The sequence below is a fragment of the Neoarius graeffei genome, chromosome 17 (assembly GCF_027579695.1).
Source record: "Neoarius graeffei isolate fNeoGra1 chromosome 17, fNeoGra1.pri, whole genome shotgun sequence".
NCBI classification, from domain to species: Eukaryota; Metazoa; Chordata; class Actinopteri; order Siluriformes; family Ariidae; genus Neoarius; species Neoarius graeffei.
Genome location: NC_083585.1, coordinates 51,437,229 through 51,570,469, shown reverse-complemented (window position 1 = coordinate 51,570,469; position 133,241 = coordinate 51,437,229). Strand labels below are relative to the sequence as shown.

The 133,241-nt window shown below is 41.4% G+C and overlaps 2 protein-coding genes across 7 annotated transcripts; both read right to left on the bottom strand.

Moving 5' to 3' along the window:
- Positions 1 to 11,788: 11,788 nt before the first annotated feature.
- Positions 11,789 to 50,468, bottom strand: fhdc4 (FH2 domain containing 4). The gene is made up of 12 exons (XM_060897716.1): positions 50,316 to 50,468; positions 40,905 to 41,334; positions 35,109 to 35,170; positions 30,743 to 30,845; positions 25,995 to 26,080; positions 25,705 to 25,805; positions 21,064 to 21,134; positions 20,826 to 20,933; positions 20,667 to 20,737; positions 15,848 to 15,965; positions 13,218 to 13,382; positions 11,789 to 13,075 (listed from the first exon to the last, which is right to left on the bottom strand). The coding sequence occupies exons 2-12, from the start codon at positions 41,235 to 41,237 to the stop codon at positions 12,044 to 12,046; spliced, it is 2,250 nt and encodes a 749-aa protein (XP_060753699.1). The 5' UTR covers positions 41,238 to 41,334; positions 50,316 to 50,468; the 3' UTR covers positions 11,789 to 12,043.
- Positions 50,469 to 52,740: 2,272 nt separating this feature from the next.
- Positions 52,741 to 105,301, bottom strand: arfip2a (ADP-ribosylation factor interacting protein 2a). Of its 6 annotated transcripts, XM_060897710.1 has the most exons (11): positions 105,114 to 105,301; positions 95,930 to 96,032; positions 92,012 to 92,035; positions 86,772 to 86,880; positions 86,597 to 86,659; positions 79,837 to 79,917; positions 79,550 to 79,665; positions 71,223 to 71,444; positions 64,735 to 64,892; positions 64,360 to 64,534; positions 52,741 to 54,369 (listed from the first exon to the last, which is right to left on the bottom strand). In XM_060897710.1, exons 1-11 carry the CDS (start codon positions 105,137 to 105,139, stop codon positions 54,214 to 54,216), a joined length of 1,233 nt encoding a protein of 410 aa, XP_060753693.1. In that variant the 5' UTR covers positions 105,140 to 105,301; the 3' UTR covers positions 52,741 to 54,213. The 6 variants fall into 6 exon arrangements, with proteins under 6 accessions (XP_060753693.1, XP_060753695.1, XP_060753694.1 ...); XM_060897712.1 differs by lacking the exon at positions 86,597 to 86,659; XM_060897711.1 differs by lacking the exon at positions 92,012 to 92,035.
- Positions 105,302 to 133,241: the final 27,940 nt, after the last annotated feature.

Below are 133,241 nucleotides of genomic sequence, written 5' to 3'. Positions count from 1 at the left end.
CGTGACCGAGGTCTTGAAAGTACTGACCGAGGTCAGGGTATTTCACCATACGGACCAACCTTAAGCTGGTAAATAATATATTTATTTTTTTCTTTACCAAATTCTAACAGAAAACGAGAGCGCCCGAAAGGGAAAACCGAGCTGAGCCGCCATTTTGAATCCTCATTCACGGCTGTAATGCAAATGGCTTTCTCCTTGGTATACAAGTGCACTTCCATGGCAGGAAAAAAAAAACTACATTTTGCCGCCTATGTAGTCCCCTATTTATACAAAATTGAGTCATTCAGGATTCAGCCATGTTTTCGCTTGGTGTTAGCAAGTTAGAGGTTTTTAGCTTTCTCCTGAAATGTTTTCTTTTATTTTGTCTTCCTCAGGGTAGTAAAACTCATTTTCGCTGTGAACACTGTCGTTATCGCTATCCATGATGTAAAATTAATGCTATTTTGAATCCTCATTCACGGCTGTAATGCAAATGGCTTCCTCCTCGTTATACAAGTGCACTTCCATGGCAGGATCAAAACTACATTTTGCCACCTATGTAGTCCCCTATTTATACAAATAGGAGTCATTCAGGATTCAGCCATGTTTTTGCTCGGCGTTAGCAACAGTTAGAGGTTTTTAGCTTTCTCCTGAAATGTTTTATTTTATTTCTTCTTCCTCAGGGTAGTAAAACTTGCTTTCAATCTGAACACTGTCGTTATCTCCATCCATGCTGTAAAATTAATGCTATTCTCCTGAGAAATGCTGGCAAAAATTTATAAGATTTTTGATAATCTTATAAATAAAAAAAGGATGCACAGGAGGTACACAAAAAAAAATATGGCATGAACTAGAAGGGGGGTGGCATGGTGGTGTAATGGTTAATACTGTTGCCTCACAGGAAGAAGGTCTGGGTTCGAGCCGAGCGGCTGGCGAGGGCCTTTCTGTGTGGAGTTTGCATGTTCTCCCCGTGTCCGCGTGGGTTTCCTCCGGGTGCTCTGGTTTCCCCCACAGTCCAAAGACATGCAGGTTAGGTTAACTGGTGACTCTAAATTGACCATAGGTGTGAATGTGAGTGTGAGTGTGTCTGTGTCTATGTGTCAGCCCTGTGATGACCTGGCGACTTGTCCAGGGTGTACCCCGCCTTTCGCCCGTAGTCAGCTGGGATAGGCTCCAGCTTGCCTGCAACCCTGTAGAACAGGATAGAAGTGGATGGATGGATGGATGGATGGATGGACTGTCCAAAAGATCTAACAGAAGGGATAAACAGAGAGAGGGGGCCTGAACGGGTATTATGGTGGGAAGAATTTGGAATAAAGGCAGATGTTAGATATTAGGGAGCATTACCATGAATAATGTTGTGCATGTGATGTAATTTAAGCTGTTTGACTCGTAGGCTCACTAGCAACATCTTGACCTGCTGATAAAATTGATCAAATAAAAAATTCTTGACAATGGATTTATCCATCTGCTTATCCTGTGCGTAACCACTTATCCTGTGCAGGGTCACAGGCAAGTTGGAGCCTATCCCAGCTGACTATGGGCAAGAGGCAGGGCACACCCTGGACAAGTCACCAGGTCATCGCAGGGCTGACACATCGAGACAAACAACCATTCACACCTACAGTCAAGTTAGAGTCACCAGTTAGCCTAACCTGCATGTCTTTGGACTGTGGGGGAAACCGGAGCACCCAGAGGAAACCCACACAGACATGGGGAGGACATGCAAATTCCACACCAAAAGGCCCTCACCAGCAACTGGGCTCAAACCCAGGACCTTCTTGCTGTGAGGCGACAGTGCTAACCACTACACCACTGTGCTGCCACAATGGATTTAAAACTATGTAAAGCATTTATGGACTGCAACTGACTTGGTATTTCATTCCAGGCAGTGATCGCGGTATACCTAAATGAAGAATGGCCAAATGATTCAACAGAAGGAACACAAAGGGACATGGGACCTGTACGGGTATTATGGCGGGCATTCTGAACACTTATAGAAGATGTGAGATATCTCGGAGCATTACCATATAACATGTCATGGATGTGATTTAGTTTTAACTGTTTGACTCCAAGATGGACTGGCAACATGTTGACCTGTTTGAACTCAGTATACCCTATAGGAGTCATGGGCGAGGTGCCAAGTATAAAGCGAATAATTTTATTTTGTATGACCCGAAGACAAGAGTTTTCTCATGGTTACCAGAGGACCAGCCCCCCCACTGTAACCCTAGCTATGTAATAGGCGAGAGGCCGAGGGCTACAGAAACAGAGATCGGTGCCACCTAATGCGCCATACGGTGCATTACATATCTAATGCGCCATACAGAAGGACTTTAGACTTTAGATAACCTGAAGACGATTCTTATAATTCTTGGTAAGGCCAGAGTACCAAGTGGAGCTGGCATAGTCAAAATGACATAAGAAATTTCCATTCCTTATTTGTACAAATAATCTGGAATATGTGTAGATGAAACCTTTATTTGTCTCACATATACATTACAGCACTGTGAAATAGTTTTCTTCTCATATCCTGGCTTGTTAGGAAGCTTGTTAGGAAGGATCAGAGCATGTAGAACATCCATCCATCCGTCCATCCATCCATCCATCCATCCTTCCATCCAATCCCAGCTGACTTTGAGCTAGAAGTACATGTAGAACAAGATAAGCAGGTTTGCTGAAAATACCAAACATGGACCTCAACACAGTGGGAGAAAGAGCATTCAGTCACACTGGCCCTCAGCTCTGAAATTCACTTCCCCTTTACATCAGACACCGTGAATCCATTGCAGACTTTAAACGCCACCTAATATCTCAGCTCTTTAAGCTGGCGTATTCACTGTGACTTGGTTTTACTACCCTGTAAAATGGAGATTACTGTTTATTTAATATTTTATGAATTGTATTTGCATGTTTCTCCTTCTGAGGTGACCTTGGGTGTCATGAAAGGCGTTTTTAAATAGAATGTATTATTATTGTTATCCATTCATCCAGCCATTGTCTGTAACTGCTTATCCTGTGCAGGGTCATGGGCAAGCTGGAGCTTATCCCAGCTGACTATGAGTGAGAGGCGGGGTACACCCTGGACAAGTCGCCAGATCATCGCAGGGGTGACACATAGGTGGGGTTTACATTAGACCGTATCAGCGGATCATCAGATTAACGTTTTTAAAAACGATTAGCGTGCACACAGCAACGCCAATACACGATTCGTGTGCACACAGCAACGCCAATACACGGATACGCTAATCACATGACTAATTCGGCACGTAAGTTGAAATGTGTCAGTGCGGCTCATCGCTTCCTCCTCAGCGACTGCGCTCCAAATCACTCCGCCCTGAACAGCGAGTGCCCTCTGGAGGGTGCGCACTCCGGCCCTGCGCAGCTCACACAGCGCGCAAGTGAAGCGCACGAGCAATGATTCGGGACTGAGCCGCTGTGCGCAAGTCACTTACCACTTGCAAGTGGAAGGATGGCAAGCCTAAAGACAATCATAACTACACAATGGGCAGTATTTGCATCAGTATTTGCAGTATTTTCATACTTTTATACTCTTTAATGAAAGGTGATACAAGGCGGAAGTCCGCGCCGTTTTTCAGCAGTCTCGTCACATGACCAACGCCAGCGAATCAAGAAGGTGGATGTCACAGTGACGTTGTCCAATGACGACGCCAGCTAGAGCTCAGCACAGCGTATCTGCGTATCTCAATGTTTACACAGCACCGGACCAGACACGATCTGGATTGAATACGTGGACCCTGGCGGATTCCCGTTTCCCGGCGTTTCCAGGCGTTTTAATGTAAAAGGACAGTGCATCCGCGAAGAAAACGAGACAGATACGGTCTAATGTAAACTTGGCCATAGAGACAAACAATCATTCCCACTCACATTCACACCTACGGTCAATTTAGAGCCACCAATTAACCTAACTGCATGTTTTGGGAGTGTGGGGGAAACCGGAGCACCTGGAGGAAACTCATGCAGACACGGGGAGAACATGCAAACTCCACACAGAAAGGCCCCCATCGGCCACGGGACTCAAACCCAGAACCTTCTTGCTGTGAGGTGACAGTGCTAACCACTACACCACTGTGCCACCCATTATTATTATTATTATTATAAAGAAAATTAACACAGTAGATGAAGTTCAGATCTTAGGCCGGGATTAGAATACATGATATTTTTGTCTTTCACGATGGTCACCATGTCAGATTAGGCAATCAAAGTGCCATAAATTATTGCCATGTTTTGATCAAGAGACTGGCAACACTATAAGTTTGACTTCACCCAATCATTGTTCATGTCCTTGCTTGTCATCAGGGAGGATGATCAAGAAGTTTTCAGTCATGGCTACAGATGAAATAGAACACTAAGTAACACTTGTAGGATTTGTCAAATTGGCAGAAAAATACAAAGCAATTCTGACATGCTGGACTTTTCATCAAGGTGCCATGGGGTGTCCCAGATGCCACATCACTGTTCCTCGATTATGTCACATGACAAGGCATGTTCGTTGTTCTCGAAGTTCATATTCGGGCCTGACGCTGGAAATTTGTTCGCCATGACAAAATCGTGTCAAAATCGGGCTGAATCCGTGTAGTCCGTGTAGTTCTTCCAGGTACTCCAGTTCAATTCCGCCAAATACTTTCAGGTAGGTAGATTAGCTAAACTAATTTGCCCTGAGGTGTGAAAGTGCATGTGCATCTGATACAAGGTGCATTTCCACCTTGCATTCAGTGTTCCTGTGCTTCTAACCTGGATAAAATGGCTACTAAAGATAAGTGAATGATTAATGAATGTTAATATTTAGCATGAAACTTTTATCACATCGAAAAACATCCAGTGTAAACCAAAGCCTGTAACACTCATCATCTGGCACACACCCACTGAGGTCAGGAAGGCGGAATCACTGCGCTGAGCTGAGACTGATGAGATAAACGAGCAGAGGGAAAGTAACAGGCGCATGGTGAAACGTAATGAGCCGGTGGAGTCAGGGCTGTCTGCGGTCTACAGTAACAGGATGGGGGAGGTGGTGAAGACAGTTATCTCAGGCTTTTGAGGAGGAGGTGGTAATGGTTGCTATGGAGACCGCATCCAGACAGATGGTAAGAGCCAGCCGTCTTACTTCACCACGTCAGCAGATTACACGGTGACACAGACTGATCATTACTGCATATCGTTGATTTAAGGATAAAGATGCATGCAACAATAATAAAGGATATTTCTGCACTGTATAACTGGATTATTAAAATAAAAACTGTAGAGATCACTGTGATGGCATACTGTATCTAAAATGCACAAAGAGAATTAAATCTAGGGCTGTATTGCCTACTTCAGTAAATTTGTGAATATCATTAAACAAAGAAGAAGAAGAAGAACAACAACAACTTTATTCATCACATGTACACTTTTGAAATACTTCTCTGCATTTAACCCATCTGAAGCAGTGAACACACACGTGAGCAATGAGCCCACACACATACCCAGAGCAGTGTGCAGCCCGGGGAGCAGTTAGGGGTTAAGTACCTCGCTCAATGGCACTTTAGCCCAAGGCCGCCCCATGTTAACCTAACCTGCATGTCTTTGGACTGTGGGGGAAACCGGAGCACCCGGCGGAAACCCACGCAGACACGGAGAGAACATGCAAACTCCACACAGAAAGGCCCCTGTCGGCCACTGGGCTTGAACCCAGAACCTTCTTGCTAACCACTGTGCCGCCCAAAATGCAAAACACAATACATTGTTACAGTATAACCAGAAGGGAACTCATTAGAGTCCATACTTCTGCCGAGCCACATATTATCAACATCTCATCTCATCTCATTATCTCTAGACCTTCTTGCTGTGAGGCAACAGTGCTAACCACTACACCACCGTGCCGCCCCATATTATCAACATCAAAATCAAAATCACTTGAAATTTAGGTGGACAGCTTTAGTATTACTCTATGTTTTGATCGATGTTCATTACATTTCACCATGCGCCTGTTACTTTCCCTCTGCTCGTTTATCTCATCAGTCTCAGCTCAGCGCAGTGATTCCGCCTTCCTGACCTCAGTGGGTGTGTGCCAGATGATGAGTGTTCCAGACATTGGTTTGCATAGGTATGTGTATATGTATATAGTGTATATATGTATTGTATGTGTGTAAAATATGTATAACATTGGTATATGTATATATGATTTGATTTGGTCGATATTATACCATGTTGGTATGTTGGTTTGTTTTCTTTTTTGTTTGTTGCTTTTGTTTTCTTTTGTATATATAGTTTATTATGGCGGAAAGTGACGTTTGATTAGCGGTGGTATAGAGGGTTAGGATTTGATAAGTTATTTACTTCTTCCTAATCCTTTCCGGCGGCACGGTGGTGTAGTGGTTAGCGCTGTCGCCTCACAGCAAGAAGGTCCTGGGTTCGAGCCCCGGGGCCGGCGAGGGCCTTTCTGTGTGGAGTTTGCATGTTCTCCCCGTGTCCGCGTGGGTTTCCTCCGGGTGCTCCGGTTTCCCCCACAGTCCAAAGACATGCAGGTTAGGTTAACTGGTGACTCTAAATTGACCGTAGGTGTGAATGTGAATGGTTGTCTGTGTCTATGTGTCAGCCCTGTGATGACCTGGCGACTTGTCCAGGGTGTACCCCGCCTTTTGCCCGTAGTCAGCTGGGATAGGCTCCAGCTTGCCTGCGACCCTGTAGAAGGATAAAGCGGCTAGAGATAATGAGATGAGATAATCCTTTCTGAACATTATTATGTTACTGCCTTGTGGCTACGCTATTCTGTTTGTTTATGACGATGTTTTGATTATTGCATTTTTAAAAAAAATCTTTCTTCTTCACTGTTCGGAATCAATCAATCAATCAATCAATCAATCAATCAAAACATAGGGTAATACTAAAGCTGTCCACCAAATTTCATCCAAATCCGTTCAGTACTTTTTGAGTTACGTTGGGAAGAGACAAAAAAAAAGATCCTGGATCCACATACATATCAGGATTTGCATCAAAATCTAATCAATTGTTCCTTGGCCCGTGGCTCACCTTTCCTCCAAATTTCATCCAAATCCATTCACTACTTCTTGAGTTACGTTGGGAACAGCAAACAAACAAACCGAGGCAGAAACACAACCTCTTCCAACAAAGTTGGTGGAGATAAATATTATATGTGTGTTATGTAAAAGTCTTTGCACATGTAAAGAAATGCTGTAGACCAAAAATGGCTTAAAATAATTATATGAAATGATTCAACATTAAAAAAAATACTATTAACAGTAATCAGTAAGCCATAATAAATGAAACAAAGTCAATATTTGGTGTGAGACGAGTCGACCCTTTGCTTTAAACAAAACAGTAGTCTCAGGTCCAGCAAGTGCAGTTTTATGCGGAAATGAGCTGTAGGTTTTCCTGAGCATCTTACAGAACCAGCCACAGTTCTTCTGGACACTTTGACTGTCACACTCACTTCTTAATATTGCACCAAAATCCAGTAGCCTTCATTATGTTTTCTTTTTAAATTTGAAAAGTGCTCTCTTGTGTAATATGCTGCTCAGATACAAACTTTTTTTTTCTGTAACATTTAATTTTGTGCTGGAAAACGAATGTTTGGACTCTAAAATGTTTTTGTAATATTTTGACTCGATAATGTAGAAGTCATAAAATAGAAATCCATTTTTTTCAAAGTTTATGTGAAAAAAATAGGATGCCTAAGACTTTTGCACAGTACTGTATATCTAAATATTTACTAATATTTATTCATTTGCTCACAGACTCAAAAGAGTGCAATAACTATATTTTTGGATTTTCATGGTATTCTCATGAAAATCCATGTTTATGGTTCGCTGCAAATGCATCTTTATAGATCATGTGATGGTGCATTTATAGGAAATTGTGATGTATATAAGAAACCCAATGAAAATTAAGACCCTTAAAGCCAAGAATGTAAAAATATGTGGAAAATATGCTGGTCGGTGGATTAGTGACTCCAAATTGTCCCTAATTTTGAACGAGTGTGTGAATAAGCGTACATATTTGTAATGCCTTGTATCCTTCCCTCGTGCTCAGTGTTCCAGCGATAATCTCTTGCAGTTCTGATCAGGATAAAGCAGAAAAAAAAGAAACTGAATGAATGAATTAATGAAATAAAAACTCATAAAAATTTAACTGACTTATGTGAAAACATTAATGTCCTATCAGTGTGTGCCAGTTCACCATGGGAGGCCAATTATACAAATTTAAACGAGCAAATGCAAGAAAAAAATGGAATGTCATATATTTCCAGAATGTTAGCAGATGTAACAGTAGTCCAGTGCTGACACATGTAAGATGTGAGATAAATGCACTTATGTATGTGGTCCGAAATAACTTATTGTAAATGTAAATGAAAATAATGAATAAAATTCATGTAAATGTAACCCTTTTGGAACCGATCTCTTTTTTGTCTCTTCAGATCTGGGCTCAGTGGAAACAGACCTACTAAAGGAAATTTTATAATTCCTGTATGAGCGTAATAAGAACAGAAGACATGTTTAAGTTTGGTGTTTTAATGCTTGGTGTAGAAAATTAAAATATTTTAGAAATAAATATCCATAATTCTTATCTAAATGGATGTTTTCCTGATTTCTACTTTTTATACATTTGTATGAATAAAAACAAAACAAAACATGCACATGATAAATATCATATTGGCATTAGACCAGAATTCACTATATTACATAGACATGAATGTTTTACTGGGAAATACACTACTCGTATTTTTCATACGAGCTCCATCCGGGACATGGAGAACCAAAACCATGACATAAATCTCTATATGTCACTCGTGAGGAAATCGATTAATTGTTTTGATAAATTTGGGGACTTTTTGTTTGTGAATGTGTCGATATAATAAAAAAAAATCACATGTTGGCTTAAAAATATGAAGTTTATCTTCTCGTATTGAAAAACTTGCATTTTTTGTATGTAATACATCGTGGATTTGAGTGACATATTTAAATAATATTGACTGGCTGGCGTTGAGTGGTATATCAGATATATTCCATTCAGCTAGCATGATATTGAACAAGTCGAAGACGAGTAGCTAAATGGAATATATCTGATATACCATGAAAAATAGCCAGCCAATATTATTATTATTATTATTATACATTCCTGTCGGGTGTTCAACGCGTCTTTCTCTTTCAAAATCATCTCAAAATCTTCCGTATTTAACAAAGAAACCTGGCAGCCATGTTTGTTTACAAATTGTCCCAGTCGCTCCCTAGTGTGGAAGTTTTACGCCTCCGACGTGTGACATCATGTTGTCTTGACAACCATGCAATATCGTAAACCATATTCAACGCTCATTCTCCATTGGGTAGAGTGATGTAATACACGTACGATAAGTGATATGCTAATAATATTGCATGCTATCGAACCAAATAAATGAAACGTGCTAAAAGGGAATAGAACATGTTTTTACTCCATCAAAAGTGTCCTGTATGTATAATAATTCCTGATATTTCACTCCAATGAATGTCACTGCCAGTGTTTTCGCGCTGAATAGACGCGTTGTGAAAATGGTGAACCAGTTCAAAATTAATTCTTTTGATTAACTTGCGCTTTTTTTGTGTGCGTGTGTCTGTGTCCATATAATATAAACAACATTACACGGTGGTGCAAAGATATGAAGTTTATCTTCTCATGTTGAAAATATTTTCACTTGTTTGTGTCGCTCACTCGTGATATATACATTCCCCACTCGAAGATAATCTTCATATCTTCACGCCACCGTGTAATAGCCTCTATTTCTACCACTCTAGAAAGTAAAACATAAGAACATAAGAGTACAGCATGACATTTAACAGGGCATTGAAAAACATGGGGAAACACATCAATATCACACAGTTAAAGAAAACAACCTTGCTTTCTTCCTTCAGTATTACATACGCAATATTAATGTATCATTTATTTTCAGATACACAGTCCATCTTTTCTTCATCTTGGTGATGGTCAGTATAAACAATACTGATGGAAATGGAGTCCCAGAATGGAAATGGAGGTTTTCTTTCCCATGGCCAAGAATCCAAAACATGTGTGTTCACAGTTAACAGTTTATATGACCGCTATAAACTTCGTGTTTTGGTTCAGATTTACACACACACACTTTTCAAGGTTATTACAAAAAGTCAGTAAAGCAAAGTGCATGAAAATCTATCACTTTTTTGGAAACAAACAAACAATAACTTTAACAGTGTTCCACTTGTAGTAAGAATCCATATGGGTCTCCCCCCCAGACAGAACACACAAGTTAAATTCGTCCTGGACTGCAGAGCTTCTGATAAAAACTTTATGGCAAACAGTGCACCCTAAAGGACTGTCTGTTGCATCACAATTTAGAGAAATATCCTGTATTTCATCAGGGTTGCACAGATTATTCAACATAGAGTCCAGCTAATACACTCACTAGCCGCTGCTTTGGGGATGCTGAGCGAGGGCGATGGGAAAGAAATGCATATTAAAGATATTTTGTTTGTCTGAAAACATTTCCAATGCTGGTCAATGATACATTGTGTATAAGGAACATGTTTTAATGGAATATTATCACTTCGTATCACTTTATATTATATGGACACGAGTGTTTTACTGGGAAATACACCACTCATACTTTTCATATGAACTACATCTGGGACATTGAGTGACATATTTAAATAATATTGGCTGGCAATGAGCGGTATATCAGATATATTCCATTCAGCTAGCATGATATTGAATTAGTCAAAGATGAGTAGCTGAATGGAATATATCTGATATACCACAAAAAAGCCAGACAATATTATTATTTTTATTATTATTATACATACACACACTTCATATCAGCATTCTGGAAGGCCAACACTAGCTTACCTGCGACTCAGTGCTGTTAGCGTGGCAGTACAGTTAGCTTCCAGCCAGTGTAGCAGTAGTGTTAGCAAAGGCCGATGCTAGCTTACCCGTGACTTGATGTTCTTAGCGCGGCAGTCCAGTTACCTTCTACCTGGTGTAGTATTAGCACAGGCCAGTGCTAGCATAAACCAACGCTAGTACAGTCAGGCCAACTATTATTCTTATTATCCTGTATAATTTACTGAGTTACTTTTAAAAGCAACATCAACAACTACACACAGCGGTGTGACCTGGCAGCCAAAATTCTCTCAAAATCTTCCGCTTTTAACGAAGGAAATCTGGCGGCCATGTTTATTTACAAACTGTCACAGTCACTCGCTAGCACGGAAGTTTTACATCTCCGACGTGTCTCTCTTCCAGTTTTTCGATGTCCATTGGTATGTTTTTCTCTTGTAGATATGTGTGAAGAATATTCAGTGAAGTTTTGGTCGCCTTTCGGGTGTTCAACACGTCTTTAGTTTCAGTTTATTTATTTAGTGCTGAATCCTAGCAGTAGCACTGAATTAACCCCATCTTTTCTCTTTCCCGGCCAACAAAGAAATGATTGTGCGCATGCACAGCAGAGAAGTTTTGTCATTGGATCTTCGCATGGGCTCTGACATGTGACATCGTGTTGTCTTGACAACGTGCAATATTATAACAATATTACACGCTAATTCTCTATTGGGTAGAGTGGCATAATACATGGACGATAAGTGATATGATAACAATACTGCATGCTATCAATAAACCTGCTAGAAGGGAATAGAATACGTGTTTTTATTCCATGGAAAAAGTGGCCCGTATGTATAATAATTTTCAGTAGGTCACTTGTGAGGAAATCGATGAATTGTTTTGATAAATTTGGGGACTTTTTGTTTGTGAATGTGTTGATACAATAAAAAGAAACTCACACGTTGGCTTCAAGATATGAAATTTATCTTCTCATTGAAAAACTTGCATTTTTTTTTACGAAATGCATCACAGATCTGAGTGACATATTTAAATAATATTGGCTGATGTTGAGTGGGATATCAGATATGTTCTATTCAGCCAGCATGAGACTGAATGAGTCGAAGATGAGTGTCGATTCCCTTAGTGTAGATTGTACCTTGGGAGACAGAAATGGACTCCTACTGTACCCCTATTTCTGACAGTGTACCTGACCCAATGTCTGTTAGGGGTCTACACTACTAGAGTCAGGTTCTTTAGCATTCATTTTACTCTTTTCACCCAAACGTTTAAAAAAGGATATCAATCGAGAGTCCCTCCTGGTGTGACTGATCTGTCCATTGACTGGAGGATTTTGCTGAGAACTGGATAAGCTCTGGTCAGTCTCTTGCCGTACTTCTGCTTTGACTGCTTTCTCCGATTTGTCTGTTGGAGTGCTGGATGGCACTTTATTGCCTAGGCCATCATCTGTAGCTCGCATGTAGCTGTCCACTGATTTGATCTTACCAATATTCCCAAGAGACACAATCTTATTTCCAGGGCTTTCATTTTCCAGCTCAGTGGGAACAAACTGCTCCTCGTCGATGTCACTTTTGCTCGCATCTGCCTGAGGAAGACAGATTGTGTGTCGACGGCAAATACCACCAGAGGTTTTTGTAATCAAAAGCACTGGATTTTTAAGGGGTTTGGTTGCATCCTCTTCATTTGTAACAGACATCAGTTTTTCTCGATCCTCCTGAAACATGCATCGATGTGGAGAAGTGACTGGGGAAATATAGTCCTCAGAAGACACACTCCCATGGCTAGACTGGTAGCGCAGCACCCTTTGGGACACTTCCCTCAATTTCTGCACCTCTTTCTCAGATGGAACGTCCTCATCCTCACTTGCCACTGATGCACACTCACCAGATTTTCTCAACAGCCCAGTTTTCTTCTCTGGCTTTTTATCATCAATGTTCTCCTTACCGAAGGAGGACGGGGACCTGTTCAGAGACTGGCTCTGCTTTTTGGAGTCGCTGTTGGGCCGTTTTTTTTGTAATAGGTTCTCAGTTTGGTTGGTACTGATTGGCGAGGGGGTTCTTACTCTCCTGCGAGACTGGGGGTCATGCAAGAACCGTTGGAGAACTGACTCCAGTGCTATACCCTCCATGCCTCTGTCCCGTGATGAGCAGGTGGCTGTGGAGCGACGTTTGGCAGCAGATTCCAGGCGCTGCTTCTGTTTCCGTTTAACTTCAGCCATCTCACGCTCCATGTTCTCCTGATGAAGAAAATTTGGACACACTTTTAAACTCTTAGATGAAGAGAAGAAAGAAGAAGCTGCACTACCAACTGTTACCCCAGTTCAAAGTGAATATAGACAACTATATAGGTTTGTACTGAGAGGATGAGCATGGCTTTACCTGAAGGGCTCGGGTGAATCTTTCACAGAAGGAATGGAAGATGGAGCAGCACTCATCCAGTTTAAACTCACTCGGCTCCTCACAAAAATATTCAGCCACAGACTCAGTGACTTTGTTCAGTGTCTGGAAGATTGTCTGCGTTTCAGTGATCCTAGACTCAGCATACTGAGAATGACAGCAAGAAGCATGGGTAATTTTATGAAATCTATAAAATGGAAACATTTCCTTTCAAATTTAGCGCAAAGGCCAAATTGTAGTTCATGTTTTCCCATGAACTATTGTTATTTGCCATGTTATAGTGTAAAAATAGCACATTACCTTTGACATATCCATGTAGCTAGCTGTCCAAGCATTTAGCAGCCCAACACATCCGTACACTTATGTAACAGGTTTTAATAATTCCCACAATTGAAGTTGTATAAAAAGATAGGTGGCGTAGCATTTGCATCTTTTCTTACAACTTTGTGTCAACACCGTCATTCGTTCAAATTCAGGACATCAGGCAAAACTTTTGTGGTTACTAACCAGATTGTACTTCAAATCAAATCAAATCAAGTTTATTTGTATAGCGCTTTTAACAATAAACATTGTCGCAAAGCAGCTTTACAGAATTTGAACGACTTAAAACATGAGCTAAATTTATCCCTAATCTATCCCCAATGAGCAAGCCTGTGGCGACGGTGGCAAGGAAAAACTCCCTCAGACGACATGAGGAAGAAACCTCGAGAGGAACCAGACTCAAAAGGGAACCCATCCTCATTTGGGCAAGTTTAGCCCATACTGTTTAGCCATATCTAAACAGTATACAATATATATATATATATATATATATATATATTATATATATATTATATTATAGTATATATATATATATATATATATATATATATATATATATATATATATATATATATATATTATAGTATATAATATTATGTTTAAAGAACACTAGTTTTTGACTAGTTATTGATGTGCTGAACTGAAAATTAATTCATAAGCTTGAATTTCCGTTTGATACATCGTGTAGCATTTAACAGAATGTTATTTTAATTCATTCATCCATCTATTATCCATAACCGCTTATCCTGTGCAGGGTCACGGTAAGCTGGAGCCTATCCCAGTTGACTATGGGTGAGAGGCGGGGTACACCCTGGACAAATCACCAGATCATCGCAGGGCTGATACATAGACAAACAACCATTCACACTCACGTTCACACCTACGGTCTATTTAGAGTCACCAATTAGCCTAACCTGCATGTCTTTGGACTGAGAGCACCAGGAAGAAACCCACACAGACACGGGGAGAACATGCAAACTCCACACAGAAAGGCCCCCGTCGGTCACTGGGCTCGAACCCAGAACCTTCTTGCTGTGAGGACACAGTGCTAACCACTACATCATCGTGCCGTCCATTGCTTTAATTCATAATATTAATATTATTTATTAGTAGTATAAATATGCAGGTGATTATAAAAAAAAATCGAGTGTGCTAATTGGTCGAGAAATTTGGACTATTAACTACTTATTAACTGAGCATGAGGTCTCTACAGGAAAATATTAGGCCGAGGTCTTGACAGTACGGACCGAGCTGTAGGCGAGGTCTGATATTTTCCCGTAAAGACTGAGCAAGCGAGGTTAATAAGGAGTTTATTATATGGCTATTTTTTATTTCTAAGCTTAAAACAGACGGTCATTATAATGAGGCGTGATGCTGCTTTCAGTCATGTCATATTTCTAATGTAGGTGAGTCACTCATGCAGAATAAACGGCTAGCGATTTCAAAACTGAATTTGTGTTAGCGGTTACTGAATGCTCTTCGTTGCTCATTTCTTGAATAACTTGGTGACTTGTTTGTATTTTGTGTTTCAGCCATTTTTGATTCCATTTTGATTTTCAATTAATCTTTTTTGTCGTTTTTTTTTTTTTTTACAACACTGAAACCTGATGCCTTGGAAAGAATGTCAGTAATCACCCACGGGCATTACGGGAAAATTCTGCCCACCAAGGAACCAATCAGAGCGCATGATTTTACCGGAAGTAACTCGTGCCATATAATAATTCTCAATAATCACCTCGAGTGACTCGGCAAAATGGCGGCCAATCGCTTCGTCACCGTAAGTGAGGAAGAATTAGAAATGATGAAAGAAAATGCTGTTCCTAAAAGCACTAAAGATGCTACGAAGTTTGGTTTCAAACTATTCAAAGGGAAGGTGGAATTGTGATTTATTTCATTGATTTCAAAACAACGTATTTTATGTGATTCGGCGTAGATAAGTGATACAAGTCTGCACCACGCCTTTATTACATTTGCATGTTGCTTTTGAAGTTTGAAATAAAAAAAAATTTAAGACGATTTTTTAAAAATAATCACCTGTGCATTTATACTAAAAAACAACAACTATCCACATCAGGCTCAGTGAATATCGGTGACTTCATCTCGATTATTATTCACCGATATTCACTTCACCTTCAGCGAATATTTGTTCAATAATATTTGGGTAACTTAATGTCATTCTTTCTCTGTGTGTTAGCTAGCTAATGTTCACCTGAGTCACATGATGTCATACTTTTGTTTTAAAAGGGCCATTTACGTCCCCCAAAGCAGACCTTCCGCCCTCGTGAACTCACCTCAAAAAAGTCTTTCATCTGTTTGGCCAAGTCTGCTTGTTTTTCACTGCCCTTCTTCACCTCCTGGACTTCATTCACTTTTCTTTTGAAGTCGGATTCAATTTCCTTTTTATGCATTCTGCAGTGGGATAGACAAGTCTCTCTTTTACTGATATAACAACACTCCATGATGGAAGACTATATCATGCATGATAAGTATATTTGCTTCAAGTCCTGGTCAAGTTTGCGCTTCAGCCAGTAAAACATTCCAAACCCTCAAAAAAGCAAAATAGTTCAGAAGCTGAACAAAAGAAACGGCAACAACGCAGGTTTCAAATCAGGACACAATCACTGATTTATTGGGGGAAAAAAAAGTTTTATACATTTCATGACCTTAGTATTATAAGGCTGTGTCTAAGTGAGAAGCAGATTTTAAATATGCCAAGTTTCCACCCTCTAGTAAAATTATAAAATACTAAAATTAACACTTCCCATTCAATGTGGTTACTGCACGTCAAATTTAAATTATCGAAATTTAGACAGATTTTTGAACACTGATCAAACACAAACAAAGCCTTTTTATTCTGTAACATCAGCTGCTGTTGTGGTTGTATCTGGCTGTTTCTCGTTAACTAATCCTTAACTCTCAATAAATGAGTAATATGTGGTATATGAAATGGTAAATGAAAGAAAACCACATCATTTGCATATTCATTCTATCTTATTTTTCAGAATGTATTTATTCTTGGGTTTCAGTCACGTGACTTTTCTTAGCGATTTCACTTCCGGTAAAACAGCTGGTGGTCTAACAAACCAAAACGGCTGCCGTAGTGCAAACAACTAGTGATAACTTATCAGAGTACGCTCGTAATCTAGAAGCCACTGCTGGCTTTAGATATATTCAGAAGATTGCTATGTGCAATGGAATCGACCCCTACAGTCTGGGAAAGAAGGATTTGTCATACAATCTGGAAAACTACCCTTCAGTCAAGTTCCCCGACATCTCCAACTATCTGGTGTTGCAGACGTCCTTCTACACCGCAAAACAGATGAAAGCGTGGAAGAGTATGGAGGCTTACAACTGTTTTGTACGTGGCTGGGTAAAGGACCTCGGTATCGAGTCGCTGCCGAATGAATTTTTTTTGTTTTATTATAATAATATTGTAATATTATTTTTATTGTTTTTGCCCGTGTCAGTATTTTTTTTAAGCTTTTCGTTCGCGTCTTTACAACGAAGCACTGCAAGTTGAAGTGCAAACAAACAACAGTTCACTTGATTCTGACTTGTGTTGGCTCTTATCTCTCAGGTAAATCATTCACAAAGATCATCAGAAACCCCTGTAAAGACCTGGATCTTAGTTAAACAAGACGGAGAAGTGATCACGGCGCACTGTAACGGTACGGCTGGGGAAGAATTTTGTCGTGACCTTCATGCATATGGACTTTGTGAGGAGTAAACAAAGAAACAGCTGGGGACTTTAGCGCTTCGTGATGAAAAAAAGTACCGTAAAATAACGACACATAGCAAGAAAAGTACTTGGAAAGCACTAAGGCCATATAGACTGGTACCAAAATTCAAAAAAGTGCTTATTTAAGGAGTTAAAGGCATTTTTGAGACAAAGTCGGCAAACAGTCTTATTTTGTCAATTTGCGTGTGCCAAATTCAAATCTGCAATATGCCGAGCTCTATCTGACCTCTGTTGACCTCTAGAGGTCATTGAACTTTGGGCCTGTAAACGTCTCAGCTGAACCCAGTTTCTCAGCTTTCTAAGGAATGAAATGTACTAAAATGATTAATGAAGTTAGCAACCCTGTATGCCCCCACATTTTGTATGCTGCTGAATCTGTCCTTTTTTCAGTAGCTTTGTATAAACAATAACCGCTAAATGTAATGCAATGTTATGTAAGGTGATCGCCGAGGCATTCTCATTGTGAAAAGTAAGTCACATGTACATGGACTGGCATTTAATGTTGTATTTGTTCCTTTCTATTTGTTTTTTGTCTGTTCATATTCTTTTTGGGGGAGTAAAGTCAGTTTAAATATGCCGTTAAATGCAAAGGCCTATAGGCCAAGTTTAATGACCTTGAGGTTATCAGAGGTCATATGTCGTTTTACAAATGAAAAATGAATTCAGCACCCAAACATTTAACAAACAAGGCCATTTGCTAACTTCATTAATCATTTTAGTACATTTCATTCCTTAGAAAGCTGAGAAACTGGGTTCAGCTGAGACGTTTACAGGCCCAAAGTTCAATGACCTCTAGAGGTCAACAGAGGTCAGATAGAGCTCGGCATATTGCAGATTTGAATTCGGCACACCCAAATTGACAAAATAAGACTGTTTGCTGACTTTGTCTCAAAAATGCCTTTGGGTGTCACAATTCTGGATTTTGGTACCAGTCTAATAGCTGAGAGGGAAATACAAACCTTTCACCAAGTGATCACTGCAAACTCGAGCGTGCTTCGACTCGGCTCCCTTCGATTTCAGTGAGAGGTTCGAAAGCCACCTTTCTCGACGTCTTTTTGTGAAATCCTGTGTTCGTTCGCCCTTTTTTATTAGTTCACGCGGAACCCTGAAGAAACTTTTACCAGTTTCACGGTTTGATCGAGTCAAACAACCTAAAACAACGCGAGCGTAAGGCATTTTTCATGCGAGCAATGCACCTTCTCTGTACAAACGCTTTGTCAACTGAGCTTTGGTAGACCACCAGCTAAAGTTCTGAATAACTAATGAGGTGATGTCACGTGAAACCCAGCAACTCTCGAAAATCTAAATTGCAAGCTAGTTAACGTTCTAAATCTAAGTTTGTTCCAATATCTATGAGATATTTTACGTTAAAATATTTAACATTAGTCATATTAAAAAAACACATTAGAATATAAAATATGTTTCTGTGTTAACTTAAAACCAGCATTTTGGTGTGTGTTAGCCAGCCAGTGTGTGTTTTAGACAAATGATACCATACTTTTATTCTGAAAGGCCCACATCCACCAAAGTAGGACTTCTGCCCAAATATTTGTGGTCAGGCTTTAAAAGGTTTCCTACAAACCGTCAAAGTCTGCTTGCTGAGCTTCAGTTCCTCAAACACCTACATCTAAAAGTTTCTTTCCTTTCTGGCTTGTTATACTAGGACTTCAAGTCTTTTTTTTGCTTTTTTTTTCTATCAAAGCTATCAGACAGAACCTTATAAAACCAAGCTTAACTTTGCTAAATAATAAAGTAACACAAAGTAAGGAATAAAACACTAGGGGGCATGCTGTTATAGGAACATAATCAAAATGGAGTGATCTGAGGAAGCACAGTTACTGTTGATTATTGGTAAAGTTGATTATTTTCCGATAACAGCACATCCCTAAAGTGTTTTATTCCTCTAATAGCATTCATTTAATAATGCTAAGAATATTTTGTTTACTAAAAAACACCACACCATACTTTTTATCCATTTAGAGTTATAGTTAATGATGCAGAACATCCATGAAACTAGTTAGTGTCTTGCAAAAGTATTCATCCCCCTTGGTGTTTGTCCTGTTTTGTCGCATTTCAAGCTGGAATTAAAATGGATTTTTTTGGAGGGTTAGCACCATTTGATTTACACAACACACCTACCACTTTAAAAGTGCATTTTTTTTTAATTGTGACAAGCAAGAATTAAGATGAAAAAAAAAAAACAGAAATCTGGAGTGTGCATAGGTACCCCCCCCAAGTCAATACTTTGTTGAGCCACCTTTTGCTGCAATTACAGCTGCAAGTCTCTTGGGATATGTCTCTATTAGCTTAGCACATCTAGCCACTGGGATTTTTGCCCATTCCTCAAGGCAAAACTGCTTTAACTCCTTCAAGTCAGATGGGCTGCATTGGTGTACAGCAATCTTCAAGTTATGCCACAGATTCTCAATTGGATTGAGGTCTGGGCTTTGATTAGGCCATTCCAAGACATTTAAATGTTTCCCTTTAAACTACTCCAGTGTAGCTTTAGCAGTATGTTTAGGGTCATTGTCCTGCTGGAACATGAACCTTCATCCCAGTCTCAAACCTCTGGCCAACTCAAACAGGTTTTCCTCCAGAATTGCCCTGTATTTACTGCCATCCATCTTTCCTTCAGTCCTGACCAGCTTTCCTGTCCCTGCAGATGAAAAACATCCCCACAGCATGATGCTGCCACCACCATGCTTCACTGCAGGAATGTTGTTCTTAGGTTAATGGGAAGTGTTGGGTAATGTTGGGAAGAGTTAAAAAAAATCCTGGATCCACATACATATTCAGATTTGCATCAAAATCTCATCAATTGTTCCTCGGCCCATGGCTCACCTTTCCACCAACGTTCATCAGAATCCGTTGATGACTTTTTGAGTTACATGAGGAAAAGCCAAACAAACATAGGCAAAAACATAACCTCCTCCAACAAAGTTTCCAGAGGTAATAAGTCAGAAAACTTCACTTCAGTTATTTTTTTTGCCTGTTTATGTGAACATCCCTGTAGAAATTGTTACCATAGAAACATTAAGTACTAAAGCAAGTGCACTAACAGAAACCTGTAATTTTCCACCCGAGCTATTGTCAGAGCTGTTGTTAAATTACATAGAAAATTAATGAATAGCTTCTGGCCAATCAGAGTTGAGAATTCAACAGCGCTTTGGTATAAAGGAGATATACTGAGAAGGGGTTTTATTTTCTTAGCATGAATCTACTTAAATTAAAGATTTAATGATTTTTCTCTTATACTTTCAGTGTGAGAAACAAATTAACCACAAATAACACTTTCACCCAGCTTTTTCTTTTCAAAGGTGATAATAATTCTGGACCTGACTGTATTTTAAAAGGAAAGGTGGATTTTGTACCTTGCGGCATCTACAGTGTGTGTGAGTTGTTCTGGAAACTTCAGCAGAGCAGCGTCAGTCTTCTGAGCTTGCTGCAAGTGAAATGGAAAGATGATATCAAGGAGAAACAAAATATAATGTCAGAAAGCAACATTTTGTCCAAAGAAATATTCATTTTACCATCACAACGTAGTGCATGAGGTTCATTCCTGGTTTGTTGGCTTTCGTGTCAACAAGTTTCAGCAGAGAGGTCATGCGGAAGCCCACAGCGCTGCCAGCGTAACCACCCTGAGAACAAGGAAAATGATAATAAATCATCATAAGTGATTGTGATCATGATGTTTGGGATATAAGCGAATCAGTTTACTGATCTAATCTGATTTTCTATTGTACAAATCGAAAATAATAAAGTTCTCACAGCATTCATGTAGTTCCCAGTCTTCAGGACGAGCCGGATGACGGAATGAAGGTCAACACAATCCAACAGCTCTAAAAGAAAGTTTCAGATTAAACAGCAAATTTATTTCACATGTTTATTAGATTATAAGACTTTTATTTTGCAGCTATTTATAGAAAGAAGCACCTTATACAACAAAAAAACATACAGATTGTATGTAACTCTAATATGCCCATTTGTTAGCACCGTTACAATCACTGTACTAGCAACTAAATCTGTTAAAGGTGCGGTAAGTGATTTTTTTTCCCAATGACCTGGATGATATGTAAACATACTATAAGAAAAAAAAAGGCATTAAGGCATGGTATTAGCACAAGTGTATTAAGTATTTCGGGGAGAACCTGTTCAGAAAACGGACTTGCAATCAGGAATGTTTGTGTTTGAATGGGCTTCCTGTCTTATTTTTTTAATTGACACTTAGCTTGAAAGACTGCTATAAATTCTCAGGGTGGAGCTTCAAACATTGAACAATCAAAAATCAAACATCAAACCAACCTATTTAACCATTTGAGACATCATCTTGGAAAAAAAAGTCGTATCTTACCTAATGCACCTTTAACAGTATTGTTAGCTTGGGGCTAATTATGGCTAATTCATGGAAATTAGCATTACCATAGCACACTGAATCCAACAAACTGCCAATCAACAAAATCCACTCACGAAATAAAGACACATTTCTAAAATAGCCTGATTGCCATTTTTTCTGCCTTCCTAAGGGTAATATCTCACTGGGCTGCGACAGCCCGCGACTAGTTGGAGACACAACAATTGCGATAAAATATGCGAATTAGCGACAATTTTCACTTGGAATCACGCTGAATTGATATTCGCATATTTTACCGCAATTGTTGTGTCTCCAACTAGTCGCAGGCTGTCACAGCCCGGCTCTCCCTCGGCAGGTAGGGAAGTAGAGGAAGCCTCATGGAAACTGACTTGAGAAGGGTTCACGACAGCTTTGTGACGCCAGCGACGCATTTGTGGTTATTTTGAGGGAAATTTTGTCGCAAGCTTTCGCAGCCCAGTGAGACACTGGCTTAATACATGATAAAACTGAAAAATTTTTTATTTTAATGATTGCAGCCTACAAAATATTGTTAAACACGAGTCTTGCGTTATGTGTCATCTGAAAAATCTTCACTCTCTGAGAACCCTTGATTGATATCAGTCTTAAGATTCTGATTGTGAGTTTGTATCCCAATGATGCCATAGCCATCTATGGCTGGGGCTCAAGAGAACAAAATTGGCCGTGCTTTCGGGTTTGAAGGAAGGGATGACATTACTGTGCCTGTGAGCTCAGGTACGCAGATGCAGTGTGGTGTAGTATGAGCAACAGTTTGGAAAGATGTAGAGGTTGGCTTCACATGTTTCAGAGAAAGCACATGTTTGCCCCACCCAGAGTTCACTAGTGGTTGGGAATTTGAATGGAGAGGAGAAAAAAAGAGCCGATTCTTTCCACACCATTTTGGCATTTTTTTTCTCAACGAGACAAAGTTTGCGATATTTTGACAAGTGATTGCGAATCTTAAGAATGAAGCTCATACACAGCCGGTACATTAAAATGAACGCACAGAGGCTTACTGTGTTTTCACAACACATTTGTAGCCTTTCTAACCTTTCTGATTTACCAATTATGTTTAAAAGCAAATTATAAATTGCAGTGCAAAGTGATGCTATTTTGTTCATTAGAAAGTAGAGTAAGATGTTGTGAGACATTTTCAGCTGAAAGAAGAGTCACTGGTCAAAATATTGCAAATTTTGTCCAGTTTAGATATAAAACGGCAATGAGTCACTTTGGGATTTGGAAGAGTCGACTCTTATTGGTGAGCTGAGCCAAATGATCTGACTCACTGAATAGAGACAGAATTTGCATCACTAATAGACAGCTATAGACTGTAGGGATGTGATTTATACAGAATCATTTTAAAACTAAAAATTTTGATGGAAAATGTTTACATTTTCTGAATTTTGGTCAAATATGTTTTGTGAATGTAATTTGTTCTAATAAAGTAGAAGTAGCACAGAAATATAACTAAGCCTCAAGAGATATATAGCTTAGGCACATGTAAAGAAATGCTGTAGACCAAAAATGGCGTAAAAAATAATGAACATTAAAAAAAATACGAGAGCGGCAGCGACAATTATCGACACCTTAACGATCTTTTGGCCATTGCAAAAGTAGAAAAGACTTTCAATACATAAATCGTGCATGAATAATGACTCAAACTTCCACTGGAAAAAAAATTAGTTGATTCCCAATTACTTAGCGTACCAGATCACGTGACACCATTCCACAATTATCGACACCTTTGTCCACAGTTATCGACACCATTCCACAATTATCAACACCCAGATGATTATTTATTTAAAAAATTAAGAATCGGTATGTGGTATTAAGTTAACAAAACAGTTTTTGTTTAAAATTTGTTTTACATAGACTGATATTTAGTACAAAATATATTTTATATAAATATATGGATGTCGGTGCTTATGTCAATGAGGAAGTAATTCTAATATTTGTAAACAAATGAACTGATAATGTTTAAAAATCTTTTTGTTCCACTTTCTAAGTATTTTTGTCATTTCGTCACATTTTATTAATTATTCGTTGCTGTTTGTATTAATTTCTAGTTTTGTAGTTTACCAATAAATGTCAACAGGCAATTGACATTGTAACCGCATGAAAATCCAGGTCAAAGGTCGATTTTTTTAAATTTAAATTTTAAATTTACATCTAGAAATGTAAAATGTTTATTGATATTGTAATATGTGGTAGATATTTACAACAAACTGAAAAAAATCTGAATGGAAAAGAAAAATCTGAATATTTCAAGCATGCAATTTTTTTTATATGTTAGGAATTTAATTCTAGTCGAATTCTATTTATTGCAATTGGATTCCAAATACTCTATAAACATTTCATTCAGTTATGGATCAGAAAAAAAATGATAAATCACAGCACTTTTATTTTTTTAAAGTACTCCATCTACTTCAACAATGTTACACAAAGATCGATCCATAACAGTTGTAAATGTCACTTAATTCCACAGGGTGTTAATAATGGTGGACACCGGTGAAAGTGATCACTATTATCGACACCTCAAACGTGCATTTAGAGACAAAATGGTGACTGTCAAATGAAAGAGTAAGAAACAAAAGTAGGTGTTGACAAGGAGATCATGAAATATCGGTGAATTTGATCAGTAAAAGCATGTCCATGATCTTTCCACCACGCTTACCTGCGATGATAACGTCCGGGTTTTCATCAAATTGCTGATCGTGCTGAGAAAATTCCATCTCAGGTAACGAGCTGCGTCATCAGACAACAAGATCAAAGGGCGAGGCGGGTCTTTGGGTTGATTAATTAACCAATAATAACTGTTGTAACTGAAACTCACCTTTGTAAAATTGTTTTTTATTGGTAAATCTGAAAAGGTGTCAATAATTGTAGCTGCCGCTCTATAAACAGTAAGCCATAATAAATGAAACAAAGTCAATATTTGGTGTGAGTCGACCCTTTGCTTTAAGAAAAAAAAGTCTCCGATATAATGAGTGCAGTTTTATGCGGAAATGAGCTGTAGGTTTTACTGAGCATCTTACAGAACCAGCCACAGTTCTTCTGGACACTTTGACTGTCACACTTGCGTCTTCATTTTGCACCAAAACCCAGCAGCCTTCATTATGTTTTCTTTTTTAATCTGAAAAGTGGCCTCTTATGTAATATGCTGCTCAGATACAAACATTTTTTTTCCAGTAACATTTAATTTTGTGCTGGAAAACGAACTTTCGGGGTGGCACGGTGGTGTAGTGGTTAGCGCTGTCGCCTCACAGCAAGAAGGTCCGGGTTCGAGCCCCGTGGCTGGCGAGGGCCTTTCTGTGTGGAGTTTGCATGTTCTCCCCGTGTCCACGTGGGTTTCCTCCGGGTGCTCCGGTTTCCCCCACAGTCCAAAGACATGCAGGTTAGGTTAACTGGTGACTCTAAATTGAGCGTAGGTGTGAATGTGAGTGTGAATGGTTGTCTGTGTCTATGTGTCAGCCCTGTGATGACCTGGCGACTTGTCCAGGGTGTACCCTGCCTTTCACCCATAGTCAGCTGGGATAGGCTCCAGCTTGCCTGCGACCCTGTAGAACAGGATAAAGTGGCTACAGATAATGAGATGAAAACAAACTTTCGGGAACTCTGAATTGTTTTTGTACCAACTCGATAATGTAGACATCATAAAATAGAAATCCATAACAAAGTTTGTATAAGAAACCCAAGGTACCCAAGACCTTTGCACAGTACTGTTACAAATATACTGAACACACCCCAGTGAGTCATAAGTTGTTGCCTTTGATTTTCAAGCAATATAGTAATTAGAATATGAGGTTGTAAAAGATACAGCTTTGCTAATTATTGCAGCATGGCTAAAAATGTGACATTTGCATATTACCCTTTCGCTCCTATTTATCGTTAGTTAGCATATTGAGCATTTTTGATCCAGCCATACCTTAAAGAAGAGGTAAAAGCTGTGTAAAACACAAGAAACAGTGGATGACTCGCAGTACGAGAAATGTGAATGATGGCTTTAGTGTGTTCAGTGAGGGAAAAGGGTGTGGCATTACCTTTCCCAGCAGCGGTCATAGTGGTAATGGAATGATTCACCTCATCCATAAAATGGGGAAATTCCTCTTTGAGAACTAAACATTTCAGGTGTTCCTCATAGCTAGTGACACAAAGACAATATAATGATCACATGACCATACAAATCACATGTGAAGTCTAAACAGAATGCTGTCGAGTAGAATAAATGTTTGTATCTGTTAAATAGCATGTCAGAGAAGACTTTAGTCTCTGAAAGTAAGAATGCTTTGAGGATCAACATACACAAGTCTGCACTCATAGTGTGACTCACCATGGGAGGTTTACAAGTTGCACCATGAACTGATCGGCCTCAGAAAGCACAGAACAGTCACCTTTAAAAGCTCGAAGCTGCTTCACCTGAAAGAAAAATCAATGTAGGCTGAATCACTCAATCTTCTGGGTGATTAATCTTCTACACTATTTTTTTTCTTGTGATAAAAGCTTTACACATTTTGCACATCAGAATACTCTGATAAGAGTTCAAAAAATACCCCCAGATACCGGTAGCAGGCTCTCTTTGTTCAAGGGCAGATGAGCAAACTGACATACGACTCTGGAATGATTGACAGTTGCAGAGATGGTGAGAATAATGACATTAGTCGGTAGTGGTAGCCACGCCCCTTTCGTCCTGTTTCACGTTAGTGATATATTAATTTGGCTGGTGCTCTTTTCTCAAATCGATTTTCCCTTATTTAAAGGTGTCCTGACCCTGCACTCTTACTTTCTGTTACAGTAAACAAAGAATATTTTGAGTTTATTAATGTAAACTAAAATGTTCAAGCTAGCAAACATTAGATTAGCCAGACTAAGATGAGTTAACTTTACTTCTTATGCACAGAAAGTCTGGAAATGTTTTTTTTTCTGAAAATAGTTTAAAAAAAAACCTGGATGTTCCTTGAAAAAAAAAAAATAATAGAACATACATTAATACAACATCATAATGGACGTGTTAGGAGGATGGTCAACAGACATGGAGGACTTTGTACAAGAGCTACTGGGAGCAAAGACAAAGGTTGTTCTAAGGAATATGCAGATGTCCGTAATATCTACAGTGGTGCTTGAAAGTTTGTGAACCCTTTAGAATTTTCTATATTTCTGCATAAATATGACCTAAAACTGTCATGGTCCTACCTGTGGGCTTCTCTCTTCAGGTAACATCTCCACTCAGCATTACCAGCCATGCCCACACTCACTTCCTCTTATTATCTTTCAGTGACTGTCATTGGCTGTTGCCCATCACCTGCTCTCCCCCTGTGTGTATTTAAGCTGCAGTTCTCCCTAGCTCCTATGTCAGATCATCTGCAACTCTCAGACTGATAACCTGCTCTGTGTTCCTACTACTCTGACTCCTGAAGATTTCCTGTTCTGTCTGACTCTGTCTGCTCTCCAGCCCCGGTAACCTGATCTGCCTTCTGTTCTGTCAACTCTGCCTCTTGCCTGCCCCTCCTGTACCTTCACCTGATCTCCAGCTGGCTAAGCCCTGCAGCCACACCTCTCTGACTACACCTAGTCCTGTCTCATTTCTGCTGCTAAGCAGGGTTGGGCCTGGTCAGTACTTGGATGGGAGACCTCAGATGTCACCACCAGCCATCCCTGCCTCTCAGTTCTCCTGCCACTGGATTTCACCTACACACATTCTTCCAACTCCCCTTTCCCCTATTATTAATAAACTGTGGTTTGAGTGCATTTGATCTCCTCTCCTGTCTGTTCCTTGACAAAAACATCTGATTTTCACACAAGTTCTCAAAGTAGATAAAGAGAACCCAGTTAAACAAATGAGACAAAAATATTATACTTGGTCATTTATTTAGTGAGGAAAATGATCCAATATTACATATCTGTGAGTGGCAAAAGTATGTGAACCTCTAGGATTAGCAGTTAATTTGAAGGTGAAATTAGAGTCAGGTGTTTTCAATCAATGGGATGACAATCAGGTGTGAGTGGGCACCCTGTTTTATTTAAAGAACAGGGATCTATCAAAGTCTGATCTTCACAACACATGTTTGTGGAAGTGTATCATGGCACGAACAAAGGAGATTTCTGAGGACCTCAGAAAAAGCGTTGTTGATGCTCATCAGGCTGGAAAAGGTTACAAAACCATCTCTAAAGAGTTTGGACTCCACCAATCCACAGTCAGACAGACTGTGTACAAATGGAGGAAATTCAAGACCATTGTTACCCTCCCCAGGAGTGGTCAACCAACAAAGATCACTCCAAGAGCAAGGCGTGTAATAGTCGGCGAGGTCACAAAGGACCCCAGGGTAACTTCTAAGCAACTGAAGGCCTCTCTCACATTGGCTAATGTTAATGTTCATGAGTCCACCATCAGGAGAACACTGAACAACAATGGTGTGCATGGCAGGGTTGCAAGGAGAAAGCCACTGCTCTCCAAAAAGAACATTGCTGCTCGTCTGCAGTTTGCTAAAGATCATGTGGACAAGCCAGAAGGCTATTGGAAAAATGTTTTGTGGACAGATGAGACCAAAATAGAACTTTTTGGTTTCAATGAGAAGTGTTATGTTTGGAGAAAGGAAAACACTGCATTCCAGCATAAGAACCTTATCCCATCTGTGAAACATGACGGTGGTAGTATCGTGGTTTGGGCCTGTTTTGCTGCATCTGGGTCAGGACTGCTTGCCATCATTGATGGAACAATGAATTCTGAATTATACCAGCGAATTCTAAAGGAGAATGTCAGGACATCTGTCCATGAACTGAATCCCAAGAGAAGGTGGGTCATGCAGCAAGACAACGACCCTAATCACACAAGTCGTTCTACCAAAGAATGGTTAAAGAAGAATAAAGTTAATGTTTTGGAATGGCCAAGTCAAAGTCCTGACCTTAATCCAGTCGGAATGTTGCGGAAGGACTTGAAGCGAGCAGTTCATGTGAGGAAACCCACCAACATCCCAGAGTTGAAGCTGTTCTGTATGGAGGAATGGGCTAAAATTCCTCCAAGCCGGTGTGCAGGACTGATCAACAGTTACCGGAAATGTTTAGTTGCAGTTATTGCTGCACAAGGGGGTCACACCAGATACTGAAAGCAAAGGTTCACATACTTTTGCCACTCACAGATATGTAATATTGGATCATTTTCCTCAATAAATAAATGACCAAGTATAATATTTTTGTCTCATTTGTTTAACTGGGTTCTCTTTATCTACTTTTAGGACTTGGGTGAAAATCTGATGATGATTTAGGTCATATTTATGCAGAAATATATAAAATTCTAAAGGGTTCACAAACTTTCAAGCACCACTGTAGCACAGTGAACATTGCTAGGACGTTTAACATTATGTCATAAGCCGTTCAACTGAGATAAGCATGAATTCACAATCACAAGCATAGTACATACGGAGTTAAAGATAATGGTTTGCATTATTTTGTTGTTATTGTTTTTAAGCTTTTCTTTTTGAGATGCAATGTGGCCTTCTTTGAAGATTCATTGTAAATATAGTAGGTTAAGTTTTAGATTTTGACATTTTGTACTGTAAATTTGATATAGTCCAGTAGGTTACGCTGGTCGCCCTATTGGAGAGCTTTTGTATGCGTTCTGAAGTTGAATAAACTGCATACTGCAACTGTGAGACTGTCAATGAAGGCGTAGTTCACTCCGGCCCTGTCTAGTCCAGAAGGCACGATCTAAAGTGGGCCACCTTGAGCAATAAACGTTGCAAGCTATATACACTATATACAAGCTATATATAGAAGCTATATCCACCCTAGGAATACCGACCTATTTGCCAGAAAGAATCCAAAATGGCGAGGAATTGACCGAGAAGAAGCGATTTTTGTTGAGCTGCTCATTAAGCCTTAATTAGTCCATAACTTCATTAATAATTGTAATTAAGCAAATCTGGGTAGAAGTTATATGCACCCTAGGTCCCCCTACCTTCATGCCAGAAAGAATCAAAAATCGGTGAAGAATTGAGGGAGAAGAAGCGATTTGTGTGGAAACTGCTTGTTACAGAATGATTAATTACTCCATATCTTCATTATTAATTGCAATTATGCAAATCTGGGTAGAAGCTATATGCACTCCAGGCAGACCTACCTTCCTGCCAAAAAGAATAAAAATCAGTGAAGAATTGAAAGTGAAGAAGTGATTTTTGTGAAATGTGGATGACGACAGACAGACAACACATGATGGCATAAACTCATCACCTGTTGGCCGGATGAGATAATAATAATAATAATAATAATAATAATAATAATAAATAGTCCAGGGTGTCAAACTTAACACTTTAATGGTAATTAAATAATAAATTGATGAAAATCCTTGCTCTATTTTATTATATTCTCAATTATATTTTATTCTATTTTATGTTCTATTCTATTTATTCTATTTTCTATTATCTCTGCCTTTATTCCATTATATTTTCTTTTTTTTAACTTAACCTCCATTTATCTATATTTTACACTGTACTTGAGCTGCTGCAACATCTGAATTTCCTCTCATGTGGATCAGTGAAGGAATATCTTACCTTCTCTTCTCTGAAAAATGGTTTTCGTTCCTCTCCTACACTAGTCAGACAAGCATGTTCAAACAATTTAAGAAGCAACTCAACGAAAAAATTTCACGATTTCTACAACAGTTACTATCCAAGTGATTTATAAAAGGACAAAATTGCAAGTGTACTTTTTTTTTTAACTGTGAATTGTGCTTTTATATTTATCCACCACCACCCACCCATCACTCATCCCTTCAGGGTTACCAGATCTCAGCCGGACAGATCATTTTTGCACAAGTCTCTGTCTACTTTTATAGCTCTCAAACATTAAACCCAGCTGACGTAGCCTCACGAGTGGTGTCACAGTACAATGCAAAGTTAATTCTTCAATTAATCAGCATTGCTTTTGTTAAGTTTTGTCACCAAACCTGGTTAATGTTCATCTCAGCTACTTGACTGATTACAACTGATCAGCTACTTGGTTTAACTTCTTAAAGAAAAGCAATATGGGAATTAATTCTTCTCTTTTCTTGGCTCTTTCTCACATGGACATGTTAAATAAATGTACCTCTTCAGACTCGGGCAGTAGTTTCAAAAGCTCCTGCAGCTTCCCAGAACCAAATCTTTCACTCTTTCCACTGTGGATGTCCTCAATGAGGTCCTTTACTGACCTATGGAAGGTTAGAAGGATTAGAAAACCCATGGCAAATTCTTATATTTTCTACTATACAGTGGATATAAAGTGTACACACCCCATTAAAATGATAGGTTTTTCAAAACCTTGTCAAAACTTCAAAACTTGTCCCACCTTTAATGTGACCTATAACCTGTACAATTCAACTGAAAAACAAACAAATCTGTTAGAAGGAAAAACATCAAAAAACCAAACGTGCAATAAGCTGGTTGTGTAAGTGTGCACACCCTTAAACTAATACTTTGTTGAAGCACCTTTTGATTTAATTACAGCATTCAGTCTTTTTGGGTCGGAGTCGATCAGCCTGCCACATCTAGACTTGGCAATATTTGCCCACTCTTCCTTGCAAAAGCGCTCCAAATCTGTCAGATTGCGAGGGCGTCTCTTGTGCACAGCCCTCTTCAGGTCACCCCACAGATTTTTAATTGGATTTAGGTCTGGGCTCTGGCTGGGCCGTTCTAAAACTTTTTTGGGGTCATTGTCATGCTGAAAGATGAAATTCCTGTTCATCTTCAGCTTCCTAGCAGACACCTGAAGGTTTTGGGCCAAAATTGACTGGTATTTAGAACTGTTCATAATTCCCTCCACCTTGACTAAAGCCCCTGTTCCAGCTGAAGAAAAACAACCCCAAAACATGATGCTGCCACCACCATGCTTCACCATGGGTATGGTGTTCTTTTGGTGATGTGCAGTGTTGTTTTTGCGCCAAACATACCTTTTGGAATTTTGGCCAAAAAGTTCAACCTTGGGTTCATCAGACCATAACACATTTTCCCACATGCTTTTGGGAGAGCTGATGAATTTTTTTTTTTTGGCAAAATTTAGCCGGGCCTGGATGTTTTTTTTTTTTACCCTACCACATAGTCCAGACACATGGAGAATACGGGAGATTGTTGTCACATGTAGTACACAACCAGTACTTGCCAGAAATCCCTGCAGCTCCTTCAGTGTTGCTGTCGGCCTCTCTGCAGCCTCCCTGACCAGTTTTTGTCTTGTCTTTTCATCAATTTTGGAGGGACGTCCAGTTCTCGGTAATGTCACTGTTGTCCCATATTTTCTCCGCTTCTTGATGACTGTCTTCACTGTGCTCCATGGTATATCTAATGCTGTGGAAATGTTTTTGTACCCTTCTCCTGACTGATACCTTTCAACAATGAGCTCCCTTTGATGCTTTGTAAGCTCTCGGTGAACCCTGGCTTTTACTGGAGGATGCAACTGGGTTTGAACCTTATTTGGGGTTAATCAGAGTCATTTTAATTGATGGCAGCTGTGAACCCAAAAAGACTGAATGCTGTAATTAAATCAAAAGGTGCTTCAACAAGGGTGTGCACACTTATGCAACCAGCTTATTGTACTTTTTTGAATGTTTTTCCCCCGAACAGATTTGTTTGTTTTTCAATTGAATTGTACAGGTTGTAGGTCACATTAAAGGTGGGAAAAGTTTTGAAATGATTTATTGTGGTCTCATTTTTTACATCAGAAAAACGTACGGGGTGTGTACACTTTTTATATCCACTGTGCATATATAGCAGCTCTAAGGTCTGAAATTTATCATAAAAATACTTCTACGGGAATTTGATGAAATAGATTAACGGTGTCTTAATTAAATTAAAACGGTGTCTTAATTAAAGCTGTATAGGCAGAACAATCCTTGTCTTTTTGTCAGAATTCAGCCACGTTAATATTTGACAGTTAACATTTCAACATAAAATCAAATGTTTAATTTTTGCTCTTTTCCACATTCAAAAAGAAAATAGCACTAACTGAAAGCATAGTTTCTAAACGCGGCAGTAATATTGCATGTATTTTGAACATCTTTGTCTTTATGAGTCATCTTATTTGCCACATTGCCTCACACTAAGCTGCCTCAATAGAATGACACATATTCTTATGTTTGAACCTTTGCCAAAGCCAAAAATCACCTGTCGTGTTTTGTGATAGGTCTTAGTGCGTACAAAAGCAATCAAAAAATGACGTCAGAAGAACAAAACTTAAATCTGACTGCTATGTTCTGTGAAGTACCCACCTCTAGTTTCTGAAACCTCTTGTAAGACACAGTAGAGCTCTACCCTCGGCAATGTGAACAAGTAAATACATGCTTCGCTGCTGCAATTCTGTCGTGTGTAATTCTTTCAGCATTCTTTACAAGAAATGCCTGAACAAGCCGTAAGACATTATGATATCAGTTCTTGTACATCATGAGAGCAGAACATGTTTCGTGTACAGGGATGAGGTCAGACTCATTTTACAGCAAAACTTCCCCAAATACGTCATTAAAATTGCGTTGGGAAATAAAGGGGTTATGGAATTCATGGTGACTAGAGGATCAACATTAGGAAAGCAGTGTTTAAAGCTAGACGGTCTTTCGATTTCATAAAATCTGTGAAATTCAGTTCTCTCTGAAATTTGGTCATTGTGATATATGTAATATCTCACAAAATATCAGGCCATTCTGTGGCTGGGAAGTTATTTAATTTGAGCGGATTCCCAAGCAAATGTGCATGAAATTGCTCGTTTACCTTTGCACAGGTTTACTTTTGACTGTGCACTGACAGTTCCATCATTCTGTCGCTAAACAAACAGCTGATCACACCGAGGTGCTCGCTGACCGCCGATATTTATTAGTTTGGTCCTGCGTTTCCTTTCCTTCGCAACATAACATCTTTTCTTCTCGCTTTCTGTTACTGTAGTTGGTCTTTCTGTTTCAGTCGCACACTCAAGTCCTCCATTTTTCTCTCCTGTTTCAAATTTGTATCCCACAATGCCTTGCGCAAACGGGGAAAGCCCACCACGTCATGCATGACATAGTATCTTGAATTGGGTCATGGTGAAGCAGGAAAAAATAGCGCAGAATTTAGGGCCATGTGGCCCTAAATTCATTAATTGTTCAATTTAAAACAAAACAAAATGAATAAAATTGGAAGTCTGTGATTCAAATGAAGTAGCTTTCCCTCCCCTAAACAAAAATAATCAGGGAAAGTTATTTTTTTTTACCTAAACTTGAAAAATCTGAAAGGCAGTCGACCTTTAAGCTTAACTGTTGGATGTGTGCTATTATTGGAAAATAATCAACTTCAGGCTAGAAACAGTGAGTGCACTTTATAATACCACCCCATCAGTGATTATTTTCCTAAAACAGCAAGCCTTGAAGTGTATTATTTCTTACACAATAGTAATCTAACCTGTTACTATTGTCTACAAATGTAAACATTTGAAAAAAAAAATGACCGTCTTCAAGTCCATCTGTACTGAATTTCAACACTAACAATGACTGATTTCTGTTGATTGTGCTTTTTTGTCTCAAAGTAGGCTTTTTTTGTCTATATACTCACTGGCCACATTATTAGGTACACCCATCCACCTGTTATTTTATGCAGTTCTCTAATCAGCCAATCCCTTGACAGCAGCACAATGCATTAAATCATTCAGATCCAAATCAAGAGCTTCGGTTAATGTTCACTTCAAACATCAGAACGGGAAAAAATTGTGATCTCAAAGTGTAACTTTCTTTCACTGTGGCATGGGTGTTGGTTTGAGCCAGATGGACTGGTTTGAGTATTTCAGAAACTGCTGATCTCCTGGGGTTTTCACACACAACAGTCTCTAGAGTTTACACAGAATGGTGCGAAAAAAAAAAAAAAAACATTGAGTGAGTGGGTGACAGTTCTGTGGGTGGAAACAAATGCCTTGTTGATAAGAGAGGTCAGAGGAAAATGGCCAGGTTGGTTTGAGCTGCCAGGAAGGATATAGTAACTCATAGCAACACTTTACAACCGTGGTGAGCAGAAAAGCATCTCAGAAGACCACATTGGGTTCCACTCCTGCAGCCAAGAACAGGAATCTTAGAATCAAGAACAAGTTCCAATTAAAGTGGCTGGCTGATGAGTGTATATTAGTTGCTGATACAACTACAGGTTGGGAAAGAAACTTCTGGAAATGATGCATTGACGTGTCTCAGCTGAAAGTGAGTGTTTCAGGTTGTCCCACTCTGATGTAATTTCTGAGTGAAGAGAAAGCTAATAGTGATGACTTGACCCCTCTTATCTCCACTGTCATACTATGGAGGAAACAAGGTGCTTTCAGTGAAATAGAGAGGCGGTTTCTAAATGCCTGGCGTGTAGGTACATGCAGAGCTTCAGGGGTGTGACTCAACAGACTCAAGCCTGTGATATACAGGAAATGGAGTTTGTTGACTTTAGTGATTATGTGCACTGTGTTTTCAGTTTCCAGGTGGACTCACCGTTTGAACTGCTTGAGGAAAATGCTGATGTTCATGTTTTTCTTGGAGCCAAGAATGGACACCTAGGAAGAAAACTCATCACTGTTATTGATCATTGACTTGTGACCATGATTAACACTGATGGAGCTGCTTTTTAAACATGGATCCTTATGCACTTTAACATATACAAACTTTTACATAACAGTCCCAGTGGAAGACATTAGCTTCTCTGGAACACATCCCTGCCCTTATTATCATCTGTACAGTGCATTCAGGAACCACATACTGGACCTCACCATTAACCTCAGCAGATAATAAAATACAAGTGCTTGACGACATTACTGTATTGCTATACACTAAAAAGGCAACCATCCATCTTGTGCAAACTTGTCCTAAAGACACACACACACACACACACACACACACACACACACACACACACACACACACACACACACAGTGTCTTGCAAATTTAAGCTGATAATTAAGATGAAAAAAAAAATGGAAACCTGGAGTGTGCATAGGTATTCACCCCCTTTCGTATGAAACCCCTAACTAAGAGCTGGTCCAACCAATTCACATCATAAGTCACATAATTAGTTGATTAAAATCCACCTGTGTGCAAAGTGTCACATGATCTGTCACATGATGTCTGTACAAATCAACCTGTTCTGGAAGGACCCTGACTCTGCAACACTACTAAGCAAGCAACATGAAAACCAAGAAGCCTCCAAACAGGTCAGAGACAAAGTTGTGGAGAAGTATAGATCAGGGTTGGGTTATAAAATATATCCCAAACTTTGAATATCCCACAGAGCACCATTAAATCCATTATAGCAAAATGGAAAGAATATGGCACCACTACAAACCTGACAACAGAAGGCCACCCGCCAAAACTCACAGACCGGGCAAGGAGGGCATTAATCAGAGATGCAACAAAGATGCCAAAGATAACACTGAAGGAGCTGCAAAGGTCCACAGTGGAGATGGGAGTATCTGTCCATAGGACCACTTTAAGCTGTACACTTCACAGAGCGGGGCTTTATGGAAGAGTGGCCAGAAAAAAGCCATTGCTGAAGGAAACATGTTTGGAGTTTGTCCAACAGCATGTGGTAGACTCCCCAAACACATGGAAGAAGATTCTTTGGTCAAATGAGACTAAAATTGATCTTTTTGGCCATTATGGGAAATGCCATGTGTGGCACGAACCAAACACCCCAAGAACATCATTCCTACAGTGAAGCATGGTGGTGGCAGCATCATGCTGTGGGGATATTTTTCATCTGCAGGGACAGGAAAGCTGGTCAGGACTGAAGGAAAGCTGGATGGCAGTAAATACAGGGCAATTCTGGAGGAAAACCTGTTTGAGTTGGCCAGAGGTTTGAGACTGGGACGAAGGTTCACGTTCCAGCAGGACAATGACCCGAAACATACTGCTAAAGCTACACTGGAGTGGTGTAAAGGGAAACATTTAAATGGCTTGGAATGGCCTAATCAAAGCCCAGACCTCAATCCAGTTGAGAATCTGTGGCATAACTTGAAGATTGCTGTCCACCAACACAACCCATCTAACTCGAAGGAGTTGCAGCAGTTTTGCCTTGAGGAATGGGCAAAAGTCCCAGTGGTTAGATGTGCTAACTAATAGAGACATACCCCAAGAGACTTGCAGCAAGAGGTGGATCTACAAAATATTGACTTTGGTGGGGGGTGAATACCTATGCACAATTATTGTTTGTGTCACAATAAAACAACAATTTTCACCTTTAAAGTGGTAGGCATGTTGTGTAAATCAAATGGTGCTAGCCCTCCAAAAATCCATTTTAATTCCAGCTTGTAATGAGACAAAACAGGACAAACACCAAGGGGGATGAATACTCTTGCAAGACACTGTAATATATAATTATATATCATCTCATTATCTCTAGCTGCTTTATCCTGTTCTAAAGGGTCGCAGGCAAGCTGGAGCCTATCCCAGCTGACTACGGGCGAAAGGCGGGGTACACCCTGGACAAGTCGCCAGGTCATCACAGGGCTGACACATAGACACAGACAACCATTCACACTCACATTCACACCTACGCTCAATTTAGAGTCACCAGTTAACCTAACCTGCATGTCTTTGGACTGTGGGGGAAACCGGAGCACCCGGAGGAAACCCACATAGACACAGGGAGAACATGCAAACTCTGCACAGAAAGGCCCTCGCCGGCCACGGGGCTCGAACCCGGACCTTTTTGCTGTGAGGAGACAGCGCTAACCACTACACCACTGTGCTGCCGTTCATAGAGCATACTTTGTCAATTTGACTTCCTTTGGGACAGACAGATCAAAACCTAACAATTGTTAATTAATTAAAATTTATATAGTTAAATGTTTCCAAAATAAGGAGCCATACAAACAACCGGTCTTGCGCTATCTTCTGAATGCTATACAGGTACAGCAACAAGTTTATGCAATCATAAGAGTGTATGTCTTGTGGATTTTATGATACACTACAGTATAAAACTAATTCAAAGATCTTTTCTCTGTTAAAGGAAACAGTTTATGCAGCTGTCATGACTGACCGATCCACTAGCTTGTGATAAAAATAAAGTTTTACAGTTTCATAATCGGTAGCACGGTGGTGTAGTGGTTAGCGCTGTCGCCTCACAGCAAGAAGGTCCTGGGTTTGAGCCCCGGGGCTGGCGAGGGCCTTTCTGTGTGGAGTTTGCATGTTCTCCCCGTGTCCGCGTGGGTTTCCTCCGGGTGCTCCGGTTTCCCCCACAGTCCAAAGACATGCAGGTTAGGTTAACTGGTGACTCTAAATTGACCGTAGGTGTGAGTGTGAATGGTTGTCTGTGTCTATGTGTCAGCCCTGTGATGACCTGGCGACTTGTCCAGGGTGTACCCCGCCTTTCGCCCGTAGTCAGCTGGGATAGGCTCCAGCTTGCCTGCGGCCCTGTAGAAGGATAAAGCGGCTAGAGATGATGAGATGAGATGAGTTTCATAATCTGAAGCCGGATGCAGGTTATTATGGACTGTGCATTATTTAAACACACCCATGTGTTGACTTAACCATTACAGTGTTGAATTAAGATCTGGGTTGAATAAACTAATATTCAATGCAGTTCATCACTCTCTGGCCTTCACATATGAAAGTACACCGGCTTGTAAACAGAGTCAGAATTGCGCAATGACATTTCGTAGGTCAGACTGTTTGTGTTTATAAATTTAGTATTTTTTTAGACAAGTATCCTAAACTATACACTTAACCATAATGCATATAAATGTTATGACAAAGATAGCTAGCTAACTCCCAAAAAGTTTTGCCTAGAAACTTTTATTTTCTTTTGACAACAAACAAAAAAACTGTACATAAATAACAACCATCACACACTTACAGTTTGCCTTCAGGTACAATTTTATCAAGTCGAATGTCTCTTCAACATTGTCATATGGTTACTGATAAACCGCCCTATCCTGTTTTTGTGCCAGATATCCTCATAGCTTTCATAGTTTCACTTTTTTGTCAGGCAAAACAAGCTAGCTCTGCTAACGGTCGATTCATATCACAAGTGCATACATTTTTAATAATGGTATAAGATATTAAACCAATACTCTTTTTTTACATGCACTGACAAAAAGACAGGAGGCTGAACTGGAGGTAACAGAGTTGAAGATGTTGAGATTTTCACTGGGAGTGATGAAATTGGGCAGGATTAGAAACAAGAATATTAGAGGGACAGAGGGACATGTAGGACGGCTGGGAGACAAAGTGAGAGAAGCAAGATTGAGATGGTTTGGACAGGGACAGAAGAGAGATCCAGGGTATATTGAGAACAGAATGCTGGGGATTGAGTTGCCAGGTAGAAGGAAAAGAGTAAGACCAAAGATGAGATTTATGAATGTGGTGAAGGAGGACATGAGGACGGTTGGTGTGACAGAAGAAGATATGGAGAAGAGGAGGGGATGGAGGGACATTATCTGCTGTGGCGACCCCTAATGGGAACAGCCGAAAGAAGAAGACAACTATCTTTTACATACAACTATTAGATACAACTACTCAACTACTAGATACAAGTATTCAGACCAGGCACTGTAGAGCAAGCTATCAAACATAACTAGTTAGCTAAATAATGCTAGCTAGAAAGTTCCTTGGGGGCAGCACGGTGGTGTAGTGGTTAGCGCTGTCGCCTCACAGCAAGAAGGTCCTGGGTTCGAGCCCCGTGGCCGGTGAGGGCCTTTCTGTGTGGAGTTTGCATGTTCTCCCCGTGTCCGCGTGGGTTTCCTCCGGGTGCTCCGGTTTCCCCCACAGTCCAAAGACATGCAGGTTAGGTTAACTGGTGACTCTAAATTGACCGTAGGTGTGAATGTGAGTGTGAATGGTTGTCTGTGTCTATGTGTCAGCCCTGTGATGACTTGGCGACTTGTCCAGGGTGTACCCCGCCTTTCGCCTGTAGTCAGCTGGGATAGGCTCCAGCTTGCCTGCGACCCTGTAGAAGGATAAAGCGGCTAGAGATAATGAGATGAGATGAGAAAGTTCCTTGGAATTCCATAGAATTATGGGATTGTTTTTAACAAGAATACATACCACTTCAAATCTGGCCTGTACAAGGTCCCTCAGACCTACCCCAGGCTGAATCCCAAACAAGGTTCTGTCCTGGATAAAAACCATCTAGAAACCATCCATTATCAGTTATCTCTATCACTTATCTGTCAGGGTCATGGGAACTGAGGCCCTGTCCACACGGCAACGGATTCAGGTGAATCTGATAAAATTGTTTATCGTTTCGGCCTGGTGTCCACACGGCACCGGCGTTTTGGGTGCCCAAAACGAAATCTTTTGAGAACGGGTTCCAGAGTGGAAAAATCTGGCAACGGCGCTGTTGCGAAGTCGTCTGGATGAGTAGAACGGATTTGTTTACGATGACGTCACAATCACATGACTGTCAGTGCTTCACGCCAGGTAGAAGTGTAACGAACTCGATGCGAGTTGTCAACAAATCCTATAACTTGGTTCATGAAACGCGCTTACAAAATATTTTCACTGCTTTCCAAAAACAAAAACAATCCCGCCAGCAAAAATAGGGGAAAAAAAGGAGCGATCTCACCTCTTCAGATGTTGGTTTAAGTCCGACAATACATTCCTCAAAAAGGGCGTAGAAGAACAAAGTAATCCATCAACGTGTAGCATTCAATTTATTTCGGACCATTAAAGAATTCTGGAGGATATCAGAATGTTGGCGTACCGGCTTCCATCTACCCCCATTCATTCCTCTTTCCGCATCTTTCGTTTTACGCTAATGATTAATAATCAAAACTTTATGTGGCTGATGCTACAGAAGAAGGGGTTTATGCGCATGCGTCTACTTCTTCTATTGTTCTGGTGTCTCCGATGGGACCATCTTACAGCGCACGTAGAGGTGTGGCATGTGTATTGCATCGTTTTCAGCAAGCGTTGCGTTGGCATATGTACCTGATATTTTACTGATCCGTTGCCCATGTGGACGCGATATTTAAAAAAAAATCTCGTTGCCGTTGTCGTGTGGATGTAGCCTGAGAGGCAAGGTACCCCCTGGGCAGGTCACTAATCAGTCCCAATCAATACTCATACCTATGGGCAATTTAGAGTCGCCACTTAACCTAATCTACATGTCTTTGGACTGTAAGAGGAAACCCACAAAGGCAAGGGAAGAACATGCAAAATCCACACAGAAAGACCCCAGTCAGTCACAAGGTTCAGATCTAGAACTTCTTGCTGTGAAGTGACACTGCTAACCACTGCATCATCATGCCATTCCTCAGAGAAACCAGGACAGGAAAAGGAAATTCACTGACCATTTCAGGTCCTTGGGCATTGCTGGGCATGCCTCTTACACTTCTCCGTTTGGATGCCTGAATGTGACCATCGCGCTGGTCATTGCGGCTGAACAGTTCCTCCATGCGCTGCGTGTCAAGCTTATACTCCCTCTTCTTCTCTGCTGTCCAGATGTTGTGTTTGCCCAGCACCGTGTCCTGAGGTATGGCCTCCCAGTTGAAGTTCTTCATCTTGGAACCTGCTCTGGATCCACGAGAGATCTGCCTCCCCCCGATGGGCAGTGCTGGGGGTGGGGGAGGAGGAGGAGGTGGGGGTGGTGGGGGTGGTGGAGGTGGGGGTGGTGGCTCAGCCATGGTCTATGGCACTGTGGATGCTATAGATGGAGATCCATTTCCTTGGGGAGGGTCAAATCTCTCAATGACTGGTGAAGACTAACAGGAGTCTAGCATACTGTCAAGAGAAAAGGCAGAGTGGTAAAGAGATCCATTACTACTTTGGATTAATACACTCTCAGAATAAAGGGTACTAAAACAGTACCCTTCCTTGTCGCTGGGGTTAGACACATTTTGTCCTTTTGGTATGCATCTTTTACAAGGAAAGGTGCATGTAGTGTATCTTTAAAGCTTTACTGTAAAAAAAAAATTACAGGCCAGTTATAGACCATAAATAATTTTGAAATGTACACTATAGTTCCATGTTTCAGGTAAAAGATAGGAGTACCACCTGAGCAACAAGGAAATTGTTAGGGTTTTGCTGGGATTCGAACCTGGTTCGTTGGTGTGATAATCCAGCAAACCCCCACTAGGCCACCAGGGGGATGACTCAAATGCAGAGGCGTGAGGCGGAAGTAGAAAAAGAATCAAAAGGTTTATTTAAACTATATACACTATATACAGGGCAAAACAAAAGACAAAAAAAACCCAAAGAGTATAATCCAAAAGAAAAGCAAAGTGCAAAAATTCAAAAGCTAAGAAGATCAAAAAACACAGTACAAAGGAAACTGGAGATAAACATAACAGCACAAAGACTCCGTGACAAGAGGACTGAACTCAGGGGTATAAATAGACAAACTAATTAAGGACACAGGTGAAGATAATTAGGCAATTAACACAAACACAAAACACAGGAACAGTGGCGGCCTCTAGAGGCCAAAATAAACACGACATGAAAAGGAAATAACAGCGGCCTCTAGAGGCCAAAACAGTCCTAGTCCTAACAGGACCCCCCCCCTCTAGGAGCGTCTCCTGACGTTCCCAGGGCGATCCGGATGGGCCGAATGGAAGTCCCGACATAGTTCTTTATCAAGAACATCCCGAGCAGGAACCCAGCAGCGCTCCTCAGGACCATAGCCCTCCCAGTCCACCAGATATTGCAACCCGCCGCGGACCCGGCGGGAGTCAAGCAGGCGATTCACAGTGAACACAGTCTGCCCCTGGAAGATGCGGGGGGGTGGGGGGTTCCTAGGGGCAGGGGCATACGTAGACGTCAGTACGGGCCGTAACAGGGAAACATGGAAAGTGGGGTTGATCCTCAGAGTCCGGGGCAACTGGAGCCGGTAGGAGACAGGGTTCACCCTGCGCACCACCTTGAAGGGGCCAATGTAGCGAGGAGCAAGCTTGCGGTTCTCCACCCGCAGTGGAAGGTCCTTAGTGGACAGCCAAACACGCTGCCCAGGGCGGAAAGCGTGTGCAGGTCTTCTATGGCGGTTGGCCTGAGTCTGGTTGGTTCTGGAGGTCTGTATGAGGGTCTTCCTGACCTTGCTCCAGGTCTTGCGACACCGTCTCACATATTGGTTGACCGAGGGCACCCCCGCGTCCTCCTCCTGGTCCGGGAACAGAGGTGGCTGGAACCCGAATTGGCACTGGAATGGCGACAGCTTGGTGGCCGATGACTGCAGGGTGTTGTGGGCGTACTCCGCCCATGGCAGCCAGGTGCTCCACGATGTCGGGTTATCCATAGCCAGGCCTCGCAGGGTGGTTTCCAGGTCCTGGTTGAGCCTCTCCGTCTGACCATTGGACTGTGGGTGAAACCCAGAGGAGAGGCTGGCAGTGGCTCCGATGACCTTGCAGAACCCGTGCCACACTCGGGAGGAGAACTGGGGCCCTCGGTCTGAGACGATGTCCTGTGGAAGACCAAAGACTCGGAAGACATGATTAAACAAAAGTTTCGCAGTTTCAAGAGCAGAGGGGAGTTTGCACAGTGGTATGAAGCGGCAGGCCTTGGAGAATCTGTCAACTAAGACCAAAATGACCGTGTTACCTTGTGACTCAGGGAGACCCGTGATAAAGTCGACTGCCACGTGGGACCAGGGACGCCGGGGAATGGTCAGAGGATGCAGGAGACCCTGGGGACGCTGTCGTGGGTTCTTGGTTCTGGTGCAAACCTCACAGGACAGGACAAATGACCTTACTTCCTTCTCCATGTTAGGCCACCAGAAGCGTCTTTTCAGGAAGTCCAGGGTCCTCCGAGCTCCCGGGTGGGCGGTGAGAGGGGAAGAGTGACCCCACTGGAGAACCTTGGCCCGGGCTTGATGTGGGACGTACAAGAGGCCTGGTGGCCCCGTCCCAGGACCGGGGTCCTGGCGTTGGGCTCGTCGGACAGCCTCCTCAATACCCCAGCGGACAGGGGCCACAATCCGGGACACAGGGATAATAGGCCCGACTTCATTCTCCCTGTTAGTGGCAGAGAACAGTCTGGACAGTGCGTCAGGTTTGGTGTTCTTGGAGCCGGGGCGGTATGAGAGGGTGAAGTCAAACCGACTGAAAAACAGGGCCCACCTAGCCTGTCGAGGGTTCAGTCTCTTGGCTTGCTGGAGGTACTCCAGGTTCTTGTGGTCAGTCCAAACCAGGAATGGATGTTGTGCTCCCTCCAGCCAGTGCCTCCACTCCTCAAGGGCCAGTTTGACCGCTAGCAGTTCTCGATCCCCCACATCGTACCGGGACTCAGCAGGACTCAGGCGGTGGGAGAAGTAAGCGCAGGGGTGCAGCTTTCCTTCCGAACGTTGAGAGAGCACCGCGCCGACACCACTGTCCGAGGCGTCCACCTCCACGATGAATGGTTGGGAGGTGTCCGGGAGAACCAGAATGGGTGCCGTGCAGAAGCGGTCCTTGAGGTCTTTGAACGCCTTTTCTGCCTGAGGAGACCAGCCATAAGATCCACCTGTCCCTTTGGTGAGGTCTGACATGGGTGCTGCCACAGAACTGAAGTTCCTGATGAACTTGCGGTAGAAGTTAGCGAATCCTAAGAACCGCTGAACCTCCTTAACGGACTTGGGAGTAGGCCAATCCCGGACGGCCAGGGTCTTGGCAGGGTCCATTTGGAGTTGGCCTGTCCGTACAATAAATCCCAGAAAGGAGACCTCGGGAACATGAAATTCGCATTTCTGGGCCTTGGCGAACAGATTGTTCTGTAGCAGCCTCTGGAGAACCTGGCGGACATGGTGGCGGTGCTCCTGCACGGTCTTGGAAAAGATAAGGATGTCGTCGAGGTAGACAAAAACGTATAGGTTAATCATGTCCCTTAAGACGTCGTTGATTAGGGCCTGAAAAACAGCTGGTGCGTTGGTGAGTCCGAAGGGCATCACCTGGTATTCGTAGTGCCCAGACGGGGTGTTAAAGGCAGTCTTCCACTCGTCTCCCTGTCGGATACGGATGAGGTGGTATGCGTTCCGTAGGTCCAACTTGGTGAAGACGGTGGCGCCTTGGAGCAGGTCGAAAGCTGTGGACATCAGCGGAAGGGGATATCGGTTGCGCACAGTGATCTTATTCAGGCCCCTGTAATCAATACATGGTCGGAGCCCCCCATCCTTCTTGCCGACAAAGAAGAAGCCGGCTCCAGCAGGTGAAGTGGAGGGTCGAATAAACCCAGAGACCAGGGCATCTTTGAGGTATTCCTCCATGGCCTTGCGTTCTGGCTGAGAGAGTGAAAACAGTCTGCCACGAGGAGGGGTAGTCCCAGGGAGCAAGTCGATGGCACAGTCGTAGGCCCGGTGCGGAGGAAGAACGGCGGCCCTGCTCTTGCTGAATACCTCCTTGAGATCCCAGTACTCTGTGGGAACTTGAGATAACTCGGTGAGATCAGGGGGCTCGGCAGGAGACACAGGAGAGCTAGAGAGCAGACAAGAGGCATGGCATGCAGGGCCCCATTCCACAACCTGGCTTGTTACCCAGTCTATGCGAGGGTTGTGGCGAGTAAGCCAAGGAAGGCCTAGAATAACTGGGAACTCAGGTGAAGGAATCAGGTGCAGGGATATTTCTTCCTTGTGACCTTGAGACTGGAGGAAGACTGGAGAAGTAACTTGGGTGACTCTACCATCACCTAACGCTTGGCCATCGAGGGCAGACACAGACAGAGGGACTTCAAGAGGTGCAGTAGGTATATTGATGCTTTGGGCAAAGTGAATATCCATAAAGTTCCCAGCCGCCCCTGAGTCTATCAAAGCTTGACAAGAGTGGACAGACTCACCCCAGGAGATGGAGACCGGGATGTAGATTCCTTGACCAGGGAGTCCGGGAGAGAGGGTAGGCCCCGTCACAACCCTCCCTCGGCTGGACGGGGCGGTCCTTTTCCCAAGAGTTCGGGACATGATGCTCGGAAGTGACCAGGCTTGCCACAGTAGATGCAGCACTTGTCCCTCCTTCTGCGCTCCCTCTCAGATGCGGAGAGGCGAGTACGACCCACTTGCATGGGTTCTGGACAGTCACTGAAGGAGGTAGATGGTCTCCAGGTAGAGGTAGGGAGGCTGGGGGGGCTCAAGGCTTGGTGGCGTTCTCTCATCCTGTTGTCCAGACGAATAGCATGTGAGATGAGGGTTTCGAGGTCACTTGGGCATCCAATAGAGGCCAGACCGTCCTTGATGGGGTCAGACAGACCATGGTGGAAGGCTGACACCAGGGCAGTCTCGTTCCATCCACTTACTGCTGCGAGTGTTCGGAACGAGATGGCGTAATCTGCGACGCTTCCTCCTTGCCGGATGGACATGAGCTTTCGGGCTGCGTCGGTACCGATGTCTGCCTGATCGAAGACCCGAAGCATCTCTTCAGAAAACAGCTGGAAATCAAAGCACTCAGGTCCCTGTCTTTGCCAGATAGCAGTAGCCCAGGCTCGCGCCTTACCAGCTAATAAGGTGATCACAAAGGCAATCTTGCGGCGATCCGTAGTGTAGGTGGTAGGCTGAAGCTCAAAGGTGAGTTGACACTGGGTAAGGAACTCTCGGCACTCACTGTGCTTGCCGTCATACCTCTGTGGTGCAGGAAGGCTGGGTTCGCGAGGTGAAGAAGGCAGCATTGCAGGAGGCACTGGAGCAGGGGTGGGAGCTGGATCAGGAGCAGGAACTGGATCAGGAGCAGGAGATGCAGGCAGAGATGTCAGCTGTGCCAGGGTTTTCCCAATTTGCTGAAGCAGTTCCTCGTGGCGAGCGAGGGCCTCACGTTGGCTGGTGAGCGTACGTCCATGAGCGTCCATGGTCGCTCCGAAGCGTGTCAAAGCTGCCATAATTCCCTGAAGGTTGGCCGGGTAGACAGTTGAAGCAGCCTCTGCTGAGTCGGTCATGACGGAGTCTTTCTGTTAGGGTTTTGCTGGGATTCGAACCTGGTTCGTTGGTGTGATAATCCAGCAAACCCCCACTAGGCCACCAGGGGGATGACTCAAATGCAGAGGCGTGAGGCGGAAGTAGAAAAAGAATCAAAAGGTTTATTTAAACTATATACACTATATACAGGGCAAAACAAAAGACAAAAAAAACCCAAAGAGTATAATCCAAAAGAAAAGCAAAGTGCAAAAATTCAAAAGCTAAGAAGATCAAAAAACACAGTACAAAGGAAACTGGAGATAAACATAACAGCACAAAGACTCCGTGACAAGAGGACTGAACTCAGGGGTATAAATAGACAAACTAATTAAGGACACAGGTGAAGATAATTAGGCAATTAACACAAACACAAAACACAGGAACAGTGGCGGCCTCTAGAGGCCAAAATAAACACGACATGAAAAGGAAATAACAGCGGCCTCTAGAGGCCAAAACAGTCCTAGTCCTAACAGAAATGTACAGTTTAGTGCTGTTTTTCTCTCCTGAGAGTCTTTAGTAGAAGAAATAACGTACAATATAGCATCGCTACTATATATATTGTATATACTGACACGGACAATTACTTATATAAAAACTGTCAATCATTCCAATGATGAGCAACTAGCAATGGTTACTCAAGGGTTCTACTTGGCACCCTGTCTCATAGGTGCTATATAGAATACAACCCCAATTCCAAAAAAGTTGGGACAAAGTACAAATTGGAAATAAAATTGGAATGCAATGATGTGGAAGTTTCAAAATTCCATATTTTATTCAGAATAGAACATAGATGACATATCAAATGTTTAAACTGAGAAAATGTATCATTTAAAGAGAAAAATTAGGTGATTTTAAATTTCATGACAACACCACATCTCAAAAAAGTTGGGACAAGGCCATGTTTACCACTGTGAGACATCCCCTTTTCTCTTTACAACTGTCTGTAAACGTCTGGGGACTGAGGAGACAAGTTGCTCAAGTTTAGGGATAGGAATGTTAACCCATTCTTGTCTAATGTAGGATTCTAGTTGCTCAACTATCTTAGGTCTTTTTTGTCGTATCTTCCGTTTTATGATGCGCCAAATGTTTTCTATGGGTGAAAGATCTGGACTGCAGGCTGGCCAGTTCAGTACCCGGACCCTTCTTCTACGCAGCCATGATGCTGTAATTGATGCAGTATGTGGTTTGGCATTGTCATGTTGGAAAATGCAAGGTCTTCCCTGAAAGAGACGTCGTCTGGATGGGAGCATATGTTGCTCTAGAACCTGGATATTCCTTTCAGCATTGATGGTGTCTTTCCAGATGTGTAAGCTGCCCATGCCACACGCACTAATGCAACCCCATACCATCAGAGATGCAGGCTTCTGAACTGAGCGCTGATAACAACTTGGGTCATCCTTCTCCTTTTTAGTCCGAATGACACGGTGTCCCTAATTTCCATAAAGAACTTCAAATTTTGATTCGTCTGACCACAGAACAGTTTTCCACTTTGCCACAGTCCATTTTAAATGAGCCTTGGCCCAGAGAAGACGTCTGCGCTTCTGGATCATGTTTAGATACGGCTTCTTCTTTGAACTATAGAGTTTTAGCTGGCAACGGCGGATGGTACGGTGAATTGTGGTCACAGATAATGTTCTCTGGAAATATTCCTGAGCCCATTTTGTGATTTCCAATACAGAAGCATGCCTGTATGTGACGCAGTGCCGTCTAAGGGCCCAAAGATCATGGGCACCCAGTATGGTTTTCCGGCCTTGACCCTTATGCACAGAGATTCTTCCAGATTCTCTGAATCTTTTGATGATATTATGCACTGTAGATGATGATATGTTCAAACTCTTTGCAATTTTACACTGTCGAACTCCTTTCTGATATTGCTCCACTATTTGTCGGTGCAGAATTAGGGGGATTGGTGATCCTCTTCCCGTCTTTACTTCTGAGAGCCGCTGCCACTCCAAGATGCTCTTTTTATACCCAGTCATGTTAATGACCTATTGCCAATTGACCTAATGAGTTGCAATTTGGTCCTCCAGCTGCTCCTTTTTTGTACCTTTAACTTTTCCAGCCTCTTATTGCCCCTGTCCCAACTTTTTTGAGATGTGTTGCTGTCATGAAATTTCAAAGGAGCCAATATTTGGCATGAAATTTCAAAATGTCTCACTTTCGACATTTGATATGTTGTCTATGTTCTATTGTGAATACAATATCAGTTTTTGATATTTGTAAATTATTGCATTCCATTTTTATTTACAATTTGTACTTTGTCCCAACTTTTTTGGAATCGGGTTGTAGAACCTAAGGGTTACTCCAGCAGGACAAACCAAGAAACTTTAAAGCTAGACGGTCTATCAATTTCATAAAATCGGTGAAATTTAGTTCCCTCTGAAATTTGGTCATTGTGATATATGTTTATTTCTGTAATATCTCACAAAATATTAGGCCATTCTGTGGCTGGGAAGTTATTTAATTTGAGGGGATTCCTGAGCAAATAACGTGCATGAAATCGCTCACTTTATGCAGTCAAGAAGACAGAGGAAGTCCATGTACACATGCACAGGTTTACCTTTGATTGTGCACTGACAGTTCCATCATTCTGTCGCTAAACGAACAGCTGATCACACCGAGGTGCTCGCTGAGCGCCGATATTTATTAGTTTGGTTCTGCATTTCCTTTCCTTCGCAACATAATGTCTTTTCTTCTCACCTTCCATTACTGTAGTTGGTCTTTCACATTTCATTCGCACACTCACATCCTCCATTTTTCTCTCCTGTTTCAAATTTGTATCCCACAATGCCTTGTGTGAACGGGGAAAGCCCACCATGTGATGCATGATTTAGTATCTTGAATTGGGTCATGGTGAAGCAGGAAAAAATAGCAGAGAATTTAGGGCCACATGGTGAAGCAGGAAAAAATAGCAGAGAATTTAGGTCCACATGGCCCTAAATTCATTAATTGTTCTATTTAAAAAATAATAATAATAAAATTGGAAGTCTGTGATTGGAATTCAGTAGCTTTCGGTCCAATAAACAAAAATAATTGGGTGTCGTGGAAAATTCTTTTTATGACCTACACTTGAAAAATCTGAAAGGCAGTCTATCTTTAAGGATATTAGACTTGTACACACTTTGATAAAAATGGGTTCCTTACGTATTCTTTAAATAGTTAGGGGTTCCAGCTCTTCTCCTTAGAACCTTTTCTGAAAAGCCGTTAACATTTAATAAAAGCTAATTTTTCACTGAATGTATTAATTCAACACTGTAAGATTTAATTCAATATTACTGAAGCTCATTCAATACTAAAAGAGTTATATAATAGGACTTTAAGAATTTATTGAACGCAATGGATGTATATAAGTCAATTTAGCATTGTTAAAAGGAAATGAAACACTTATTTTGCTAATGTAACACTGTAATCCAGTACTGTGTGTCTGAATTTAACACTGTATGAGCTCATATTGAAAATAAAAAGAAGTAACTGAACTCTAAAGGTGTAAATGAAGCAATAAACAGGAAATAGAAGGGAATGAAACACCTGATGTGTTAATTCAGCACTAATAATGAAAGCTTGTGTGCAAATCAAGCACTAGAGTTCATTAAATGTTGTAAGTGTTTCATATATAATACTGAAAGACTCATTCCAACCAGAAAGTGATTTAAAATTTAAATTAAAAAGCCTGTAAAACTCTTGATCTGTTGATTTTACTCATGAAGGTTTTTAAACAGCTCTGAAAGAGTTAATCCAAGACTAGAGTATGCATTTTAGGGGGTTAAAAATATAATAATAATAATAATAATAATAATAATAATAATAATAAATACATACTGTTGATTTTAAGCTTAATACTGGAAAAAGGAAAATAACTCACCAGTTTAAACGGGTGGAGTTTAAGCAGAAGGTCAGGATTTAATCCTAATGGTATTTCCTCCTCCAAAATGTGAAAAGCAGATGTTCATGAGAGAGGATCTGGACTGGTGAAGTGAGCTTCCCCTTACTGTGGCTGTGTGTGTGTTGCAATGCCTTCACCTAAACTTCCCACACCCAGTTCCACCCTCTCTTTCACATGCATAAGGCTAGGTGAAAATAAAGAAGTGTGGAAAGCCAGGAATTTTTTTTTTTTACAAAGTTGTGTTACCTTTACACTATATATGAGTATGGATCAGGGATTAAACTCAGACTGAATCCTCCCCAAACAGATCCCTATCAGACAGGACAGGTCCCAGATGCCTTTAATTTAAACCTAGGCTATGTAGAGCATTGTATCGATAGTAGTGGAGGATTTAGTATTCACGCAAGCATTTATTTTGTCTATATCTGTGGCTAATACTATTTGTGGCCTGTATGGCAATCAATAGCAAGGACAATAACCGAGGACAAAAATCCAGATGTTTTTCTGAATTAAATCTTTGAGTTTGGATATGGAAACCGATCAGGACTGAACCAGTTGCCATATCCAAACTAAGGAAAGCAATGTTCATTTATTGTAAAATGCTGGTATTTTTAAATGTAAATGGCTCAACTACAAATGTAACCGATAATTTTTTTCTTTTTTCCCTTTTTTGAAAGGTGTTTTCATAACCATATTAGTTAACTATGTTAGATTTGAGGAAAAGAAAACCCCTGATTTTGATGGCAAAACAAAGCTTGAAACCTACCACAATAACAAACTCACATTGCCCCAATGCCTATATGTACAGTTGTGGTGCCCCCAGTACTTGGGCTTGGACACAGACATAGCAGTATATGGAAAGATTAATGTACTGGGACAGCCCCAATATTTACCCTCCCTATACAACATTGCGGCAGCACAGTGGTGCAGTGGTTAGCACTGTTGCCCCACAACAAGAAGGTTCTGGGCTTGAGTCCAGTGGCCAACAGGGGCCTTCCTGTGTAGATTTTGCATGTTCTCCCCATGTCTGCATGGGTTTCCTCCAGGTGTTCCAGTTTCCTCCACAGTCCAAAGACATGCACTTAGGTTAACTGGCTACTCTAAATTGCCCATAGATGTGAATGTGAGTGTTCAGAAAGGAACTGGCCACCCTAGTGTTGCAGTTCTGGCCAAGTCAACCAAACATGGTTCATCTCAAGTGCTCAGAATCACTTTTTCAAACAGCCCTGCCAAAGGTGACTCAATGTTGCCAATGGCTCGTTTTTGGTTTTTTTTTTTCAAAAAGTTGGCAAGGTAGATTTAAACATGGCTGAAAATCAGTTTGCTTTGGTGCCCCAGCGGATCTGATTTTTTGATTAACAGTCATTTTTTGTTTGTTAAATCTACTTATTGAATGTAATACAACCTGATCAGGAGTTTATGTGGACTTGCAAGCTATCATCCTTTCAATGCTATCAGTGCTACTTCCCTTGCTCTTTATTACAAGAGTCATGTGTTGCATTCATTTTGGTCACAACATCTAACCAAACCCCCAATTTTAATCTCATTATAGCATGTCAAAGGGTCAGCAGGCCAATCATAAAGAATGGGAGCAACTGACCTCTGACCTGTTGTGTCTTACAGGAAATTAGCTCACCAGTGATGGGAGGAAAACAAGATCTTTGGGTCAAGCAACCTATCAGCGATGAGCAAATTTGTCAGGGACAATTTTTATCTTTTAGAATCAGTAGTATCATGTACACTGGAAGATTTACAGTTGAGTGAAATATACCCTTAAAACAAAATGAAGACTAGAAGGGGACATGGTAGAGTCCATACCTCCTCCAAGCCATATATTATCACCATCAAAAAAAAGTGAACTTAGGATAATACTAAAGCTGTACACCAAATTTCATCCAAATCCATTCACTACTTTTTGAGTTACATTGGGAACAGACAAAAAAAAAAACAACATCCTGGAGCCACATACATATCCAGATTTACATCAAAATCTAATCAATTGTTCCTTGGCCCATGGCTCAACTTTCCACCAAATTCCATAAAAATCAGTTCACTACTTTTTGAGTTACGTTGGGAACAAGCAAACGGAAGTGAAAACATAACCTCCTCCAACTTTGTTGAATTCTCATGCATGCCAACACATTTAATGTCTGCCCTTTTCAGTTGATTTTGCCCATTGTTTTGGATTGATGCCTTGATCCAGGATACACTCACATTAATATTTAATGCTTGAAACTTACAGTATACATAAACTATAGGATACTGGTATATTCTCCATTTTCCAATGCAAAAACCATGGGGGTGGGTACAAACTTTTGCACTCAACTCCTCACGCCAGTGTAGCCATGAAAAATGACACAATGAAATGAAACAATGAATGATCAGGCAACTAACAAAATGAGGCTGTCCTTTCAAACTGTGTTTAATTTGATATGTAGGACTTTACACTGTAATTTACACAAGAATATACATTAATTCATCTTTTTTGAACATGTAAACAGTTATCCATGGCATGCCTCAGTTCCAGTGCACCATACCAGAGAATACTCCTGTGCACATACACATGATTTCCAGTCACTGGGCCGTATTCAGAGTTGATGACGCAAGTTCGAAATTTACATCAATATTTATGGAGGGGAATTTGAATTTGCATGTATTCAGACTTTATTGATTTTCTGGGCTTTCCGTTGAGATTTGACAGATCACCTGGGAGTAGTTCATCCACATTTCCAAGGTTTCCAGACTTTCCTTGAGTAGAAGAGTCTAGAAAACTGGTTTTAAATGCAAACACTACTTTTAAGCCTGAAAAAAAAAAAAATCAGGGATAGAAAATACCGACTGAAAAAGGACGTAATGGGAGGTGTTTTTTTGCCAAATTAAATATGATGCAACGTAAACACAAGAAACAAATTAACGCTGAAAAATTAAAAAAAGTAAAAAATAAAAGACTAATATGATAATACATGTGTGAGAAGATGTTATGTATATTAAAAATCTAAGGCCAGTATACAGATGTTGAATAAACCTAGTTGTAATTATTATCTGAATCACTGCAAGTTTGGTTGAATTTAACAATATGGCTTCCACCATCATTATTCAGAAGTCTGTAAAATAGCACTTGATCCAGCACATCCTATTATTTTACATTTCTTTTTTTTTTAATATCCTGTGCCAACAGTTAACTGGCTTTACATGGATTATATTCTTAATGAATTTATTAATTGTGTTATATTTATGTATTTAAAAATCAACCTAAAATGACCTTCTACTGAGTTTTTTTTAAATATAATTAAAGCCAAAAACATAAATTACAGCATGACATATTATAGATAGAGCAAACTGTCAGACGGTGGAGCCGGAGTTAATAGTGCTTCTCGCTTGAGCTGATATCATGCAAAAAAACCAAACAAAAAAAAGGCTTAAAAGTGCGTTTTGACTCAATATTGTGCAAAACATCTGAATATCGCTCAAGTCTGCGGTTATATGTGTTGTCTGAATATAAATGTGCACAATATCAGTATTTCAGTATAAATTCTCATTTCTGAGGATACAACTCAGAGTACGGCCCATTCTACAATAAAAGTAATGAAAATAACTGCCCTCGAAGGCCTAGAAACAAAATGCAATTATATTCCACTTTACGTCGCATGACAAAATAAATTCAATACAAAGACAAAAGGCATAGGAGGCATCTTTCCTTTCTCATTCATCATAATAAAATCTGGCTTTAAATAACCTACGTCTTTCTCAGCATGATAACATTAAATCCCGTCATTCGTTCAGAAACACATCATCTGCCAGCACATCCACACATCACTCCATCCTCCAGCCTGTCGGAGTCTCTAGAGGCAAGAGATGAACAGTGTCTCATGGTTTATTACTGTTCCTCCAGCCATGATGGTCTGTCCGAGCCGGGCCGCTTCAACTTCACGTTGAATTGCCTGAGAGTCTGTTCAAGCTGCTGCTGGTTGCCGGCGAAGTAAGCCGAGATGGCATTGTGAAAGAGGAGGAGCTGTTTGTGCATCACCTTTACCTGAGGGTCACAGGGGTCAAAACAGGGTCACTGTGAATAATAATAAATAGTCTCACAAGTAATATTATGACTTAAGTCACGGTCCCAGAATACTGATAACTATAATGATAGCTATAAATACATCAGTCCCCTGTAGTTTATGTGGTCGGTGCTCACACCAGACCGATAACGATACCTATAGCCCAGGCCTGGGTTTATCCGTATCACCGAGATTGCTTCTGGAGAGATTTTTCCAGGCCTGGAAAAACATCTAATAAAACATCTGACCAATCAGGTAATTGTTTACATGTGACATTGCCTGAGCACGTGCTATTTTCCCTGGGCATCTTTGTACATCCTTGTTGCATCATGAAGTCACGGAATACGGATTCACGGAAAATAAAAAAATATAATACAAAGCACGGATCTTTTATTCACGGATATGTGATTTTCCATGAAATATCAATGGTAAATTAATAAACATATAAATGCAGGTAAGATATTTTAATTATGAACTTCAGCAGTCCAACCATTTCATTGTTATAGACTTCTTAATTTTTTTTTTATCCATGATGCATCATCTGTATGAAATTGGTAACCAATCTGTAATATACTGAAACATCTGTGACCAATCCGTAAATTATTAGCATCCGGATTAAAATCCGGATGGACCTCTGGCGATTCGCTCGTCCACAATGACAAACATAGTAGCATTTTTTTGTCAACATTTATCTTTTTTTAAATAAGATTTATTTTTAAGATTATCAAAAATCTTATAAATTTTTGCCAGCATTTCTCAGGAAAATGGCATTAATTTTACATCATGGATAGCGATAACGACAGTGTTCACAGCGAAAGCGAGTTTTACTACCCTGAGGAAGAAGAAATAAAAGAAAACATTTCAGGAGAAAGCTAAAAACCTCTAACTGTTGCTAACGCCGAGCAAAAATATGCCTGAATCCTGAATGACTCAATTTTGCATAAATAGGGGACTACATAGGCGGCAAAATGTAGTTTTTTTTTCCTGTCATGGAAGTGCACTTGTATACTGAGGAGGAAGCAATTTGCATTACAGCTGTGAATGAGGATTCAAAATAGCGGCTCGGCTCAGTTTTCCCTTTCGGGTGCTCTCGTTTTCTGTTAGAATTTGGTAAAGAAAAAAAAAAATTATTTACCAGCTTAAGGTCGGTCCGTATGGTGAAATACCCTGACCTCGGCCTTGAATACTGACCTCGGCCCAGAGGGCCTCGCTCAGTACTTTCAAGACCTCGGTCACGGTATTTCACCATACGGACCTCCCAGCTGGTAAATAACATATATGTATTTTGTATCCTTTTCTATTATATTTCCGTAGTCCATGACCTATCCATATTCTATCAACCACTGGAGTGTGTACATGGGTTGTTTTGAAGTCCAAGCTGTACAGTACGACCCGGAATAATGTGCTACTACTTGGAAAAAATTTCCATGACAATTCCTAAGTTGCATGCATTTATTTCCCTCAGTGTCAGGACCAAGCGATATTATAGTCGGGATTATAGTTGTGGTGTGACTGCTCCAGACTGGAACTAAATTCAGGTATAGGTACAGTATAGTTGTAGTTATAGGTATAGTTATTGGTATGTAGTGAAAGTTCATTATGTCTAACTATTATAACTATTCTTTAAGTTCGTTTCTTAAGACACGTATTTTTTAGGATGTTACCTTGTTTGTTGACAGTTTCGGCGAACACTTCCGCCTTCTTTAAAACAGTCCAACTGTTTTGAAGAAGGCGGAAGTGTTCGCCGAAACTGTCAACAAACAAGGTAACATCCTAAAAAATATGTGTCTTAAGAAACGAACTTAAAGTATAGTTATTGGTGTTGTGGGACCGGGCCCTTAGACTTTACAGTGGAGCGCCATTATAATACGGGAGTTGGGATCCAAAGAATCCAACCGTGTTATAACTGTGTGGAAAAGCTGGCATGGCTCAAGTAGAAAACAAACATTCTATGAGCTTTATTTTTTTTGTAGATAAACCAGTTCCTTGAAGATATCCGACGAAGAAATTACAAGAACTATGATTGATTTTACCATGCTGATAACTCTCTCTGGGCGGCACGGTGGTGTAGTAGTTAGCGCTGTCGCCTCACAGCAAGAAGGTCCTGGGTTCGAGCCCCGGGGCCGGCGAGGGCCTTTCTGTGCGGAGTTTGCATGTTCTCCCCGTGTCCGCGTGGGTTTCCTCCGGGTGCTCCGGTTTCCCCCACAGTCCAAAGACATGCAGGTTAGGTTAACTGGTGACTCTAAATTGACCGTAGGTGTGAATGTGAGTGTGAATGGTTGTCTGTGTCTGTGTGTCAGCCCTGTAATGACCTGGCGACTTGTCCAGGGTGTACCCCGCCTTTCGCCCGTAGTCAGCTGGGATAGGCTCCAGCTTGCCTGCGACCCTGTAGAAGGATAAAGCGGCTAGAGATAATGAGATGAGATAACTCTCTCTTTTGTTTTATTGTTGACAGTCAATGTAACAAATAATATGTAATAAAATATTTCTGCTGCCTGTCACATCTGCACGCGTTCATGTCTGGTGTGCTTCAAACTCTCAGTCACATGCTTCGGCGCTCTGAGATACTCTTATTTTTCTTGCAGTGGACGGCACGGTGGTGTAGTGGTTAGCACTGTCGTCTCACAGCAAGAAGGTTCTGGGTTCAAGGCCAGTGGCCAGCGAGGGCCTTTCTGTGTGGAGTTTGCATGTTCTCCCCGTGTCCGCGTGGGTTTCCTCCGGGTGCTCCGGTTTCCCCCACAGTCCAAAGACACGCAGGTTAGGTTAACATGATGTGGTTCTGGGCTGAGGTGCCCTTGGGCAAGGTACCGAACCCCTAACTGCTCCCCGGGCACTGTAGTATGGCGGCCCACTGCTCGGGGTATGTGTGTGCGCTCATTGCTCACTTGTGTGTGTGTGTGTGTGTGTGTGTGTGTGTGTTCAGTGCTTCAGATGGATTAAATGCAGAGGACAAATTTCACTGTGCTTGAGTGTGCATGTGAAAAATAAAGGCTTCTTCTTCTTCAGTGCATGCTGTGTGAAAGAATGTTCCTGTAAAGAAATAACAGAATTTTCTTTCTCCGTGGGTCCACTTAAACTTATCTTGTGAAAGCTCTGGTCTAATGAGCAGCGGTGAGTAACAGTTGCAGATATGAAAGTCTGAAGAAAATGGTCCAATCACATGGAAAAAAAACCCTTAAACAATTCCAATTGGCTGCTAATAAAAGAAGGTGTGTCCAGGATGCACTTTGCTCCGCCCCAGGCCAACTCTTGAATCCACCAATTAAAATGCAGCCTCGGGTCACCTGCTCTCCAAAAGTTTGTGGAGCCCCCCACCACACACACACACACACACTTGGCTGGCACCCTGATGAGAAGTATACAGGAAGTGTTGGTGTTCGCATAAAATTTAAATAAATACAGTTTAAAAACAATTAGATGAATACAAGGTGATGTCGGATGAATAAACAATTTTGACTTAAAGGCGTCACGCAGTGGCAATAAAAGTTGCATTATTCTGCACCAGAATGCTTTCGAGATTCGAAATAAATTGACCGTCGATTTTTCAAAAGCTTCCCACGGTTGTAATCGGTCCTTATTTGGTCATGCCCATCACTTGAAATTTTCCGCGTTCGCAGCGCCCCCTCTCAGTCAATGGAACAGCTGCGTGACGTCATACCAGTAACCACTCGGTGCAGTTGCAATGACGGACACACCAGAAAATAGGAGCGATGCTGAGGAAATTAGCTTTGATTTTACCGATACAGAAGAAGAAAATGGCCCACAAGTAGAGATTTTGACAGCTGAATGTCCTGGTGGTATCCAGCATTACAGATTTGAACCTGAGCGCTCATCTTCAGAAGAAAATGAGGACAGTTCTGACGACGACAGAAACGAAGACGAGAATGAAGACCGGCGACTTGAAGACTTGTTTTGGTTGGTTTCTCTGACTAAATCACTACTTGTGTGTATTTTTAAAGACCATTTTCACTTGAATTAGAATGCTGTGTGATTTAATCTATGATTATGTGTAATACTGATAGCTGTAGGGGGTGAAAGTATAGCTAGAAAGATTGAATTCTAGCAACTTGACAGCTTGCGATCTCGCGAAATGCAGTGGGCCTTCTGATACAGTAGACCCCTTGATATTCCAGCTTTCATCATTTTCCTTTTATTGCGGTTGATTTTAACTTGATATTCAGTATGTTATAGGCTGGGAGTATTGAGCTTTGTATTGTATTGTTTAGTAAACGTACAATCGTCAGTAATAAGTGATAATTATTAGTTAAAGGCAGCTCTGTGGCATAAATCTTTCAATTAATCTTCTGTCATCCATTTGCTAAAATTATGTGCCACATGTGTTATCAAGACAACACTTCATGTGACAAAGAAAGATATGACAAATACATAAATGTATGAAAATCATTTTGTACAATTAATGACTGATACATAGAAACACTTAAAACATGTGTGTGGCAGCGGGGGCGTGGTCAAGCGCCGGTCTGTGACAGGAGGGCGGAGCCAGGGAAGGCGAGTGGCAGAAATCACTGCACCTGACGGTAATTAACCTGTGTTTTGTGTGTTTTCCCAGTAACCGCGCCCTATTTAAGGAGGCAGAGCTCATCCCGGGACAAGAACACAGTGTGTGTTTCGCTGTCAGATTAAAACTGGCGGTTATACTGAAAAGTCTGGCAATAAAAAGCCTATTTGCATCTGAAGCGTTGTCCTGCCATCCTCTGTGCTCCACCCACACTTCAGAGAGCTCTACAGTGGTGCCAAAACCCGGGACAAGGTGGAGCACCAACCTCGCAGCCCCATGGAATCCTTCCTGTTCGCGGACCTGGTCCACGCCCTCGCCACGGCTCAGCAAAGCCAGCACCAGGCGCTCGTCACGCTCCGAAAGGAGCAAGAGCGGCGCTTCGAAGCCCTGGTGTTGGCCCAGCAGGAAGATCGCGAGGCGCCCCGGCCGCAGGCCCGTCTCCCCTCACCGTGACCAAGATGGGCCCGCAGGACGACCCCGAGGCGTTTCTCACATTGTTCGAGCAGGTCGCCGAAGCCTCGGGGTGGCCGATGGAGCAGCGCGCGGCGCGCCTCCTCCCCCTCCTGACGGGAGAGGCGCAGCTGGCCGCGCTATAACTCCCTGCCAACCGCCGCGGAGGACGGCCCGGTGAAGGTCCGCGTAGGCCAGCCGGCGGTTGGTGGGGAGTTATAGCGCGGCCAGCTGCGCCTCTCCCGTCAGGAGGGGGAGGAGGCGCGCCGCGCGCTGCTCCATCGGCCACCCCGAGGCTTCGGCGACCTGCTCGAACAATGTGAGAAACGCCTCGGGGTCGTACTGCGGGCCCATCTTGGTCACGGTGAGGGGAGACGGGCCCGCGGCCGGGGCGCTGGTGGACCCCGCCGACACGAGGAGATGCCGGAGCGCCTCGCGATCTTCCTGCTGGGCCAGCACCAGGGCTTCGAAGCGCCGCTCTTGCTCCTTTCGGAGCGTGACGAGCGCCTGGTGCTGGCTTTGCTGAGCCGTGGCGAGGGCGTGGACCAGGTCCGTGAACGGGGAGGATTCCATGGGGCTGCGAGGTTGGTGCTCCACCTTGTCCCGGGTTTTGGCACCACTGTAGAGCTCTCTGAAGTGTGGGTGGAGCACAGAGGACGGCAGGACAACGCTTCAGATGCAAATAGGCTTTTTATTGCCAGACTTTTCAGTATAACCGCCAGTTTTAATCTGACAGCGAAACACACACTGTGTTCTTGTCCCGGGATGAGCTCTGCCTCCTTAAATAGGGCGCGGTTACTGGGAAAACACACAAAACACAGGTTAATTACCGTCAGGTGTAGTGATTTCTGCCACTCGCCTTCCCTGGCTCCGCCCTCCTGTCACAGACCGGCGCTTGACCACGCCCCCGCTGCCACAATGTGTTTTTAAAAAAATAATTTTTTTTCTATCAATACCTAGCCATGACCTTGAAATCAGATCCATTGATAACAAAAGTCACAAATAGTGTTCAGTGTTCGTTGTTACAGCCAAACACAATACACCGATTAGGCATTTTGTATCACAGAATATTAATACATCATTTCATAGTGTTTTGAGTGTTCAAAACTATCCACAAACTGAATAAATCCACAAAATCCGCAATGTAAACAACTCTGGTAAACGCACGCTATAGAGAAAACATGGGGACAGGCCAGCATCACCCAAGGGAGGTTACTGGTATGACGTCACACACAAGTTGACCTAGTTAACGGCTGGCTGCCTAAATTTGGCTGTGCGCGTCAACTTTAAATGCTTGTAGCGGGCGCATCGTGACACTGAGATCGCGGGAAACAGAGGGGCTTGAATAACCCACCAAACCCGACATTTTGACACATGATATAGCCTGATTGCTGAAATTACCGCACGACGCCTTTAATATATACTTTTGCTTAATTAATTTATGTTTAATAATATCTCACTGGGGCGGCACGGTGGTGTAGTGGTTAGCGCTGTCGCCTCACAGCAAGAAGGTCCGGGTTCGAGCCCCGTGGCCGGCGAAGGCCTTTCTGTGAGGAGTTTGCATGTTCTCCCCGTGTCCGCGTGGGTTTCCTCCGGGTGCTCCGGTTTCCCCCAAAGACATGCAGGTTAGGTTAACTGGTGACTCTAAATTGACCGTAGGTGTGAATGTGAGTGTGAATGGTTGTCTGTGTCTATGTGTCAGCCCTGTGATGACCTGGCGACTTGTCCAGGGTGTACCCCGCCTTTCGCCCGTAGTCAGCTGGGATAGGCTCCAGCTTGCCTGCGACCCTGTAGAACAGGATAAAGCGGCTAGAGATGATGAGATGAAATGAGATGAATATCTCTCAGTTTTTCTCATCTGGATAAATGGAAGGAGCGGCTCCCCAGCGCCCCCTACTGACCAGCCGCCACTGAACTTAAAGTGCATATCACGGGTAAATTCAGGAGCAAGATCAATGTAATTCTCCTATTTTATATTAAACTTTGGTCAAATATCTGTCACGTTTTGCATTTTGTGCAATTTTTTTACCTTGCACAATACCAGAAAAATTCAGTTGAAATCGAGCCATTTGAGGCGAATTGGTCCACCTCTGAAAAAACTTGGCATTTGGATTTCCCAGCAAACATTGATTTTCGTGACGTCGCGTGTGGGACGCCTCCTTCTGAATCCCATGTCAGCGCTGGTTTGTTTATGAGAAAACGACCTGGTGGTTTTCTGCAAATTTCTTCAACGTTATCATGTAATTATTAAAATGGTTAACAGATGTATCGTAGGAGGGTGGAGCAACACCAATCTTGATGGGATTAGTACTCATCGTTTTCCAAAAGACCGGACAACGAGAGAGAAATGGGAGCGCTTTGTGCGAGGCACCTGGAAAAATTGGCTACATGCTACAGCATTATTTGCGGTGCTCACTTCACAAGGCCTGACGACTTTGAGAACTATTTGCAGTGGGAAATGGGCTTCGCGAGGCAACTTGATCTGAAAAAAGACGCAGTTCCATCTGTCAGAACGCCCAAAGCAACACCGCCTCCATCTGTGTCAGCGTCACCAAAGGAGCCAGCCGTGTTCATCTCCCCTGACAGAAGGCGAAGCACCGCATCCACTGAGGCCCTCGAAGCCGAGGACCAAGCAGAGCCGAGAAAAAGACCAAGAAAATCAGCAATTCACAAGTTGACTGTTGCCAGGGTAAGAAATAATTCTGACATCTCATTATATTCTTCATCCAAAGGTGAAGTAACATTGCGCTCAGGTGACAATTCCTCATTTCAATGCAAAATCTCTAGCTGCTAAACTTGGGCTACACAGGCTGTGCACTGAAACCGTGCAAGCTCTCGCAGCCTGCTGGCGCTTCCGCAGGTGACATCACGAATCTGGCTCCAGACTCCATTGGGATTTTTCCAGACGCATTTTGTTATTTTATTTTTTTTCTGCTGTAGACAGATGGCCTTGTACAAAATTACCCTTCTGGATGAGTGTGTAAAGGGACGTACTTTCATATAAAAACAAACACGAAATTGGTCCAGGATATGCACTTTAACGCCGCTAATCTTGACACATTTTCAAGTAACTCTTCTTCCAAGTCTAAGACTGTTGAGTTCTCAAATGCAGCTGCATAAAGTTAAATTTAAATTTTGGGAGCCATGAGCTGACCGTGTTAAAACAGTTTTTGTGTAATAGTGATCCGTGTTATAACGGCACTCCACTGTATTCCCAAGGACACTTTTTCCCCCCAATCCGTCAATAAAGTGAAAATCATGTTTTGCTATCTGTTGAAAAAAACAACATGTATAGTATTTCTTTTTTCAAAGCATTGGCTTGAAAATGTACTAAATACTTGTGCTTTAATCATGTGATTATATACAGTGCCCTCCACAATTATTGGCACCCTTTTAAAGATTAGTAAAAAAGGTTAGAAAAAAATCCACCTTTTGGTGAAGTCGCTTCATCCTAACCTTTAACTGAAATAAATTTATTCAGAGAAAAACAAATCCCTCATCAAGAAATGATTATTTTCAACAAAAACACATGTATCACAATTATTAGCACCCCTGCATTTAACACTTTGTACAACCTCTCTTTGCCAGTAAAACAACACGGAGTCTCCTATAACATTTTATAAGGTTGGAGATACAGAGCAGGGCATCTGAGACCGTTCCTCTTTACACAATCTCTCCAGATCATCCAGGTCCTTGGCTCTCTCCTCTTCAGCTCACAACACAGGTTTTCAATGGGGTTCAGGTCAGGGGACTGAGATGGCCAGGGCAGAAGCATGATTCTGTGCTCAGCAAACCGTTTTTGTGTTGATTTGGACATATTCTTCAGATCATTGTCCTGCTGGAAGATCCAATGACGACCCAGTTTTAGTTTCCTGGCAGAAGCAGCCAGTTTCTGATTTAAAATGTCCTGGTGTTTCATGGAGTCTGTGATGTCCATGGAGCCTAACAAGGTTTCCAGGGCCTTTGGAGGAAAAACAGCCCCAAAACATCACAGAACTTCCACCATATTTTACAGTTGGGATCGGGTTATTTTCATTATAGCCATCCTTCTTTTTACACCAAACCCACCTTGAGTGTTTATTGCCAAAAAGCTCCATTTTTGTTCCATCAGACCAGAGAACATGGTTCCAGTCAAAGTTGTAGTAGAGTTTCACAAACTTCAGGTGCTTGTGTTTGTGGTTAACTGACAGAAAAGGCTTTTTTTCTGGCATACCTTCCAAATAATTTATTGGCATGGAGGTGGCATCTGATGGTGGTTTTGGAGACTTGGAAACCCCAAGATTTTACTTTCTCTTGTAATTCACCAGCAGTGATCCTTGAGCATTTTTTTTTTGCCTCTCTTACTCTCCTCCTGCACTGTATGTAGGGGCAAAATGAACTTGGATCCTCTTCCAGGCAAGTTTGTACCTGTTCCAGTTGGTGTCCACTTTTTTATTATCGCCCTAACAGTAGAAATGGACATTTTCAGGCGAGTAGCTCTTTTTTATAACCATTCCCTGACTTACAGTATAAAAGGTCAACACACTTCTTCTCCATCATTTGGTTTGTGTGTTCTCTGATCTTTCCCATGTTGATGATGAGGGAATTTGGCTTCTGTGTCACCTCATATTTGTTCCCCAGTTAATCAGGAAGTAATGGATTACAGCTTGAAAGTTCCTATACACTCCAATCAACTCAAAAAATACTGTACAACTGAAATGGGAAACACGCTTCAGTTACATTGTGTTCACTACAATAATAGTGCCAATAATAATGGTACATGTATTTTTCTTGAAAATGATTCTTTCTTGATGAGGGATTCGTTTTCTCTGCATAAATTTATTCAATTAAACGTTGGCTTTTTCTCATTTTTTCAGTGTAAGATGAAGCGACTTCACAAAAAGGTGGATTCTTTCCTCATCCTTTTTACTGATCTTTACAACAAGGGGTGCCAATAATTGTGGAGAGCACTGGCACTGTACGAGTCCATCTTGATTAACAGCAGTAGGTAAAGGAAATGTACCTTGTTCTCCTCCAGGAATTTGAGCTTGATGGTGACGTCACTCCGTAGGCGCTCGTACTTGTCTCTGTGGATCTGGTACTCCTGCTGGGCGAGTTCGATACGCACCATAGTGACGGCGTCACGTGGGCCAGCGCTCAGCTCCTCCAGGTCTGTCCTATAGGCATCATACTCCAACCTAAACACACACACAGCTTTAGGCATTTTCATTAATACAGGAGCTACATTTAAATAAACCAGGCCCCAAAATGAAAAAAAAAAGGATCAAATGAATATTCAACCCATTTAAGAGGTGACACACTCATTACTTTGTGTTTTCCAGAGCATTTAGACTGTCGTACCGTTGATGTACTGTTAGATTGTAGACAGCTATTGTACCTTGCGTTCTCATACATCTTGATGGTCATTAGTGTGTCCTCCATGGTTTTGTTGACCAGTGTGTTGATGCTCGACACAAAGAAGTTAATTGCGCCCAGTAGCGTCTCGCCGTTCTTACACAGCAGCTTTTGTGTCTCTGCGTTGTAGCCGAACTCATCCTGAGGAATGTTGCAATGTATTTAATAATTACACATCTGTGGTCCTCTGTGGCTTTTATGTACAGTATATTCAGTAGTGCATGATGTAATCAGATAACCAGAGATTAAAGCTAGGGGAGGTAATTTTGGAGAAGCCAGCAAGAACAGGCCAGATTTTGAAAGTATCCAACCCCAAAATCCCATGCCCTGCATAACACATGAACGCGCACTGCCTGATTACTGCCGGAGGATGAGTTCATGAGAGAGAGAGCACTTAGGAGAGAAGCGTAATGTGTTGTTGTCATATCCAACTACCTCATGTCTCATTAACATGTAAGAAAACATGCAACATTATCATAATGAATGTAAACGGCTATTGCTCGTATTCACAGCTGTCGACTAGCTTGCTAGCTTTAGCAGTATGTCTGCCTAGTCTTGTAGAAGACTCGGGCCACATGCAGCGAGTGCAGGGCTCGAAATTCATTATTTTTTCATCAGCCAGCCGGACTAGTTACCTTCCAAAGTAACTAGCCAAACAGAAAACCAACTAGCCAAAATTAGTTCATGTATGAATTTTACTTCTGTCAAAAATAACACAAAAGAGAGTAGTTACCATTGTTCATGACGAATGCGCATTTATTTCAAGCCCCGAGTATGTTGATACTGTTGTTAAACCATAATATAATATCAACAAATAATAATATATTGGAAAACTTGGCAACTTGGTGTACGAGTATTGAAAACAAATATACTTACTATCATGACTATAGCACCCAAAATATGTCCAACATGCTTTCTGTATTTAACCATTTATGAGAGAGAAAGCATTAGGAGCTTCATATTGACTAGGAATCAACTTGAAAAAAATTAAAACATAATTTTTCTCTTTGCACACTTTTGAACTGAATGTTTTCTGGCTCTGCCGCTCAGATGTGTAGAATTCCGGTATTGCCTTCTCTGTAAAATGTCTGCGGCCAGGCAACTCATATTTGGGATCGAGTGTGTTTAGTAATTTTTGGAAGCCTGGTTTTTCCACTATACTAATCGGGATCATGTCTTCGGCAATGACGTTAGTGACTGCATCCGTTCTAGCTCTCCATCTCTGACTCGTTTTCTCATATGGGGTGGCTTTGGAGAACGAGGCCGCTATGGTCATTTGTTTAGCTTGCGTGGGGGGTTTTAGCTCGTGGGCAAGTAGTTTGGAGTTTAAGAGACTCTTCATACTGTACCGGGTGAGTTTTCAGGTGATGGAACATATTTGTAGTGCTGCTGCCTTTCATGAAGACAGGGGTTTTTTTTGCACACTTTACAAACTGGCATTTGCTGTTCCACGTCCTCCTCGTGATATCCAAAAAAATGCCAGATGACTGACCCCTTACTAGTTCTTTTAGGAACCAATTCATCCGCTTCCATTTTTAATTTGTCGCTGAAATTGACATGGTACATGGTAGCCTATGCAACACCAACGATTGCATGAACTGAGTCAGCGCTATAAACCAAAACTAGGAAATCTTCCCGCAAGTTCCTTTCAGCACCGAGATGTCGCCCGGGATTGGTTGGCGAGTGTGGGACGTTATTGTTTTTTTTTTACCCTTAGGCAGCCTCTCACGTTATTGCCTGAGGGACAGGGAGAAAACCACCGGAAAAGGTTTTAAACAAACGCAACAAACACGAAACAAACGCAAGTCGGCAGATGACCAGAAAATACTCGATAGTTACGATATAATAATTTTATGTATCTTGCACAGAATTTTCGGAGATATATAGAGTATATTCGATATATCGCACAGCCCTAGTCTGAATCTTTGCTTCATATATATTTTTTATTTTCAACGAGCCAGCCGGGCTGCCTAGTGACAGGAATTACCCGCTAAATGACAAATTAAGTCGCCTCGGGCAACCGGACCACCGCGAATTTCGAGCCCTGGATTGCATAGATTGTCCACTGTGTAGACAGTAGGCATGTAATGATATATCATGTGATGATAAATCGTTATACAAATTTATGACGTTTCAAATTGATGAAACAAAAAATTTTGAAAAACAAAAAAGAAAATTTAAAGAATAAACAAAACCACAAAAATAAAAAAGCAACAAAATATGGAATGAAAGTATTTGATGGGAAGAACATATCTCCCCCCCCCCCTCAAGAATTATTATTACAGCATTTTTCACAAATTGCTCCTGTCATTTTGCCGGTTTGTTTACATTCTAAACGGAAATGATTTTGTTGGATGTTTTATGTAAAGTTTTTATTTATCGAATTTGCAAAAAATAAAAATGCTCCGTTTCGCAAAAACCAGTGAATGTGGATAGAATAAAACAATTATTCCACTCAATTTCGTCGTACATGGCTTGTAGACAACTCGGTGCCACGTGCCTCATCGGCTATCAGCTCATGTACGACTCAATTTCGTGGAATAACGATTGACTGGCCAATGTCAACTCCATCCAACAAAACAACTCAACAGAAGAGACAAACAGAATATCAGAAATCACTGAATTGAGAAGATCAACATCTGTCACTGATGAGCAATCATGCACTCTGATTGGCTACTCTACTACTAGGCTATCAGCTCATATACCGTGAGTAGAGAAAAACAAAATGACGGAGTGTGTTGCTGAACCAATTGAGGATGAAATAAAAACTCCACTTGAAAACAAAACCCCAAAAAATACCAAAAAAAAGCAATAAAATATGGAATGAAAGTATTTCATGGTAAGAATGTATCTTTTTTTTTTTCAAGAATTACTATTATAGGATTTTTCACAAATTGCTCCTGTCGTTTTGCCGTTTTGTTTACATTCTAAGTGGAAATGATTTTGTTGGACGTTTAATTTATACAGTGGTGCTTGAAAGTTTGTGAATCCTTTAGAATTTTCTATATTTCTGCATAAATATGACCTAAAACATCATCAGATTTTCACACAAGTCCTAAAAGTAGATAAAGAGAACCCAGTTAAACAAATGAGACAAAAATATTACACTTGGTCATTTATCTATTGAGGAAAATGATCCAATATTACATATCTGTGAGTGGCAAAAGTATGTGAACCTCTAGGATTAGCAGGTAATTTGAAGGTGAAATTAGAGTCCGGTGTTTTCAATCAATGGGATGACAATCAGGTGTGAGTGGGCACCCTGTTTTATTTAAAGAACAGGGATCTATCAAAGTCTGATCTTCACAACACATGTTTGTGGAAGTGTATCATGGCACGAACAAAGGAGATTTCTGAGGACCTCAGAAAAAGCATTGCTGATGCTCATCAGGCTGGAAAAGGTTACAAAATCATCTCTAAAGAGTTTGGACTCCACCAATCCACAGTCAGACAGATTGTGTACAAATGGAGGAAATTCAAGACCATTGTTACCCTCCCCAGGAGTGGTCGACCAACAAAGATCACTCCAAGAGCAAAGTGTGTAATAGTCGGTGAGATCACAAAGGACCCCAGGGTAACTTCTAAGCAACTGAAGGCCTCTCTCACATTGGCTAATGTTAATGTTTATGAGTCCACCATCAGGAGAACACTGAACAACAATGGTGTGCATGGCAGGGTTGCAAGGAGAAAGCCACTGCTCTCCAAAAAGAACATTGCTGCTCATCTGCAGTTTGCTAAAGATCACGTGGACAAGCCAGAAGGCTATTGAAAAAATGTTTTGTGGATGGATGAGACCAAAATAGCCCTTTTTGGTTTAAATGAGAAGCGTTATGTTTGGAGAAAGGAAAACACTGCATTCCAGCATAAGAACCTTATCCCATCTGTGAAACATGGTGGTGGTCGTATCATGGTTTGGGCCTGTTTTGCTGCATCTGGGCCAGGGCGGCTTGCCATCATTGATGGAACAATGAATTCTGAATTATACCAGTGAATTCTAAAGGAAAATGTCAGGACATCTGTCCACGAACTGAATCTCAAGAGAAGGTGGGTCATGCAGCAAGACAACGACCCTAAGCACACAAGTTGTTCTACCAAAGAATGGTTAAAGAAGAATAAAGTTAATATTTTGGAATGGCCAAGTCAAAGTCCTGACCTTAATCCAATCGAAATGTTGTGGAAGGACCTGAAGCAAGCAGTTCATGTGAGGAAACCCACCAACATCCCAGAGTTGAAGCTGTTCTGTACGGAGGAATGGGCTAAAATTCCTCCAAGCCGGTGTGCAGGACTGATCAACAGATACCGGAAATGTTTAGCTGCAGTTATTGCTGCACAAGGGAGTCACACCAGATACTGAAAGCAAAGGTTCACATATTTTTGCCCCTCACAGATATGTAATATTGGATCATTTTCCTCAATAAATAAATGACCAAGTATAATATTTTTTGTCTCATTTGTTTAACTGGGTTCTCTTTATCTACTTTTAGGACTTGTGTGAAAATCTGATGATGTTTTAGGTCATATTTATGCAGAAATATAGAAAATTCTAAAGGGTTCACAAACTTTCAAGCACCACTGTAGGAGCACTGCTGGATCTGTAGTTAATCTTCAGAGTAAGAGAAAAAGAGAACATATTAAATATACAAACACAAAGGTACCAAAGAACAAAACTATGTTTAACCCATTTCACATTTTTTGAACTATCTAGTGCGTCCTATTACTGAAATGAGTGCACTTGATTGCCTGCTGCACCGTTCATGAAGACAAACACAACTGTACACACACACACTGCCAGCAGATTTTGAATACATTTAAATAAGATTTTTTTTAACATTTATTTTTAGTCTATGCATTAAATGGTAGTTAAATTCAGATAAAAATAATCCAGCAAATCCATAAATACTCAGATTGTAGTGATGCTCTAAATATTTTATTAAGGACAAGTGCGCTTGCTTTGTGAAGCAGTCAAGAAATACACTACCGTTCAAAAGTTTGGGGTCACCCAGACAATTTTGTGTTTTCCATGAAAAGTCACACTTTTATTTACCACCATAAGTTGTAAAATGAATAGAAAATATAGTCAAGACATTTTTCTGGCCATTTTGAGCATTTAATCGACCCCACAAATGTGATGCTCCAGAAACTCAGGCTACGTTTACATTATGTCGAATCAGCGGATCATCAGATTAACGTTCTTAAAACGATTCGCGTTTACACTAAAACTGTTAGCCGTGCACACAGCAACGCCAATACGCGGATACGCTCGGCTCCGCAGGCATCCTGCGTTCCAAATCACTCCGCCCTGAACAGCGAGTGCCCTCTGGAGGGTGCGCACTCTGGCCCTGCGCAGCTCACAGAGCGCGCGAGTGAAGTGCACAAGCCACGATTCGGGACTGAGCCGCTGTGTGTGAGATCCCAGCGCATATCACTTACCACTTGAAAGTGGAAGGATGGCAAGCCTAAAGACAATCATAACTACACAATGGGCAGTATTTGCATCAGTATTTGCAGTATTTTCATACTTTTATACTCTTTAATGAAAGGTGATACAAGGCGGAAGTCCGCGCCGTTTTTCAGCAGTCGCGTCACATGACCAACGCCAGCGAATCAGGAAGGTGGATGTCACAGTGACGTTGTCCAATGAGACGCCAGCTAGAGCTCAGCACAGCGTATCCGCGTATTTTGAATGTTTACACAGCACCGGAGCTGACACGATCTGGATTGAATACGTGGACGCTGGCGGATTCCCGTTTCCAGGCGTTTCCAGGCGGTTTAATGTAAACGGACAGTGCATCCGCGAAGAAAACGAGACAGATACGGTCTAGTGTAAACGTAGCCATAATCTGCTCAAAGGAAGGTCAGTTTTATAGCTTCTCTAAAGAGCTCAACTGTTTTCAGCTGTGCTAACATGATTGTACAAGGGTTTTCTAATCATCCATTAGCCTTCTGAGGCAATGAGCAAACACATTGTACCATTAGAACACTGGAGTGAGAGTTGCTGGAAATGGGCCTCTATACCCCTATGGAGATATTGCACCAAAAACCAGACATTTGCAGCTAGAATAGTCATTTACCACATTAGCAATGTATAGAGTGGATTTCTGATTAGTTTAAAGTGAGCTTCATTGAAAAGAACAGTGCTTTTCTTTCAAAAATAAGGACATTTCAAAGTGACCCCAAACTTTTGAACGGTAGTGTACATGTGTGCTACAAATGAACCAGATCAGTATTTTCGAGTTACATCCGGATAAATAATAAATGTAGAAAGTCCTCTATCTATCATTAACAATGCAGCACTTAATCAATAATCAAAACTGTCCAGTCGCAGTGAATCAAGGCGACTCGGCTTAAATCTTCAAGCTGTTTCATAACTAAATCGAAGAGGCTTTCATCACTTCTCTTCAACACTATAATATAGAACAAGCTCTCCAAGATCATCTCCTATTCAACAACAGCACACTGTGTTGAAGTTACCTGCAGTTCTGGAGATTTCTGGCTCAGATCAGCGAACGTGTCTCCCAGTGCCTGCTGCGTCTGCACTACATTGTAGAAGTGAGTAGTGAGCGCTTGCGCCAGTCTCAGGATGTGCTCGTATTTCTGCTTGGTTTCACGCAGCACGTCGATCTGAGCCTCGAGCTCCAGGTCAACGGTCCGCGAGCCACGGCCAAACCGCTCCGAGAACATCTGCTTCGTGCACTGGAGGAGTGAAGAATTCAAAAGAGAGAGAGAAAAAAAATGCTGAGTCATTTGCATGGTGATTTACATGATCAGGTGGATCACGCAGCAACTTTTATAGCCCAAGTGCCATTTGCATATTATTTACATTGTACATTTCCCTGCTGCTCTGTGGAGCTCTTTGGAGCTTTAATTTCTTTTTAAGTCTTTCTTTCTTATGTTTAATTACAACTTATTCACTGTTAATTCCACAAAAGGAAATCAACCAACACATTTTTCATCAAAAACCAAATTGGATCAATCCATGAGATAACAGCGAAGGCCTCATACTGTACTGACCACGTCAGATCTGCTTCATACTTCCAAAGATTAATGTCATTAGTCCCAATAAACAGCGTGCAAAATTTCAGTCTTACATTTTTGTTCATTTTTTTAGATATAGGGGCATGAATATGGGGATGTGGTTCAAATTTTACAATAAAAACAAGTGCCATAGAAAAAACTCTGAAGTTCGATAACCCATAACGTTTTAACTATTTGAAGCATATACACAGAGCCATGGCCTCACTTTTTGCTTATAAATGCTTTGAGACCTCAAGAATGGCACAGGAATAGTTTTAAGCGTTCACAATAAATCTAATATAGTAATTTTCGGGGCGGCACGGTGGTGTAGAGGTTAGTGCTGTCGCCTCACAGCGAGAAGATCTGGGTTCGAGCCCCGTGGCTGGCGAGGGCCTTTCTGTGCGGAGTTTGCATGTTCTCCCCGTGTCCGCGTGGGTTTCCTCCGGGTGCTCCGGTTTCCCCCACAGTCCAAAGACATGCAGGTTAGGTTAACTGGTGACTCTAAATTGACCGTAGGTGTGAATGTGAGTGTGAATGGTTGTCTGTGTCTATGTGTCAGCCCTGTGATGACCTGGCGACTTGTCCAGGGTGTACCCTGCCTTTCGCCCGTAGTCAGCTGGGATAGGCTCCAGCTTGCCTGCGACCCTGTAGAACAGGATAAAGCGGCTAGAGATAATGAGATGAGATAGTAATTTTTATGATTAAAGTGATTCATATAGGTAGCGGTCTGAGTGAATGACCTTGACGTCCATAACGTCACAGCAGGAAGTCTATCGGTCTCATCGCCATTTCCGCTACACTAAAACACAGAGCTGACTGCAACTCCGATCCTCCATTTTGAGCTAATTTATCGCCATGTCACGTAGATGTGTTGCTGGCCGGTGCAGCAACATGACAGAAGGTGGATTTACATTGCATTCATGGCCCAAGAATGTTGAAACTGCAAAGATTTGGATGTGTTTTGCGAGAAGTTCACAGGCACATTGGGTGCCTACGAAGTGGTCTCTCCTCTGCTCTGCACATTTTACTGAAGACTCATACGAGACCTGTGATCTGTTGAGGAGCGTTGGCTATAAGCCCGTATTGAAAGAGGGTGCAGTACCAACAATTAAAGAAAAAGAAAAAAAGTATTTATTTATTAATTTTTTTAAAGGAAAGTAAGTTCAGTTGCACCAGTTCTCTCGGAGTGAGCCAAGGGTTGTTGGTAAAACCCGGGACATAACGGGACGTGACATATTATCGCTCGGGCAGTGACCTCCCTGCGGTTGTTGCTAAAACCGGTGACATCCTGTTCCGTCACGGGTTTTAGTAATTGCCTGAGCCGAGCAGTAATGGCAGAGTACACAGTAATGGTGAAAATGGAGAATGAGTGGAGCAGCCGTCTTATTTCTGCGCTCGATACTGCTGCCATCTCGCCCTTACATGGAAGAAGTGAATGAACGGAGAACTGAACGAACAACTGAAAGTCAGATTGTTTCAAAACAATCGGCCACAAGATCGGCCTTCAAGAAGCGAGAACACAGACGGGTAAACGCCGACTCTTATTTGGATACAAAAGAACAAAAACGACACATGTTGTTTACCTGCATTTTGATTAATACATGTAACTTGTATTGTGTTTAAGTTACCCGTATAAGATTATTTAATTTGCTTCAGAATGTGACTGTCTCAGTTCATCTAATGGGCCTTTTATGTTTTATCAGTGAAAATGCATGCATGTACATGTATGTTGCATAAGTTATAACACCTATCCTGTTTTAATGAGAGTCAACCCACAATCAATGAAGTCAAATCAGTCCTAGTTGAACAAGTCGGTAACGGTATTTCTTACTTTCACCATAAATGTTTATTTATATATGACTTTGGTCTACAGCTGTAAAAGGCCTCGGTCTGAAAACCGGTTACCACTGTGACGTCATGCACTCAGGGCTGGCTGGCTCAGTGGGGCAGCTCAAATGCCAACTTTGCGGTCGATTTTAACTCCCAAAAAAAAAAAAAATTTTTTTTTTTTATTCCCATTTATGCAGCATACAAGAGTCAAGGATGGAGATACTATCCACTCAGAAATTTATTTAAAAATAAAGGCTCTGCGTATCTGCTTTAAGCAAGATGCATTAAATTTTCAGGAATTGTTCTTAGGTACAAGATATCTGTAAATACTGCAACTGAAGATTCACAACTGCATATATACCACTTTATGTATTGTTGAAATCTGTAAAAGAAAGAAAAATAAATTCATTTGTGATTTGGAGCTTATTTGGCCCTCTGCATCTCCACGTTTAAACATGTCAGTGCTTTCAAATTCTGGTATTTATTTCTCATATTGTAGTACTGTTTTGATAACCAAGTATTTGTCTAAAAGAAATCAAACTGTCTGAGTTATGAGCCATTAAAAAAAAATGTTGCACCCATGTTTTAGACACATCTTGCTCATGTATGATACAATCAAAAAGAATTTTATACATATGGTTATTTACCAGCTGGGAGGTCCGTATCGTGAAATACTGTGACCGAGGTCTTGAAAGTGCTGAGCGAGGCCCTCTGGGCCGAGGTCAGTATTCAAGGCCGAGGTCACGGTATTTCACCATACGGACCGACCTTAAGCTGGTAAATAATAATTTTTTTTCTTTACCAAATTCTAACAGAAAACGAGAGCGCCCGAAAGGGAAAACTGAGCCGAGGCGAGCCACCATTTTGAATCCTCATTCACGGCTGTAATGCAAATGGCTTCCTCCTCGGTATACAAGTGCACTTCCATCTCATCTCATCTCATTATCTCTAGCTGCTTTATCCTGTTCTACAGGGTCGCAGGCAAGCTGGAGCCTATCCCAGCTGACTACGGGCGAAAGGCGGGGTACACCCTGGACAAGTCGCCAGGTCATCACAGGGCTGACACATAGACACAGACAACCATTCACATTCACACCTACGCTCAATTTAGAATCACCAGTTAACCTAACCTGCATGTCTTTGGACTGTGGGGGAAACCAGAGCACCCGGAGGAAACCCATGCGGACACAGGGAGAACATGCAAACTCCGCATAGAAAGGCCCTCGCCGGCCACGGGGCTCGAACCCGGACCTTCTTGCTGTGAGGCGACAGCGCTAACCACTACACCACCGTGCCGCCCAGTGCACTTCCATGGCAGGAAAAAAAAAAAAACTACATTTTGCCGCCTATCTCATCTCATCTCATTATCTCCAGCCGCTTTATCCTTCTACAGGGTTGCAGGCAAGCTGGAGCCTATCCCAGCTGACTACGGGCGAAAGGCGGGGTACACCCTGGACAAGTCGCCAGGTCATCACAGGGCTATTTTGCCGCCTATGTAGTCCCCTATTTATACAAATAGGAGTCATTCAGGATTCAGCCATGTTTTTGCTCGGCGTTAGCAACAGTTAGAGGTTTTTAGCTTTCTCCTGAAATGTTTTATTTTATTTCTTCTTCCTCAGGGTAGTAAAACTCGCTTTCGCTGTGAACACTGTCGTTATCGCTATCCATGCTGTAAAATTAATGCTATTCTCCTGAGAAATGCTAGCAAAAATTTATAAAATTTTTGATAAGCTTTTAAATAAATCTTATTAAAAAAGATAAATGTTGACAAATGCTACTATGTTTGTTGTTGTGAACGAGTGAGTCGCCAGAGGTCCGCAACCGGGGTCCGTACTATAGGATACGGACCCACTCGCCAGCCAAACAGAGCGCAGGATTTGGACCGCGAAAAAAAAAAATTTCTATCCACATTCACTGTATATGAGCAATCGCGCGCGCTGATTGGCTTCTCTACTACTAGGATATCAGCTCATATACCGTGAGTAGAGAAAAACAAAATGGTGGAGCATGTTGTTGAACCAACTGAGGACAAAATAAAAACTCTACTCGAAAACAAAACACCAAAAAATATATAAAAAAAAGGAACAAAATATGGAATGAAAGTAATTGATGGTAAGAACGTATCTTTTAATTTTTTATTTTTCAAAAATTATTATAGCATTTTTCACAAATTGCTCCTGTCATTTTACCAGCTTGTTTACATTCTTCATCTTTAAGCATTAAAATTTGTTGCATTTTTTTTTTTTTTTAGACTTGTTCAAAAGCTCAAAGAAATTTGAAAATTACACGATTGAAATGCCCAAGGAAGAATTAAATAAATGTCTAAAGCTATTCTATACCTCGGCACGACAGTAAGACGGCACTTTATACAAAAAAACAACACTAAAGTCAATTTGTGCCGCCATCGATAGGTTTTTAAGAAGTCCATCTAAGCAGAAATGATTTTGTCGGACGTTTTGTATGAAGTTTTTATTTATCGAATTTGCAAAAAATAAAAATGCTCCGTTTCTCAAAATCTAGTGAATGTGGATGGAATAAAACAGTTATTCCTCTCAATCTCATCATAACATGGTTTATAGCCAACTCGGTGCTATGCGCCTCGTTGGCTGTCAGCTCATGTATGACTTGATTTCGTGGAATAACTGTTAATTATACTACTGGAAAGAGCAGGTCTTAATTCATATCCGCACAAAACATGAAGTTAGAATCTTCAACCAAACTATATTTCGTAAACGATCAAACGTGCCTTGTTTTACTAAAGGCAGAAATGTAAAATAGAGGCACACTTCTAATAATACAATCACAAAACTGTATTAAATAAATAACAAATGACTTCAAATAATTAATATTATTAAAATGAATCATGAATTAAAGTCAGGTAGTATATTTGTCTCAAAGACAAATATAAAGCTGTACTAATATTACACTAATGAATACACTATTACACTGATATTACCCCTGAAGCTCTGCATGTGTCTACACGCCAGGCATTTAGAAACTGCCTCACTGTTTCACTGACAGTGGAGATACGGTAAGAGGGGTCAAGTCATCACTATCAGCTCTCTCCTCACTCAGAGATTACATCAGAGCGGGACAATCTGAAACACTCACTTTCAGCTGAGAACACATCAATGCATCATTTCCAGAAGTTTCTTTCCCAACCTGTAGTTGTATCAACAACTAATATACACTCACCAGCCAGCCACTTTAATTGGAACTTGTTCTTGATTCCAAGGCCCTGTCCACATGGCAACAGATTCAGGTGAATTTGATAAAATTGTTTATCATTTCGGCCTGGCGTCCACATGGCACCGGCGTTTTGGGTGCCCCAAAACGAAATCTTTTGAGAACGGGTTCCAGAGTGGAAAGATCTGGCAACGGCGCCGTTGCGAAGTCGTCTGGATGAGTAGAACGGATTTGTTTATGATGACGTCACAACCACATGACTGTGAGTGCTTCACGCCGGGTAGAAGTGTAATGAACTCGATGCGAGTTGTCAACAAATCCTATAACTTGGTTCATGAAACGCGCTTACAAAATATTTTCACTGTGAATATTTATTGTGTAATGGTGCAAAGTGAGAGAGAGAGAGAGAGAGAGAGAGAGAGAGAGAGAGAGAGAGAGAGAATAGCCCTTAGGGCAGAGTCAATCCTGCCAGCAAAAATAGGGAAAAAAAAACGAGCGATCTCACCTCTTCAGATGTTGGTTTAAGTCCTACAATACATTCCTCAAAAAGGGCGTAGAAGAACAAATTAATCCATCAACGTGTAGCATTCAATTTATTCCGGACCATTAAAGACGCCGCCTTCTGCGTAGAATCATACGTCATCCTCGCCGCCATATTGGATGGGTCAAAGCGGAGAATAAAGATGCCTCATTCATGCGCTGCGTTTAACTGTACCAACAGGTTTGCCGTCCAAACGAGATCACATGGGATTACCTTTCACAGGTGAGACTGGAAAAATACTTTTCATTGTATTTGGTCATTATAACGTAATTTTACGAACAGATTTTTCTGACTGTGGCTAATATGAAGTCTCGTGCATAATAGTTTATGCGCATGCGTCCTTACTTCTTCTATTATTCTGGTGTCTCCGATGGGACCGTCTTACAGCGCACCTAGAGGTGTGGCATGTGTATTGCATCGTTTTCAGAAAGCGTTGCGTTGCCATATGTACCTGATATTTTACTGATCCGTTGCCCATGTGGACGCGACATTTTTTTTTTAAAATCTCGTTGCCGTTGTCGTGTGGATGTAGCCTAAGATCCCTGTTCTTGGCTGTAGGAGTGGAACCCAATGTGGTCTTCTGTTCTGCTGTCGAATGCTGAGATGCTTTTCTGCTCACCACAGTTGTAGAGAGTGGTTATATGAGTTGCTATACCCTTCCTGGCAGCTCGAACCAATCTGGTCATTTTCCTCTGACCTCTCTTATCAACAAGGCGTTTGTTTGTCACGCACTCAATGTTTTTTTTTGCTTTTCGCACCATGCTGTGTAAACTCTAGAGACTGTTGTGTGTGAAAACCCCAGGAGATCAGCAGTTTCTGAAATACTCAAACCAGTCCATCTGGCTCAAACCAACACCCATGCCACAGTTAAAGAAAGTCACACTTTGAAATCACAATTTTTTCCCAATCTAATGTTTGAAGTGAACATTAACTGAAGCTCTTGATTTGTATCTGAATGATTTGATGCATTGTGCTGCTGTCAGGTGTTTGGCTGATTAGAGAACTGCATAAAATAACAGGTGGATGGATGGGTGTACTTAATAAAGTGGCTGGTGAGTGTATATTCATACTACAATATGGATATTGCAAAAGTTTTTTCAATTTCCAACAAACATTACTCCCTTTTCTCACATTTTTTCTCATTCATACACTACCGTTCAAAAGTTTGGGGTCACTTTGAAATGTCCTTATTTTTGAAAGAAAAGCACTGTTCTTTTCAATGAAGATCACTTTAAACTAATCAGAAATCCACTCTATACATTGCTAATGTGCTAAATGACTATTCTAGCTGCAAATGTCTGGTTTTTGGTGCAATATCTCCATAGGTGTATAGAGGCCCATTTCCAGCAACTCTCACTCCAGTGTTCTAATGGTACAATGTGTTTGCTCATTGCCTCAGAAGGCTAATGGATGATTAGAAAACCCTTGTACAATCATGTTAGCACAGCTGAAAACAGTTGAGCTCTTTAGAGAAGCTATAAAACTGACCTTCCTTTGAGCAGATTGAGTTTCTGGAGCATCACATTTGTGGGGTCGATTAAATGCTCAAAATGGCCAGAAAAATGTCTTGACTATATTTTCTATTCATTTTACAACTTATGGTGGGAAATAAAAGTGTGACTTTTCATGGAAAACACAAAATTGTCTGGGTGACCCCAAACTTTTGAATGGTAGTGTATGTCTTGTTCCTTATAGTTTAGAATTCCAGAGCATTTTTGAGCAAATCACTTTAGGTTTTGTGGAAGGAAGTCACGCAGGTAGCGAAATTTTCAACATCTTTAAGCAGACTCACTATTTTTCCATGGACTCTTTACATAGACGAGTCAATCTTAAAAAGTAAATCAATCCATCCATCAATCAATCCATCCACCCATCAATGAACCAATCCATCCATCCAATCAATCCATCCATCCAATCAATCCATCCATCCATCCCTCTAGCCATCCATCCAGCCAAACAATCCATCCATCCATCCATCCATCCATCCAATCCATCACTCAATCCATCCATCCATTAATCCAGCCATCAATCAATCCAGCCATCCACATCTTGGGGAAGCTGGAGTCCCAGTTTACTTTGGATGAGAGACGAGATACACCCTAGATAGATCGCTAATCCCCCCCCCCCCCCGATTGTGATGGGTATCTGATGGGTTTCCCAGCCTGCCACACAAATACTACATACTACAAGGAATACCACTGGATCATGACCATGTAAGGGCCCCAACCTTATAAGTATTGATGCTCCATTTCTTCACACTGTCAAATTTCTCCACTGCAATCCCACGCGTGGCCTCCTCTGACGTCATGCTTGGATTACTGTGACTGTGGTGCATGCTGGGAGCTAGACGAAAGGAGAGGAAACATGACGACTTGAACACAAAGATCATTAACTTCCTGATTTTACCAAAAGGTTCCAAAAATTTCACTTTTACTTGAACAAAAAAAAGTGCTGTAACGCTGACGACTGAACAGATATGAAATGGTGTGAAGGACAGGAGGACCACTGGAATACCTGGGTAATGATCTGGCTGACATGATATCCGAGCAGCAGCTGAATGACTGAGTGGAAAGTCTCTAGGTTTGGAGCGAAGGTCTGAAATGAGTGGACGTGAATGTAGAATAAAAGGTGAGTATGGAAAGGTTCCAAGTATTTATAGATGGATTAGATGTTACACATGCAGTGAGATCAACGATGATGAGTTTTAGAAAAATAATCCCATCCAGAATACATGGCAAGACAATGGCATGACGTGATTAATACTGACAGTGTGAATGCTTTGTTTGTTTTGAACAAGCTGATGAGAAGACAGATTGAGTCCGAGGAGTCAGGGAGGGGTTGATGAGAAATCAGTGTTGAACGGATGGAGAGAGAGAACACGTCAAGACATCACAGAGATGATGAAAAGGTGAATAAGCAGCAAATCAATGGAACAAAAAAAAAAAACAAGAATCTGCTCAATAATGCAGGTCCAGTGCAGTGAAAAGCAGCACATTCTCTCCACAATGCTGTGTCGTTACACAAAGTGTTAATATGCATCATTTGCATTAATGTTCTTCAGAGACAGTGTGCATACTGTAAGGTCCAAAAGTCCAAGTGAGCATTTAGTAGGACAAATTCCTTGGATCAGAAACTGTTCCTGGATGATACACTATTCTGAGTGAAGATCTGTCTATTTTAAGAGTTAAATTTGACTCAGTTGATCAATATTATTCAGGACTACATTATATAACATTTTTAGCTGGTTGAAAAATACTTACATGATCATATTAGTGTAACAAAAGTACCAAAAATGCATTACTTTTACAATACTAGAATGTTCCGAACAATTACATACGTTCACTTGTACGCTATAATACTAGTAATACCGTATTCTAGCATAGTATTTATCTTATTATTCAATGACTGAACAAAAAAAAAAAAAACATGGACGATGTGGCTCCATGTGCTTCCGTTCTATTCTTGGGTTTCAGTCACGTGATCTTTCTTAGCAATTTCACTTCCAGTAAAACAGCTGGTGGTCGAGCAAACCAAAACGGCTGCCGTAGTGCAAACAACTAGCGATAACTTATCAGAGTACGCTCGTAATCTAGAAGCCGCTGCTGGCTTTAGATATATTCAGAAGATTGCTATGTGCAATGGAATTGACCCCTACAGTCTAGGAAAGAAGGATTTGTCATACGATCTGGAAAACTACCCTTCAGTTGAGTTCCCCGACATCTCCAACTATCTGGTGTTGCAGACGTCCTTCTACACCGCAAAACAGATGAAAGCGTGGAAGAGTATGGAGGCTTACAACTTTTTTGTATGTGGCTGGGTAAAAGACCTTGGTATCAAGTCGCTGCCGAATGAATCCTGGATTGTTTTTGCACTTGATTCTCCCTTGTGTTGGCTCTTATCTCTCAGGTAAATCATTCACAAAGATCATCAGAAACCCCTTTAAAGACCTGGATCTTAGTTAAACAAGACGGAGAAGTGATCACGGCGCACTGTAACTGTACGGCTGGGGAAGAATTTTGTTGCGACCTTCATGCATATGGACTTTGTGAGGAGTAAACACAGAAACAGCTGGGGACTTTAGTGCTTTGTGACTAAAAAAAAGTACCATAAAATAACGACACACAGCAAGAAAAGTACTTAGAAAACACTAAGGCCATAGCTGAGAGGGAAAGACAAACCCTTCACCAAGTGATCACTGCAAACTCGAGCATGCTTCAACTCGGCTCCCTTCGATTTCAGTGAGAGGTTCGAAAGCCACCTTTCTCGACGTCTTTTTGTGAAATCCTGTGTTTGTTCACCCTTTTTTATTAGTTCGCAGGGAACCCTGAAGAAACTTTTACCAGTTTTACGGTTTGATCGATTCGAACAACCTAAATCAACGCAAGCGTGAGGCATTTTTCATGCGAGCAATGCACCTTCTCTGTACAGATGCTTTGTCAACTGAGCTTTGGTAGACCACCAGCTAAAGTTTTGAATAACTAATGAGGCGGATGTGACGTCACGTGAAATTCAGAAAAATAAATTAAACCCTGTCCCCCCCTTCCCCCAGTACTAAGGTCCAATGTGTCTTCAAGGCTGTCAATCACGTCATTCCTACCTGTATCCGCACCTTCTTATGATATAGTAGAATAATGTTTTAATAAAGAGGCATTTCTGGGGTAAAATATAAATGTGCAGATATTAGCATAGGGAAAAATATTTGTTCGAATTCGACATTACATGGAAAGGCAGTTCAGACATGGAATACTGGCTATTTTGTCATTGAAACACATAGGGATGGGCGGGGCTATGAATTATACTGCAGCCAGCCAGCGAGGGTGCTAGACCTGCAGTTGCTTCACTTTTTAGAGATGTGGTGGGGTTCCCCCCCTTCCCCCCTTTTCAGGTCACTCATATTATTTATCAAAAGCACCAGTAAAGTTTTCAGCCTAATTTTTTGGAGCTGATGTTCAAATAAAATTTGTTCATAAGGTAGTATCAAACACTTTTTTGAGCATTTTTAAATACAAATTGTATTATCATTATCTCCACAACGTACATAAAAAGCATTTTCTTGAATGTACAGTGTCTTGCACAAGTATTCATCCCCTTTAGTGTCTGACCTGTTTTGTCGCATTACAAGCTGGAATTAAAATGGATTTTTGGGGTGTTAGCAACATTTGATTTATCCAACATGCCTACAACTTCATCTCATCTCATTATCTCTAGCCGCTTTATCCTGTTCTACAGGGTCGCAGGCAAGCTGGAGCCTATCCCAGCTGACTACGGGTGAAAGGCGGGGTACACCCTGGACAAGTCGCCAGGTCATCACAGGGCTGACACATAGACACAGACAACCATTCATACTCACATTCACACCTACGGTCAATTTAGAGTCACCAGTTAACCTAAGCCCATGTTTACATTAGACCGTATCAGCGGATCATCAGATTAACGTTTTTAAAACGATTAGTGTGCACACAGCAACACCAATACACGATTTGCGTGCACACAGCAACACCAATACACGGAGACGCTCAGCTCCGCAGGCATCCTGCGCTCCAAATCACTCCGCCCTGAACAGCGAGTGCCCTCTGGAGGGTGCGCACTCCGGCCCTGCGCAGCTCACAGAGCACGCGAGTGAAGTGCACGAGCCACGATTCGGGACTGAGCCGCTGTGTGTGTGATCCCAGCGCACATCACTTACCACTTGCAAGTGGAAGGATGGCAAGCCTAAAGACAATCATAACTACACAATGGGCAGTATTTGCATCAGTATTTGCAGTATTTTCATACTTTTATACTCTTTAATGAAAGGTGATACAAGGCGGAAGTCCGCGCCGTTTTTCAGCAGTCGCGTCACATGACCAACGCCAGCGAATCAGGAAGGTGGATGTCACAGTGACGTTGTCCAATGACGACGCCAGCTAGAGCTCAGCACAGCGTATCCGCGTATCTCAATGTTTACACAGCACCGGAGCTGACACGATCTGGATTGAATACGTGGACCCTGGCGGATTCCCGTTTCCCGGCGTTTCCAGGCGGTTTAATGTAAACGGACAGTGCATCCGCGAAGAAAACGAGACAGATACGGTCTAATGTAAACTTGGCCTAACCTGCATGTCTTTGGACTGTGGGGGAAACCGGAGTACCCGGAGGAAACCCACGCAGACACAGGGAGAACATGCAAACTCCACACAGAAAGGCACTCGCCGGCCACGGGGCTCGAACCCAGACCTTCTTGCTGTGAGGCGACGGCGCTAAACACTACACCACCGTGCCGCCCCAAACAATAATTAAGATTTAAAAAATAAATAAAAAATCTGGATCATGCATAGGTATTCATCCCCCAAAATCAACACTTTGTTGAGCCACCTTTTGCTGCAATTCCAGCTGCAAGTCTCTTGGGGTATGTCTCTATTAGCTTGGCACATCTAGCCACTGGGATTTTTGCCCGTTCCTCAAGGCAAAACTGCTCCAACTCGATTCAAGTTAGATGGGTTGTGTTGGTGAACAGCAATCTTCAAGTTATGCCACAGATTCTCAATTGGATTGAGGTCTGGGTTTTGACTCGGCCATTCCAAGCCATTTAAATGTTTCCCTTTAAACCACTCCAGTGTAGCTTTAGCAGTATGTTTAGGGACATTGTCCTGCTGGAATGTGAACCTTCATCCCAGTTTCAAACCTCTGGCCAACTCAAACAGGTTTTCCTCCAAAATTGCCCTGTATTTAGTGCCATCCATCTTTACTTCAGTCCTGACCAGCTTTCCTGTCCCTGCAGATGAATAATATCGCCACAGCATGATGCTGCCACCACCATGCTTCACTGTAGGAATGGTGTTCTCAGGGTGTTGGGTTTGTGCCACACATGGCATTTCCCATGATGGCCAAAAATATCAATTTTAGTCTCATTTGAGGTCCAAACAGCTGGAGGACCAAATTGCAATTCATTAGGTCAATTGGCAATAGGTCATTAACATGACTGGGTATAAAAAGAGCATCTTGGAGTGGCAGCGGCTCTCAGAAGTATAGATGGGAAGAGGATCACCAATCCCCCTAATTCTGCGCCGACAAATAGTGGAGCAATATCAGAAAGGAGTTCGACAGTGTAAAATTGCAAAGAGTTTGAACATATCATCATCTACAGTGCATAATATCATCAAAAGATTCAGAGAATCTGGAAGAATCTCTGTGTGTAAGGGTCAAGGCCGGAAAACCATACTGGGTGCCCGTGATCTTCGGGCCCTTAGACGGCACTACATCACATATAGGCATGCTTCTGTATTGGAAATCACAAAATGGGCTCAGGAATATTTCCAGAGAACATTATCCGTGAACACAATTCACCGTGCCATCCGCCGTTGCCAGCTAAAACTCTATAGTTCAAAGAAGAAGCCGTATCTAAACATGATCCAGAAGCGCAGACGTCTTCTCTGGGCCAAGGCTCATTTAAAATGGACTGTGGCAAAGTGGAAAACTGTTCTGTGGTCAGACGAATCAAAATTTGAAGTTCTTTATGGAAATCAGGGACGCCGTATCATTCGGACTAAAGAGGAGAAGGACGACCCAAGTTGTTATCAGCGCTCAGTTCAGAAGCCTGCATCTCTGATGGTATGGGGTTGCATTAGTGCGTGTGCCATGGGCAGCTTACACATCTGGAAAGACACCATCAATGCTGAAAGGTATATCCAGGTTCTAGAGCAACATATCCTCCCATCCAGAGGACGTCTCTTTCAGGGAAGACCTTGCATTTTCCAACATGACAATGCCAAACCACATACTGCATCAATTACAGCATCATGGCTGAGTAGAAGAAGGGTCCGGGTACTGAGATCTGGACTGCAGGCTGGCCAGTTTTCACCCATAGAAAACATTTGGCGCATCATAAAACGGAAGATACGACAAAAAAGACCTAAGACAGTTGAGCAACTAGAATCCTACATTAGACAAGAATGGGTTAACATTCCTATCCCTAAACTTGAGCAACTTGTCTCCTCAGTCCCCAGACGTTTACAGACTGTTGTAAAGAGAAAAGGGGATGTCTCACAGTGGTAAACATGGCCTTGTCCCAACTTTTTTGAGATGTGTTGTTGTCATGAAATTTAAAATCACCTAATTTTTCTCTTTAAATGATACATTTTCTCAGTTTAAACATTTGATATGTCATCTATGTTCTATTCTGAATAAAATATGGAAATTTGAAACTTCCACATCATTGCATTCCGTTTTTATTTACAATTTGTACTTTGTCCCAACTTTTTTGGAATTGGGGTTGTAAATCAAATGGTGCTAACCCTCCAAAAATCAATTTTAATTCCAGCTTGTAATGCAACAAAACAGGACAAACACCAAGGGAGATGAATACTTTTGCAAGACACTGTATTTGAGGTTGTTTTTTCGGTGTCAATTTCTTAAAATGCCTTCCATAGAAGAGTGAAGAAGCTCAAAACAATGCATTGATGATTAAGCACTTTTCAGAACCAGTGTAATTCACTCATGAATTTACTGTAAATTTATGAAAATTACTATTACTCATGACATTAAAAAAAAAAAAAAAAAATTATGTCCCAAGATGAACAAACGTACCGTGTCAAATAATTTGGATTGGAAGACAGTTATTAAGGTTGTATTCCTTATCTTCTCTGAGACACTATTCCAGAGTTTTGGGGTGATGGAAGATGTTTTTTTTTTTTCTTACAACAGGATCCTGTGGACGCCTCCCCCTACTGACTGAAGAGTTTGTGATGGGATATACTGCTTCCAGAGAACAGCAAGATACGCTCGACCTAATCCTCTCGAGCTTTAAACATCATGAGCAGGACTTTGTAGCGAATGTAGAACTTACGTAATAGGTGGCCAGTGTAGCTTGGATCTCACTGGGGTAATGTGCTGCGATTTCATTTTTCTGGTAAGAAGAGGAGGATTGCTGAATTCTGAACTAAAAGTCATTAATGGAGCTTTAATTCGATGCAACTTCAAGGTCAGAGTAAGAACAGGCTAAAATGAATCATCCAAAAATGTTCAATTCTACCACAGTGATAGTCACTCTGCTCAGTTTGACCGATATCACTGTAATATTGTGCAAAACTTTTGGACCCTACTGTTGTGAGAAACAAACCAACAGCATGCAGCCGGTTTTCTTGTGTCCTCAGCCTGTAGACAAGGAGCAATAACTTTCGCAGGTAAGTTTAAAAGAAACCGTCTCAAATGTGCACGTCGTTGGTAGAGATTGAAAGAAAGAGCTGGAACAGGAAAGATATTAAAATAAGTTTGTATACAAGGTGCATAAAGACACCTGGCTTGGGGGTGTTCCCACATCTTCTTTCAAAATACTCCTCGTTGAAAAGTATAGCTGGGCCTAAAAGCATTTCAGCAAAATAATAAATAAATAAATAAATAAATAAATAAATAAATAAAATGACTTAATGAGACTAAAAGCCATCTGCTGAGATAGCATTAACATTACGCACCTTTGATGGAGCCGGTAGGGATGATGCCCTCGGCTGATCCTCCGTATCCCCCCGACACGATACTCGTCTCGTTCAGGTTGGGCCCAGACACCATCACCTGCTGCAGGTCCTGAACATCATAAACACCATCAGTGCAGTTCAGATAACACCTACTACTCGAATGCAGTTCAGATACCACATCTACTCGAATACAGCAGAAGAGCTTCAGTTTTGACAAAAGCCTGCAATTACTGATTTATTGTTTTTTAGCTCATCCAGCTGCAGGTCAGGCCAGATGAGCTCATGCGATCATGTGTCATTCATCTATCATCCGTCCATCCATAATTTACAAAAGAAAAATAAATAAATAATAATAATAATTATAATTCACTACTCCTCCTGCAGGATTGATCGGATTTCTATCAAACTCTCACACAATGTTCCCCAGGTGGGTGTGCATAAAAGTTGTCAAGACGGTGGTGCCACCTGTCATCCTTATGATTTTATGGGTGTCTGAAATTTTTGGGTGACTCGTCACATTTAATGCTACTCTGGGACATTTTTCACTGAAACTCACTCAGAAGACTCTTAAGACATATTCCAATGAGAGTTGTTCACCAGGTGGCGCCACCTACCATGGATGAGGCTACAGAGGGGTCACGTGCAATTTCACAAAAGTTGCTACTCCTCCTACAGGAGTGATCAGGTTTTGATCAAACTCATAGGGAATGTTCCCCAGGTGGGTGTGCATAAAAGTTGTCAAGATGGTAGTGCCACCTGTCATACTTACGATTTTATGGGCGTCTGAAATTTTTGGATGACTCGTCACATTAAATGCTACTCTGGGACGTGTTCACTGAAACTCACCCAGAAGACTCTAAAGACATATTCCAACAAGAGTTGTTCACCAGATGGTGCCACATACCATGGATGAGGCTACAGAGAGGTCAGGCGCAATTTCACGAAAATCACTACTCCTCCTACAGGAGTGATCAGATTTTGATCAATCTCACAGGGAACGTTCCCCAGGTTGGTATGGATAAAAAGTGTCAAGACAGTGGCGCCAGCTGTCATATTTAACATTTTATGGCCGTTTGAAAATTTTGGGTGACTTGTCACACCAAACACTACTGTTCGTAAACTGCTAGGACGTTTTCACTGAAACTCACCCAGAAGACTCTCAAGACATATTCCAACAAGAATTGTTCACCAGGTGGCGCCACCTGCCATGGATGAGGCTACAGAGGGGTCACATGGAATTTCACGAAAGTTGCTACTCCTCCAACAGGATTGATCAGATTTCAAACTCACACACAACAACAGTGGCTGGTATGAGCTACAGCCTCATGGAGGCAATTTTTGTTCACATATTTAGATATAAACACCTAAAAAAGGCATGTGTTATTTAGTTATATTACAGGCCTCCATTTAAGCGAGCATTGGGTAGGTGGGTGGGTGGGTAGGTAGGTAGGTACTGCATTGAAGGTTTGTCAGAAATCCATAGATGATTTTTTTTTAACCTAAATAAAAGTTAGCCATGCGGACAGCTGACCATCACAGTCATATTGAACATTCCATTCAGATTCAGTCTCCCTTTGCTCTTATAATATCCTCCACTCTTCTGGGAAGGCTTTCCACTAGATTTTGAGGTGTGGTTATGGGGATTTGTGCTCATCATTCAGTTCCAAGAGCATTAGTGAGCTCGGATACTGATGTTTGGTGAGGAGGTCTAGGGTGCACTCAGAGTTCTAGTTCATCCCAAAGGTGTTCAGTAGGGTTGAGGTCAGGGCTCAGTGCAAGACACTTGAGTTCTTTGATTCCATCCATGGCAAACCATCTCTCCTTGCTTTGTGCACAGGGGCATCATCATGGTGGTCATATGACATTCTTTAGCATTCTGTAGAATTGTGTGCTTTTATCTTTGTGGCAACAGTTTGAAGAAAAAAAAACACATATGGGTGCAATGGTCAGCCGTCCACATTCTTTTGGCCTTATAGTGTGTATATCAATTTTTTTAACCTATCTAGTAGGTATGTAAAGATATATCATGTGACAATAAATCATGATACAAATTTAAGACAATTCAAATCGATGAAATAAAAAAATATTTGTATTTACTATCAGGCTGTCATTTCAGCTTCTTCTAGCTAGCTGTAAGTGTGTTGTTTAGACAGCACAGGGCAGAATAATGTATAATACCAGGTACAATAATGTACAATACTATATAATACCATATAACTTCATGGTAGGCAGAAGTAACACAGCTCTAATGCAAAAGAAACACACAAACATCTAAAATGAGAAAGAGCTGTTGTGTGATTGACTGTACAAATAGATTTAACAAGAAATCAGAGCTCTCTTTTTACATACTGCTGAAAGATAAAGAAAAGAGAAGCAGATAGAGGTCGTACAAATGTTCATAAGAGTTTTTTTTTTAAAGAAAAGGCTTATTTGTTATTAACTTTTTCATTTTTAATAAAATGAATATTTTAGTTAATAGATTATTATATTTTACTCCAACCTTTACAAATGTGGGTAAATAATTTGTTTGTTAAGAAAATTAAACAAAAAGTTTTATTTTTGTTTTAATTTAACAAAAGAAATATTTAAGCTGATAAAGAAGAGTTATATTTATAAATGTTTAATTTTTTGGTAATAAAATTCTCTCTCTCTTTTTTCCCCCCTAAGATATTGTGGAAAACTGAATTGTGAACCCAGTATTATGATTTGAATCGAATCATGAATTGGGTGGATCATTACATGCCTACTAACTAATCCAATTTTCATATCTCAGTGGCAAATCATCAAAAATCTACCATTTCTTATTCATCCCCGTTACATTACGCAAAGGCCTAACCCATATCATAGATCAGTCACGAAAAAAAAAATGAGCAGGAAGTCACAAAGTGACAAATATTTCAACAATAAAATATAAAACAAGCTGTTCAATTAGAAATAGCCTATGAACATAACACGTGAATCACACAACCACTTACAGTGCTGAACTAAACAAGAACAAATGTAAGATTCACTGGTGTACTTCATACACACACACACACACACACACACACACGCACTTCTGTGAGCTGTTAGCTGACCGAAGCTGTTAGTATAGTTTACACTAATGCCAACAAATCATGTCCTTTGTAAATATACAGCACAGAATAAAAAAAAAAAAAAAAATCAGGGTGTAAATGTTACACAAATAACATTTCCACAATGTATTTTTGTACAGAATTCAGATTTAACACCAGCTTTTTATGGTAAGAACTTAAAAAAAAAACAGTACAGGTACAAAATAACAGAGAGAAACAGAAAAGACACGTCATAGAATTATGTGAAAACAAAATATGAACTGCAATTCAAACAAATTCTTCAGAATAAATAATTAAATGATAGAGAGATTCTGAAGATGTTGCTCACACACCATTCTGAAACAATATTTTTTTCACTAAGCTTTACGTACAGTTTGAATATTCTAACACCTTGACATTTAGAAAACATCCTGCTAATTTTCCCATTGTACACTTATGACAAATTGGTAAAAGGGACATTTGTAAATAGGTAAAGGAAAACCATCCATCTTGTAATTCCTGCTGCTTTTTCCTCCACTCAGTAGAGCTTCACTTCTCCGAGATGGAATTCCAGAATTTCAACACAATGATGCAGACTGCACAAAGTATGAGCACGAAACATAAGATTTTTTTTTTTTGTGTGTGTGAGAACAGTTATATTTAACAGTTATTCCACGAAATCGAGTCGTACATGAGCTGATAACTGACGAGGCGCGTAGCACTGAGTTGGTTATAAGCCATGTACGACGAGATTGAGTGGAAGAACCGTTTTATTCTCTCCATATTCACTGGATTTTGAGAAACAGAGCATTTTTATTTTTATGCAAATTTGATAAATAAAAAAAAACTTTACACAAAACATCAGACAAAATCATTTCCACTTAGAATGTAAACAAACCGGCGAAATGACAGGAGCAATTTGTGAAAAATGCTCAAATAATAATTCTTGAAAAAAAAAAAGATATGTTCTTACCATCAAATACTTTTATTCTATATTTTACTGCTTTTTTTGTTTTGGGTTTTGTTTTCGAGTAGTTTTTCTTTTGTCCTCCATTGGTTCAGCAACATGCTCTGCCATTTTCTTCTTCTTTAGTTTTTTTTTGGTGGTTGGCAAACCAACTTAAAGGTGCATTACCGCCACCAACTGGGCTGGAGTGTTGACACAGGCTATATATTTGGGGGGGGGGGGACGACCTATATTCTTTTAGCCATTTCTGTTTCTTTTAAATACTTGATAAAGCCGCCATTTTGTTTTTCTCTACTCACGGTATATGAGCTGATATCCTAGTAGTAGAGTAGCCAATCCGAGTGCGCGATTGCTCATATCCAGTGAATGTCTCATCTCATCTCATTATCTGTAGCCGCTTTATCCTGTTCTACAGGGTCGCAGGCAAGCTGGAGCCTATCCCAGCTGACTACGGGCGAAAGGCGGGGTACACCCTGGACAAGTCGCCAGGTCATCACAGGGCTGACACATAGACACAGACAACCATTCACACTCACATTCACACCTACGGTCAATTTAGAGTCACCAGTTAACCTAACCTGCATGTCTTTAGACTGTGGGGGAAACCGGAGCACCTGGAGGAAACCCACGCGGACACGTGGAGAACATGCAAACTCCGCACAGAAAGGCTCTCACCGGCCGCGGGGCTCGAACCCGGACCTTCTTGCTGTGAGGCGACAGCACTAACCATTACACCACCGTGCCGCCCCTCCAGTGAATGTGGAGAGAATAAATTAAAATATTTTAGACAAGATGTTCTGATCAAACTTTGTATTTTCAGTGCTGTATTAGCATAAATCCACTTTCACTATCAATAAAACACAAACAAAACACTTTTTGGTTGTTCTTTAAACGCAAAAAACAAAATTGGCTTACTACAAGCATCCATTTTGTATGACCTTAAATAGTCTGGTTTGGTGAACGCTCTAAAACAAAAAAATCCCCAATTCCCATTCATCATTAGCGCAGCATTTAAATGGTAAGCCTGCTAATGTACAAAACTCACACAGAAGTTATATTTCAAACAAACACAACTAGAGCTGTTCAAACACAACAAGCGTTTTAAATATTTAAGCCCACAGCTGTGTTAAGGTCGTAAACACTCAGAAGGGAGATATGACGCTAATCTAAGGACACACTGCCACTTTCTTCTTTACTCCAGACACTGAGAGACTCCCTACCTTGCTCTCTAAGCTCCAGTGAATCTGTGCAAAAAAAAAAAAAAACGAGACATAAAGACAAAAACACGGCATGTCAGCGTGGTCAGGAATGAAAGGGAACGTCAATCTGACGTGTTACACAAATGACCAAACAAACTGTGATTTAAACAGAATTATTCAATGTCATGTCTTTGTATTGTGGCTCAATCGAACACTTGTGTGGAGACAAAGCTTGTTGATACTGATGTGTGTGATTAGAGTTCAAGGTCATACTAGGTGGGTGATATGGTACAAATATCTCGATACTTTGACATTTTAGTGAATATTTTCAGTTTTAACATCATGACATTTACGTTTGCTGACAAAGTTGAAATGATTTAAGAAGAAGAGGACAAAATGAAATATCTACTGGATAGGGGAAGTCTAATGGTTAGAGAAGCAACTTCGGGACCACAAAGTTGCCGGTTTGATTCCCTGGATCAGCAGGAATGGCTGAAGTGCCCTTGGGCAAGGCACCTAACCCCCAACTGCTCCCCAGGCTGCTCTGGGTATGTTGTACGTTGGTCTTGATAAGAGCGTCTGCTAAAACGCCTGTAATGTAATGTATACACCAATCAGCCAATCTATCAAGCAGTAGGATATATTAGGCAGCAAGACAACAGTCAATTCTTGAAGTTGATGTGTTGGAAGCAGGAAAAATGGGCAATAAAACCAGAAAAAAAGGCTAATACAGAAAGGTGTCAGCATTAACTTTTTCAGTAGTTTGTGCTACAGTAGCTCTTCTATGGGATTGGACCATATGGGCTAGCCTTCGTGCCCCATGCGAATCAATGAGCCTTTGACGCCCATGACCCTGTCACCGGTTGTCCTTCGGATCCTCGGACCACTTTTGGTAGGTACCAACCACTGCATACCAGGAACACCCCACAAGACATGCCATTTTGGAGATATTCATACCCAGTCATCTAGCCATCACAATTTGGCCCTTGTCAAAGTTGCTCAGATCCTTACACTTGCCCATTTTTCCTGCTTCCAAAACATCAACTTCAAGAACTGACCATTCTCTTTCTGTCTAATATATCCCACCGCTTGACAGGTGCCACTGTAATGAGATATTTAACCGTTATTCCACGAAATTGAGTAGTACATGAGCTGATCGCCGATGAGGCACGTAGCACCGAGTTGTCTATAAGCCATGTACGACGAGATTGAGTGGAATAACTGTTTTATTCTATCCACATTCACTGGATTTTGAAAAAAGGAGCATTTTTATTTTTAGCAAATTCGATACATAAAAATAACTTTATACAAAATGTCTGACAAAATCATTTCCGCTTGGGGGCGTCGTGGCTCAGGTGGATAAGGTGCCATACCATAAATCCGGGGACACCGGTTCGATTCCGACCCGAGGTCATTTCCCGATCCCTCCCCTTCTCTCTCTCCCCCGCTCATTTCCTGTCTCTACACTGTCCTATCCAATAAAGGTGAAAAAAGCCCAAAAAAAATCTTTAAAAAAAAAAAAAATCATTTCCGCTTAGAATGTGAACAAATTGGTGAAATGACAGGAGCAATTTGTGAAAAATGCTATAATAATTCTTGAAAAATAAAAAAAAGATACATTTTTACCATCAAATACTTTTATTCCACATTGTTGCTTTTTTGGTTTTTTTTGGGGGGTTTTGTTTTCAAATTGAGTTTTTATTTCGTCCTCAGTTGGTTCAACACCACCATTTTCTTCTTCTTTAGGGTTTTTTGGCAGCTGGCAAACCAACTTAAAAAGTGCATTACCGCCACCGACTGGGCCGGAGCGTGGAACAGGCGATATTGGGGTGGGGGGTGGGATGATATTCCATCCATCCCTCATCTGTAGCCGCTTATCCTGTCCTACAGGGTCGCAGGGAAGCTGGAGCCTATCCCAGCTGACTATGGGCAAGAGGCGGGGTACACCCTGGACAAGTCTCCAGATCATCGCAGGGCGGACACATACAACCTCAATTCCAAAAAAGTTGGGACAAAGTACAAATTGTAAATAAAAATGGAATGCAATAATTTACAAATCTCAAAAACTGATATTGTATTCACAATAGAACATAGACAACATATCAAATGTCGAAAGTGAGACATTTTGAAATTTCATGCCAAACATTGGCTCATTTGAAATTTCATGACAGCAACACATCTCAAAAAAGTTGGGACAGGGGCAATAAGAGGCTGGAAAAGTTAAAGGTACAAAAAAGGAACAGCTGGAGGACCAAATTGCAACTCATTAGGTCAATTGGCAATAGGTCATTAACATGACTGGGTATAGAAAGAGCATCTTGGAGTGGGAGCGGCTCTCAGAAGTCAAGATGGGAAGAGGATCACCAATCCCCCTAATTCTGATGAGAAATCAGTGTTGAACAGACGGAGAGAGAGAACACGTCAAGACATAACAGAGATGATGAAAAGGTGAATAAGCAGCAAATCAATGGAACAAAAAAACAAGAATCTGCTCAATAATCCAGGTCCAGTGTAGTGAAAAGAAGCACATTCTCTCCACAATGCTGTTGTTACACAAAGTGTTAATATTTGAAGTACAATTTGTACTTTGGTGGGGTTTACATTAGACCATATCAGCGGATCATCAGATTAACGTTTTTAAAACGATTAGTGTGCACACAGCAACGCCAATACACGATTCGCGTGCACACAGCAACGCCAATACACGGATACGCTCGGCTCCGCAGGCATCCTGCGCTCCAAATCACTCCGCCCTGAACAGCGAGTGCCCTCTGGAGGGTGCGCACTCCGGCCCTGCGCAGCTCACAGAGCACGCGAGTGAAGTGCACGAGCAGTGATTCGGGACTGAGCCGCTGTGTGTGTGCTCTCAGTGCATATCGGGCATGCGCGTCACTTACCACTTGCAAGTGGAAGGATGGCAAGCCTAAAGACAATCATAACTACACAATGGGCAGTATTTGCATCAGTATTTGCAGTATTTTCATACTTTTATACTCTTTAATGAAAGGTGAAACAAGGCGGAAGTCCGCGCCGTTTTTCAGCAGTCGCGTCACATGACCAACGCCAGCGAATCAGGAAGGTGGATGTCACAGTGACGTTGTCCAATGACGACGCTCAGCACAGCGTATCCGCGTATTCTCAATGTTTACACAGCACCAGACCAGACACGATCTGGACTGAATACGTGGACCCTGACGGATTCCCGTTTCCCGGCATTTCCAGGCGTTTTAATGTAAACGGACAGTGCATCCGCGAAGAAAACGAGACAGATACGGTCTAATGTAAACTTGGCCTTTGTCCCAACTTTCTTGGAATCGGGGTTGTCGACACATTCACACCTACGGTCAATTTAGAGTCACCAGTTAACCTAACCTGCATGCCTTTGGACCGTGGGGGAAACCAGAGCACCCGGAGGAAACCCACGCGGACACGGGGAGAACATGCAAACTCCACACAGAAAGGCCCTCGTCAGCCGCTGGGCTTGAACCAGGACCTTCTTGCTGTGAGGCGACAGCGCTACCCACTACACCACCGTGCCGGGATAATATTCTTTTCACCATTTCTGTTTCTTTTAAAGACTTGATAACAGAGTGATATATCTGACTTGATGCGCTCCACCATTTTGTTTTTCTCTACTCACAGTATATGAGCAGATATCCTAGTAGTAGAGTAGCCAATCAGAGCACGCAATTACTCATATCCAGTAAATGTGGAGAGAATAATCAAATGTTATTCACTTCATCTTTCAGTGATTTTAATATTATGGCTGATTGGTGTATTTTACTACACTGTAACTGCAATAGCTGAAGAAATTTAGCGAGTTGAAATACTTACTTTCGGCAAAATTTCAGAAAAATGAATTGTAACATTTTATCACAGTATCAATATTGTCATATCATATCACCCAGCTCTAGCGTCAGCGTAGTTTTATTCCCTGACCTGTTCAAGACTGTCATCTTCAGACGTCCTCGTGTCTCCGTTGCTATTGATGGGGATTTCCATCGTTGCAGCTTTGCTCATGATGCTGTCCGTCATGGTGGACCTTCACAGAGAACATACAGTACATATCAGTGCATGCAAATGATCAGATCTGATTAAACATACAGTAAGGTGGATCTAATCAGCTGAGCAGCTCATACTGAAACAGTTATTCAAGTTGATAAGGTAACAATATATCTAACACTTAAAGATGGAAAATATTTTACAGTAACAGAAATAAGTAGAGGTTTGTTGCTTGCATAAATTTTAACCCCCATGTCTCAATGCATGGTAGAACCACTTTTTGGCAGTGGCAAGATTTCTAGGATATGACTTCATCAGCTTTTTACATCTGGTTCTAGTGTTACTGTGCATTCTTATTGACAAAAGTGCTCAAGCTCGGTCAGACTAGATGGAGACTGTTGATAATTTTTTTTAGCAACTGTTTAGTTGGTTTACGGTTATTTAGCACAAAAGTCTTCGCACAAGCTCTAAAGTCTTTTAAGCCTAGGTCACAACCGGCCGTACGTGCTCCTACGGCTGGTCTACGTGCAAAAAAAACACAAGAAACGCACGGAGGGTGCGCGTGTGACGTGCTGATTTTCGAGCCATAGACCGGCCGCAGAGGTTCTTTGTCATGTCAAACAAACTCTACGGGCACTTACGTTTTTTTCAGGTTGCAAGACAAACTTACGGCCAACGTGCGTCTTTCTCCACGAACAAAAAACACGCAGCGATTTGGGAAACGCCAAAAATCGCACGGCCAAAAAAATCGTACGTCCGGTTGTGACCTAGGCTTTAGCACAACTCCAAGTTCTTTAGCACAAAGACCCAAGAACACTTAATCTTTATTATGAATACTTACTGATCATGTTTAAAGATGCCTGATTAATTTTTTATGAAAGTTGCCAAGATTCCAATGGAAAACGAGCGATTGTATTTCCCCACTCCGCCATCTTGAAACCGCCATGTTTGATGAAGCTCATTTGTTAGTCACCAATCCTCCCTCCAAATTATTTAACACAGCACATCTCCTGACCCAGTACACCGCTACAGCCAACTTCCAGGTTTGTTTTATCTTTATTAAAGTGCTAAACTTAAATCATATTTATTATTTACAATTTGCTAATTATTGACAGTCAGTTGAATTTGTGATATGATCAGAAGTGACTGAAGTTAGCTATGAAGGTGCCCACAATTCAAGGTTTGTGATGGCATAACTACAAACATCCAAAGACACCAAAGAATCAGATTTTCAGTCCACGTTTCAGGGATCAACAAATGATCCTTAACATGCACAGCAGCAGAAATTCCGGCTTCCGGTCCCTAAGCAATCATAATAAACCCCTTCTTATATCAAGATTATTTTTTTTCCCGATTATTGTGACCATAATCCAGAGTTGCGCTAAAGAAAATAGAGTTGTGCTAAAAGACTTTTGTGCTAAATAACCAGATACCGTTTAGTTGATATTATCCAATGGGTATGATGATCTCGCAGGAGGTTGAGCCATTCAAACACACAGTAAAAGCTATGGCAGATGGCAACTACCATAGAAAGGCTTTGACTTGTGGATAGGCATGATTTTAGAAAGCTGTGATATAAACTGTATATTTTATATCACAAGTGGATTTTTTTTACTAATGTGTATCTCTCATTGCTACTCATATTCCGAGTTGAGTTTTAATTTCTGATTAAGGGTACTTGAAAACAAATAAATGCAGTGAAATGATGAAGATCCTGAAAGCATATGGCATTCCCCCAAACCTACTCCGTGTCTACTATTGATATCACATACTGTATACCAACACCAGAGCAAAGGGACTAAAGGCCAATTTATGCTGACAACCCAGTCCTCGCAGATAGCGTCGCAGACAGTGTCTGCGTAGCCCCCCCACCTTTGCAGACGCTCTGCGCGCACCTCCCAAAAATTGTGACCACCGCAGAAGCCTCGCAGACAGCGTCGCAGACAAGAGGGCTCTGATTGGTCCACTCTACATCCGCTGTACACGCACTTCCGCTTCCCTACTTTCCCGGTTTGGTTTGTTTTCACGACCGCCATTTTTAAAAACACGAGCGAAGATGGAGCAGCACGAAGAGCAGTTGATCGAGGAAGTACGTACATCCATACGACTCCAGTTCTAGTCATTATAAGTAACCGGAGGATAAACACTCCACTAACCACACCCATCAACTACTCCTAGCGATTTCGCGCCCCCTTGCGTTGTGGCGGTGAATAACATCGCGCACGCCTATTACTCCCCGCTCAACGATAAATTACAACTGTCTGCGAAAAGCTATCTGCAAAAGCCTTGTCGCAAGAGCATGCAGAGGCCTTAACACCTGATGGGGAAACAGAGGAATTCAGCAACTCGCAGGGGTGCTACAAGGGGACACTCTAGCACCCTTTCTCTTCATATTTGTATTAGATTATGCACTGAGGCAAGCAAAAGCAGGAAGAGAAACTGAACTTGGATTCACCGTAACACCAAAGAGATCCAAAAGAACACCTGCAGTATCCCTAACAGACTTTGACTTTGCTAATTATATCTGTCTACTCTGCAACCAGATCCAGCAAGCCCAGGAGATAATCCAAGTCGAGGCCAAATGTACCAAGGTAGAACTTGGTCTGAACGCCAAAAAGGCTGAGGTGATGGCTTACATTATAGGTATTTAGCAGACGGTCTTATCCAGAGTAACGTACAACAGACCCAGAGCAGCCTGGGGAGCAGTTGGGGGTTAGGTATCTTGCTCAAGGGCACTTCAGCCATTCCTGCTGGTCCAAGGAATCAAATCAGCAACCTTCTGGTCACAAAGCTGATTCTCTAACCATTCAGCCATGGCAACATTGAGAACCATGACCCAATAACAACACTATCAGGTAGTACACTCAAAGAGGTGCCAGATTTCAAGTACCTGGACGGAGGGTCCTGGGTGGAGTCTACTGAATCAGACATTAAACTTTGGAAAGTTCTAGCCTGGAGAGCGCTACACAGCATGAAGAGGATACTGAAGTCAAGAATGTCAAGGGAGGTCAAGTTGAGCTACTTATTGGCCACAGTAGAGTCTGTTCTACTGTACGGATGCAAGACTTGGACCCTAACAGGGCTTGGAAGATCTCTCGATGGTTGCTACACATACATTCTGCATGGAGTACTTAACGTTAGCTGGAGGCAACACATCAGAAATGAAGTGCATTATTGAGAGCTAACAAGGATCAGTGACAAGGTAGCAGCTGGGTGGACACTGCTTTAGACATCTGGAGCTGGCAGCTAGTCAGCTCATCACATGGGAAGAAAAGAGACTGGGAAGACCAAGAGTGAGTCTCGTTGATGTATTGAAGGTGGGAACTCACAGGAACTGGAATCATGTTTAAAGGGTCGCAGAGACTGGAAAATCCGTACTTGGATCCAGCTGAGGCCGCCTTTGTAAGTAAAATGACTAAATAAAGGGCCTCAGATTTGACTATAATTTGAGTTAACCTGGATCATTTCAGATATTTCAGAATGAATATGATTTTTATTATCACGAGTTGGCCTAGTGGTTAGCGTGTCCGCTTCTCAACCAGGACATCATGAGTTCTAGTCGCAGTTCGGGCCATACTAAAGACCATTATCAGAATGATACCTACTGCCATCTGGCAAGGCACGCTGCAATACAGATGCAAGTAAGGAGTCAAACTCTCATGGTTACCCAAGGACCAGCCCCCACCAAAACCCCAACGATGTAATAGGCGAGGCTGAGGGCTATGGAAACAGAGATCGGCACCACCCAATGCCCCAAGTTCCTGGTTAGTACTGGGACAGAATACCAGCTGGGAAGATCAGGTCCTGGCACAGGATGGACTTTGATGACCTTTATTACTATTACCCAAGTCATAATCTTAATACGGGCGAAAGGCAGGGTACACCCTGGACAAGTCACCAGGTCATCACAGGGCTGACACATAGACACAGACAACCATTCACACTCACATTCACACCTACGGTCAATTTAGAGTCACCAGTTAACCTAACCTGCATGTCTTTGGACTGTGGGAGGAAACCAGAGAACCTGGAGGAAGCCCACACAGGCACGAGAAGAACATGTAAATGCCACACAGAAAGAAAGGCCCCAGTTGACTGGCAGGTTCAAACCCAGAACCTTCTTGCTGTGAGGAAACAGTGCTAACCACCGCACCACTGTGCCAACTAACACAATGATTTAAATAAGTAACAGAGATTCATAAATTACTCAGTTGGCTGTTAATGTAGACACTTCATTATTTCCTGATGTGCTAAAGATTAGCGAATGTATTAATTCACCATTATGAAAAGTATCATGAGTTAAAAATAATAATAATAATAATAATAATAATAATAATAATAACCTTCTTTCGGCTGCTCCCGTTAGGGGTCGTCACAGCAGATCTGTTCCACATATTTGATTTGGCATATTTTTTACACCAGATGCCCTTCCTGACGCAACCCTCCTCAATCTATCCAGGCCTGGGACTAGCACTAAGCATGCACTTTCTTGTACAACCCCAGTGACTGGGTATGTGTCTTTGGGGGAAACCGGAGCACCCGGAGGAAACCCATGCAGACATGGACAGAACATGCAAACTTCACACAGAAAGGCCCCCGTCAGCCACGAGGTTCGAACCTGGAACCTTCTTGCTGTGAGGCAACAGTGCAAACCACTACACCACCATGCTGCCCAACAATAATAGCAACAGAAAGGTTCAAGGGGGTCAATTTTTATGCAAGACACTTTATTCAGTGGATAAAGGGAATTTTTTTTGGTATTTATTCATTTCCTTTTTTGTAAAATAATGTCTTATGTGAGAACTGTTTTTTATGTTTGTTTGTTTGTATAATTGACGCGACACAACAGTGGCCTGTGTGGACATGAAGTAACCATGGTAACAGAGTTAGAATGAACACCAGATATGAGGTCTTACATCCCTCTGCTACACAAAATGGCTATGACAGCTGAGCTCTATATAAACTCTGGAGAACTCAGAGCCTATTTCCCGCTGTAGAGACAAGTGAAGCCATCTGGCCGCCATATTACCACTCCCATCGCGTGTATTTGGCTTGTGTGTTAAACCATGGTATCCGATCAAATTTGCCCCAAGAAAAGTATCTCCTGACTCCCCCCCCCTTATTTTCTCAACTTTACCCACATTCCTTACATATCTTTATAGCACTCCCCTTCACTGTTATTGTTTTTTCCCCTTTTCCAGTTCAATCTCTGATTTGTTTTTTGAATAGCTCTTTTTTAATACTATAAATGATTTTTACAGAGATTATTTCAGTTTTTCTCTTATACAGTGCACCTTTCTCTTTCATATGTTTCTTCTTCCTTTTTATTATATACAGGGGGCTGCAAAAGTAGGTATACAGTAAGGATTATTCCAGTATTATAATAGTGGTGCTAGGTTTCATTTAATACTAACATTTTGTGTGAACGTTTAGTTTTTCATTACTGTATACCTACTTTTGCAGCCCCTAGAAGAAATATATGAAAGAGAAAGGTTATATAATATTAAAATAAAATAAATATATATTTATTTTATATAATATATTATATATTTATTTTATATTTAGTTATATCAATACTCGGCGGCACGGTGGTATAGTGGTTAGCGCTGTCGCCTCACAGCAAGAAGGTCCTGGGTTCGAGCCCCGGGGCCGGCGAGGGCCTTTCTGTGTGGAGTTTGCATGTTCTCCCCGTGTCCGCGTGGGTTTCCTCCGGGTGCTCCGGTTTCCCCCACAGTCCAAAGACATGCAGGTTAGGTTAACTGGTGACTCTAAATTGACCGTAGGTGTGAATGTGAGTGTGAATGGTTGTCTGTGTCTATGTGTCAGCCCTGTGATGACCTGGCGACTTGTCCAGGGTGTACCCCGCCTTTCGCCCATAGTCAGCTGGGATAGGCTCCAGCTTGCCTGCGACCCTGTAGAAGGATAAAGCGGCTAGAGATAATGAATGAATGAATGAATATCAATACTCACAGGTGAAGTGTCCATCCACAGCCTTTGACCTGATGATTTGTATAGTTCACTGCTGCACATGTAGGCATTTTTCTTCTAAGGCCCTGTCCACACGGCAACGGATTCAGGTGAATCCGATAAAATTTTTTATCGTTTTGGCCTGGCGTCCACACGGCACCGGCGTTTTGGGTGCCCCAAAACGATATTTTTTGAGAATGGTTTCCAGAGTGGAAAGATCTGGCAACGGCGCCGTTGCGAAGTCGTCTGGATGAGTAGAACGGATTTGTTTACGATGATGTCACAACCACATGACTAGAACAAGCAGCACTCACTCATTCACGCCGGGTAGAAGAAGGGGTTTATGCGCATGCGTCCTACTTCTTCTATTGTTCTGGTGTCTCCGATGGGACCGTCTTACAGCGCACGTAGAGGTGTGGTATGTGTATTGCATCGTTTTCAGCAAGCATTGCGTTGCCATATGTACCTGATATTTTACTGATCCGTTGCCCATGTGGACGCGATATTTTTTTTACCCGCTAAAAAAAAAAAATCTCGTTGCCGTTGTCGTGTGGATGTAGCCTAATTTTTCTCACCAACTACAAAAATAACTTGTGGGACAGTCCACCGAATGGGTGCCATTTGCTTGTTGTACCACTCCCAAATTAAACTTAATTTGTTATATCTTTTCAACACTGATTATAATAACACATATTTAACTATTCAAAATGTGTATTGGTCAACCTCAGGCTACGTTATTTTTTTTTTTTTACAAGGTTTGTAAGTCAAAGATGGCTGCATACTCTTTATATGAGTAACAGGACTGAGTTTTTAGCCTAGGATTAGCTAATACATGGAATTAAGCCACATGGCGTCATTGCTAATAGCATGACCACACTTAGCACATTCTAGTGATTTACCAAAAATCTGTATTTTTTTTAAATAAAAAAAATCATCTAAGAAATAATTTAAGTAACAGGACAGTATGTTGACATTGACCTTATCAGTCAAAGTTAAAAAATCATCAAATATACAGAAAAGTAAATGAGAGAACTAAGTTTTGGTCTTCCCATGGCCTTCAGAAGACACAACTGATGTAACTTCCTGTTGAGCATGTGATTTATGGAATGTTCCAAATTTGTCAGATGGGGTAATATGTTTGGGTAACAGGACTGAGTGAAAACCCAGGGACACAACTAAAATGTGTATTTTAACTAAGATATTGTGGATTTCTTATGAAAAAAATATATTTAAAACCATGGATAGGATATGGAGTCACACAACAGTGCAAAAGAAATACTGTTTCTGAAGGATTTTAATCATAATATTTCATAGTTAAGTATAACGTTAGAGTGCGGGGACAGGCAACACATGCTATTTTTCAGTGTTTTAGGTAGCTTTTATTAATCCTTACAATTATATATCTTAAATTTGAAATCAGATCAATGTGCAGGACATTCTGCATAATAAGGAAATGTATTTTAAAGTACATTTTTATGTGCATTTATACATATAAATTTTCTAGGGACGGAAATGGCACCAATACGGTGGAATGGCTCTTGTCCAATTTTGTGTAGCTTCCAGTAGTCTAAATGATAGTTCCACTCCGCGATGGGAGTGGTAAGATGGCGGCCAGCTGGCTTCACTCTGACAAGCCTATGAGCTCTCCATCCATCCATTATCTGTAGCCACTTTATCCTGTTCTACAGGGTCGCAGGCAAGCTGGAGCCTATCCCAGCTGACTACGGGTGAGAGGCGGGGTACACCCTGGACAAGCCGCCAGGTCATCACAGGGCTGACACATAGACACAGACAACCATTCACACTCACATTCACACCTACGGTCAATTTAGAGCCACCAGTTAACCTAACCTGCATGTCTTTGGGCTGTGGGGGAAACCGGAGCACCCGGAGGAAACCCACGCAGACATGGGGAGAACATGCAAACTCCGCACAGAAAGGCCCTCGCCGGCCACGGGGCTCGAACCCGGACCTTCTTGCTGTGAGGCGACAGCGCTAACCACTACACCACCGTGCCCCCCAGTGTTTATAATAATAATAATAATAATCTCATCTCATTATCTCTAGCCGCTTTATCCTTCTACAGGGTCGCAGGCAAGCTGGAGCCTATCCCAGCTGACTATGGGCAAAAGGCGGGGTACACCCTGGACAAGTCGCCAAGTGTACCCTGTGTCATCTCTCATTATCTCTAGCCACTTTATCCTGTTCTACAGGGTTGCAGGCAAGCTGAAGCCTATCCCAGCTGACTACAGGTGAAAGGTGGGGTACATCCTGGACAAGTCACCAGGTCATCACAGACAACCATTCACACTCACATTCACACCTACGGTCAATTTAGAGTCACCAGTTAACCTAACCTGCATGTCTTTGGACTGTGGAGGAAACCAGAGCACCCGGAGGAAACCCACGCGGACATGGGGAGAACATGCAAACTCCGTACAGAAAGGCCCTCGCCGGCCACTGGGCTCGAACCCGGACCTTCTTGCTGTGAGGCGACAGCGCTAACCACTACACCACCGTGCCCACCAGTATTTATTATAATAATAATAATAATAATAATAATAATTAAAAACAGTTCTCACATAACAGGTTCAAGGGGGTGAATATTTATGCAAAACACTTTATTCAGAAAATTATCATATTTATTCATTTCCTTTTCTGAAAAATAATGTCCCTCTCTTACATTATTATTATTATTATTATTATTGACGCTGCACAACAGCAGCCTGTGTGGACATGAAGTAACCATGGTAACAGATTTAGGAGGAACACCGGATGTGAGGTTTCACGTCCCTCCTCTACACAAAATGGCTAGGACACGTCACAGGCAGCATCACTCATTATTTTTATTTATTTATTTCTTCATTTGTTTGTTTTTTAAATACGTGATTTAAACGCGACACAACATTTGTATACCCAGAAAACACATGCCAGATGTTTATCCAGATGTTACACCAGCCATTCCAAGCTATTATTTTTATATATTGAAAAAGGATGCTATTTTATCTCATACTGAACAAGTACATACAAGATACAACACCAAAGCCCTGTTTATCATGTCTATTCTGACCCTATGTCACATGCAGTCTGATTGATGCACTACACAGCTCAGTTAGGCGTTATAAACATGCCATAATGCCCTTTACTGCTTTACCTGGATCCCGGCTCCAGATTTATCATCGATTTGATTCAAACCGCATCCACTTTGTTGCTATTTCCATATACACAGGTATGCTGTAGTTTTTAATCAGCGTCCATCAAATATAATTTTCCTCTGCATGTACAGTATTTTATCCCCTTGCTTGCCTTTTGCGAAATCCTCCTTGCTTTCTCCAAACGGAAGTGACGTCACACGAGGCGCTGTTGTCGTTCTTGTCAGTATGTCAGAGATCTTAATGTTTCTCCACACCTTCATTGTTTCATTCCTGTCCGCTCTAATCCTCAGTCTGTCTGCTCAAACTGAATGAAACAGTGTATATCAGTTCCATCAATTTGGGCATCAATTATTATTTTTATTATAATATTTTTTTTTTTTCAAGAAAAGCTCAACTTCCACATGGTGTCACCATCATCCCAGGAATCCCAGCACTTCACTCTCTGGAATTTTGAGTCAGCAAGCTGTCATTCCTACATGCACTCACCTCCAGAATTATGTGCAGCCTTCATGAAAATAAGATTAGCCTACAGTATACCTTTTTCTCCCCCATTCATGCACATGTTCCATCCATTTTGGCATATCACTACAGTGACGTGGCCGCTCTGACAGCTTCAGCCATCAAAGCGTCTAGGGAACGTTACAGTCGTGGTTTCCTGGTGCCTGCTACTGGATTATTATAGAGGTTTTCTCCTCTCAACCATTCACACACATGGACAATTTAGAGCCAACAATTAGCCTAACCTGTATGTCTTTGGACTGTTGGGGAAACCCACACAGACAACATACAAACTCCATACAGAAAGGCCCCTGTCGACTACTGGACTCAAACCCAGAACCTTCTTGCTGTGAGGCGACAGTGCTAACCACTACACCACCGTGTCACCCCTATGCACATGTTTGTTTTCCCATGTGGGGTTGCGGGGGGCAAGCTGGAGTCTATCCCAGCTGACCATGGGTGAGAGGCAGGGTACACCCTGGACAAGTTGCCAGCTCATCGCAGGGCTGACACACACAGAGACACAAACAACCATTCAGACTCACAGTCAGTTTAGAGCCTGCATATCTTTGGACTGTGGAGGAAACCCACACAGACACAGGGAGAACATGCAAACTCCACACAGAAAGGCCCCTGTCAACTACTGGGCTCGAACCCAGAACCTTCTTGCTGTGAGGCAACAGTGCTAACCACTACACCACCGTGCCGCCCCCATGCACATGTTACAGGTCAAAAACTTTCAATCTAGGTGTGTGGTGGTGTTTTTTTTTTTGTGACCTGGGTTAAAAATTTTAACCTAGTTCATAACTTCCAACCTCAGTAAAATTGTGGATTATCTAAGACTAGCAGGTTACCCGGCGTTGCCCGGGTTTTGCAAAATTCTGGGTTGCCCCCAGACTTCCATATCAAATTTGGTGAAGATCCGTCAAGAAATGGTGACGTTAACCCAAGACAAACAAAAACCCAAACCTCCACCACCCAGGGGCCCACTGGGGACCCCTGGGGACCCCCTGGGGCCCAAATATGGAATTTCTGAGTTCTGCCAAATTGTGGCTATCTCCTGTACCTACGTGCCAAGTTTAGTGAAGATCTGTTGAGAGCTTGTGTTGATAAACGTAACGTGAAAGGCATTGAGGGAGGGGGTGGGTGGATGTTGTGCTCCCTAGTGACCTCTCTGGGGCCTGTACATGAATTTTGTTTATATCTGCAAAATTCTGGGTCATCCCTGGACCTACTTGCCAAATTTGGTTGAAAATCCGTCGAGAAATGGCAATGTTAGCTCAAGACAAACAATCAAACTTTGCCACTTATTATATAGATTCTTAAAAGGGATTTTCCATCACTTCTTTTGTCTCTCTTTCTTCCATCCACTTCCTCTCTGTCTACACCTACCTAGTATTTCCTCTTGTCTGTCTATTCCTATCTCCCAAGTTAGCATTTTTTTAAAACTTTTTTTTCATACTTAACCAGGATTCGAACTCAGAACCTTCTGACTCTTAACCCAACACCTGGACCACTTTTGGTTAGCGGCAACTATTACAATGGAAGGAGTGATATATATTTTGAATTTATTAATGAGTCCAGTCTTATTACATCATCAAGTAGTTTAAAATACAAAGTCTTCCCAACTCCTAACTCTAACCCTAACCCTTGATATTGTAAGCTTCCCTAATACAAGTAGCAAATTATGAACGGGGTTAAAAATTCTAACGGAGGTTGAAAAACTCCACCTGACCTACAGTTCTGACCTGGAACACATACATTCATTCATCTTCAGGAACTGCTTTATCCTGGTCAGGATCATGGTGAATCCCAGGAACACTGGGCAAGGACATCAGTGCATGCACACGTTCACGCCTTGGGCAGTTTATCATAGCCATTTCATATACTAGTGTGTTTTGGGGAGGTCAGAGGAAACCCATATGGATGTGGGGAGAACATAAACGAATAATGACCCTCGAGTCCGGATGGCAAATAAATTAGCATGAGAAAGTGAGTTTCCCTAGCGTGGTGCATGCATGTATGCATTTCCCGTGTCTTTTCCCATTAGCTGTTTGTATCAAATCATTGACAATTTGGCATCGAACAGGAGATGATTAAAAAGCTGACAGCAGCTCATTCATTTATTCCTAGAAAATTACATGTGAAATGTGAATATTAAAGTGGCTTTATACCTGCAGCTGTCATTACAATAGCCTCCTTCAATGAGCTTTCAGGATTGTGTCTGTTAAATATCTGGGGTTATTATCTGGTTGAAGAACCCTTTGAGAACCAAGTCTTGGCAGGCAGCCAGGTTTGATCTGGATAAAAATATTGTGAACCACTAGTCACAAATGAGTCTCAAATGATCAATAATTTACCACCATGTTTTATATGGGTCGGGGGAGTTTCCTTGTATGCAATTACCATTTCTGCCAAACATGCGAACCAGAAGAGTTTGATTTTGGTCTCATTAGACCCCTTCAAACATCTTGTTTGTCTAAAGCCGGGGCAAGAATGGAGCATCTAGATGCTGAGAATAGTTGATTTTTGTTTCCACCATTCATTTCAAATATTACATAGTGGTGCCAATATTTTCCTCTCACATTTTCAAGGGCTCTATGAAAATAATATTTTTTATTAGAACAAAGGGAAGTTGTTTCTTCAGTTGTTGAAGTGGAAACTTTTGATTCATTTGCTATGCTGCTTATCCACTGTGGGTCACGGGTGGGATAGAGCCAATCCCAGCTGACAATGAGCGAGAGATGGGGTACACCTTGGTCACCGATCTATCACAGGGTTTTTGTGATACATATTTAATGTAATTATTTTCAACCATTATTTAAAGTCCGGCAGTAAATTTGGAGTTGTATACATTTTTAGGCTGTGATGAGATGGAGGAAAGGAATGAGATATGATATAATCATATAATATGAGAAATCTGTTTGTGAATATGCATCACTGGCTTTTAAATAAAGCCAACTAGTAAAAATGTATGTGTGTGTGTGTGTGTGTGTGTGTGTGTGTGTGTGTGTGTGTGTGTGTGTGTGTGTGTGAAAAGAGATTCATGAAAGAAAAAGAACATAATGCAAAACAAAAAACCTTCGCATGGGTAGTATGGAGAAGCCATGGCCTAATGGTTAGAGAAGTGACATTGGGACCAAAAGGTCACCAGTTTGAATCCCTGGACCAGCAGGAATGGCTGAAGTGCCCTTGAGCAAGGCCCCTAACCCCCAACTGCTCCCCAGGCTGCTCTGGGTATGTTGCTCTGGATAAGAGCATCCGCTAAATGCCATTAATATAATGTAATGTAGTATTCTTGGGAGCTTTATCAGCAACAAGTATAAATGCCAGATCAATGTAATATTGAACACAGACTGGTGTGTAACATAGAAAAGCTGTTATTGAAACTGACTGGAACTCAAGCACATCCACCCAGTTGGCAGTTTATTACACATCTAGTACTGAGTTGGACCTGGATGCATTGTGCTGGAATGTTAGACCATACAGAATAATTGCTTTTCTCATTTGCCCCAAATTGGATGGCCACACAGTCTTGCTGAAACAATCCTGTCCACTTTCTCTCAAATGTACCTGATAGAGCTGATATCTTGGGACTAAGACAATAAAAAACTCAACCCTAGAACCATTCAGTGATAACACACTAAATGGTTGTGATGTGGTGCATAAATATTCTTGAATGCCTATCCAAGTGGAGATAAACATGTTCAGCTTCACCTTGCCATTCAGATATTCCTTAATGGTTATTAGGAGCATTCATTTTCGCAATTAGGATATTCCCCACGGCAAACTACTACCACCACCAGCCTGTGCAGTTCACACCATACAGGAGGGCTCAATGTTTATGGACTAATGGGAATATATCCTGGGAACACAGGGTACAAGGAAGGACAGGAATCTTGCCCCAATGGGACACCAGTTCATTGCACAGCACCACACACACATATTCACACCTAGGGGAAATTTAGCACAGCCAGTCCAGCTACTTGTATGTTTTTGGGAGGTGGGAGGAAACCAGAAAACTCAGAGAAAATACACAGGGACATGACCAGAACATGCAAAACTCTACCGAGTGTCTGGAACCCAATCTCAGGATCCTACACCTGTAAGATGGCAATGGTACCCATTGTGCCACTCTGATGTATGTTGCTTGCATTAAATTTTGATCATTCTATCAGCCTGGAAGCCAGAGTTCTAGGTCTCACTAAAGTGTTTAGGGCATTTCATCAACAGACAGGACAAAGATTAAATTATTTTCAGAGAATGAGGCGATTTGACTGACATGGCATAAACAACCACAGACCTTTTCCTGTAGCCCCTCAACAAACATTAAATTATTTTGTTTATTAATGCTAAACAAAGCTCTTAAAGACACGGATCTTTGACTTTATCTTTCCCAGAAAAGCACAGTGTCAAAGGTTGTTTCAAAATTTGTTCAAAAGTGTGTTTTTCCGTTGAAAACTGGCACACAATATGTGGAAATGCAGATCCTGAAGCTTGTGGCCAGACAAGTGTACAAACAGTTATCAGACAATCTTGTGGCCCTTGGGCAGAGCGTATGAGATGCCCCCCCGATCTTCTTCATTCCTCAGTTTTGTTGCACATGTGCCCACTGGAAATATTTTCTTGTTGCTGAATCGTCTGCAGTTGTACGCCAATAAATGAATGAATACAAACAAATGTTGAATTTGCTTAACTGTGATCTATATGTTTACTTGCATTATTCATCCTATTCTCCATTATCCAGGTTTACCAAGGTTGCTTTTAGTTGTATTTAACTGATAAAGCCTTTAAATGATTGGGTGTGAAGCTCACTTAGCCCTAAAGCACCAACTATCATGTCACAAGTCAGTAATGTCATATCACTCAACCCAGTGCACAGTGAAACACTAACTGATACTACAAACCTTGGTCTGCCTTATTTATGAACTACCACATACCTAAGTCACATGATGTAAGGCTTGTTATAATGTACAGATAATGTGAGGTTTGGTGTGAGGGGGGAGATATGTGGGGTGTTGGGGCAGGGTTGGATACCTAATAAACTGTATATACATGCACTGACACTTTATTAGGTACACTCGTCTACCTGCCGTTTGATGCAGTTCTCTAATCAGCCAATCCCTTGACAGCAGCACAATACATCAAATCATGCAGATACAAATCAAGAGCTTCAGTTCATGTTCACTTCAAACATCAGAACGGGAAAAATTGTGATCTCAAAGTGTGACTTTCTTTCACTGTGGTATGGGTGTTGGTTTGAGCCAGATGGACTGGTTTGAGTATTTCAGAAGCTGCTGATCTCCTGGGGTTTTCACACACAACAATCTCTAGAGTTTACACAGAATGGTGCGAAAAACAAAAAAAAACATTGAATGAGTGGGCGACAGTTCTGTGGGTGGGGGGGAAAAAAACCCTTGTTGATAAGAGAGTTCAGAGGAAAATGGTCAGATTGGTTCGAGCTGCCAGGAAGGATATAGTAACTCATAAAATCACTCTTTACAACCGTGATGGGCAGAAAAGCATCTCAGCATCCAACAGCAAAAGATCACATTGGGTTCCATTCCTACAGCCAAGAACAGGAATCTTAGAATCAAGAACAAGTTCTGATTAAAGTGGCCAGGAAGTGTGTGTGTGTGTGTGTGTGTGTGTGTGTGTGTGTATATATATATATATATATATATATATATATATATATATATAGGGCGGCACGGTGGTGTAGTGGTTAGCGCTGTTGCCTCACAGCAAGAAGGTCCGGGTTCGAGCCCCGTGGCCGGCGAGGGCCTTTCTGTGCGGAGTTTGCATGTTCTCCCCGTGTCTGCGTGGGTTTCCTCCGGGTGCTCCGGTTTCCCCCACAGTCCAAAGACATGCATGTTAGGTTAACTGGTGACTCTAAATTGACCGTAGGTGTGAATGTGAGTGTGAATGGTTGTCTGTGTCTATGTGTCAGCCCTGTGATGACCTGGCGACTTGTCCAGGGTGTACCCCGCCTTTCGCCCGTAGTCAGCTGGGATAGGCTCCAGCTTGCCTGCGACCCTGTAGAAGGATAAAGCGGCTAGAGATAATGAGATGATATATATATATATATATATATATATATATATATATATATATACCTGTCAAGTGATGGGATATATTAGGCAGCAAGAGAACAGTCAGTTCTTGAAGTTGATGGGTTGGAAGCAGGAAAAATGGGCAAAGGTAATGCTTGGTTCACACATTGGCGTTTTAGCCTTACATATGTACAATATATCAGGATACGTGGCAGTAAGAAAGGAACATCACAGCATCACCAGCTTACATAGCTAATACTCTAGGATGCATAACATGATCTTCTTGTATGTCAGGGTGCGGCGTATTTTTAAGTCTGCACTTAAAAATCCGTAGCACATACGTAGCAGATTTGATACGTCACAAGTACGTCACATGTACACCATAAAAACGAAAGCTATGCAGGAGTGATGCAGCGGGAACGTTGCTTTAACACCTATTACGCTGTGCGAACGCTTTAGTTGACATGTGTCTTATGAAGGTGGCTCCAGGGCTGGCTGGGTAGATGCGACTGATGTCTTCCCTCTTTCCTTGCCCTTCTTGGGTCCTGACTTCTTCACTGGCATAATGCTTTCTTGACTGTGACGAACGACAATGAACGCAGCGTGGGGCCCCCTTTTATACCCACCTGTGAACGCTGCAGATACGCTGCAAGTATGCAGCAGCAACATCACACGTAAGAATGAAATGCCACGCCAATGAAAGCAATGAAATGGTTACACCACAACAATGTATCATACGCCATGCATATGCCTCAGTACGCCATAACTTTACATCCCTTGAACCCCATACAAACCCCAGATATGCCACAGGAACGCCACAGAAACATCATACATACGCCGTGTACGTCACAGGACTTTAATTTTGGACAAAATATGCCTCATTTCTTGGTGTTTGACCCACACGCCGCTTACGTGGCAAGATACGAGACAGTGTGATAGTAGCCTAAGGATCTGAGCGACTTAGTACCTACCAAAAGGTGATTAGTACCTACCAAAAGTGGTCCAAGGAAGGACAACCAGTGAACCGGTGACAGGGTCATGGTTGTCAGGCTCATTGATTCACATGGGGCACGAAGGCTAGCCCATATGATCCCATCCCACAGAAGAGCTACTGTAGCACAAACTGCTGAAAAAGTTAATGCTGGCTAAAACAGAAAGTTGTCAACATTAACTTTTTCAGCAGTTTGTGCTACAGTAGCTCTTCTGTGGGATGGGACCATCATATGGGTTAGCCTTTGTGCCCCATGCGAATCAATGAACCTTCACTCTTATTTTCTTTTCTGTAAATCTACAGTGTGGCACACAATCCGTGCTAAACATGACAACTCTTAAGTCTGCTGGACGTGTTTATATTCAACAGAACGCATATAATTGCACCTGCGTTAAAGTTCACACAGAGGTAAGAGACACGGTTCATTGTAAAGTCAGTATTGCCTATGAATGTTCATGTGTTACTCTTGGCACAAGCGAATGTCACTCCGGAAAGGTGGCCATGATCTCTATATGCATCATAAAGCAGCAGAGTAAGACTTACATGCATCAATATTAACAAAGTCTTTTGAGGCTTGATATCACAGTCTCATATCGTCTCTGAGGGACTCCAGTTCAAAGAGAGGACTGATATACAAGTCAGTGAAACCCGTCTAGCCCGTCTCCTCTGTATAAATTTCCCTTTGGTCTCCTTTAAAATCTATTTATCCACTTATGTTTTATCCATTTATAAAATTACATTGATACAGCAGATAATAGAATAGTTGGATTTATCCTAACAAGTCCTTGAAGATTCAGCATTGTGATGGAACCCACTGAGGCTTTTTCCTTTTGAAGGTCAAAATGTTTCATGCTTGAGACAGACACAAATCCAGAGTGTGTTTCTGTTGGACGACTGAAGTGAAAGATTTTAACCTGCAACTCTCGACCAGCACATTTTCCATGCACTTCAAGTCAAACGACGTGGTCAAATGAAAAAAACATTTGCGTCAAGTATCTCTGAAAGGAAGTTGGGAAGAAAAATACCACAAACATCTGCTTTATTAACATGCACTGTCCATTATTAATTTCATTTTGCATTTTACATCTCATCTCATCTCATTATCTCTAGCCGCTTTATCCTGTTCTACAGGGTCGCAGGCAAGCTGGAGCCTATCCCAGCTAACTACGGGCGAAAGGCGGGGTACACCCTGGACAAGTCGCCAGGTCATCACAGGGCTGACACATAGACACAGACAACCATTCACACCTACGGTCAATTTAGAGTCACCAGTTAACCTAACCTGCATGTCTTTGGACTGTGGGGGAAACTGGAGCACCCGGAGGAAACCCACGCGGACACGGGGAGAACATGCAAACTCCGCACAGAAAGGCCCTCGCCGGCCACGGGGCTCGAACCCAGATCTTCTTGCTGTGAGGCGACAGCGCTAACCACTACACCACCGTGCCGCCCTGTATGAAGTTTTTATTTAACTAATTTGCAAAATAAAAAATAAAAATGCTCTGTTTCTCAAAATCCAGTGAATGTGGATAGAATAAAACAGTTATTCCACTCAATCTCATCATACATGGCTTATAGACAACTTGGCATTACCCGACTCATTGGCTATCAGCTCATGTATGACTCAATTTCATGGAATAACTGCTAATTATTCCTCTTATACCACCGAATTTGACCAATGATTATTTTTTACTTATTAAACAATGGCCTGTTTTTTTCTTTGTTTTCATTTTTTATCCATTTAATGTTGCGGAATATCCACAAAAAAAAAAAATCTCACATTACTCAGAAGCCAGAAATCAATCCTTTCTGAAGATTTACTTCTGTCAAAAGTAATAAAAAAGTACCTCTGACTGTTACAAAGCGCTGACACTGGAGACTCCTTCCATAAATGTGAAATAAATGTGTCCTTCCCAAAAACTTCACCATATCAACAATTATCCATTATTCATTGTTTATTAAAATCAATATATTATTACTCCTAGATCATGTCGCGCATCCGCCATACACATCACAGCCCCTGTGATTTACCAGTTATTATAGAAACAATGCCATTAGGATGAGTGTAATATAAACCTGTGATTTGTGAACTATTATCAGAGCTGCTGTTATAGAAAATCAATACAAGGCTCATTTGAATGCACAGTTCGGATTGGTCGATTATGGCATTCAGTGTTCTGTTCTTTCTGTATAACAGACCATTGCTATGGGCCACATCATACAGCAGACGCAATAAAATCATTTTTAAATCAATATTTTGTGTAGCCGTGTAATAAGCAAGATAATGTACAGTGAGCTGATCATTAACTTAAAATAAACCCTTTCAGGATGATTCAAGGCCCCTCCACTTTGCATCCGTGTCCTGCATCACACTGTCGGGGTTCATTTTGCGATAATGACACCTTGTATAACTAGAAGGGCACTTGGTAGAGTGCATACCTCCACCAAGCCACATATTCAGATTTGGATCAAAATCTAATCAATTGTTCCTTGACCCATAGCTTATCTTTCCTCCAAATTTCATCAAAATTTGTTCACTCATTTTTGAGTTACGTTGGGAAGAGACAAAAAATAAATAAAAATCCTGGCTCTGCATACATATCTGGATCGCGGATCCACATACATATCCGGATTTGCATCAAGATCTAATCAGTTGTGTCTTGGCCCATGGTTAACCTTTCCACCAAATTTCATCAAAATCTGTTCACTACTTTTTGAGTTACGTTCAGAACAGACAAACAAATGGAGGTGAAAACTTAACCTCCTTCATCGACGTTGCCAGAGGTAATAATACAAGTTATAATAAAATGTGGGGCGGCACGGTGGTGTAGTGTTTAGCGCTGTCGCCTCACAGCAAGAAGGTCCGGGTTCGAGCCCCGTGGCCGACGAAGGCCTTTCTGTGCGGGGTTTGCATGTTCTCCCCGTGTCCTCCAGGTACTCCGGTTTCCCCCACAGTCCAAAGACATGCAGGTTAGGTTAACTGGTGACTCTAAATTGACCGTAGGTGTGAATGTGAGTGTGAATGGTTGTCTGTGTCTATGTGTCAGCCCTGTGATGACCTGGCGACTTGTCCAGGGTGTACCCCGCCTTTCGCCCGTAGTCAGCTGGGATAGGCTCCAGCTTGCCTGCGACCCTGTAGAACAGGATAAAGTGGCTAGAGATAATGAGATGAGATAATAAAATGTATAAACTTGGGATAATAATCAAATTGCTGGTACCAGTAACTCACATCAGGCTGCATTACACTACGCTGTTGATCATTTTCCTTTTACACAATGCCCCGAGTGTTTTATTCCTTCCATCATGTCAGGACTTATGTAAAAGAACAACATGTCTGGAATGTCATGGAAATGGCCCTTATTGCTTTTGAGTGAATGTGAAATGAGGACTGCGGTGATGAAGTGGACAACAGCAATTTTAGAATGAGCCACAGACCAGAAATGGAGTAACATATTGTCCATGTCCATGTTCGAGAACTTTTCTCTGCTTTCAGAGGTGTATAACAGCTGAACTCTATAGTCTCTTCTCCTCCATCATTGACTGTCCTTCAGTCTGTCTTAATGATCATTACGTGCGATTCCAGATGTTTCTGAGTGAGATGCTTCATGAGCTCCATCATGATCTACAGTGCTAATCAGAGCCCAGACACAATAGAACCTCAGAGAAGGCATGAGACCTCAGCTCAGCCGAAGATTTCTTAACCGTTATGTCATTACTCCGAAGCCAAACAGTTACAAACACGGCTGTGTGTTTACAATCTAAAGCATATGGACCTGATCCCTTTATAGTTTTGGTAATGCACAATTTTAAACAAACTGTCAGCTTTTTCCCCTCGTGCTTGTGGTCTAATCAGAGGAAGAGACACTCACTATTATGGATTCACAATATGCGTGACTTCACTTCAAATATAAAATCTTGGCTGGAAATGAAGCAAGTCACATATAAAGAAACAATGTGAACCCTGTGTAGGTTCATGTAGCTCACTGATCTGGCAATAACACACCTCTCTGTGACTCTCAAAATCACATGGAGTGATATTTATATGACGATCTAGGAGTTAGTAAGTCAGCAAAAATCATTCTTTACATGGAAAATGGATCATAATGGGCCTGAAACACTGAAAGAAAAATAAAAAGTAGCTTTTATAACACTTTCAGTGGTGCTTGAAAGTTTGTGAACCCTTTAGAATTTTCTAAATTTCTGCATAAATATGACCTAAAACATCATCAGATTTTCACACAAGTCCTAAAAGTAGATAAAGAGAACCCAGTTAAACAAATGAGACAAAAATGTTATACTTGGTAATTTATTTTTTGAGGAAAATGATCCAATATTACATATCTGTGAGTGGCAAAAGTATGTGAACCTCTAGGATTAACAGTTAATTTGAAGGTGAAATTAGAGTCAGGTGTTTTCAGTCAATGGGATGACAATCAGGTGTGAGTGGGCACCCTGTTTTATTTAAAGAACAGGGATCTATCAAAGTCTGATCTTCACAACACATGTTTGTGGAAGTGTATCATGGCACAAACAAAGGAGATTTCTGAGGACCTCAGAAAAAGCGTTGTTGATACTCATCAGGCTGGAAAAGTTTACAAAACCATCTCTAAAGAGTTTGGACTCCACCAATCCACAGTCAGACAGATGGTGTACGAATGGAGGAAATTCAAGACCATTGTTACCCTCCCCAGGAGTGGTCGACCAACAAAGATCACTCCAAGAGCAAGGCGTGTAATAGTCGGCGAGGTCACAAAGGACCCCAGGGTAACTTCTAAGCAACTGAAGGCCTCGCTCACATTGGCTAATGTTAATGTTCATGAGTCCACCATCAGGAGAACACTGAACAACAATGGTGTGCGTGGCAGGGTTGCAAGGAGAAAGCCACTGCTCTCCAAAAAGAACATTGCTGCTCATCTGTAGTTTGCTAAAGATCATGTGGACAAGCCAGAAGGCTATTGGAAAAATGTTTTGTGGACGGATGAGACCAAAATAGAACTTTTTGGTTTAAATGAGAAGTGTTATGTTTGGAGAAAGGAAAACACTGCATTCCAGCATAAGAACCTTATCCCATCTGTGAAACATGGTGGTGGTAGTATTGTGGTTTGGGCCTGTTTTGCTGCATCTGGGCCAGGACGGCTTGCCATCATTGATGGAACAATGAATTCTGAATTATACCAGCGAATTCTAAAGGAAAATGTCAGGACATCTGTCCATGAACTGAATCTCAAGAGAAGGTGGGTCATGCAGCAAGACAATGACCCTAAGCACACAAGTCGTTCCACCAAAGAATGGTTAAAGAAGAACAAAGTTAATGTTTTAGAATGGCCAAGTCAGAGTCCTGAACTTAATCCAATCGAAATGTTGTGGAAGGACCTGAAGCGAGCAGTTCATGTGAGGAAACCCACCAACATCCCAGAGTTAAAGCTGTTCTGTACGGAGGAACGGGCTAAAATTCCTCCAAGCCGGTGTGCAGGACTGATCAACAGTTACCGGAAATGTTTAGTTGCAGTTATTGCTGCACAAGGGGGTCACACCAGATACTGAAAGCAAAGGTTCACATATTTTTGCTACTCACAGATATGCAATATTGGTTCATTTTCCTCAATAAATAAATGACCAAGTATAATGTTTTTGTCTCATTTGTTTAACTGGGTTCTCTTTGTCTACTTTTAGGACTTGTGTGAAAATCTGATGATGTTTTAGGTCATATTTATGCAGAAATATAGAAAATTCTAAAGGGTTCACAAATTTTCAAGCACCACTGTATTTTCTTGGTGGTGATCGATGGCAACTTTTTAAAGTGTGAATTAGGACAAGTCTGAAGCGTCTAGTTTAATTAAATGAAGAGAATAATGGCTTTAAATGTGTGAAAAATATTTTCTATTCCATAAATGATTACATTTAAACCTTTATACAACAGTTAATACATGATGCACCTTTACACAAAGGACTACTATCTTTGTTAATCGGTATATTACATCACAATTTAATTTTGTAACCTAGCAGATTAAAGTCAGAGCTTCCTCTAAAGACACCAACCGCAATGACCACATTTATGGCAAATGTTTTCAAGACAAATGGTCATATTTTATCATAATGACTTAAAAATGAAACTAGATAGATACTGTGACTAAAGTCACAGTGATTTGCGCTAGCTCTTAAAGACTGGGATGTCTGGTCACCATACCCTATAGATCCGGATCGGTAAAAGATAGAGAATGATGCTTAGTGAGGAAAAAAGCCTGTTTTTCATGGATCATTCCAATTCGGTGATCTGGATCAGCACCAAAAGTCATAGCATTCTAATTCAGCCCAGATGTATTCTTCATGTGAAATTTGGTGATGACTGGTTGAAAACTGAGGAAGAAATAGCGTCCTAAAAAACGTTAGGAGGATAATAATAATAATAAGTAGAAGAAAGTAGAAAGATCTTGAGTGAGAGTAACAATTTGCACCATCACTGCTCATGAAAATTAATTATTGATGTTAGAAGAACAGCTTTATTCCTCATCTCTTAAATGTTAACTCGCATGATAATAAGTAAACTATTGCTGGGTTTCAGTCATGTGACTTTTCTTCGCAGTTTTACCGGAAGTGAAATAGCTGGTGGTCTAAACGGCTGCCGTAGTGCAAACAACTAGCGATAACTTATCAGAGTACGCTCATAATCTAGAAGCCACTGCTGGCTTTAGATATATTCAGAAGATTGCTATGTGCAATGGAATCGACCCCTACAGTCCGGGAAAGAAGGATTTGTCATATGATCTTGAAAACTACCCTTCAGTCGAGTTCCCCAACATCTCGAACTATCTGGTGTTGCAGACGTCCTTCTACACCGCAAAACAGATGAAAGCGTGGAAGAGTATGGAGGCTTACAACTTTTTTGTATGTGGCTGGGTAAAGAACCTCGGGATCAAGTCGCTGCCGAATGAATCCTGTATTGTTTTTGCCCGTGTAAGTGTGTTTTTTTTTAAGCTTTTCGTTCGCGTCTTTACAATGAAGTGCTGCAAGTTGAAGTGCAAACAAACAACAGTTCGCTTGATTCTGACTTGTGTTGGCTCTTATCTCTCAGCTAAATCATTCACAAAGATCATCAGAAACCCCTTTAAAGACCTGGATCTTAGTTAAACAAGACGGAGAAGTGATCACGGCGCATTGTAACTGTACGGCTGGGGAAGAATTTTGTTGCGACCTTCAAGCATATGGACTTTGTGAGGAGTAAACACAGAAACAGCTGGGGACTTTAGCGCTTCGTGACTTAAAAAAGTACCATAAAATAACGACACATAGCAAGAAAAGTACTTGGAAAACACGAAGGACAGAGCTGAGAGGGAAATGCAAACCTTTCACCAAGTGATCACTGCAAACTCGAGCATGCTTCGACTCGGCTCCCTTTGATTTCAGTGAGAGGTTCAAAAACCACCTTTCTCGACATCTTTTTGTGAAATCCTGTGTTCATTCACCCTTTTTTATTAGTTCACGGGGAACCCTGAAGAAACTTATCAGTTTCATAGTTTGATCGATTCAAACAACCTAAAACAATGCAAGCATAAGGCATTTTTCATTCGAGCAATACACCTTCTCTGTACAAACACTTTGTCAACTGAGCTTTGGTAGACCACCAGCTAAAGTTTTGAGTAACTAATGAGGTGGATGTGACCTCAAGTGAAACCCAGCAATTCAAAACAATGCAATTAAGACAATCCAAGCTAGCTGATTGCTAATAGCTAACTGCTGCACCACAGAAATCTCCAAATGTTGCATCGTATTGCTTTAATAACTTTAACTTCACAGTGAATAAGAAATGAAACACCTCCAGCAAAGCAGCACCAGTGTGCTGAACCATGTGGTTAAATGTAAATTTTTAAGAACTGATGTGTAATTTGTCTTGGCACAGATGAAGCGGAGAGAATATTTACCCACTGTCTTCGCTTTGCCTTTGCCTTGCCTGTGTGTGTGTGTGTGTGTGTGTGTGTGTGAAGCGGGGCTGAAACAGACATGAAAGTCTTGTCAAATCTTTCTCAAATTACTACTGATTCTCAAATATTGGTAGCACATCATAACATCACTGAACAGAGCTATTCATAGCAACATGGCATGGTAAGCTTCTAGAAACTTGACGGTTATTATGGGTTCAAATCCCAAGACTGAAAGTCCTTGATTCTCATCTGGGAAGGTTTTCTGTGAGATTTTGGAGTGCATCTGTGAGAATTTGACCATTTAGCAACAAGAAGATTAATGATATCAGGCAACAATGTTAGATTGAGTGACCTGGGGTTCAGTCAGAGTCCCAGTTCATCCCAAACGTCTTCAGTGGGGTTGACATCAGGGCTCTGTGCAGGACACATGAGATCTTCCATGCCATCATTGGAAAATCAGGTCTTCATGGAGTGTGCTTTGTGCGCAGCAGCATTGTCATGCTGGAGCAGGTTTGGGCCTTTTAATTCCAGTGAAGGGAGATACCGCTACAGTATACAAAGACATTCTAGCCAAGTGCGTGCTTCCAAATTTTGTTGCAACAGTTTGGGGAAGAACCATATATATTCATGATGGTCAAGTGTCCACTTTATTATTTTTATACCACAGCACTGTTGAATTCTCAAATCTGATTGGTCAGAAGGTGTTGACTTTTCTATTAGAGTAGCTCTGACAATAGCACCGGTTGCAAGGTTCATGTTAATGCATTTGTTCACAGGGACTTACGGTATATGAAGTCGCTCCATGTAATCTATCTAATAATAACCATTTATTTGATTTTTTTTAAGGAAGGAGTCTCCAGTGTTAGCAAGTTTTCATCCTTCCATCCATTATCTGTAGCCGCTTATCCTGTGCAGGGTCACGGGCAATCTGGAGTAGACCCCGAAGCCGTTTGTTTTCAGGATAATGGCTGGCTGATGAAATTATTGGCTGGCTAGCTGACTCAGCCAAAACCTTAATGGCTGCTGCAGCCACCAAAATGTTTATGGCTACAAATGGCTGATACTGGACGTCACTGTGTGGCATATATCTGGGCGAACGGATCAAACAAATGGGGGGAATAAATAGCAAATTACCACAGGTCCCCTGGTCTCTTACTTCATTGTAAATATAAATCTAGCAAGATTGTAGTTCAATGCTAATAATAAGCTAATCTGGATTGTTCGAGGAAGGCATCTAGCTATCTACTCTCACTAGCAATGACCAGTGAAGGACTGGCAGCTATCTTACTATGATGAAAGTAGAGTGGTGGAGTACTTTTTTTTTATCAATCTCGAAGTATGTGAAACAAACAAACAAACAAAAAAAAATACCTTTACACTTTCCCTCAGCAGCGGCAAAGAATGCAGCCATCTCGTCGATATCGGAGTCGATTGATGCTCTGGGTGGGTTCCCGGGTTCCCCAGTGTATTGTGGTAACGGTGTGAGGGGTGGGAAGCCAGACAGGTAGTCACAACGGCAAGCTTGTGGTGGCTCTCTGTGCTGTGATATCAGTTCTAAATCTCTACAGTGTATGCCTATACGTCTCTATTGTGTTACTACTAGTGTGTACAGTTGATCATGTTTGTGTCACTTTTCTTGTAGCTCATGATGTGGATAAACCAATTATTTGATGTACACAATTCTTAGTGGCTCAGCCAAATTTTATTAGATAGCGGCTCAAATTGGCTTACAAAATTATTGGCTGGCGGCGGCTCAAATTCTAAATTGCAGTTTTAGCGGCGCCTGGCGGCGGCTTCGGGGTCTAATCTGGAACCTATCCCAGCTGACTATGGGCGAGAGGCTGGGTACACCCTTGACTGTGGGGGAAACCGGAGCACCCAGAGGAAACCCACACACACACACACATGGGGAGAACATGCAAGCTCCACACAGAAAGGCCCCCGTCGGTCACTGGGCTCACTGCAAAAAATAAAAATCTTAGGAAGTTTATTTGTCTATTTTCAAGTCAAGACATCTAGCCACCCTTATTATAAGACATAATTGCCCAACAAACAAAACCTCATTTAGCTAGAAAGGCTAGTTTTTAGACAGTCCGTCTTGAAAATCTTGTATAGACAAAATGTCTTGAAAAAGTCTTATTTGGAGCACCTTTGAAAATAAAACAAGTTTTTTTAAAAAACAAGTAAGTACATTTTGGACATTTGTCAAATGCGGTTCATCTTGTTTCAAGAGAAAAAAAACAAAGTATGCTTGTTTTGGGAATAAATGAACTTTACTGAAATCTTTGAATCTTTCATTACAATTCAACTCCACCTTACAGATCCTAAGTTTCTTGCGACTGTTTTCTCAGTCATTCAGAGTGAGCTCCTTCTAGATGCTCTACAGACTCTAGACCAGACAAGTGCCTTCAAAAAGGCTATGAGTGAGTGGAGGGCGTTTTAGTGAGGGCTTTTTGGAATGCTGTGAATTAAGTTCAATGTTTGTTTGTTTGTTTGTTTGTTTGTTTGTTTGTTTGTTTGGGGTTTTTTTGTGCCTGATCTTGTAAACCCCTCGTACACATGAATAGTCAGTGCCCCCAAAATGCACTGTTGCTTTGGGGTTGTGTAAGCACTGTAAGTCAAAATGCGTAGACTTTTATTTATTTATTTATTTATTTATTTATTTATTTTTTTGGTGCCTGAGGTCCTGGGGAAGTGGAATCTTAAGAGATGTTTTAATGTTTGAATGTTGAAATGGGAAAAAAAATAAACTTGTTGCAATGCTACACGTGTCGTCAACTTGATTCAAGATAGTCTCTGGTCTCATATCTAGAGTATTTTACTAATTACAGGTCACAAAAGGAGAATCTTTTAAGCTAGCAATGCTTAGTTGTAGAATTTAACAATCCTAATATTAGTATATTTATCTTAAATTCAGTTTTTACTGCTAAGACTTTGTCATGAATTTAAGTGAAATACCCTTAAAATGAAATAAATAAAAATGACTTGAATGGCTAAATGTAAGAAGTACGATCTTGTTATAAGAACTATTTTGATTATTTTGAGTTAATCAGATCTCGCATAATAAGTTCCCCAATCTTATTTTGGAATTATTTCATCTAAAAACAGGTTAGATTTTTCATCTTACTTTCAGAAATCTTACCAAGTCAAATTTGACTAGTTCCATTGGCAGATTTTTTTCACCTGATTCAAGCAAATATGCTTTGTTTTAATCTTTTATTTCTTATTTTTGAAAGGCCATTTTTTTGTAGTGCTCAAACCCAGAACCTTCTTGCTGTGAGGCAATAGTGCTAACCACTTCACCACCATGCTGCCCAGCAAGTTTTCAACCATGGAAAAGTTTATAAATGTTTAAAAAGTATGGCCCGGTGTTCATTAATAACTTAAACTTGTAACTGTTAGCAAATTGGTAACATCAGGCCACATCACACCAACCAGTCACTGATTATTTTCCTATAACAGCACACCCATCTTTTTTATTCCTTATTCTCTACTACACATACAGTATAACTCCAGAATTATTTTGCAGACACTCTTATCCAGAGCAATGTACCACATACCCAGAGCAGCTTGGGGAGCAGTTGGGGGTTAGGGTGCCTTGTTCAAGGGCACTTCAGCCATTCCTGCTGGCCCAGGGAATCAAACCAGCAACCTTTTGGTCCCAAAGCTGCTTGTCCAACCTTTAGGCCATGGCTTCCCGCAACTTTTTACAGTAACTATACAACAACTTTTCCCCCCATTCTCATACAGCTATAATTTTTAAGTGTAGCATGCGATGGGAAAATCACACTCACCTTTACAATCTTACCATGAACACAACTCATGACATCTGGCACGTAAGCTATGATTTAAAAAAGAAAAAAAAAGGAATCGTTCCCTTTAAGGCTGCTGCGGCAGTAGGTTTGACCCAGTGGAGTTCGTGAGAGCGTGAGGCCTGTAAAACACCAGCAGTGTGTGATGAAGCAGCACCCTAAAAACAGGAGCTCGACCACCTCAGCAGGAACTCATTCATTTTCCCGTTAAAAGTCACCTGCATAATCAAAAGGCTACTATAGCGCCTGCAAATAAACAGACCTTTTGAGGTGTTATAAATCCTTTAAAGGGGGTGGTTTGCATTTTCCCCCAATTGCTCATTTAGGAGTTTTTTTATGGCTGCTACCTGCGGTTGGGTCATAAGACTTGTGCAAAACATGGCCATGCACGCAACAGTGGAAACATGCAATTTAAACAAGGCCTTCCTGTGTAGTTACAGGCTGTGCCTTAGCCCTGTGCGTCAATTCGTTTTAACTCTGATCCACGTAAGAATGCAAAAAATAACAAAGAAGAAAAATTTAGAAGTTTGAAATTGTCAGATTACACAGAGAAACTGCAAGCTTATCACTATTAAAATGTCACACGGACACATTCATCAGAGGAGGATTTAACCTTAAGCTTGATGAAGTCTTCATTTTGCCTTTGGGTGCAAATGTATGATAAAATATGCTCCGTTCCTGTCCTGCTGCCCTTTGGGAAATTGCTTAAATGTCAGGAGGACAGAAACAGCCACATTCTGGACATCCAGCCTTTGCTTATAATTTACATGCTATGCTTAGATCCCACAAGGACACAATTTCTAAAATCCAACGTATAAAACAGTGTTGAAGTTAATGGGAGGTGCTGGGACGTGACGGCTGGTGGTGATATTAGATGGGAGGACGAATTTAAAATCTAGGTAATATCTATCAACAAAATAGCTTGACAAAAAAACTTAGGGTTACAACTTAGGGTGCATCACAAAGTGGTTGTACAAATTGAAACAAAGCCTGCCAAATGACTCAATCTATGGTAATTAATATAACTAGCCAATGCACTTAATTTGAAATCAACTAGCTAATGTTATAAAGGAATCATAGTGGTGTATAGTACATTACCATGGCCAGTCTGCAAACCAAAGAAACCACAGACAGAGTGAATTTAATGTGCTACAACATCCCGGATTAAATGATATTAATTATTATACATACAGGACACTTTTCTAAGGAATAAAAACGTGTTCTATTCCCTTCTAGCGGGTTTCATTCATTTGGTTTGATAGCATGCAATATTGTTAGCATATCGCTTATCATATGTGTATTACGTCACTCTACCCAATGGAGAATGAGCGTTGAATATGGTTTACAATACTGCATGGTTGTCAAGGCAACATGATGTCATATGTCGGAGACGTAAAACTTCCGCACTAGCGAGTGACTGTGACAATTTGTAAACAAACATGACCGCCAGGTTTGCTTCATTAAATACGGAAGATTTTGATAGAATTTTGAAAGAGAAAGACGCATTGAACACCCAAAAGGAATATGTATGTATAATAATAATAATAATGGCTGGGCTTTTTCGTGGTATATCATCTCATCTCATCATCTCTAGCCGCTTTATCCTTCTACAGGGTCGCAGGCAAGCTGGAGCCTATCCCAGCTGACTACGGGCGAAAGGCGGGGTACACCCTGGACAAGTCGCCAGGTCATCACAGGGCTGACACATAGACACAGACAACCATTCACACTCACATTCACACCTACGCTCAATTTAGAGTCACCAGTTAACCTAACCTGCATGTCTTTGGACTGTGGGGGAAACCGGAGCACCCGGAGGAAACCCACGCGGACACGGGGAGAACATGCAAACTCCACACAGAAAGGCCCTCGCCGGCCCCGGGGCTCGAACCCAGGACCTTCTTGCTGTGAGGCGACAGCGCTAACCACTACACCACCGTGCCGCCGTGGTATATCATCTCATCTCATTATCTCTAGCCGCTTTATCCTTCTACAGGGTCGCACGCAAGCTGGAGCCTATCCCAGCTGACTACGGGTGAAAGGCGGGGTACACCCTGGACAAGTCGCCAGGTCATCACAGGGCTGACACATAGACACAGACAACCATTCACACTCACACCTACGGTCAATTTAGAGTCACCAGTTAACCTAACCTGCATGTCTTTGGACTGTGGGGGAAACCGGAGCACCCGGAGGAAACCCACGCGGACACGGGGAGAACATGCAAACTCCACACAGAAAGGCCCTCACCGGCCCCGGGGCTCGAACCCAGGACCTTCTTGCTGTGAGGCAACAGCGCTAACCACTACACCACCGTGCCGCCGTATGTGTACCAACAAGTACCAAAAACATACTCATACATCAATGAAGCATCAATATTTTCAATAACAACCTATACTGGGAATTCTGTCTCAGATGATCTATGTAATGTTATTTAACAAAGGAAAAACATGTAATTGTTGATATGGTGCAGTTTTCTGTCAAGAGATGTTTGTTTAACATTACAGGAAGGAGTCTCCAGTGTTAGCATTTCATAACAAAAGTTTTTCCACCAAGGGAAAGTCTTCAGGACAAAGAAGTTTTCACTTTGTCTTATCAACAAAAGAAAGCAAAAGGAATGAAATAAGTGACAACAAGAACTTCGACAACATTAAACGTAACTATAAACACATGAAATGTTCATTGTGTCATTGTTTAATAATGAACAAAACTGTCGCTAATCCTTGAAAAATTGTGGTATAAAATAAATAAAACATGTATTAACAGGACTTACACACCAAAAAATTATATCTTGTTGAGAGAAAATATCTTTAATATGGGTGAATTTATCTAATATTTCTTATTAGATGATTATTAGAACTCCAATATAAGATCCATCCATCCATTATCTGTCCAACAGGGTCGCAGGCAAGCTGGAGCCTATCCCAGCTGACTACGGGCGAAAGGCGGGGTACACCCTGGACAAGTCGCCAGGTCATCACAGGGCTGACACATAGACACAGACAACCATTCACACTCACATTCACACCTACGGTCAATTTAGAGTCACCAGTTAACCTAACCTGCATGTCTTTGGACTGTGGGGGAAACCGGAGCACCCGGAGGAAACCCACGCGGACACGGGGAGAACATGCAAACTCTGCACAGAAAGGCCCTCGCCGGCCACGGGGCTCGAACCCGGACCTTCTTGCTGTGAGGCGACAGCGCTCACCACTACACCACCATGCCGCCCCCCAGTATAAGATCATCAAGCTAAATTTTAGACACTGTTCCTCATTCCAAGCTTTAAATTTTCTTATTCTGTTGACAGATGAATTTGCTTCTTTCCAGAATTAAATGCTTAAAATTAGCAAAATTATCTGCCAATAGTATAAGAACATTTAAAGGTTGAAATGAGTAAAAGCATCTAAAAGTAAGTTAAATATTCTTATATTGGAGTTCTAATAATCTTCTCATAAGAAATATTAGATACATTCACCCATATTAAAGATATTTTCTCTGAACAAAATATCTTTTTTTTTCAGTGTATTATGTCACACAAGCTACTTCTGGTAAAATCGTGCACTCTGATTGGTTCCTTGTTGGGCAGAATTTTCCTGTAATGCCTGTGGGCAATTATAGACTTTCTTTCCAAGGCTCTGGCTTTCAATGTTGCAAAAAACAAACAAAAACGCCAAAAAAAGATTAATTGGAACTCAAAATGGAATCAAAAACATCTGAAACACAAAAGACAAACAAGAGTCACCGAGTTATTCAAGAAATGAGCAACGAAGAGCATTCAGAAACCGCTAACCGCTAACAGAAATTCAGTTTTGAAACTGCCGTTTATTCTGCATGCATAACTCAACTACATTACAAATGTGACGTGACTGAAAGCAGCATCATATGGAATCAATTTTGTGCCAAAATGTTCATACAATACTTTTGAAATATCAAATAAAACCGACAAATCAAAATACAAAAAAAAAAAAGGTAAATTTTTTTAGACTGGCAAACAAATTATTCGTGTAATCGTGCAAAATATCAGTCTATTACTCTTCAGAAACCTTTTATTTTTGTTCCGCGTCTTTCTCAGTTTTGTTTGACGTAATTTATTTGGGTTGCGATTCCAGCTTTCTCATTTGCGCTCCCTGACTTTTTGCTTGCAGTTTTGGCACAAACTTCACGTGTGGGTGGGCTGTCCAGGAGTGCATTCCCATTGGCTAACTTGTGTTTGACTGACAGCTACGCTCAGCCATTCCCTACTCGGATTCTGGCGGACTGTTTGATGAGTGACCGATCATTGACGGTAAACAAGGATCGAGTGGACTTCAGTGGTGACTATGATATTTAATTAATTCAACAATGTGTAAGTGCAGGACAAATGTGCTGTATGTGTTGCAGTAGTACACATTATGCAGGTGTTTCGTGGCAAGTCAAATGTTAGCCTTAGCTCCACTACCCAATATAATAACTGTCTTGCTAACGTTAAACACACCTGCATAATGTGTACTACTGCAACACATACATCACATTTGTCCCGCACTTACATTTTGTTGAATTAATTCAATATCATAGTCGCCAGGCGGCATGGTCATGTAGTGGTTAGCGCTGTCGCCTCACAGCAAGAAGGTCCAGGTTCGAGCCCCGTGGCCGGCGACGGCCTTTCTGTGCGGAGTTTGCATGTTCTCCCCGTGTCTGCGTGGGTTTCCTCTGAGTGCTCCGGTTTCCCCCACAGTCCAAAGACATGCAGGTTAGGTTAACTGGTGACTCTAAATTGACCGTAGGTGTGAATGTGAGTGTGAATGGTTGTCTGTGTCTATGTGTCAGCCCTGTGATGACCTGGCGACTTGTCCAGGGTGTACCCCGCCTTTCACCTGTAGTCAGCTGGGATAGGATCCAGTTTGCCTGAGACCCTGTAGAACAGGATAAAGCGGCTACAGATAATGAGATGAGATGAGATGAGATCATAGTTGCCACTGAAGTCCACTCAATCCTTGTTTACTGTCAATGGATCGGTCACTCGTCAAACAGTCCGCCAGAATCCGAGTAGGAAATGGCCGCAACAGCCTCCGGGGGAATCGCTGAGCGTAGCTGTCAGTCAAACACAAGTTACCCAATGGGAATGCATTCCTGGACAGCCCACCCACACGTGAAGTTTGTGCCAAAACTGCAAGCAAAAAGTCAGGGAGCGCAAACGAGAAAGCTGGAATCACAACCAAAATAAATTACGTCAAACAAAACTGAGAAAGACGTGGAACAAAAATAAAAGGTTTCTGAAGAGTAATAGACTGATATTTTGCACGATTACATGAATAATTTGTTTGCCAGTCTAAAAAAATTTACTTTTTTTGTGTATTTTGATTTGTCGTTTTTGTTTGATATTTCAAAAGTATTGTATGAACATTTTGGCACAAAATTGATTCCATAGCATCACACCTCATTATAATCACCGTCTATTTTAATCTTAGAAATAATTAAAAAAAAAACATATAATAAACTCCTTATTAATCTCGCTTGCTCGTTCTTTAAGGGAAAATATCAGACCGAGGTCTTTTTGTACGGACCTCACATAGGGCTCGGTTCGTAGTGTCACGACCTCGGTCTGATATTTTCCCGTAAAGACCTTGCGCTCAGTTAATAAGTAGTTATTACATTTATAGGAAAATAATCAACTTCATGGTGGTAATAATAATTACACTTTGCTTTGGGCCACTTCACACCATTCTGTCCTTGATTATTTTCCGATAACAGCATATTCCAAAGTGTTTATTGCTTACTCAGAGCTATATTTTATTGAACAATTCCAGAAGGCATTCTAGTCGTATTGAATTATGCGTCATATAAACATTTGCCGGTTTTTGAAATTCTTATCCGTGGTAAATGTGTAATCGTGTGTTAAATATACACTACAGATGCTATAGATAGAGATTAGATTCTGGATTTTTCCAGAACATACAGCAAAGAGTAACCAACACACACACACACACACACATGAAAACACTCCATGCCCAGGCCCTCATGCCTGCTTAATCCCTCGAGCTGTTATAAATTGGCCTATGTGTTATGTATGACTGTGCATTCTAACCTTCCTCTTGCCCTCCTCATCAGATAAAAAGATGCTTCATGTTTACGGTCCAGATGTCTATCGATCGGCACAGCTTTGACATCGGCACCTGGGAAACTGTCCTTTAAATCTCAGCGACGGCCCACATCTGTCGACCTTGTTCATCATGATGAGCAGTCCTCCCGTTCTAACCTTTCGACCCCTGACTTCATCATTTCAAAAACAGTGTTTTCTTTTACCCCTACATATGCATGTATATATTTATAAGGTGGAAATGTTAGTTACATTCATGTGCTATGTTTTACAATGCTAGGCACTGCTGGGTATCGTTTATTACAAGGCTACCACTGACTTTTTAATGTATTTTAAAGGTGCACTGCTGAATTATAGGTGTACTTCATGTACTAAGGGAAGGTTATTGTCTTCTTATGAAGAAGAATGCGAGACACGTCTGTATAAAAGCCTTCAAAGCAGCTGGAGGAAGCAAAGCCTCCGATCCAATGGCGATGGCAGGAATTTTAAAACCCGCCGGCTTGCAATATATTCAGTGCAACACTAACATCCGAATCAGTTCATAAGTATCACTGCATACTGTATATAGTGCATACACTAGCGTTCAAAAGTTTGGGGTCACTTTGAAATGTCCTTATTTTTGAAAGAAAAGCACTGTTCTTTTCAATGAAGATCACTTTAAACTAATCAGAAATGCACTCTATACATTGCTAATGTGGTAAATGACTATTCTAGCTGCAAATGTCTGGTTTTTGGTGCAATATCTCCATAGGTGTATAGAGGCCCATTTCCAGCAACTCTCACTCCAGTGTTCTAATGGTACAATGTGTTTGCTCATTGCCTCAGAAGGCTAATGGATGATTAGAAAACCCTTGTACAATCATGTTAGCACAGCTGAAAACAGTTGAGCTCTTTAGAGAAGCTATAAAACTGACCTTCCTTTGAGCAGATTGAGTTTCTGGAGCATCACATTTGTGGGGTCGATTAAATGCTCGAAATGGCCAGAAAAATGTCTTGACTATATTTTCTATTCATTTTACAACTTATGGTGGTAAATAAAAGTGTGACTTTTCACGGAAAACACAAAATTGTCTGGGTGACCCCAAACTTTTGAACGGTAGTGTAATAGCACATTTCATGCCAACAATGTGTAAGTCACTTTCATGAATCCACATCACCAATAAATGGTGTTTAATAAGTCATTTAAATAACAGGCAATATGGAGTTCAAATGATAGCAAAAATCAGGACATTTATTAGCACCAATAACATCACAACATGTAAAAAAATAAAATAAATCATCAGTGTTTGTTTGACACTAACCAGTAACCAGAGATATCTATTGGCGCCTGCTGGTTTGCCATGGTGTATTTCGTTTTTGTGTGATTGGTCAGAAGATGTTGAATTATTTTCTATAACAGCAGCTCTGACAGTGATGTAGCTGAAAATCACAGGTTTATATTGCATTCATCAACTCATTCTAAAACGCTTCGATAGTAAAAAAAAAAAAAAATTACACAGGATGCGACACATAAGTAATTTAAAATCATGTGTAATTATTGATGTGTATTTTTTGTATTTGTAAAAGGAGTCTCCAGGCTCAGTGCTTTCTAACAGTCAAAAGTAAAGCAGGAACTTAAAGTTTTATGACACAGGAAAGACTTCAGCACAGAGGGCTTTGTGGTTTCTCGGTAACAAGCTGCATTGTTTATTACTTTCTAGAGAGAGAGAGAAAAAAATAGTCTGGAGGGGGAACAATTTCTTGTAGTTGTTCAAACATAAATGATAACAAGAACTCACTCATTTCATGGACGTTGCATAACATTAAAGCGAGACGGCCTTTCAATTTCATAAAATCTGTGAAATTTAGTTCCCTCTGAAATTTGGTCATTGTGATAGATGTTTATTTCTGTAATATCTCACAAAATATCAGGCCATTCGGTGGCTGGGAAGTTATTTAATTTCAGGAGATTCCAGACCAAATAATGTGCATGAAATCGCTCGCTTCGTGCAGTCAAGCAGACAGGGGAAGTCCGTGTGTATGCGCATGCGCAGGTTTACCTTTGAGCGTGCACTGACAGTTCCATCATCTTGTCGCTAAACGAACAGCTGATCACACCGAGGTGCTCGCTGAGCGCCGATATTTATTAGTTTGGTCCTGCGTTTCCTTTCCTTCGCAACATAATGTCTTTTCTTCTCACTTTCCGTTACTGTAGTCAGTTTTTCACATTTCATTTGCATCCTCCATTTTTCTCTCCTGTTTCAAATTTGTATCCCACAATGCCTTGCGTGAACAGGGAAAACCCACCATGTGATGCATGATGTAGTATCTTGAATTGGGTCATGGTGAAGCAGGAAAAAATAACAGAGAATTTAGGGCCATGTGGAAATAAATTCATTAATTGCTCTACATTTAAAAAAACAAATAAAATTGGAAGTCTGTGATTCAAATTCAGTAGCTTTCGGTTCACTAAACAAAAATAATTGGGTTTTGTGGAAAATTATTTTTATGACCTACACTTGAAAAAATCTGAAAGGCAGTCTACCTTTAATTATTATACATACAGGACACATTTTCGATGGAATAAAAATGTGTTCTATTCCCTTCTAACGGGTTTCATTGATTTGGTTTGATTGCATGTAATATTGTTAGCATATCGCTTATCCTACATGTATTACATCAATCTACCCAATGGAGAATGAGCGTTGACTATGGTTTATGATATTGCATGATTGTCAAGACAACATGATGTCACACGTTGGAGATGTAAAACTTCCGCGCTAGTCAGCGACTGTG

Bases quoted from the DNA above. Each gene is read 5' to 3' on its own strand.
- fhdc4 (XM_060897716.1), bottom strand. From the start codon at position 41,237: ATGGCTGAGCCACCACCCCCACCTCCACCACCCCCACCACCCCCACCT. The intron at 30,846-35,108 runs GTGAGTCCACCT...AACCTTCCATAG, and splicing joins TTCCTCAAGCAGTTCAAACG to GTCAGTAAAGGACCTCATTG. The intron at 25,806-25,994 runs GTGAGTCACACT...TTGTGTCACTAG, and splicing joins CAACTTGTAAACCTCCCATG to CTATGAGGAACACCTGAAAT.
- arfip2a (XM_060897710.1), bottom strand. From the start codon at position 105,139: ATGATAAATCTGGAGCCGGGATCCAG. The intron at 92,036-95,929 runs GTCAGGGAATAA...TTTTTTGCACAG, and splicing joins AAGATGACAGTCTTGAACAG to ATTCACTGGAGCTTAGAGAG. The intron at 64,893-71,222 runs GTAACTTCAACA...AACATTCCTCAG, and splicing joins AGAAATCTCCAGAACTGCAG to GATGAGTTCGGCTACAACGC.